The sequence below is a fragment of the Schistocerca serialis genome, chromosome 6, assembly GCF_023864345.2.
Source record: "Schistocerca serialis cubense isolate TAMUIC-IGC-003099 chromosome 6, iqSchSeri2.2, whole genome shotgun sequence".
NCBI classification, from domain to species: Eukaryota; Metazoa; Arthropoda; class Insecta; order Orthoptera; family Acrididae; genus Schistocerca; species Schistocerca serialis.
In genome coordinates this window covers 573,604,411-573,748,589 of record NC_064643.1, presented here as the reverse complement: position 1 = coordinate 573,748,589, position 144,179 = coordinate 573,604,411, and the positions used below count along the sequence as shown (strand labels likewise).

At 42.3% G+C, this 144,179-nt stretch overlaps 1 protein-coding gene across 1 annotated transcript; it reads right to left on the bottom strand.

Moving 5' to 3' along the window:
- Positions 1-23,313: 23,313 nt before the first annotated feature.
- LOC126484990 (uncharacterized) lies at positions 23,314-104,591 on the bottom strand. The gene is made up of 3 exons (XM_050108596.1): positions 104,404-104,591; positions 55,556-55,707; positions 23,314-23,441 (listed from the first exon to the last, which is right to left on the bottom strand). The coding sequence occupies exons 1-3, from the start codon at positions 104,589-104,591 to the stop codon at positions 23,314-23,316; spliced, it is 468 nt and encodes a 155-aa protein (XP_049964553.1).
- Positions 104,592-144,179: the final 39,588 nt, after the last annotated feature.

Genomic DNA, 144,179 nt, shown 5'->3' with positions numbered 1-144,179 from the left:
CCTTCCTGTAGACCTCGTCTATGTGGGGCTTCCATGTTAGACGAGAGTCTAAGGTTACACCGAGATACTTGGCGTTTCTGTGTCAGGGGTGCTGGGTTCTATTTAGGTGAATGTGGAACGGGGGCGTTGAGTAGGTCCGCGCCTTTCGAGCCTCTCGGTGATCGGCATAGCCTGCGTCTTCTCAGAGTTGATGGTGATGCTCCAGCGACGGGCCCAAGTTTCAATGTCATCTAAAAACCTTTGTAGCCTACGGAAGACCAGGTCCATGTACGCATTTCGTGTGTAGAAGGCTGTGTTGTCTGTATATTGTGCGGCGTGCACTGGGGGGCCCGTTGGTGTGTCTGCAGTGTACAAACTGTGCAATACGGGGCCCCATCCGAACACGGATACACCTTTTGGTGGAGGTGGCAGTTTCTACTTTAAAAGAGAAGGATCTATCCTTGAGATAGCTTTTAATTTGCTTAACTATGCTCCCAGAGAACCCTTGTGCGTGTAACTTATAGTGTAACCCTCTATGCTATACTGAGTCAAAGGCTTTGGCTAGTAGCACATTCCGCCGTAGCCTCTGTGGTTGAAGCCCTCTGCGGCTAATTCAACCTCTCTCTTGATCTATTGAGGGGCAGAGTGGTTCTGCCGGAATCCGGATTGGAAGACTGTCTTAAGTAGCTCTCTGGTAATATGTTCCTGTATGGGTATTAGCAGGAGGCGCTCATACATCTTGCTGAGTGTTGGCAACATGCTAATCAGCCTGTAGTGCTTCGGAATAGTGTGTTTATCCTGGGTTCGTGTATCGTGACCACTTCAGTGTGATTCCAGCAAGCTGGAAACTCACCGGAACGAGTGATCTCGTTGGCGTTCGAAAGGTGTGTGATCGCCGAGATTGGGAAATTTTTAACTTACTGGTTGGCGATGCTGTCATATCTTGGCGCCTTTTTGTCAAAAATGGCTCGGAGCACTATGGGACTTAACTTCTGAGGTAATCAGTCCCCTAGAACTTAGAACTACTTAAACCTAACTAACCTAAGGACATCACATACATCCATGCCCGAGGCAGGATTGGAACCAGCGACCGTAGCGGTCCCGCGGTTCCAGACTGTAGCGCGTAGAACCGCTCGGCCACCACGGCCGCGCCTTTTTTTGTCGGTAGGGACCTAATTAGTTTTGCCACGTCTTCGGGTGCGAAAAGTGGGAGTTCGTCTTCTGGGTCTTCCTCAGCATTGAGGAAGACATCCAGCTGACGATGAACAACATCTTCATGCTCATCATCTTGGGGTTCTGCCGCCTGGAATTTCTTCTCGAAAGCATCGGCGAGGGCGCTGGCCTGTTCAGCATGGCTATAGACAATCCCCAGTCGCCGTGCAGGGGTGGTATTCTAGCACGTCTTTTGGTGAATTGTCTGGTAGCTTGCCAGAGTGTGAGGGCTGAGAGGTGGTTTTGCCATTTCTGGTTTCTATGCTCATTGAGCGCTGCCTTGAGCTGTCTCTGTAGATGATTGAGCGGTCTCCTGATCTCTGGTGATCTTCCACTCCTTTGATACTCTACTTTTGTGTCGAATTTGGGGTAACATGTTTTTCGGGAGTTGTATATGTGGGGAGGGGGGTAGGGGGGGGCGGGGTGGCCTCTTCCACTACCTGCAAGATCGTACCTGCAGGCATAGCGTAGCGTAGCGATATCCGAGGTGATAGTTTCTCGGTATCGCTCCCAGTCTGTGCGTTTGTAGGACGCCTGGTACCGCGGTAGAGCTACCCATTCTCCCACGTCAACCTCAAAGATGACAGGATTGTGGTCGGAATACATTATTAACCGTCCTCACAGCCACGAACCCTGTGATCCACCTAATGAGAGCTATATCTAATACGTCGAGCCTACCAAAAGGCTACAAACTCCTCAACACACTTCCCCAAAGAGGGGAAAATATCAGATGAGAGAGAGAGAGAAAGAGAGAGAGAGTGAGATCTCGCTTGAGGATGATGGGTACGAAACTCATCGAAACTTTGTGACAAGACGACACCAGCATTCGGCTTTTCACCCGAGAAGGTTTCATCAATGGAATACGGCGAAAGGGCCTGCAATCGCAATTACGTCACCTCTACAGTGAGGATACCCAGCGCAGCTACAAGATGTTGCAGAAACTGCGAATCGAGAAAAGGAAGTTGCTCAGCAGGTTGGCCTTCTTGCTAAGGTGTCGGGATAAGGACGTGATGCCGCAGATTCCTATCTTACAGCATCCCATCAACACAGCCAAGACAAGACGCATATTTCGACGGGACAGTTCAGTATTGGTACGTTAGCGCATCCGTATTACTAGAATGGAACTCGGCAAGAACGCGAGGAATTTGCTCTCTCACTACTCATATCTGGCTTCCTTCCTGCCAGCGCATACCTAGGAGTGGCTAGATGTAACACTTGCGCAATTCGGGAGCTCCACAAGTCGAAAACCAGCAAGAAACATTGCGCTACGTTTCTCCTACTTCAAGGGGCTCGGTAGCAGGAAGACAAATCCAACAGTGCTAAGACCGTCATCAACCTGACTGAGAGAGAACTAGATGAACCAACAATCTCCGTGCTGTCGAAAGAACTGAACTTTGCTCCAGTTCCTAGAACGTTACCAAAACGTGACATCATCAGCAACGTCGAGCAAGCCATTTGTGGGCTTCCGCTGAAGAAGTGAGGAGGGAGACTTGAAGAATACTCGACAAAGAACAACATTTCGGCAACAGAACGCAAGGCGATGCTGGCCCTCCGTGACGACAAAGAAATAGTGGTCTTAGCAGTAGATAAAGGCAATGCACCTGTACTATTCAAGACAGAAGATCACTGGCAAAAGGTCGAGACTTTGATGCAAGGCCCTGCATACAAACGAGTGAGGAAAGACGCGACTACTGCAGTCACACGTAAGACCATAGATCTTCTCAGCAGCTCGGGACTAGACATGAACACCATCAGAAGGCTTCACTCCAGGACACCAAAGCTTCCACGACTATATGGCCTCCCGAAGATCCCTAAGGAGAATGTTCCACTACATTCGATACTAAACACCATAAATTCACCAACTTACGGGATACCCAAACATGTAGCACAACTAATAAAACCACTTGTAGATCACTGCCCACACCACATCAAGAACTCGACAGAATTAATTAAGGTTCTCCAAGAGCTGTGCGCAGAGGAGAAGGACGTACTAGTCAGCTTTGATGCTACGTCCCTTTTCACCCGCGTGCCGCTGGACGATTCCTTAGCGATTCGCGAGGGGTCCGCAGCTCGTGGTCGTGCGGTAGCGTTCTCGCTTCCCGCGCCCGGGTTCACGGGTTCGATTCCCAGCGGGGTCAGGGATTTTCTCTGCCTCGTGATGACTAGGTGTTGTGTGCTGTCCTTAGCTTAGTTAGTTTAACTAGTTCTAGGGGACTGATGACCATAGATGTTAAGTCCCATAGTGCTCAGAGCCATTTGAACCATTCGCGAGGGACACTTCGATGAGGACGCAATCAGACTTTTCCGTCATGTGCTAACAACTACCTATTTCAAATGTGGTGGGAAATTCTATGAAAAAATAGATGGGGTTGCCACGGGCTTCCCCTTAGTTCCGGGTATTGCCAACCATTTAAACCTTTTACATGGGGCACTTTCAACATGTAGCGCTGGATACCTCCTGCCGAGAACCAAAGGCGTTCTGTGAATACGTTGACGACACTTTTGTGGTGTGGCCACATGGCAAGGAAAACCTACAGGAGTTTCTACGTCATCTCAGTGGCATACATGGAAATTTAAAGTTCACTATGGAAGTAGAAGAGAACGGATGCCTACTCTACACTTCAATCAAGAGGAATCCGGACGGTACGTTGGGACACTGGGTCTACAGGAAAAAAGACGCATACGGGCCTTTATCTTAATGCTCGGAGTTGCCGCCATCCAGCACAACGCAATTCGGCGCTAAACACGTTGGTGCATAGAGCCAGGTCCATCTGCGACAGGGGAAGTTTGCTAGAGGAGTTGCAGCAACTTCAGGGAACGTTCCGAAAACACGGCTACAGCGATTCGCAGATAAGACGTGCGTTACCGAGAGATAAGAAGCGGGAGGACAAGCCAGAAGAGACGAAACAAATAGTCCGGTGTTCCTGCTCTGTGTTGAACTGCCATCAGCCAAAGTCGCAAGAATACTGTATATGAGCCCTCTTCCACGCAACGCGAAACTAAAGGACATACCTGGCTCGACCAAAGAACCTTTAGGATTATAGACCCCGGGCATCTACGGTATCGATTGTGAATGTGGAAGGTGGCACATCGGACAAACACAACGGTGTATATCGCAGCGCTGTACGGAGCACATCAGAAACGTGCGCTTAGGACAAATAAGCAAGTCCGCGGTATCAGACATAGTGTTAACGAGGGGTCTAACATTCTGCGTGGTGTTTGTTGTTCTAAGTCGTGTCTCCTCACCACTTTCGCTCAACGACGCTCTGAGCGTGTTTTTTAGGGAATTGACTAGTTTGAACCTGGGACCTGTTGCTGGTAAGGAGACGCCAGACCACACGTGACATGTAGAGTTCAGAAGAGTTCAGTGAGGCTAGCGATGATATAACCAAATACTTAATGATTTCAGCCTCAGCTCCACTGCACTCCCTGTAAAAGAATCTTAATACTAACTAAATTTAGTGGAAGGGGTTCAAGGCTTTCCTATTTTTAGTTAGCTGGTAAAATAACGTCGAAAAAGGAGCTAAGTTTACCATTGGAAATTTTATTCTACTCACAAAACATTGTTTATAAATTGGACTATTGATAAAAGGAAATATTTTAATACAGGATGATAAAAACCAACTGCGTTCAACAAAAATGTGAACGAATATTCCCTGAATGGGTTTCCAAGTTCTACAATGGATCGAAGGATGACCTATGCCACATCACATCTATAATATAGATTTAAGTTAAGTTTCATAAAAGAGAAAACTATCAAAATGGTCTACAGTGACCCTCAATTATCTTTAATTACTTATTTGACTTGTCGTAAATTACAGTAGCTGATGTGGCTTCTCAATAATTATATAACAGAAAAATCATCGCATTTCAGATTTTAACTTACGTAGCAAATGTGAATACCATGAGCTTTAATTGACGATCGACACTAGTATTACGCAAAAAGGGGGTGTAACAGACGAGACTTCTGCAGTTCTGAGTGAAGCTCTATGCGCTGCTATGCGGCGTCATGTGCGTTCATTACCTTGTCGTTTTTTAGGCAGCGACAGGGGGCGGCGGGCGGCACAGCTCCACGCACCTCGCCGTCTCGGAAGCAACTCTCCCCTAACTTCTCCTTACTAGAATTTACCGAAGTTGGTTTTAAAAAAAAGCTATCTGGCTGTGTTTTCAACTGACCAATCAGGGTCTCAATGTTAACCTTAAGCTCCACCTACAAAAATTCTGTATATCCAATGAGAAACGTTATACTTTTCGTGGTGGGGCAATGTTTTTAATGTTTGCAACGTTAACAGAGACGCGAAAAAGTCTCACGCTAAAGCTTTCAGCTGGTGTGGCCCTTTTAGTGTTATCGTAAGATCTATACTGTTCTTCTGGAGGGATCTATCTTTTAATATGGGCTGGGGGGTGGTTCTGGCGGTCAGCTGGCGACGTGGGTGTCCGTCCCTTATCGTAGGGCCTCCTAGCCTACACGATTCTGCTCTCGGCTTCGTTTCTCCCCTCGGAACTGCGTCTGTTTCACGGTGGGAAGGTATGACATGCATTTAGGCGTTCTTGTGTTAGTCTGTGGTATTCCATTTGCTCACTCGTTGATCGTATTACTTTGGTTAATTTAATGTCAGGATTTATTTGGAGCTATGTGAAATTCTGCCGGATTTGCTATCATGTCAAGGTTTTCATGGAAGGTATTGGATTTCCCTGACACCTTACAGTGGCACACTTTCAACTTTGAATAAACGAAGAACATATGGAGTGCCAACGGATTATGGGACTCGGTCTTTAAGGAGCCAGTGGAAATACGTCTCCACAACAACCTGGTCCACTGGGATAGCGCATTTTTACTTATCGCAGCATTAGATTCCGCAGTTGAGAGGATACGCAGCAACGCTCCGTTCTGAAGGTGGTGGCGCCCGCAGACAGAATGGACAGCGATCAGGGCTCGACGCCCGCACCAGAGGCGCGCCATGGTCCCCCACCACCGGCCACTCCGTAATCCCCCACTACTGCTACCCCGTTGGGCAACCGTTTCCGGAGGCGCATGATTGGCCCCCCTACAGAAGAGGACAACGGTCAAGTAACTATGTACATATGTGCAGCACCGCATTCCGACTCTCTTGCTGAGTGGCAGTCAAGCGTGGAGTGTCGGTTCTGATTACTCGCGCACATACTGCCATAGGCTCCCATTTGGACTGGAGTAAAACCAGGAGTGTCTAACAGCTTTGCTTTATTAAAACATTGACGGGCACAAGCAACGAAGGCTCGCAGCGTAGCGAAACGGCCCTTGGAAATTTTAGCGTGGCGTCGCCTGACAGCAGAATTGTCGTGTCATCTCGGCAAAGCGGAATGTCGAGCTTGGGTGGTGCCTTGGGGTCGCGGCGGCCTCATTCCGCTGACGACACGAGACGCTTCCTCTTGTTGCCGCGGACAGCGCCGCCTGAGTTTTCGAGCTGCCGCAGAGGGAGGCTCTGCTCCCCTCCCAAACGTAGGGAAAAAGTGGGCCAGGACCTGGAAGCCGGTCGTGAAACCAAAGAGAAGGGTTCCCACCGCCGTCCAGAGCTCCGCGTCTACCACCGTTATGTTAGGGCCAGCAATAGAACTGGAAACCCTAGGGTGCCAATGATGGTTGCATCTGGAACTCTCCTGGCAGCAGCCCACAATTTATATCCAGACATTGTGACATCCACACATAATGAAACTACACAGAAAACACAAACAAATAACTACATTGTCAGTATTTGCGATCTCCTCCCTCCCCTCTCCTGAGCCTGTTCCGCTTGCCAACGCGAAAACCCGACTCACCCAACACATCCTCAACCTAAATGATCAGTAGAAGTCCCGCCAACTGACCAAAATCCTCCCCAAACCCACAACTGCGACCCAACCCCCCACCCGATCCGAATTCCTTAAATCCCCCACTGAAGTTCACGTCCACGAAGCAGCGGCGACCAAAGAAGGACTGCACGGATTGGCACAAGAAGTGCAGGAATCCACCCCCCCCCCCCCCCCCAGGAAACCCCTGCCCTGGAAGGGAACCAAGAAACCGGGAAGGATTCGGACGGCTTTGTGCTGGTGAGAAAAACCTTTCGCCAGCCGAGACTTCCAACTACTCGAGGAGTGGAACCCATCCCGAATAAGTTTCAGGTGGTGGCCGATGCGTCAGGGGAATCACAGGAAACAACAACACAAAATCACACATCACACCGCCTCCCACCGATCGTGGCGGAGTTTCCTCGTAAACAAGAGAAACTCCACGATATGATCAAAACACTAATCGGGGACAACTTCAAAGCAAAACCAACAGGGGGGGGGGGGGGCGGGGATGGACGGACATTATCATAATCACACTACACAACATAGAAGACTACAACACCATAAAAAAGGCCCTCACTGACCAAGATATACCACACTACACGTTCTCCACCACCAAGACAAGAAACAGAATCATCGTTACTAGGGACCTTATCAGACAGCTCTCCCACAAGCAGTCGAGACAGATCTGATTGTCCAGGGATTTTTTTGTAAAAACCGTTCAGTAGATGGGCAAAAATGGTGATCTTTCAGCACAGCATGATATTCAAATTTTACACAACGACTCAAGCTTAGTACAATAGGCTGTGGGGTGGTAGGACTGGAGCAAGAGACACATCAGGCAATCACCATTGATAGTTGCACTTAGCATTTAATTGGTACATTTAAACAAGAAAAATAACAAATAGAACCATCAACACATTTTTAAAATTACCATTTAGGTGAGAGTAAATTACTTCAAAATTTAAACATTTTTTAACCACAGCACTTATGGCCTATTACACATTTAGTGAAATGAGTTAAAAATTATTTACTCAAAAACTATGATCAACCTGAAGAACAATTTACTAAAATTTAACGAGGATTTGTAGTCTTTCGTTACTGCAGTGATTGATATTACCAAAGTAATTCAGAGTTCAGGCAACAACAAATCAGATACCACTGCACACAAGCACATTACTTAAATGGTAGGCACCCTACAATGTAGGATATAAAATATAAAATTTCATGTGACCAAGCGGCCTCGTGAGATCCAACAACTCCGCCCAGAAGCGGACGCCCGCCCACTCAGCTGTTTCCAACACAGGCCCGGCGTGGACCCCCAATCGAGAGCAGCAACGGTCACGAATAGGCACGAAAAATCCCAGAACAAGTGGGTATCTATAACATACTGATATCTGCCTTAAATAACTAGAAATACAATAATTCATTACAGCACATCTTCTGTAGAATTAATCGAACTGTTAATGAAGATCAGCTAAGTAGTACAAATCTATCATCTTACGAGCGTAAGGCCAATTATACATTAAGCCGCCAGTGAACTAGATACACGGTCAGCCGGCACGCGTGGGCAAAGGGGGCGGAAAATACACAACAGCACAAGCAGGACGCAAGCACCGCTACCAAGACAAACAGCAGAAGTCCCGATAAAACGAAATCAAATGCAAGTAACTAGAGTGCAGGCTAACGGTATATCATTCGGTCCGATATACGCCAAAACAGTTGTTCTGGCAGTCCCTGTCACAACGGAGCCGTTCCACCACAAGAACAAGGTGGTTTAATGCTTCAGGTGTCAGGGACTGGATCACATAGCTGCCCCTTGCCAGATGCCCGTGCGCTGCAGAAAATGCGCCGAATCCCGTGACACCAAGACTTGCGCAATGAAACACATGGACCCACAGATAAGGTGCGCGTTGTGTGGGAAAAACCACATGGCAGGATACCTAGGCTGTTAGGTCCACGTCAAACACACACGGAAGGTAAAGGTGCGAAGGCCGCCCTCCTCACGAAAACGAAACACCACCACGCCATCAAACTACACAAAAAGACAAACAGGAACAATACACACAGACAAAACTTGGCTAAAGGCAACATATGCAGAAGTGGGTTCTCCACCAAAAAGCCACGGTTACGTCGAGAAATCGACGCAAGGCCAGTCACCACAACACCAGACACACATGGAAGAACGACACCGGGAGAAACACAACAACGACCAGGTCCACCAAGACTGAGGAAGTTCTAGGGAACCCCACACAGAATCCACCCCCTCGGATCAGTTGTTAGGTATTATGGTCCAGACCATGAACTTCTTCATGGAAAGGATGAAGGAATTCAGGGAGGCCCAGAGGCAGAACACTCAGATCCTCGTTGCCCTTCAGGCAGCAGTCCAGCAGTCGCTCACCTCTGCGACTTCCTCAGTAGTTTTAAAGCCCCATCATGGATAGACGACCAAATAACCATGGCCTGACAATGTGCGTCCTTAACGCAGATGGCATTGTTAATCAAGTGGTCAAGTACAGAGAACTCATCAAGGAGTTCTCCATCGAAAGATATATGATGGAGGAAACCCATCTAAAACCGGGAATAAAAGCGACAGTTCCGAACCACATTAGCTATCGAATAGACGGACCAACCCAAGGCGAAGGAGTGGCCGTATACATAAAATAAGGGATCTCTCACCACCAAGTGTACTTACCAGCTACCAATAAAATCAAAGCAGTGGCGGCGGAAGTAACCACTGCCACCAGAGCCCTAACAATTGTTGCAATCTACCGACCCCCACAAGACGAGATAGACGAGGAGGGACACATTGCTGCTCTAGGGCAAATTGAAGGCCAACTCCTAACAGAAGGCGACTTCGATGCTAAACACCCCGACTGGAACTCTAGAGTAACCTCCAGAGCAGACGCCAAACTGCAACAACTAACGCGTGACCACCACTTCGAAACATGGGGTCTTGTCGAGTCCAGACATTTTCCAAAAAACGCAGACAGGCCTGACGTGTTAGAAACAGCCCTTAGTAGAAGGATCACGACGTTTGTGGCCTCAAGGACAATCAACAGAATGTCCTTCGACCATAGACCAATGGGTACCACTCCCACAGTACCAGACGTCTTACAAACGTACGGACTAGGAGCCATATCGAGAAACTGTCGCCTCTGATATCGCTCGCGCTCCGCCACCTACTGCCGAAACAGTAGAATAAGCGCTACAAGACTTAACAGGTACTATCTTGCAGGCAGAGAAAGAAGCCACTCCCCCACAAATGGACGGCCCGCCCGCAAGTACAACTCTCGGAACAGTTGCTAGCCCAAATCCGACACAAGAATGGAGTGGCACAAGAGTGGAAGATCACCAGAAATCAGGCAACCAGGAGGCTGCTCAATCGTCTGCAGAGAAAGCTGATGGTAACGCTCAATGAGCACGGAAACAAGCAATGGCGAAACCACCTCACAACTCTTAAAGTAGACGATCACACACTTTGGCAAGCAACCAAGCAATACACCAAAAGACGCGCTAGGATGCCGCCACTGCACGGCGAGCGGGGTCTGGCCTACAGCCATGCTGAAAAGGCCAACGTCCTCGTCGACTCCTTCAAGAAGCTGTTTCAAGTGGCAGAACCCCAGGATGATGAACATGAGGAGGTAGTCCGTCGTCAGCTGGCTGCCTTCCTTAATGCTGCATATGACCCAGAGGACGAACCCCCACTTTTCGCCCCCGAAGACGTGACAAAAGTAATTAGGACCCTCCCTACAAAAAAGGCATCAGGACACGACAGTGTTACCAACCAGCTAATTAAAAACTTCCCACCCTCGGCTATCGAACACCTCGCGAACGTCTTCAATGAGAATACTCGTACCTGCGAGTTCCCACCTTACTGGAAGCATGCGTAAATGGTCGCGATGCACAAACCAGGGAAAGACACTTTATTCCCCCAGCACTACAGGCCGATTAGCCTGTTACCAACTATCAGCAAGATCTCTGAGCGCCTCCTGCTAATACGAGATCACATCACCAACGAGCGACTTGTGCGGGATATCCAATTCGGATTCTGACAGAAGCACTCCTCCCCGCAACAGATCATGAGACTGGTGGAAGCAGGGCTTCACCCAGAGAGGCTACTATGGGATAGTGCCACCTAATGTAGCTAAAACCTTCGACTCAGTATGGCATAAAGGGTTACTATACAACTTATACACACAGAGTCAAGATAATCCGAAGCTATCTCACGAACAGAACATTTTCTGTCAAAGTAGAAAAAGCCACCTCCACCAAAAGGCTTATTCCTGCTGGGGTACCACAGGGCTCTGTCCCGGGGCCCTTTTTGTACAGTCTGTACACTGTGGACACCCCCACAGCTCTCCTGGTGCACACTGCACAGTATGCTGACGACACAGCCTTTTACACTCGTAATGCGAATAAGGACCTGGTCATACGTAGGCAATAAAGGGTTTTAGACGACATAGAAGCATGGGCCCGTCGCTGACGCATCACCATCAGCCCTGAAAAGACACAGGCTATGCTAATCACTCGGAGGCTCGGGAGATGCGGACCCCCTTAGCGCCCCCCCCCCCCCTTTCCACTTACATGGATTGAGACTCCCCTGGCGCAGATCCACCAAGTATCTCAGCTTAACCTTGAACTCGAGACTAACGTGGAAGCCCCACATAGACGAGGTCCATGGGAAGGTCTGTGCCAGAATGTCCATCCTACACCCAATCCTCGACACAACCAGCTCCCTGTCCTGCTTGATAGGGATGAATGTATACCAGTCACTCATACGTCCAATAATGGCATGTGCGTGTCCTGCATGTGGGTACGCACGAAGCAGCACCTGGACAAGCTCTGGAGGCTGCCGAACCACGCCCTCAGGAGGGCTCTACATCTACCTCATGGGTTTCCAGCAGACGGCTGGCACGCCGCTGCTGAAATCCCATCCACAAAGAAAGATTCCTAGATCTGGCAAGGGCTTTCTATGAGAGCTCTTCCAGATGTGGAAATAACCTCATCCAGTCCCTTGGTCAGTATGACATGTTCCGCGATAGGCACAAACGCCCTAGGACGATCTTCGACGTCTAAGTCGAAGATAAAAATCCCAAAATCTCTGAGTCCTAATACCAATCCTTCGTCATTAAAATACCAACACATCACCAACCTCAGGTAAGCCACAACCAGAACACCATCACAATACACAGACAGGCAAAACTATCCAAGATAGTCACACACACACACACTAACAAGCATACAATGTGGAGAAAAAGCCAACAGGCTACGAAATCCTCCATACATTTCCCCAAGAAGGGGAAAGTAAAAGGTGAGAGAGAGAGCATTCCAACACCTCGCTTGAGGACGATGGGTACGAAACTCTTCGAAACGTTGCGATAACACGAGGCCACCACTTGGCTGATCACCCGAGAAAAGTTCTTCAATAAAATATGCCGAGAAAACCTGCAACCGCAAGTCGTACGCTGCTAATAAAATCGTTAACTCTCTGTCTTAACAGAAGTAACTGATTACTCTTTACTGATTATTAAACTGATCTATACATAACATGTCTGTGGAAAACTGAAATATGACCGACCGCAGGAGCCAACGGTTCTATGCCCCACGGTTGCTGTTCCAATCTGATTAGACAGCACGAACCACTTGCATCAGCTGCGCAGTTTAGGCGGCTCCAAAGATAACCGAAGAGCTTCTTTTGGTTTTTCGCTTAGCTTTTGTTTTTGGTTTTATTTGTTGTTACGAGTTTCGAAGTTTATGGGGGATAGCTTGTTATGTTGAGATACCTATATTTGAATGTCAAGGAAATTTCATGTATAGTTAATAAAATATTAGTGATAGAAAGTTATCGTTTTGGCACGCAGCGTTCTAACACAGCAACGAATCACAGTGAAAGACTACAATATAGGCTGTCTTTCCCACAGGAAGAGTACCACCTTGTACTGCTGCCTCATTCCACTTTTTTATCGTGTGATAGGCATATTGCTGATATCCTCGCTGTTCTGAGGAAAGAATCTTGAAGATTTAGCTGAGGCAAGAAGCACTAGACATTCCCTTCCTTCTGAGATTTTCAAATATTATAATACCGTCCAAGACCATGCTCAGTTTGGAGATAGGTGACCTTCATCAATTTCGATTAGAGTTAAAAGCAAGTATTTCCCAACAGCTGTGCTATTTCATGATTCTGATATTTGTGTATTAAATTCTGAAATATAAATTTGATTATGTTTGTTCGTTTCAATATTACAAGAAAATTTTCAATAGTGGTTTGTCACCACGTATGAATAATTGTTAAATTAACGATCTTGTAATAAGGAAAAACTACATGTTACTCTCAATAAATATCTATAACCTTACACCCTGAATTATTAAAACTTGCATACGTCTCCTAATAGTAATCAAACCTCATTATTCGAATATCATAAATCAGTTAATATAAGTTTTGCTGTTTGAATTATTCTGCTGTCATAAGTGGTTTGCAGTCTTCCGTTAACCTACTATTTCATTTACTTATTTGTAGTTTATCGTAGAAACGTGCTTCAGCAATTCATTAGATGTTATGGAAACCTATTAGACAAGACGTTTAAAAAGAATTATACTCCTATCGGCGCTCTACTGTTCTTTGAGCTTTTATATATATATTAAAAAAGAGAAACACTTGCTTTATTCACATGTCTTTACATACATACCCCAGCTTTCATTTCATATTGGAACATTGCCGTCCGCTGCATATCTTAACAATATTCTGCGTCATATGGACGTTCACTTTATTGAGTAAATATATACAAAAAGGAAACCATCATCTTTATACATATTTCAGATGGACATGAAGACGAAGGACCACCTTGCACTCACTCAGATACGGGAAACAGACACAACTTATAGCAGTAACACATAGGCGTGATTCTGTTGACTGATGTGTTATCTTACACTGCGTGACTTCAGATTTTCCCGACTGGCTCTTGGTTCAATAACTGTCAATCCATACTCCCGTCTCCAACGTCAGCAAACGTGACCGGTACAAAGCTACAAATATCACAACGCCTGCCGTCACTGGACTGGAATTCAAAACGTGTACGCTTCTTTTCTGGAAAATGTCACCGCGGTTGACGATAACAAATGTTCTTAGTACGAATCTACCATCAAACAACACACTGTAGAAATTCACTTGAGGAGTCAGCGTTTTGACATCTACATGTACATGGATACCCTGCAAATCACATTTAAGTGCCTAGCAGAGGGTTTATCGAACCACCTTCACAATTCTCTATTATTCCAATCTCGTACAACAAAAAAAAAAATGGCCCTGAGCACTATGGGACTCAACTGCTGTGGTCATCAGTCCCCTAGAACTTAGAACTACTTAAACCTAACTAACCTAAGGACATCACATACATCCATGCCCGAGGCAGGATTCGAACCTGCGGCCGTAGTAGTCGCACGGTTCCGGACTGCGCGCCTAGAACCGCGAGACCACCGCGGCCGGCTCTCGTACAACACTTGGAAAGAATGAACACCTATATCTTTACGTACGAGCTCTGATTTCCCTTATTTTATCTTGGTGTTCGTTCCTCCCTATGCCTATGTAAGTCGGTGTCAAAAAAAATATTTTCGCATTCGGAGGAGAAAGTTGGTGATTGGAATTTCGTGAGAAGATTCTGTCGCAACGAAAAACGCCTTTCTTTTAATGACGTCCATCCCGAATCCTGTATCATTTCTGTGACACTCTCTCCCATATTCCACGATGATACAAAACGTGCTGCCTTTCTTTGAACTTTTTCGATATACTCTGTCAGTCCTATCTGGTAAGGATCCCACACCGCGCAGGAGTATTCTAAAAGAGGACGTACAAGCGTAGTATAGACAGTCCCCTTAGTAGGTCTGTTACATTTTCTAAGTGTCCTGACAATAAAATGCAGTCTTTGGTTAGCCTTACCAACAAAATTTTCTATGTGTTCCTTCCAATTTCAGTTGTTCGTAATTGTGATAACTAGGTATTTAGTTTAATTTACACCTTTCAGACTAGAGTGAGTTATCGTGTAACCGAAGTTTAACGAGTTCCTTTTAGCACTCATGTGGATGACCTCACACTTTTCGTTATTTAAGGTCAACTGCCACTTTTAGCACCATTCTGATTTTTCTTCTAAATCGTTCTGCAGTTTGTTTTGATATTCTGATGACTTTATTAGTCGATAAACCGACATTGAAGCCAATGTGAGGCGCGAGTTGAACAACATTCGAAAGATGGATATTTTCACACGGTTGCATGAACGTTCTATGCGTTATACACAATTGGGAGAACTGAAGAACAATTGGAACATTAAGACCACCATTGTGATTTTTCTCTATTTTTATTAATCCACTCTCAGAACGTGTTTGACTGTCTGGGTATGTCACATGCAGCAGTAGATTTACCATTATTTTGATTCCTGCAATCCCTGCCAGGCACCTTACTGCAGGAATACGCGGTAGACGGCATATCCGATTGTGTGAAACTCAGCTCGCTCTGCAGCATTTCCCATTTATTGGCGCTGTAGCTGCAGCCGTATCTGCGGATGAGTGTAATTTGTTGTCTGCTTTCCGGCACTGCGGTCAGAGGGATGCCGGCCACAGCGACAGAGCAGGATGTCAGAGCCACAGAGGGAGGGGGCCGGCCGGCATCTGTTTGAAACAACAGCGATTGCAGGGCGGTGGCGAGGCTTGCTGGGGGCAGGTAATTAGCTGCGACGCGCGGTCTCGCGGAAGCGGCGGTTGACCGCGCCGCCCGCCGGCGCCTACCTACCTACCTGACCAACGTACCTGGCAGCGCGCCTGGCTGGTTAGATTCAGCGCAACACCAACAGCGGGAGCAGCCGAACATAGCCCAAGGCGAGCCGCGCTACGAAACACTGGCTCCTTGCTCGGCTATGGTTGTCGCTCAGCGAAACGAGTAGATTTCAGCGGGGGAATTACTGCTCTACTGTCGTGGCTTGGGAGCCAAGGACAGAAGCGTTCGTGGATAATGAAAGACCGAGAAGAACGCAGGTGACAGTAATGACATATATCGATTACTTCGGCAAATGACTTGGATTACACTCCCGAACTCCATGTGTCACTTTGAGGACTAGTATTGCGAAAGCCCCTATCGCTAGTAAAGAAAAAGAGAAATTATGCCAGGAGGTGCTTTCAGTAACTAATATAATTTTTTCTCGACCACTTTCGGTTGAAAAAGAGCGAAATTTGTTGCAGGATCTCATGGGATATTCCCGCTTCAGCCCCTACGCAATTTTTCATGAAATTTCGTTTGGTGGTTGTGCTATACAGGGTGTTACAAAAAGGTACGGCCAAACTTTCAGGAAACATAACTCACACACAAAGAAAGAAAATATGTTATGTGGACATGTGTCCGGAAACGCTTACTTTCCACGTTAGAGCTCATTTCATTACTTCTCTTCAAATCACGTTAATCATGGAATGGAAACACACAGCAACAGAACGTACCAGCGTGACTTCAAACACTTTGTTACAGGAAATGTTCAAAATGTCCTCCGTTAGCGAGGATACATGCATCCACCCTCTGTCGCATGGAATCCCTGATGCGCTGATGCAGTCCTGGAGAATGGCGTATTTTATCACAGCCGTCCACAATACGAGCACGAAGGGGTTGCGTAGACAAGAGCTTTCAAATGCCCCCATAAATGAAAGTCAAGAGGGTTGAGGTCAGGAGAGCGTGGAGGCCATGGAATTGGTCCACCTCTACCAATCCATCGGTAACCGAATCTGTTGTTGAGAAGCGTACGAATACTTCGACTGAAATGTGCAGGAGCTCCATTGTGCATGAACCACATGTTGTGTCGTACTTGTAAAGGCACATGTTGTAGCAGCACAGGTGGAGTATCTCGTACGAAATCGTGATAACGTGGTCCATTGAGCGTAGGTGGAAGAACATGGGGCCCAATCAAGACATCACCAACGATGCCTGCCCAAACGTTCACAGAAAATCTGTGCTGATGACGTGATTGCACAATTGCGTGCGGATTCTCGTCAGCCCACACATGTTGATTGTGAAAATTTACAATTTGGTCACGTTGGAATGAAGGCTCATCCGTAAAGAGAATATTTGCACCGAAATGAATATTGACATATTGCTGGATGAACCATTCGCAGAAGTGTACCCGTGGAGGCCAATCAGCTGCTGATAGTGCCTGCACACGCTGTACATGGTACGGAAACAACTGGTTCTCCATACAGTGACGTGGTCAACGTTGCCTTGTACAGCAGCAACTTCTCTGACGCTGACATTAGGGTTATCGTCAACTGCACGAAGAATTGCCTCGTCCATTGCAGGTGTCCTCGTCGTTCTAGGTCTTCCCCAGTCGCGAGTCATACGCTGGAATGTTCCGTGCTCCCTAAGACGCCGATCAATTGCTTCGAACGTCTTCCTGTCGGGACACCTTCGTTCTGGAAATCTGTCTCGATACAAACGTACCGCGCCACAGTTATTGCTCCGTGCTAATCCGTACATCAAATGGGCATCTGCCAACTCCGCATTTGTAAACATCGCGCTGACTGCAAAACCACGTTCGTGATGAAAACTAACCTGTTGATGCTACGTACTGATGTGCTTGATGCTAGTACTGTAGAGCAATGAGTCGCATGTCAACACAAGCACCGAAGTCAACATTACCTTCCTTCAATTGGGCTAACTGGTGGTGAATCGAGGAAGTACAGTACATACCGACGAAACTAAAATGAGCTCTAACATGGAAATTAAGCGTTTCCGGACACATGTCCACATAACATCTTTTCTTTATTTCTGTGTGAGGAATGTTTCCTGAAAGTTTGGCCGTACCTTTTTGTAACACCCTGTATGTAGCCTTCAAAGTTTCGTCTGCAGTGGAGGTGCATTCCAGCAGAGAGCTGTTATTCAGTTTCTTTCGGCGGAAAACCAGAGCATCACAGATATACAGAGACGCTTGCAGAATGTCTAAACAGACCTGAAAGTGCATAAAAGCACAGTGACTTGTTGGGGGCGTCTGACGTCATCGCAACGACGTCAGATCTCCCGCACGCCGGCCCGTTCTACGTTGGAACGTGCGGACACTCTCATTCGAGGTGATCGACGGATCACAATCAAACACCTGGCTCTATTGGTAGTTGTGACACACTCGTACACCAGTTAGAGCACTCCAAGGCGTGCGCCCTCGGGACTACTTGCAGCTAACAGAGGAACATAAAGAACAATGAGGGTCCACTTGTGTAGAATTGCTTACGCGTTTCGAAGCTGAGCGTGATACTTTTTGTTGAAGATCGTCACAGGCGATGAGCCATGGGTTCATTATTTCCAACCGGATACAAAATGACGATCTAAGGAGTGACGCCAAACTACCTATGCTCCGAAAAAAAAGTTCGAAGCTGCATTCTCACTCTGTAAAGTCGTGGCGACGCTGCTGTGGAGCTCTGAAAGTGTTATTCCTTTTGATATACTGACTAATGGTGCAGCGATCAACTCGGCAGTTTGTTGTGCAACAGTAAATTGAAGAAAATGCTTCAGCGTGTTCATCGCCACAAAAGTGCAAACGAACATCTCATTCTCCATGACAACGCAAGACTTCACACAAGTCCGCCCACCCGAGAGAGAGGAGCTAGCAAAACTTCATCGGACAGTTCTTTCTCATTCACCCTACAGACTGGATCTCTCCCCATTCAAATTCCATCTCTTTGGCCCAATGAATGATGCACTCCGCGGGAAGCAGTACTTGGATTATGCTTATTGCTACAACAAAGATGTTGGCTTAGACGTCGACCAGTAGGGTATTATGCGGGCATACAGGCCGTCCGGCATGTTGGCGTAAAGCTGTCGCATTGAACGGAGATGAACCTGAGAAATGGGATTTTGTAGTTGAAAGAGTGAGGAACAATATGTTGTATTAGAATCCAGAGTATAACCAACCTGCTCTCAGAAAAAAAGTGTTGTCTTACTTATTGAATGCCCTTCGTTTTAGTTACTTATCCAGATGTGTCTCCCAATCAGTCACGCTAATTAAATCACGCTGATTAAATAGTGCGCCAACGGAGTTACTAAACGCTAGTTTTCCTCCCATCAACGGATTACTGGGCGTGGGGATTCACACAGTTTCCTCAACTATGCACAGGGATGACGAGATGTGAAATGAAATTCGAGGATACGATAAAATCTTGAGTGTGGTAGCACAAGTTAATTTCGTTAAAAACATAGCCAAATAATTCAATAAAGATTACTTCAGATGCAAAGACAAAAATGGTAAACACTAAACAATATAAAATTAAGTTGACCAGTGGTTGGAAAAGTTCAGGAGGGGAAGTGCATGATGGTAAGTTCAGATTTGTAACATAATAAATTATTAACTGAATTTTTAACTGACTTAAATTCTCTACTCGACAACAGTGATTGCATGCATGCTTGGAATATAAGTAAAGATGCTGTGCTATTGCGCCAGCCCCTGTGACTGTTATTACATTCATCTCCACGTGTACCACTCATGATGCTCGTAAATCGCACCATCGTTGGAGTGTGAATGCGCTGGCTGCGAAAGAAGCCAATGGCTCGCTAAGCACCTTTACGTGGATTCTTTTTAGTGGCAAATATATATGTCTGAATTATTCGGCAATTTAAACACGCCGCGTAAAGCTTTTATGAAATGGCGGCAGATAAATGAACATTAGTGTATCACAGATTCGATCTGTTCCTATTACATGAAAATAGCTGACTGAATTCGATTTGAAAGTAACATTATCCATCATTAAATAATTGTCCTCATTATTTTCAGTCTGAAATAAACTATAACTCTTGCCAATAAAATCGTATAAATATATTACCGCTAATAGCGGCGTTGCAGTTCGTCCATAGCGAAGCAAAGACGGAATACAGAGGATCGAGATAAGTAGTATTCTTACAGAAAATTTGAGATAAAGTTGAATAACATTATTCTTTATTTTTCTCCAGTAATTTAGAATAGGTAGTTTACATAATAGGAATAATACTAGAACTTATCATAGACGGCAGCTTAAAGTACATCTCGCTAACATCGTGGCTACTCGAACAAGAAGAAAGAATGCAACAAAAAAAATCTGTGATAATAATAATTCTTCTTACAATTAAAAGATATCATTGTTTTCAGCCTATTTTCTGTGGATTGTGAAGATACTGGTGCACCATCTCTGGACTAGAAAAACCAAACTGTTTCTCTGACATCACACTTGTCTCTCACGATATTACACATTAAAAATAATAATGAAAAATCTTTTTATCTACTATAAAAAAGGAGGATGGATGCTTATTGCCCCCTGGGCTGTTAAAAAAAAATTTGTGACGAAATTGCTTTTAACAGTCCACAACAGCCACGACATGTACTGGTTTTAGTCATGATTAGCATTTTTCAGGTGTCTGATAGTCTCATTATAAGTAGACTCATAATACTGTCGATGTTGTTATTAACATACATAGTAGATGGATCTATAACAATGAATATTTTTGTAATAGTCAGGTTTACTTCGGTAGTTAAACATGCCTCGGAAATAGCGGTGGAGACTTCCCAAATTACTTCCTCCCCTTCCCTTCCCTTCCCCCCCGCCCCCCCCCACCCCCTTCTGTAGCACCACATTTCGAAAGCTTCTATTCTCTTCTTGTCCAAACTATTTATCGTCCATGTTTCACTTCCATACATGGCTACACTCCACACAAATACTTTCAGAAACGACTTCCTGACACTTAAATCTGTACTCGAATCATCAGTTATTTTGCTCCCCAAATAGCAAAACTCCTTCACTACTTTAAGTGTCTCATTTCCTAATCTACACTCCTGGAAATGGAACAAAGAACACATTGACACCGGTGTGTCAGACCCACCATACTTGCTCCGGACACTGCGAGAGGGCTGTACAAGCAATGATCACACGCACGGCACAGCGGACACACCAGGAACCGCGGTGTTGGCCGTCGAATGGCGCTAGCTGCGCAGCATTTGTGCACCGCCGCCGTCAGTGTCAGCCAGTTTGCCGTGGCATACGGAGCTCCATCGCAGTCTTTAACACTGGTAGCATGCCGCGACAGCGTGGACGTGAACCGTATGTGCAGTTGACGGACTTTGAGCGAGGGCATATAGTGGGCATGCGGGAGGCCGGGTGGACGTACCGCCGAATTGCTCAACACGTGGGGCGTGAGGTCTCCACAGTACATCGATGTTGTCGCCAGTGGTCGGCGGAAGGTGCACGTGCCCGTCGATCTGGGACCGGACCGCAGCGACGCACGGATGCACGCCAAGAGCGTAGGATCCTACGCAGTGCCGTAGGGGACCGCACCGCCACTTTCCAGCAAATTAGGGACACTGTTGCTCCTGGGGTATCGGCGAGGACCATTCGCAACCGTCTCCATGAAGCTGGGCTACGGTCCCACACACTGTTAGGCCGTCTTCCGCTCACGCCCCAACATCGTGCAGCCCGCCTCCAGTGGTGTCGCGAGAGGCGTGAATGGAGGGACGAATGGAGACGTGTCGTCTTCAGCGATGAGAGTCGCTTCTGCCTTGGTGCCAATGATGGTCGTATGCGTGTTTGGCGCCGTGCAGGTGAGCGCCACCATCAGGACTGCATACGACCGAGGCACACAGGGCCAACACCCGTCATCATGGTGTGGGGAGCGATCTCCTACACTGGCCGTACACCACTGGTGATCGTCGAGGGGACACTGAATAGTGCACGGTACATCCAAACCGTCATCGAACCCATCGTTCTACCATTCCTAGACCGGCAAGGGAACTTGCTGTTCCAACAGGACAATGCACGTCCGCATGTATCCCGTGCCACCCAACGTGCTCTAGAAGGTGTAAGTCAACTACCCTGGCCAGCAAGATCTCCGGATCTGTCCCCCATTGAGCATGTTTGGGACTGGATGAAGCGTCGTCTCACGCGGTCTGCACGTCCAGCACGAACGCTGGTCCAATTGAAGCGCCAGGTGGAAATGGCATGGCAAGCCGTTCCACAGGACTACATCCAGCATCTCTACGATCGTCTCCATGGGAGAATAGCAACCTGCATTGCTGCGAAAGGTGGATATACACTGTACTAGTGCCGACATTGTGCATGCTCTGTTGCCTGTGTCTATGTGCCTGTGGTTCTGTCAGTGTGATCATGTGATGTATCTGACCCCAGGAATGTATCAATAAAGTTTCCCCTTCCTGGGACAATGAATTCACGGTGTTCTTATTTCAATTTCCAGAAGTGTAAATCCCTCAGCGTCACCCGAGTTAATTCGACTCCATTCCATTATCCTCGTTTTGCTTTTGTTGATGTTCATCTTATATCCTCCTTTCAAGACACTGTCCATTCCGTTCAACTGCTCTTCCAAGTCCTTTGCCGTCTTTGACAGAATTACAATGTCATCGGCGAACCTCAAAGTTTTTATTTCTTCTCCATGGATTTTAATACCTACTCCGAATTTTTCTTTTGTTTCCTTTACTGCTTGCTCGGTATACAGATTGAACAACATCGGGGAGAGGATACAACTCTGTCTTACTCCCTTCCCAACCACTGCTTCCCTTTCATGTCCCTCGACTCTTATAACTGCCATCTGGTTTCTGTACAAATTGTAAGTAGCCTTTCGCTCCCTGTATTTTACCCCTGCCACCTTTAGAATTTGAAAGAGAGTATTCCAGACAACATTGTCAAAAGCTTACAAATGCTAGAAACGTAGGTTTGCCTTTCCTTAATCTTTCTTCTAAGATAAGTCGTAAGGTCAGTATTGCCTCACGTGTTCCAGTGTTTCTACGGAATCCAACCTGATCTTCCCCGAGGTTGGCTTCTACTAGTTTTTCCATTCGTCTGTAAAGAATTCGTGTTAGTATTTTGCAACTGTGACTTATTAAACTGATAGTTCGGTAATTTTCACATCTGTCAACACCTGCTTTCTTTGGGATTTCAATTAATATATTCTTCTTGAAGTCTGAGGGTATTTCGCCTGTTTCATACATCTTGCTCACCAGATGGTAGAGTTTTGTCAGGACTGGCTCTCCCAGGGCCGTCAGAAGTTCCAATGGAATGTTGTCTACTCCGGGGGCCTTGTTTCGACTCAGGTCTTTCAGTGCTCTGTCAAACTCTTCACGCAGTAATCTCTCATTTCATCTCCGTCTACATCCTCTTCCATTTCTCTCTAGTTTATAGGATCTTATTTCTATAACAATATTTTAAAAGTTTTTCATTGACATAAGTCATTAAAATCGTCGGTCGTCGTGCCGATGATGAGAAGGTCTTCCACCGTATTGAGTCTCGAAAACGTCTGCATGTGGGGCTGCATCGAAGTGTGGATCAGCTGCTGGACGAGATGCTGCACTGGAACAGATCAGGATTGCCGCCTCCCACTTCCCGCTCGTTCACGAAGGGTTCATGAAAGTCGATAATTAATGTTAGTTTGCATGTTATATATCGGTGGTGCTCTGCAAAAGAACGGTTAGATTTGGGTTAGCTTTCACATGCAAAGATTCACTCGATATACATCTTAATATATGTCCTGGAATCATAACACTGTCCTCTCATTTCAGTGTAGTGATCCGCTATTTATTTATAATATTTTCTAAATGACACAGCACCGGTTAGTTTTTGTGGCGTCCGTCGTGATACTTTGCTTTCATTAGCGCTGTTTATAAACATTCCTGTTTGCCGCAACTGATCCAGCGAGGTAGCACACATTTTTGGTGCGCCACAGCAGGTATTGTCTGATTAAAAAATGTCTTACTCACATAGCATAGATGCGGCTGCCCTACTAAAGGTCCGGCATTTTATTCGGTTTTAAGTTGTTAACTGAAATCAACGTCTTTTACCGTCGCAACTACCATTTCACTCTATGAGCGTCCATGGTGGTGGTGGTGGTTGTTGGGATGTTTAAGGGGGACTAAACAGCGAAGGTCATCAGTCCCCCTGAGCGTCCATAAAACCATTTTGAAAGATATGGTATTGTTTATTTACGTAAATCCACAGTTTATCACGAGTCTATCTCACCTTCTATAGACAGTTTTTACTCAGAAATAATTCACTGTCGGTGGTTTTACACATAAATCAACAGTTACATCAGTTTCATTTTGTTATAACATACTTAGCGACCTTGTTATTTGATTACATTTTGTAGCTTATGTCAAAACATATTTACAAGGATCACGTAAAGATGGACATTAATTAAGTTGATCCTCTACACTAATCGTCATCGGATCAGATCGGACCTGTGTTGATCACAGTACATAATCTCTTCTATTTAAAGTCTTACTACATTCATCATGATTCATACAGGTAACATTACTTGTAGAAAGTATAGAACAAATGTCCGTGTTCGGCATTTCAATCATAAGTGAGTTCGGAATACTTTAGTAAGAAACTCTTTTAAGTGAACCTGTACCCAAATGGTACACAAAATCTTACTCGAGCTGAGCCAAAGTCAATAATTTAGAAAATACGCGGACTCACGCCCAACTTATGCTCAACTCGTGTATGCGTTCAAAAGTTATCTATCCATTGAATTATTCATTTAAAGACACAGCATAATATATATTACGTACAAAGAGTAGAAAACAAACAAGGTGCAATGTTTTCCCTAATCTAGTATAAATAATAAAATTCACTATATAAAATATTGAAATCGTATAGACATTTACTAACCTTAGGATGCGATTCACATATCTCTGGCCTGATTGGCACTAGTTTCTGTAAATTAGTTTTCTGCATTTTCTGGTCGTGAAGTGACCTAATTTACAATTTTAAAATTAACAATACACAAATAAATTTATGAAATGCAGTAAGTATATCACTTATGACTACTATATACAATACTTATACAAGTGTACCAAGACTTGCAGACAAATGTTATTTACATCACTTCCATAATTATTAGCATTTAGTGAAGGTATCTCTAAGTTTCTGTGGCAACACAATCCATTTATTTTGTCAGTGTTAACTTCTACTAGTAAGTAACATCCCTCATGTGGGATGGAATTAATTTTGTAGGGACCTGTATACAGCAGTTGCCATATAATCTTCTCCTTGTAAGACCGATAACAAAGATTCTCTACTAAAAGGAATGTGCACGCTATGGCTCCAATTTCCGTTTGAATCTCGACTTGAGTGTGGAACTTGATTTTTTGGGCATTCTGTCCGAGTGCACCAACAACTTTGCAGTTTGAAACGGGAAAAACCGGTAATTTTCTATTCTGCGAGCCCCGTTTATAGAACTGCATATTCATAGCTGACACACTCGCCCCGGTACCAAGAAGTATAGTGGTGGTCACACCGCTTATAATTGCAGTTATCCCTGCTTGAATTATTTCTTTCTTCTCTTTGTCCGAAATGGTGGACTCTTCATATAATTCTTCACAAATGTCCCTACCATTCTGATATCTAATCATATGCATATTGTTCGACCTATTGCCTTCATTTCCATCTTCAGTCACCTGTCGAAGGCATACAGGAACCGATTTTAGTTTGACGGTTTCAAGTTATTCGGTTCCTGCTCAGGTGGCATCTACACTATCCCTGCATTTTGTTAGTAGTTAATGGGAGATGTGTTACTGATTGATTCCACTGTTGTGGATAATGATTATCCTGCATGGGTATAGCTTGAGAAAGTTTTATGCTCTGACATGAGTAAAGAATGGTAGAAGTTAAACTAGTTCCTTATAGCATAGATTTTGTTATTAATCAAGTTACCTTTACGTGAATACTTTTTGCAATGGCAAATATGTATGTCTGAATTATTCGTCAATTCAAGCTCGCTGCGTAAAGCATTCATGAAATGGCGGCAGATAAATGAACTTCGGTGTATCACAGAATCGATTTGTTCCCATTAGATGAATATAACTGAATTCGATTTGAAAAACATCCTTAATCAGCATTAAATAATTGTTCTCAGGATTTTCAGTCTGAAATAAAACTATAACTGCTGCCAATAAAATCGTATAAACTTGTTACTGCTAATGGCGGCGGTGCAGTTAGTCCGCAGCGAAGCAAAGATGCAATGCAGAAGATCGAGATTAGTAATATTCTTACATAAAATATGAGATAAACTCCAATAACGTTATTCTCTATTTTTCTCCAATAATTTACAATAGGTAGTTTACATAATAGTAATAATAACAGACCTTATCATAGGCGGCAAATCAAACTTCGTCTTGCTAGCTTCGTGGCTGGTTCAAATGGCTCTGAGCACTATAGGACTTAACATCTTAGGTCATCAGTCCCCTAGAACTTAGAACTACTTAAACCTAGCTAACCTAAGGACATCACACGCATCCATGCCCGAGGCAGGATTCGAACCTGCGACTGTAGTAGTCCCTCGGTTCCGGACTGCAGCGCCTAGAACCGCACGGCCACCGCGGCCGGCCTAGCTTTGTGGCTACTCAAAACAGAAGAAAGAATGCAGCAAAAATCTGTGATAATATTTCTTCTTATAATTAAAAGATATCATCGTATTCAGTCTATTTTCTCTGACTTGTGAAGATACTGTTACACCGTCTCTGCACTATCGAAACCTAACAGTATCACATATTTAAAAAAAATAATAAAAAATGTTAATATCGACTGTAAAATACGGGCTTGGATGCCGGTGTGCACTGCTGTTGCATCGCCCTCGGACGAGTTCTAACCCGTAAATGTACTGGCGAAGTCTCCGCCTGGAATGTCGTGTCCCTGCTTCGTGCGGAGCACGAAGTAGCTAGCGAGTGTAAGATACAAAGTGACTCAGCTGCAAACAGAGGCCGAAGTGTCCCGTCTGCAAGCAGAGCTTGAAGTTGCTATAATCCAGATATCTTATATTTCGCGCCTTTTGCATTCTGTGTTCAAGAGTGGGAACACAGAAAGAGGAAAAAGGTAAAGAAAGGAAAAGATGTGTTGACATAGATGATAACAGTCAGCGTGTGACCGTCATTGCTAGGGACTTCTGTGTCTTTTAGAAAGCTTTCGAGGTCGGTGTATCCGCTATAAAGTGTTGTCTTGACAATGGCTCAAAAACTGGCCATGTTATTTACCAAATCCTCCTTGTGGGATCCTGCCCATCTCGTTTCTTGTAGGGTGCCTAGGAAGCTGTTTTCTCGGATAGCTAGACAACATACAAGCAAATAATATTACTAGATTTTATTACAGTAATTTAAGTGACTATACTTAACTTGGGTATGTACAAGGTGGTGTCGCAAGCATTTGGCGATTTTGAAATAATTAGTGACCTTCGAAATATGCAATTTCCATGGAATCTAGCCACAAAAGTTCATATGACACTGCTATCGTTAATATTACTGCTCGTTTTCTAGTGCGGTTCTTCTAATGAGCCCACGGCTATGAGGGGCGTCGCTTTTATTCTCTTCGTGTAAATGCCTCTCCTTTCTTGGTGTGTCCCAGCCAGACTTCTATTGGCTGACGACTCACAGCTTTCTCTGCAGTGTCGTTGAGGCCGACGTGCTGGCGCTTGATGTTACGCCAGAACACTCTTCACACCAGGAAACGTTTCGAGCAGGAAAATGTCGCAAGGTGGCTTGGCTCACAAAGTCTGTCCAGGAAGGCGACAGAGCACAATGGACGAATATCTGTTGTTACTTTGTGGCTGACAAAACCCGCAGAATTCGTCTTAGCTCATACGTAGTACATGCAACAGAATGTCTACAAGTGTTTAAATGGCAGAAAAAGAAAGAAATCAACTACGCAGTAACTACTGTTGTAATGCAGTTGAAACCAAACATGTCCTTCTGCAGTCTGCCCGATTTCGACGGGATTCAACTTGAGATGCACTTGCTTTGCTTATGAAATTGACTCTAATTTTCATTAAAAAATGTGGCTAATTTGATTAATCACTCATCGCTGGAATCAAAAGAGGCAAGGTGTTCTGCTTTGACACTTTACAAAATTATTTACAATTTTTCAGCATTGTAAGCAAATTCTTTAGTTTGTCTATATATTGATTATCAGTAGTTATAAGGCGTCGGATGGTTAAGCTGTTTGTAGCAATAAAAGAAATCTTCGACTTCTGACAACGGGCTGTGACTAGTTGTCGTTATTTGTGTCCCTTGCGTGCCGGGGATGATATTTGAATCTGTGCCAGTTGTTCGGCAACGTTCTCGAGATGCAGACGTGATGGGGCGTGTGTTTTGATGTAACCCATCACTCGCGCTGCTTTTGCACTAGAAGAGAAATTCAGTGTCAAAAAATTAGTCATGTGTCATGGTATATGAGATTTTTCCTAACAGAAATGTAGCTTGAACTGGTTATTGAGGAAGGAACATTTCCAAAAATAAATAACAAAATTTTGCAATCTGTCATTAATTGATGTCAATAAAACCCTTTGTTGACCGTTTCGTAATAAGTTATCGAAGGAACACATATAATTGGGCGAAACTGGAGAAACACAGGTGGAGGAGGGTAAACGACAACTGTCACTAAAATCTGTTACACGACAGAGATTATGCATGAAACTTTCAGAGAGGTGCTCCGATCACCGACATCGTGAATGATTGTGTGGATTAATATTTGTGATGGCACCTCGCGTTGTTATGCATTACATTATCGTATCGACTGAGAAACAGAGAAGTGGGAGATCAACTTACATGAACTATAAACGCCCGCATCTCGTGGTCGTGCGGTAGCGTTCTCGCTTCCCACGCCCGGGTTCCCGGGTTCGATTCCCGACGGGGTCAGGGATTTTCTCTGCCTCGTGATGGCTGGGTGTTGTGTGCTGTCCTTAGGTTAGTTAGGTTTAAGTAGTTCTAAGTTCTAGGGGACTTATGACCACAGCAATTGAGTCCCATAGTGCTCAGAGCCATTTGAACTATAAACGCTTTTAATATTTTTTCAGTTTTGTGTCTATTTGTGTGTGAAATAGTAGTCTCAAATATGGCTGACAGGTATGTTAACAGTGACGTAATTGCTAAATGGTGATAACAGTGAAGCAAGTGGAGCAGATATATGTACTCGGACACCTACTAAAAGACATTAAGATGTAGTGTGACCACACTTCTCCTTTATGACGGCTGGGACGCTTTCCATAACGTGTCTGATTGGAAAAATCGCAGCCCCTTCTTCTTCAAGAGCCGAAACAGGAGAAGATGATGATGATGGACGCTGTGGTATCGGACGAAATCGATGTTTCAGCTCGTGCTAAAGATGTTCCAAATAGCACAGATCGAGACTTTGAGCCAGCTAGACTATTTTAGGAATTTTATGGTCTACAACCATGTTGATTTATGACAGGGTACATCACCACGCTCATAAAAAAATAATAACAAAAAAATGAAAAAAATTGTCTCCGAGCTGTCCCTCTACTGAATGCAGTACATGATATTGCAGACCATATTCATATACTTTCACATTTAGCTTTTTCTGATGCCCAATAAGGGGACCACATCCCAAGTGCCAAAACACATACAGAACCACCAGCCCCTCTGTATTTCACCGTTGGTACTACACACCCCTTCCTGCCGTAGGTTCGAGTCTTCCCTCGGACATGGGTGCACACATCACACACACACACACACACACACACACACACACACACACATACACGCACTACCATGTGGCAGGTAATGTTCTCCAGGCGTTCACCAAAGTCAAACTCTTCTGTAGTATTGCCACAAAGTAAAGCGTTATTCATCAACCAAAATCACTCGATTCCGGTATTCCAACGTCCAGTGAAGTCGATCTTCAACCCTAATCAAGTGTTGTTTACCACTGACTACAGAAATATGTGACTTATGAGAATATGCGACCACTGTGCCCCATTCCTTTTAATTCCCTAAGCATAGTCATTATGCTAGCTGGACCGCTGGTGGCAGTTTGGAACTCATGATGATTCCTTCGGCTGATTCCACGCAGTGTTATTTTTTTGCAGGAACCCTCCGCAATGCTCGTGAGCACTACCTGTCAGTATATGAGGCGTGCCTGATCTTCTTTTAGCTGTGGCTGCTCGTTACCGTTTTCACCTTACAGTCACGTAAAAGACAGCCGAAGTAGACACCTTTAGAAGCTACCCATGAAATGTCGCTGACGTATTCGTTACTCAGGTGACAACCGATAACTAGTTCACAATGGAGATCTCTGCAGACTCCCGACTGACCCATTTGCTGCTGCTGCTCCTGTGAAGATAATACAATACTCCCCGCCTCCTGTTATACTAGCAGGTCCACCTGTCGTGACATCTAGTGGTCAATTCCACATTATATAGTGATGTCCGGATAGTTTGGTAAAGCAGAAAATATTAATGGTAACCAGGAGCTTTTTGCTGGTAAAACATTTACCTACAACCAATTACTGGCCGAAAAATCCTACACTAATTATGTCATCTGTTCCTGAAATTTAAAAGTGTTTCAGAGCTTGACCGCTCGCTTTATGAAATGATTCTGGACAGCAAGGGCACGGTCACGGAAGTGTTAAGGGCTGATTACCTACAAAAGAAATATTTTTGTCAAATTGTAACATAGTCTGTAAGTGTCCTTTTGTTTTCTCTCTCTTTTTTTCTTTAAAAGAGAATTTGGTAGGGAATTTGGTACAATGGTAACCCTTGGATGAAATCAACTTTTCATTAACAATGTTTAAATCAGCAGACCAATGTGCTGAGCGGAGTTATTAATACATTTGTCTTAATTTCATACAAAAGTTTTCAGCTAAAACAAAAGATAAAACTAAGACAATCTAGCCTGTTCTAAAGTAAATTGGCTTTAGTGGTTCTTTCAATATCAACATGAATTTACGTAATCTTAACTAATCAGATAAGATTTCGAGAGCATTACTTCCAGATGACTTTCAAAACTTTCGGAAGCTTCTATTATACCTATCATGAAATACAACTGCTACACAGTGAAAATTTTACAATAAGAAACACATGAGCCAAATAGGTGGATCAACAGGCTTCCATACAAAGGAGCAAAATGACGCCGTGCTGCTTGGCACCTTACACGCTCGTTCAACTGTTAATGGAAGCCAGCTTAAATACAGACAAGGAATCACGCAACACTCCACTTACGTATAGAAGAAAGCAAGTTACTAGAATGGCGATCACAGCTCACAGTAAATGCCGCGGAATTGCCGAAGCGAAACAAACAACAAAAAGTTTTACCAGTGTTCTGTAAAACTGAGACTACAACGGACTGACGCAGACCACTAATTCAGAAAATGACTGCTGGAGGTACTGCCATAAAACAGTGAAGAAAAGCTAACAACTAGCAGCTTGCAAGCCTTCAAATCTGTACACTCTTTCACTGGGTAAGCGGACTAGCATGGAAGAAAAAATTCTTAGAACATGGCCAGCGGCATTAAAAGAACAATTGGGTCTGAAAACCGCTACAAGAGTTTTCCAGAGACAGATGCTCATCAGTTTCAACTATGGTGGCACACTCTTTGCAGCGACCAATGCCGGCCGCGGTGGACGTGCGGTTTTAGGCACTTCACTCCGGAACCGCGTGACTGCTACGGTCGCAGGTTCGAATCTTGCCTCGGGCATGGATGTGTGTGATGTCCTTAGGTTAGTTAGGGTTAAGTAGTTTTAAGTTCTAGGGGACTGATGACCTCAGATGTTGAGTCCCATAGTGCTCAGAGCCATTTGAACCATTTTTATTGCAGCGATCATGGATTAGCACCCACGTAACGTACAACACACTCAGGAGCGACTTAGGCAGAGAACTTTCATTTAATCGTCCAAGCAACAGTTCGTCCCACATCAAGGACGTGGTGCTGTTAGCCACACGATCTGACGGCCATGCTTCCATCTGTCAACTGCCAACTTGGTATCCTAAACGGGGAGCACGTGCACAAGTAAACACATTAGCAGACTGAAGCACCCTCTCTCCCAGGTGCAAGAATATTGTGGTCGACTAATACTTAGTGCAGGGAAAGTTCTTGCACCTGGGAGTGAAGGCGCTTTAGTCGGCTATTGTGTTTACTTGTGCACGTGAAGTCTAGCAGGACATGCTCTGCTTATTTTGTGATATTAGGCATCGATACCACCCCGCTGGTTTCACAGTTGGCAACAGAATTGCAAGTTTCTGTCTGACGCTGTTGGGTCGCACAGTAATCTAACGGACCTAATGGTGTGCCCCTGCTGAGCCACATCTCCAGTAGTGCGGGCCTATGAGCGCCCTCTGCCCCCACATTAAAGGACGGCCAGACGCAGCCACAGACCCACTCTCATTTGGAGCCAGTTCGCTACGTGAGGCTTTGTAGACGCCACTTAATCGCTCATGCTTAGTACAGAGCTCATAATCCTAGTTTGCAGATAGCTGGACTCTGTTTCTGGCTGCTTTATTTATACTTAGTCTTCTTAGGCTTGGAGAAATACAAGCTAAATAATTTTTCTGCTCACTATGTTAACTTGTTTGCTAATTATTTATGTTCCTGTCCATCTTTCCTATGACAATAGTTACCACACGGATGTTCTAAGTACCCGAAAAAATGCCCGTGAAGCTAATTGTGCCTCCACAATGAATACGGGAGACGAAAAAATTAATACTGTCAGCGTGTGATTCTGATAACGGAGGAGGGCATCAAAGGGCAATAATAACACGGTTGAATCGTACACACTTACTGCCACACCCTCCGGTGGCCACACGGAGACCAGGGAAACATACATCTAGCAATGTTATCATGTATCTCTTATTGGCGCCAGAATCGAGTAACAACACAGCTCACTGTAGATGTTCAGAAATAAAAAACTGTTCACGTCACATAAGGTAGAAAAAACGGTGGTAGCCCATGACTATAAAATCGTTGAGTCACAACTGGAATCAGTGAAATGATATAAATAGGAGGCTGTAGAGTTTGTATGGATATGAAACGGAACGCTCATGTCGGCTCCATAGTGGGTGGGCGACTTCGATTCACTCGTATTATAGTGAGAAAAAGTATTAGTCTTAAAAGAAGATTGCTTAAAAAACACTTTCACGACCGATACTCCAATAATAAGCAAGTTTGTGGAACCATAACTAAATATTACTGTCAGAGAATACTGAACGAATAAAAGAAGGGCACGCTGTCTGGGCACATAGGTGTTTTATCTATGGAAGAGCGTTAGGAAGACACTGAGAAACCTGAAGTAGCAGAAGCGTAATGACAGACGCCAATTGTTCAGAGAAAGCGAACTTAGAAATTTGAGAGAACCAGGATTGAGTGATGAATCTAGGTACATACTTTACTACAGTTCACTTTGTATCGCTGCCAGATGGACCGCGAAAATAAGATCAGTTTCTTTACAGCACCCGTAGGGGAATTCAATCAACGGATAGAGGCCAAAACGGTACAGCCTAAAGTATCATTTGCCATTCACTTCGCTGTCGTTTTCTGACACTATATGCAGGTATATAACGAGTGTTAGAGTGAAAAGGTACGACACATCGTAACAACCAGACCGATTGAAATTTGCATATGTCGCTTTGAGGTAACCTCCCCCTAAAAGATTCAGAACTGTGCCGTAAGCATGCTCACCGTCTTTTTCGATGTCCGAGGTTCGATACTCATCGAATTGCTCGAGAAAACCATTAACAGTGACATGAACTGTGAGACACTCCGTAGCTTACGTAAGTCCATATAGAACAAACTGCGTTTGTTGATCACAAAGGTAGTGACTGAGCTCCACAACAACGCGCGGCCACACTATTGGGCCCGCAAAAACAACATCTCAAAGCGAAGCGCTTCAGTTCGTACGCGAACTGAAGGATACAGTGGAGGACTGACTCCCATCACAGCCACAGGAATTCTGGGAAAAGGGAATCGTTCTCTTCGAGAAACAGTGAAATAGTTGTGTTCAGGCCGCCGTTGATTACCTTTGAATAAAGACACTAGTTGAAACCAGAGTGTTGTTTCGTATGTTTTATTTTGAACGCCATTATAAAGTAGCTCTCCCAAACTGGGTTTCACTAAATTGATTAAAATATCCCTTTGTTTCGACTCCATTACTGTGAAATTTTCAAACGATAATTTCTACTCTCCATAACGTATGCGCTGGTGGTTTGAGCATAGTAGCGCCATTAACTGGCTATTTGTGAGCTGACTGGTTTGATGTGAACCATCACGATTTTCTCTATTGTACCGACGTTTTCTTCTCAGAGTAACACGTGTACTCAATGTGCCCGATTAGTTTTACGATGCGTTCTAGGCTCTGCCTTCCCCTGTTGGTTTTGCCCTCTACTGCTCCCTCAAGTATTACGCTATTCCCTGATGTCTTAACCTGATTCCTGTAGTTTTATTACCTCTTGTTTCTCACACACTCCTTTATTCTCAGAGTCTAAGGAGGATTCTCACGTGTCTTGTCAATCCACTTGATATTCAGCATTTTTCTCTAAGAATACATTGAAAATCCTTCGAGTCTTTACCACTCCGATTGTCAGGCCTTCCGTGATCGCTTTCGTAGAGAGTACATTCTCGGGAATTTCTTCCTTGATTTAGACTTTGGTTTAATATTAATGAGGAATTTCTTTCTTTCCTGGGCTAGTCTGTATCTTACATCCTCCTTGCCTTGTCGTATTTAGCATCCACGGTGACAGAATTGCTTCAGTTCGTCTACTGTGTGGTCTCTAATATTAACTGTTTTACTGCTAACTCTGTGTTCATTAGACTGTTTACTCTATTCAACAGATCCTGTAATTCTTCTTCAATTTCACTGAGAATGCAAAACGTTATCAGGGAATTTTGTCACTGAAATTCTCTCACTCTGAATTTTCGTCCCTTTCCTTAACCGTTCTTTCATTCCCGTCATTGCTTCTTCGATGTACACGTCGAGAAGTGGGGAGAACGATTACATCCTTGCCTACACCCTTTCAACCACAGCACTTCTCTCTCGGTCTTGCATTATTATTTATGTCTCTTCATTCTTGTGCACGTTGTATGTTCCCTGTCTTTCCCTAAAGCTTATAGATATTCTTCTGAGAATTGCGATCTTTACTCTTTCATGTTGCTGAAACCTCCTTCCAGGTCGATAAATCATATGACTCGGCCGCTGTGACCGAGCGGTTCTAAGTGCTTCAATCCGGAACCACGCTGCTCCAAAGGTCGCACATCCGAATCCTGCCTCGGGCATGGATGTGTGTGATGTCCTTAGGTTAGTTAGGTTTAAGTAGTTTTAAGTCTAGTGGACTGATGACCTCAGATGTTAAGTCCCATACTGCTCAGAGCCATTTGAACCAAATCATATGACTGTGCCTCTGTTATCAAGAGCAGAGTCAGAGCTGCCTCTCTAGTGCCTTTACCTTTCCTAAAGCCAAACCAATCGTCATCTAACATACTCTCAATTTTCTTTTCCATCTTCTGGGTGTTACTTTTGTCATCTGTTACGACGAATTTAGTGTGGTAGTTATCGAATTTATCAGGCTTTTTGATTAGGGTAACTCGTTAAAAAGGACGTAGTTGCAATAGACTTCATACAAAGAAGAAATTACACAAAGGTGAAGACGTAAGAGGATGGTTGCCTTCATTCATAGTCCAGTACTTCGTTACACCCGTTACTGGTACTCCACGCCACTGTTACACTAGATACATTGGTACACTTGTCATGTTTGTCTGGCAAAATCCAACGTTGCTACTACTGTACAATTTGAGGAATCCTTGGACTGTAACAATAGTACCTCAATTTTTATGGATTACGGCGCATAAAGACTTGGAAACCATTTTACAGCCAAAACAGCGAAGTGATGGAAACAAAGTGAAGGAATATTTTCATCCACTCAATAGTAACCATTGTGACAGAATGCTACATTCAGACAATGTTTGGTGCTAGTCGAATCCGCTGCAAAGAATGTCAAAAATGCCGAAAGGTTCATATGGTTGGCGTTATCCTGATACTAGATTCGATTCATATCTGGATGCCGATAGCAATACCTGAAACTGTATCGATAGAGATTGTTTATATTTATTTGAAAGAAAAAATTGTTTCGTTTTACACTGTCTATGTGCCAATTTCCATTTTCCACCTCTTCCATTCCACGGTGTTCTATTTTGTATAAAATTTTGAGGCAGTTAGCTGTTCTGTCCTGCTCCCGTCGCTATAGGGGCCTCCTTTCTTCGCCGCCTTTCTTATGACATGTCTCCGAGAAGATTTGAAAATATACAATGAAAAATTGATAAGAGTAACCACTGAAATTAGTAAGAGTATGAAAATCGGGAAAAAATCGAAGACACGATATTTCATCAGTTGAGACGGCATCGAAACTGATAATATAAATTGTACCTCGTTAGCAATTTGTGTGGAATCTTCCTTTTAAAACAAAAACAGGTTAATGAACAGTAGTATGAGAAGGGTGTGAGGGATAACGTTTGAAAATATGTTACCAACATGATGCGCATTTTCGAAGCCGCCATCCTGGATGAATCGCTTTTTTTGCAATAAAATAGGTGCCATATATTTCATTTGGGGATACAGTGAATATTTTAATTCATTGCCGATATTAGTCAAGTTGGTAAATTAGGCTTCTTTCTCCCCAATCCAACGAGTAGCTCTCCATTAAGCAACCAACTAATCTTCTACATTTCAAAAACTTCTATTCTCTGCTTTTCTGTACTGTTTAACGCCTACATTTTACTGCTCTATACGGCTACACCCCAGGCTATACTCCAGAAACAATTTTATCTATATATTCGGTGTAAAAAATGTATTTTTGTGGGGACTCATACTTGCTATAGCCAATAAGTGTTGTATAAACACTTTTCTTCTGCCATCTTCAGTTATTTTACTCTCCAAAAAGCACAACTCTTATAAGATCATCTGCTTGTGTTATACAGCACTCCATTGCCCTACTTGTATCGATGTTCATTTTGCAATTTCTTTTCAAGATGCCGTCCATTCCATTCAACTATTCTTACAACTCATATTATTTCATTCACAGAGTTATAATGTCATTGGCAAACATTAAAAATATTATTCTACCTTCGTAAAGCTTAATTCCATGTTGGAGTTCGCATCGAACAACAAGGGAGTTAAACAACAATCCTGTGTCAGTCATTCCTCAACAGATGCCTGTATTTTATGTCCTTTGCTCTTAAAACTGTACTTTGATTTATGTACAGATTTTATATTTGATTCCTGTTTTATATGACCGATATCTTCAAAATTTCAAAAATGTTTTTCGGCAAAAATTTCCAAGCTTTTTCTAAATCTCTAAATCAATGTGGTTTTGTCTCAGTTTAAGGAAAAGATGAGACATAGGGTCAGTGTTCCTATATCTTTTCAGGGCCGAAAATGAACTATTGAGAGATCAAGTCCTGCCAGTCTTTCATTCATCTGTAAGTAATTCATGTTAGTATTTTGTAATCGGATCTTACAAAACTGAAGTTCGGCAAAATTAACACCTTTCAGCCCCTGCCTCCATTGGGACTGGGATTTTTACATTTCTAACTGAAGTCTGAGATTATTTCGCCTTTCTCATGTATATTGCATACCAAATGTAGTACGTTTATGATGCCTGGCTCTCTCAAAGATCTTAATAATTCCTAGGGAATGTCGTTTAGGTAGCTTGTTACAACTCAGGTCTGTCACTGTTTCATCAAATTCTTCGTGTAGTGTAGTAGCCTTGTCGTAACTGTCCTCTTCGCTTTCCATAACATTCTGGATGTTACTACCACATACTCGTACCAACTTGCAGCACTTTTCTTCTATGTTTAATACTGCCTTGCATCTGTACTGTTAAATTCGTACAGCTGCTTATCATTTCTTCAAAAATTTGTTTACTTTCCCTACCTATTACGAATAGTAATTCATTTGTCCTTCAACAATACTTCCTTAGCAGTTTTTGAGTGTTTGTCAATATTTTCAGACGTTTATATTCCCTTTTGTCTACTTTATTTGATACATTCTTACCTGCTGTCAATTAAATTTAGTATCTGGTGTGTTAGCCATTGATTTCTACCGTGCCATCACTTACTGCCAAGTTTTTCCCATGCTAGCTTCACTATTTCACCTCTCAAATTATTTTTTCCTCTTCTATGATATTTCTTTCCGTTATTGCAATCAATGGTTGGCTAATGCTCCCTTTGAAACACTCAAGAACCTGTGATTTATTTAACTTCTCCAAGTCACATGTCCCTGATTTCTTACCTTTCCATATGCAGCTCACAACATTTAAATTATAGTCAGAGTCCACATCTATTCCTGGAATGTTTGCAGTTTAAAATCTGGTTTAGAGATCTTTGTCTCATCGCTTGGACTCATCCAGATATCCAAACTTCTTCAATATTCTGAAACAAAGAGTTAGCAGTGACTGAAATCTGCACAGTGCAATATTCTACCAAGCGGTTTATCTTTACATTTATTCCTGCCCAACTTCCCCAGGATATATACTCCTATTATTATTCTATCTCTTCCTTTGCCTAATACCCCAAAGTTCAATCCGCCCATCACTATTAAACTTTCGTCTTTTTCAATTAATTTAATAAATTCTTTTATCTCACCACACATTTGTTTAAATTTTTTTATCGTCTGTAGAGGTGGTAGTCATATATACTTGTAGTTCTGTAGTGGGTTTTGGATTCACTAATCCGTTCAGTATGCTATTAGTAGTAGTATGGCCACATTCTTTTTTTCAAAGTTGTAATTTATCCTACTCCTGCTCCACCCTCATATCAGTTTGTGCTGATAAACCGCCTCTGATCTAACAAGAAATCCTACATTATTAAGACAGATATCTGCTAAGTGCCACTATGTCTAAATACAACTTAATAATTTCTCTTCTCAAATTGTGTAACCTATATACCCGATTAAATTGTCTAAAATTCCATGGAGGATGCCAGAATATCCTTCTGAGTAGCCCGAATATTATATATTACAACAACACTTAACACTGTCAGCTGGGTCATGTAACCTAATGTCTCAATAGACATTTGTTCATTGATATTTTAGGAAATACATGGTTTGCATGCAGTAGTATTGTCATTATATTAAACAATAAGTTTCGATCGGAAAGTGACCATACTCCAGTGTCTACATACCTCAAAAAAGAAGAAAACTGTAGCCACAATAAATAATTATAAAAACAGTCATAATACACTAATCTTACCATAAACCAACATATTAAATGCAAATATAATACCAGAGTATATACCGCAAATACTAGATCATTTGGTGAAGCGCACAGCAACTTGATATATGATAACTTTCCCATCATTGACGCAGTCACCAAATTAGGTGAAAGAATAACGACATTTTGTGCCATGAAGGAGACTGAAAATAGCATTTTCAAACCAAAAATAAATTGGATCCAGCTCATGGCCATATTAAAATTGTATAATTATCCAAAATAAAATGTACAGGAGACTGTACCAAACAAACTTTTATAAACAGCTTATAAACATGTTACTTTCCCTTTTTATAAAATATGAGGTGCCTAATGATGTGAGAAGAAAAAGTCTATTCATCGGTGTGCTTCATTACAAAAATTACAATTTCTTTTAAACTCATTATGAATATACTGCATAACTATTTTATTTAAATGTTAAGTAATTGTTAGCACAGAAAGGTTGCGTTCTCATAGCACCTTCAGTCATCAAGGAACCTAAAACTCTCAGGAAAAAAAGATGTTAATGAAAGAAAGAAAATGCTTTTTCTGGATATTTGCAGGGTTATTACAAATGATTGAAGCGATTTTATAAATTCACTGTAGCTCCATTCATTGACATATGGTCACGTCACACTACAGATACGTAGAAAAACTCATAAAGTTTTGTTCGGCTGAAGCCGCACTTCAGGTTTCTGCCGCCAGAGAGCTCGAGAGCGCAGTGGGACAAAATGGCGACAGGAGTCGAGAAAGCGTATGTCGTGCTTGAAATGCACTCACATCAGTCAGTCATAACAGTGCAACGACACTTCAGGACGAAGTTCAACAAAGATCCACCAACTGCTAACTCCATTAGGCGATGGTATGCGCAGTTTAAGGCTTCTGGATGCCTCTGTAAGGGGAAATCAACGGATCGGCCTGCAGTGAGCGAAGAAACGGTTGAACGCGTGCGGGCAAGTTTCACGCGTAGCCCGCGGAAGTCGACGAATAAAGCCAGCAGGGAGCTAAACGTACCACAGCCGACGGTTTGGAAAATCTTACGGAAAAGGCTAAAGCAGAAGCCTTACCGTTTACAATTGCTACAAGCCCTGACACCCGATGACAAAGTCAAACGCTTTGAATTTTCGGCGCGGTTGCAACAGCCGAATCACTAAAGGGGCACATATCGAACATTTGTGAATACCGAAAAAAAACTTTTTGAGTTTTTGTATGTGTGTGCAAAGCATTGTGAAAATACCTCATATAATAAAGTTATTGTAGAGATGTGAAATCGCTTCAATCATTTGTAATAACCCTGTACCTATTCCTTACCATGTAGCCTCTCTGCATAGAGGCAAATCTTAAACATGAAAACAATAGTTCCTCACCTGCGTTGTTAGGCAGCCGCCTAATCTCGGAACATGAGACTCAGGGTTGATGAGAAATAACTAATGAAGAATTTTCTTTACTTTGTGTTTTATTTTGACAACGTGAATTATCGGACTTCCAGATAAGGATTACGCACAGTATTAGATAGCTTTCACTTTGGAAGCTTTTATGGGAACATTATTCGGATAATAATGTTTCCTGTAATGGCGCCTAATTACATGTGGTGGAAATAGACAGCAAAGCATGTAATTCAATGAGCTGATGAACGCTAACTCATCTTTCTGGTACTGTCTTGGTCTCCATCGAGAGAAAGACAATTGAACGTGCAAGGAGTAAAAAATATATCCTTGTCTTGTTACACATTGCAGAGGACAACATCTTGAAATTAAATGAACTTACTATGCTGGGGGTGTAAAACTGAATCTAAGATGCTACAACAGCTAGTCTGCAGGTTGATAAGACAATTACAAAAACTGCAACTTCTCTTCCACGAAACCCGGCCGCGGTGGCCGTGCGGTTCTGGCGCTGCAGTCCGGAACCGCGGGACTGCTACGGTCGCAGGTTCGAATCCTGCCTCGGGCATGGGTGTGTGTGATGTCCTTAGGTTAGTTAGGTTTAAGTAGTTCTAAGTTCTAGAGGACTTATGACCTAAGATGTTGAGTCCCATAGTGCTCAGAGCCATTTGAACCATTTTTTTCTTCCAGGAAATACATGAACTTTTACATATACTGCAAACTTCTTATATATTCAACAAATATTTTGCATGTGTATTTTACTTAGATGTAAAGTAATTGTTGTCATAGAGAGGATAGTACTGCAACACTGTCTTCTGTACTACCGAATTAGGAAAGCTGAAAAAAGATACTGCAGTTTTAAAAAAATTGCGTAATACATTGGCAGATGTAGCTCACGACAATTCAAAGTTGACATTACATAGACTAATATGGAATACATTTTGTCTAGTCTCAGATCATTAAGATTTCACGAAAGTTATGTAGGTACTTTTTGTTGAGTCTTTCTGCTCATTAAGATTATCGTTAGTGCTGCAAGTCAGTATATGAATGGACCTCATTCTCTTGTAAACTATCTGCATTTGGTGAAGCGCACAGCAACTTGATATATGATAACTTTCCCATCATTGACGCAGTCACCAAATTAGGTGAAAGAATAACCATCTGTGAAGTTTTCGTACAGTCCTCCTCAGTGCCAGCTTTACACAGGTGTCATTTCAAATCTCCTCCGAATGCTGACTGGTTATTGTGACTTGCACACTAATTTTAACCATCTTCCCCACATATATTACGTCAAACACGCGTTAACTGGTATACACCTGATTTCCAATAAGTGAAAATCTCGTCAACGGTGTGTACAAGTGTACTCCGAGCCTCATTGTTTGTCTGCAAAATACTCTAAATATTACTCTTCTCGAAATTTGTGCTATTTTCTGTGAAGGTTTCTCGTTATAAGACAAACAACCCTTTCCTTACTATGACAGCAATTATTTTACAATTAAATGAGATATGAAGTATGTGCATAGTGAGTACACAAGGGATTCAAATTTTTGTTATGATGTATCTAGCACTTTCTGGGCCAGAAGCTGTAATTTTTTTAGTAGACTTATCAACCTGCAGACTAGGTGTTATACTGCTTGGTGACTGGAGGTGACGTGATGATGTGGTAGTCAGCAGTGTTGCAGTACTTTCCTTTCTATGATAGAATTTACCTTACGCTTAAACAAAAGCGATATGCAATATACTCATACAAAAGAGCTTGTGTTTCTGTACTACATGCTCATTTTTTTTCTAGGAGGTTGTAAGTTTTGTAATGACCTTGTCAACTTGATGATTAGATGCTATGTTGCTTCTTATCTGAAGGTGCCAACATAAAACTCTAGCAGTCGGTTTTGTAGTATTTCCCTCTGTGAGATAACAATTACACTACCTTTAAATAAAATAGCTGTACAACATATTCACAGTAGGAATACAAGAGCTTGAACTATCTCTAATTATGTACAACCATGAATAGTCATCTTCAATTCTCACGCCTGCATGTACGAGGGCAGTTCAATAAGTAATGCAACATGTTTTTTTTCTGAAACAGGGGTTGTTTTATTCAGCATTGAAATACACCAGGTTATTCCCCAATCTTTTAGCTACACAACACTATTTTTCAACGTAATCTCCATTCAATGCTACGGCCCTACGCCACCTTGAAATGAGGGCCTGTATGCCTGCACGGTACCATTCCACTGGTCGATGTCGGAGCCAACGTCGTACTGCATCAATAACTTCTTCATCATCCGCGTAGTGCCTCCCACGGATTGCGTCCTTTATTGGGCCAAACATATGGAAATCCGACGGTGCGAGATCGGGGCTGTAGGGTGCATGAGGAAGAACAGTCCACTGAAGTTTTGTGAGCTCCTCTCGGGTGCGAAGACTTGTGTGAGGTCTTGCGTTGTCATGAAGAAGGAGAAGTTCGTTCAGATTTTTGTGCCTACGAACACGCTGAAGTCGTTTCTTCAATTTCTGAAGAGTAGCACAATACACTTCAGAGTTGATCGTTTGACCATGGGGAAGATATCGAACAGAATAACCCCTTCAGCGTCACAAAAGACTGTAACCATGACTTTACCGGCTGAGGGTATGGCTCTAAACTTTTTCTTGGTAGGGGAGTGGGTATGGCACCACTCCATTGATTGCCGTTTTGTTTCAGGTTCGAAGTGATGAACCCATGTTTCATCGCCTGTAACAATCTTTGACAAGAAATTGTCACCCTCAGCAAGCAATTCCGCACAGATGGTTCTCCTTTGCTCTTTATGGTGTTCGGTTAGACAACGAGGGACCCAGCGGGAACAAACCTTTGAATATCCCAACTGGTGAACAATTATGACAGCACTACCAACAGAGATGTCAAGTTGAGCACTGAGTTGTTTGATGGTGATCCGTCGATCATCTCAAACGAGTGTGTTCGCACGCTCCGCCATTGCAGGAGTCACAGCTGTGCACGGCCGGCCCGCACGCGGGAGATCAGACAGTCTTGCTTGACCTTGCGGCGATGATGACACACGCTTTGCCCAACGACTCACCGTGCTTTTGTCCACTGCCAGATCAACGTAGACTTTCTGCAAGCGCCTATGAATATCTGAGATGCCCTGGTTTTCCGCCAAAAGAAACTCGATCACTGCCCGTTGTTTGCAACGCACATCCGTTACAGACGCCATTTTAACAGCTCCGTACAGCGCTGCCACCTGCCGGAAGTCAATGAAACTATACGAGACGAAGCGGGAATGTTTGAAAATATTCCACAAGAATTTTCCGGTTTTTTCAACCAAAATTGGCCGAGAAAAAAAATGTGTTGCATTACTTATTGAACTGCCCTCGTAGTTTACAAAAATATTGTAATGTAAAATGTTTATCATCTTTTTACAAAAGTTTGTGCGGTTTGAAAAGATGGTGTGTTCATTCTCCTGAACATTTTATTTTAAATAATTACGTAATTTTAATATTTCCATAAATTAAATGCAAATTTTTTTCGTTTGACAAAATGAGGTATTCATTCTTCTGTTTGGTATAATAATGTATTCATTGTCTCACTTAATCCTTTTAATCTTATGATTGTGTCTATGATAAGTAGGTTATCATATATTGTTACTTGGGATGTAATTTCTAAGTCTTCGTCTGCCTGTTTCGTAGTTTTGGTTGCGCTTCTAACACTTTTGCTGATGTTTATGATTGAAAATCACACATCAATTCAATCTTGTCACGTGTTTCGCCACGTTTCGTAGTGTGTGCTGTACGTACTCCATATTGTATTTGGATGTAACATGATGGTTTATAGCATTATTAGAATATTATGACTATTTTCGTAATTACTAACTGTAGCTCATACATTTGTCACTTTTTAGTGGAGTGAAAAGACATAAGGACGGTCCATTTCTGACCGAAAATTGATGTTTCATAAAGTGGCAATACAGCAGTATGAGAAACATTATTTTAGAGTAATTTATGAAACCTACAAATCATTGCCTTTTCGAAATTATTCATCGACGTGTTTATATTTCTGAAGTGGGGTCGGGTTTTCAGAATGTTATCATGTCTAAGTTGACATTGTAACATTTATCAAAAGTTTGTTAAACAATGTAAATTACACGAAACTCAATCGGTATATACGATACTGGAAACAGGAAATAACTCTAGTTAAAAATATTTATTTTAGTCTCTATTATGGCATTTTCTAATTTATATTTGTGTGTACATCGAGTGAACATGTCAGTGCTCGAAAGATAAAGCAGTGGTACAAAGTTCCCGAGTATGAGGGTGCATAGCTTGAAAAGCACAGTGAACATGTGTGAAGGGGAGGATTGTCCTTCAATATTTTCTGAATGTAGGCTACTCACAGATCTGTCATGAATCACAATACATGAAATTATTGTCTTATTCGTGACTGGCTACCTCACTACCGCACGTTTCTCGTAAATAGTGGTAATTCAGGTTCTATATGCTTTAAAACTTAGGTCATTCACACGTCATATATATTATTGAGCAAATGTGAAATTTGATATCTGTAAGGGCACAATATGTGTTTGACTATTATGAATGAAATGATAGCAAACTTTTCCCTCAGCAGAGGGTGCAGTAAGGTTTTACATCACAGAAACGTGTAAGGCTGTGATCTGATAACCCGTTTTATTTCACAGCCTTATCCTGTTAATACGTCATGCAAGTCACAGCCAAGTAACATAACACGAAAAAATTCCGACTTTTACTTACAAAATTTCAGTTTTATATAACCGAAGATGTAAATTTTAACGATACTTGTGTTCCACAAAAGTCATACGATTTCTGACATTTGTAGCAATTGAAAATGGCCTAATGCTGAAATGTAGATCATGTAATAAAGCATATCACACAGTCAAATTGCGGTTATATCTTTTTATAAGTATAAGTTTTACAACTGAAAAGTAACCGAATTTCTCCTATGGTTGAAGATGCAGTAAAATACCCCAAGACTGACGAGCAGAGATATTTGGAAACGTAAGTACATTACATAAGGACTGAATTTTTATCAGCTCATTTATATTCCTGTTCAGCAACGTTATTGAGAGTTACGTCACGCAGAGAACAAATGTACATTGTCTTAAGCTGTCGAAGTTTCGCTCAATGACTGAATATGTATCTTTTTCCCCAGAACTATGATTGCTATCACTATTGAGTACAATCAGCAATGCCAGTATTCTCACTTCAGTAATCGTTGAGAGGTTTCTTGTAACAGTTGCGACTTTTAGTAAGAACATTTATTGTTTTCTTCTTTGTAGAGGTTGTCTCCAGTTCTTCACTTTTTGTCAAACTATTTTGGCCTAAAAATCTTTGTTCTAGCTAATTGATTTTTGTTTCAACTGTATTTAATGTTTCCGGTGATTCTATCATGAAATGGATAGTGTTGCACTGACATTTTTTTGTGACTACATTACACATACCCTACTGCTCTTTCTTTAACGACTGACAGAATTCTCGTGAATCTAGATCTCTCAACGCACAATGATTTATAGCAAACAGTCATTCGCTAGCTGATCGACTACTTCTGAATAAAAGCTTGTAGTTGTTCTAACCTAAATTTTTGCGTATTGGAAGTTTATTCCTTTATCATATCAAACTGTAGTCTGTGACGGAAGATTACTATAAATTTCTAGGTTTTTGAAAATCCGCTCAATAAAATGCTTCTGGGTATGTGACTGCATTTTCAGTGGATAAAAGTCTCCGACATTTTAGTAACATTTACAAATGGCCTTTCTTATGCTGTTTTTGCTAACGTTACAGTCAGTTAGCAAATACACTCTGAAGAAGGCCATTTGCAACAGTGTCAAAACGTCAGAAAACTATGCTCTTTGACAGTGCGGTCAAGTACCCAGAAGAATTTTATTGACTGTGACAATTGCGGCGTAACTCTACGCTTACATTTACAATATATTAATCATCCAGCTGTGCACAAATGCCTCATATTTTCGTTTCCTTTTTCTCATTTAGAAACCATGACCCATGTTGCTAACATTTAGGAACAGTCAGAGGCACCTTTTATTTGTAGCGAGAAAAATGTAGCGAGTAAAATGTTTCATTGCCGACAGCGTTCCCAGGTTAATTTGAGGTACGAGTACTTTGCACTACTTGATTTTACACACTGTTCAAATATACATTTCGAAGTAATTGAGCTATCTCAGTGGAAGTAGGAGATCGAAATTCCGACTTCGATTTACCACACAAGCCAAAATTTAAAGTAATATAAAGTAATGACAACATACGGGATGAATTTTCCTCCTTGCACTGGAGTGTGCGCCGTGTAGAACTTCCTGGCAGATTAAAACTGTGTGCCAGACCAGGACACGAAAGTCAAAGGTCTCCGTTCGGCACAGAGGTTTGGTCTGCCAGGAAGTTTCGTTGCAATGTACGAAATTCGTTCAGGAAACAATCCCCTAGGCTGTGTGTAAGCCTTATCTCAGCAAAATCCTTTCTTCTATGAGTGTTATTGCTGCAAAGTTTCGCAGGAGAACTGTGGTGTTTGTAAGTACTTGCAGTATGTGAAGTATAGCAGCAGCCAGACCGTTAATATCTTCACTGCGCAATAACAGTGGTAATGTTAACGGTTGCAGTGCCACTAAAGCGGAGTTAGTAAACACGTTTTTCTGAAATTCCTAGGCCAAAAAAGACGAAGCAAATATTCCAGAATGCGAATCAAGAACTGTTGACAACACGAGTAAGTCAGTAAATATCCTAGATGTAGCGAAGCAGCTCAGATCACTTAATAAGAGCAAGTTTTCTGGTCTTGACTGTATACCAATTAGGTTCCTTTCAGAGTACGCTGACACGGTTACTCCATACTTAGAAGTCATATACAACCTATCGCTCGATGAAAGATTGGTACCTAGAGACTGCAAAGTTCCATAGGAGAAACTAGTATTCAAGAACGAAGATGCAATAATCCGCTGAATTACAGACCCACATCGTCAGTTTTCAGTATGACCATAGAATATCTGCTGTGTTGGGGCGTTATTAATTACCTTGCGGAAAACTATTTATTGACAGACAGTCAACACGATCCAGAAAATATCGTTCTTGTGAAACACATGTAGCTCTACATTCAAAGCAGTGAGTGCTATCGACTGAGGATCTCAAGTTTATACCATATTTCTACATTTCCAGAATGTTTCTGACGCCGTTACCCAAAAGCGACTTCTAATTAAACAGAGTGGCTTGGAGTATCGTCTCAGTTATGCGACTGGACCCATGATTTCGGGTCATAAAGGACGGAGCTTTTAGTAACCGAGGGAAAATCATCAGGTAAACAGAAGCATTCATCATGGCAGTGTTATACGCTCTCTGTTATTCCTCATCTATAAAGATAAAGAATAATTTTAATTAAGAATCACATAGATAATATTGTGGGGAGAGCGAACCAAAGACTGCCATTTATTGCCCAGAACACTTAAAAGATGCAACAGGCCTACTTAAGAGACTGCCTACACCTCGCTTGTTCGTCCTCTCCTGGTGTATTGGCGGGCGGCGTGGCGTTCTGCCATCAGATAGGCTTTAAGGAGGACATTGAAAAAGTTCAAAGAAGGGCAGCTTGTTTTGTATTAACGTGAAATAGGGGAGAGACTGGCACGGATAAGATACGAGAGCTGGGGTGACAAATAAAGGCGTTTCTTGTGGTGTCCACATACAAAGGCAGAGTTCGCACGGAAAGATTTAGGTGTTCGTTTTTCCCATGTGCTGTTGGAGAGTGGAATGATAGAGAAATAGCTTGAAGGTGGTTTCATGAACCCTCTGCCATGCACTTAATTGTAGACGTAGATGTGGAAAGGAGGATATGAGGTAAAAGCGTAAGCAGAGATGCGAGGACACTTCGTGAGTCGTGTATGGGTAGCCCGTGAATGGTAAAGGTTCCAGGTTCGAGTCCCAGTTTCATACACAATTTCAATCTGACAGGAAGTGACAGCAAAACGTCGACAGAAATAAACTTGTTAGATTTCTTTCACGTTGCGTAGATAAAATCTGATCGCAGTTTCACACTCATTATATAAAATGCTATCGTCTGACATTCGGATTTAGTATTGGTAATATTGTGGTAAATTTTGTACTCTCTGTTGTGTTTTTAGAATTATTATCTTTATATCAATCTTAATGAATCAAAGCTGTATAAACAAGATTTCCAAGAATTCAGAATCGACGCTCTCTGAGGGACTCTCATCGCTTAGCAAATCATTGAGTTACACAGGCACTCACTTCAATTTAGTGGCATACAAAATGATTAGAGAATCATTACGTGACGTATGTGCAGCTTGCTCGACGATAGAACAATGACGCCACGAGCCCCAGGTTAATAGAAGCAGACGGTTTCGAAGTAGAACAGTGTGTGTGAGGTAGATACAGAGAAACATTATGCACAACCCCTTTTTGTCTAGATTTTGGTGAGTTCACTTCACGGTTTTTCCGTTGGCAGTTCCGATTTCGATAATGTACAAGTTTCGTCAATTGTCAGACTTAGCATTTATCTTCTTTACGAGTGATAAATAAAAATATCTCAAAAACTAATCAGTTATTTTATTAGGTGGCAACAATACAAAGAAACAATCCGCTAAACATCAAGCGAAACAGTGGACAAACGTCTCTGGACTTTAAATAAGGAGAATCGGGGAAAGGGGACATCGTATCCACGAAAATACCGATCTATTTATTTACATTGATGGGGGCTCGGAAGACTTGCTAATAATAAACGTTAGGCAGACCACTAGTAGTTTATAGAAACTCTCGGTTACTGCACTGGCTTAACCTTTTTCACTTTTAGTTGATAACCATAGAAAATATCGTACAACACATGAGAGAAGTTGTTTGGCTAGAAATACGTTCACTTAAGTCCAACCAAACTTATTTTCGCTAGAATACTATTCTCCCGTTATAACCTTCTCAGTATAATTTCCATCTAATTGAGCTGGTCTCCTTGAAATTAATCTTTCAAAGGCTAATTGTGTTGGTTCCCTACGACCTCTCACACGTTACGTGCAACTTCACATACACTTCTACAATCACGAATACAAATACGCTTCATGTGTATAGTATCAGTACTACCTACGTTGAGTATAGATATATGTGTTCGGGCATGCACATGTGATGATGACATTGTGAACCCTTCGGATTGTCACGGGGCGAACGTGAACTTACGATTTCTTCTTTACATTTATGGACACTCATTTCGCGTCCTTCAAGCTTATCAGGTCGTTTTTACCATAGACAGTGCAGACTAACCTTGGGGCGTTAACCAACATAATCACATCGGACAAATGTTAGTTAATCCCAGGAAATATTACGCCCATACCATGTAACACGCTCCGAGTCAGCTACTGTCCAGATTATACAGGGTGTAAACTATTTAAACCGACAAACTCTGGGAGGTTGTAGGGGACATCAAAACAAATATTTTTTCCTAACGTCATTTTTTCCTATGAAGAGTATTTAAACCGGTTGAGGAAGATTTCTCTGGCGGCAAATTAATTAAACCAACAAAGACTTTTCCATTTTTTTATGACCAAGAGACAACACATAAACACAACCCAATTTCAATTACAGTAGATTTTCAAAAATGCCTCCATTGACATGTAAACAAAGATTACACCGTCGGATCATGTTCTGTCTGAAACGGGCAAAAATCCCAGGAGTATCCTCAACTGTTCCTGCTGCTGCTACTATACGGGCAACCAGATCCTCTTCTGATGCAACAGGAGTTGTGTAAAGAAGGTTGCGCATCTCTCCCCACACAAAAAAGTGCAGAGGGGGCATATCTGGGGATCGAGCGGGCCGTGGTACAGGACCACCTCTGCCAATCCACGTTTCTGGGAACCGTCGGTCCAGGAATCGACGCACACGATGACTGAAATGTGCCGTCGCTCCGTCATGTTGGAAGCGCATGTCTTGTCTTGTAGGGAGCAGGACGTCTTCCAGAAATTCTGACAATGCTTTGGCCAGAAAATTGTAATAGTGCCTGCCATTTAATGGCCTAGGTAGCAGACACGGCCCAATTAAACAGTCCCCAGCAACACCGACCCACACATTAACGAAGAACCGCACTTTATGAACGCTAGTGGGTTATCCTCACTCCAAACACGCGAATTGGGCGTGTTGATGACTCCATCACTCCCAAACGCTGCTTCATCTGTAAACAACACAGAGGATGGAAATGTAGGATGCATTTCACACTGTTGCAGGTACCAGTGCGAAAACTGTGCTCTGGGTGGATAATCAACTGGTTCCAGGTGTGGACACGCTGTAAGTGAAGTGGACGTAATTGCTCTCGAAGGACTGTTCTTACATTCGTCTGATTCGTCCGCACGTTACGTGCAATTGCACGAGTGCTGATTGAAGGATCCCACTCCATATGCTGCAAGACAGCTTCCTCAAATTGCTGCGTTCTTAACCGTGCGACGGCGTCCCTGTCCAGGTAATCTGCTAAATGACCCGGTCTTACGCAGACGTTGGTACACAGCAGCAAAGGTCGTATTTTGCGGGATACGGTGACTAGGATATTGTTGTTGATAAACCCGCTGTGCAGCTCGTCCGTTGTGGTGCGCTACGTAGTACGCACCAACCATATCAGTGTACTCACTCCAGGTGTATCACTCCATTAGTAAACAGAGACAGTGCACTACTACACTGGTGGACAGCAGTTGCCTACAACTGAAGAACGTAATACGCCCTCTAACAACTGAAGGGCGTAATACGGCCTCCACCGGTTTAAATAATCATCATAGGAAAAAATGACATTAGGGAAAAGTATTTGTTTTGATGTCCCCCTACAACCTCCCAGAGTTTGTCGGTTTAAATACTTTTCACCCTGTATGTTTGACCATTTAAGATATATGAATGGAGTTCAGTAGTAATGTAACACATTTTTTTCCTTGACCAATTTCGGTTGAAAAACAGTGAATCGTGATGCGGTACTTGCTGGAGTATTTCCCCTTCAGCCCCAATAGATTCATGGGATTCCGATAGGTATTTCCGCTATACTTGGCCTTCAAATGGTGCCTGTAATGGAGGTGCGTTCCAGGCCGAGTTCTATCATCGAGTTTCCTTTGGGGAAAAACAAGAGCATCACAGATCTTCATAGATGCGTGTAAAATGTCCATGGCGATCTGGCGGTGGGGGCCGAGGCGTTTGTAATTACCACAACAAGGACGTGCGAGCCGGTTCGATCTCCCACGTGCCAGTCGGCTGCACGCAGTTGCGACTCCTACCCTCAGGAAATTGAAGAAACTACTTCGTGTTCGTTGCCACAAAAATGAAAACGATCTTTTCCTTCTTCATGACAACGCAAGGCCTCAGACAAGCCTGCGAACCCGAGAGAAGCTTACAAAACTTCACTGGTCACTTCTTCCTCCTCCGCCGTACAGCCCGCATCTCGGATCTTCTGGCTTGCATCTGTTCGGGGTAATGAAGGATGCACTCTGCTAGAAGAAGCAGGTGTATACTCGAGAGGTTATTGCTTGCAGCAAGACGTTGCCTCCGACGTCAACCAGTAGAGTGATACCAAACCGGCATACCGGTCATCCCAGTTAGGTGGCATAAGGCCGTCGCCTTCAAGGAAGATTGTGTTCAAAAATAGGGTTTTACAACACGAATAGTGGGGAGTAATTTGGTGTTTAAGAATGCTGAATAAAGCCAGTCTGCTTTCAGGAAAAATTCTGTTCCTCTACTTATTGAACGTCGCTCTACAACTTAGTGCCGATTTGAGAAATATCGTTTTGCAACGAACCTGACAGTAAACGTCTTTTGCGTACAGTTCCCTTCGCAATCTTCGCACTGAAACTGGTTGAATCTTAATTCACTGACAGCAGGAATTCCTGTCGAGTTTGAAACAAATTTTCATTGACCGGGTGTGACACTCGTCTCCGATCGCTGTTGGTTAGCATCTCAAAAAAATGGTTCAAATGGCTCTGAGCACTGTGGGACTTAACATCTTAGGCCATCAGTACCCCAGAACTTAGAACTAATTAAACCTAACTAACCTAAGGACATCACACACATCCATGCCCGAGGCAGGACTCGAACCTGCGACCGTACCACTTGACGATTATGATTCACGACAGCGATGAAGAGCCACATGACGGCCTGGCACCAGTTCTCAGCATAGAAAGCTCTTCAAAGCGGCCAGTGTGCACATTTATGTCAGTGACTAAAATGTTCTCCGGTGAAGTTGTCATCTCATAACATTTTAGGTTATTTAGTTGGGTTTTTCGCTTTGACGCAGCAAGGAGTGTTCTTTATCTCATACTAGTTTCCTTCTCTTTCAAACATGACGTTGAAGAGGGTTGCTTCATCAGAGGGCGTGCTGATACACTAACGTGGACGATTGATACTAGTTACTACATTATGAAGCTTGGTAAACACGATAGTAAAGAATAGAGAGGGAAAGGTCATGTTATTTTAAACATTGGTAAAAGTTCGTCAGTGATATTTTTGCAACTACAAATACAGGGGATGGATAAAAATATGGAAACACTAACAACACAACTTATAACCATGCTAAATATGGTGTAGGGAAGGGTATTCAGAGCAGCTTCCAGTCAGATCGGAATGAATAACTACTGTATGGTTTTCAGGGAAATCTTATACATTCTTCCTGCAACATGGTGGAAATTTTGGAAATTTGTGGTAAGATCTTATGGAACCAAATTGCTTAGGTCATCGGTCCCTAACCTTACACACTACTTAATCTAACTTAAACTAACTTACTAAGGACAACACTCACACCCAGGCCCGAGAGAGGACTCGAACCTCCGACGAGGGGAGTCGCGCGGAGCGTGACAAAAGGCCTCAGACGCCACAGTTTTCGAAATATTCAAGAAAACTTTTAAATGTCTCTCCACCGCTCGCTCACATCGAATCCAAGAAGGGGAACCGGTTCGCACTGGTGTGCGCAGCCGCATGTATGCTTTTCTGGTGGTTACTAACAACGGGAACGTTACTGCCTTATTGACAATAAAATGTTGGAGAGGTGTCTTCAGAACCATTGGTCTGTGTAGGACTATCGTATCTGGTAAGGCGACTGCCTTTACCTCTGTGACATCACAGCATAATGTTTTGAGTTGGGAATAGCCCACACGACTACCAACGCTACTGCTACTTCTGGTACTCCAGCCTACCCAAACCCAAAATTTGCTGAGAGAGTTAACAGTAATTTGAGAGCAGCTCCCATCATCGTCCATCATATTGATCGCTCTAAGTGGGACACATAGTTGTATTGGCGAAGTTATGTCTTTAACACCGCAGTCCGCCATGAGCATAAGAAAAGGCAGCCAGTCTCGTGTTCTATGAAAGTGTGATGTCTGTTCTTTCGGACAGGTTCGAAAAAACAGACACCACGCTTTCATATAATTTGGTTCGCCTCTATGGGCAATCAACCCACCAATTCCAGCGTGGAAGCACACTTACGTTTGGCTTCACGCGGAATCCAAAAGTAGTGAGTATGGAGGACAGGGATGGGGGCTGCAGATAGGTGGCGCTGGGTGTGAGTGTGGGTCGCCAGAGGCGCGTGCTAAGATAGTCAGCACAATTGAATAAATAAATAAATAAATAAAATAGAACCCTCCTAAGTTTTTCCCATTCTCAGTCAACATTTTCTACTGAAAATGATATACATACTGCTAATATTTAGCGATGCTGTTGGACAATACACTCGAGAAAGTGAATAACTTTTATCACACTGAGAAAAGGTCTGAACGGGACATGTACTGTTTTTTTTCAGTATTTTATTACGAGCAATCTAACTGAATGTCAAATGTACAAGAAAATACACTTTCTTTCACAAATTGGTATGTATATATGAAACACACTCGTTTACATTTTCATCACAGTATTTACATAAGTTCACATCCATTGTACATATTCCCCTCGACATAGTTCCGATTTACGTTTATGGACTAAAAATGCAATTAAAAGACGTATTTTTCTTTTCTAATGTTTGGATAGTGGTGAAACAGTGTAGGTTACGGAAGTTGGGAAATCAAGATTAATACAGGATGGTCAGAAACAATGTGAAAAATTTGTAAGGGCGTTGCTTTTCTTTCACAAATTGGTATGTATATATGAAACACACTCGCTTACATTTTCATCACAATATTTACGTAAGTTCACATCCATTGTACATATTCCCCTCGACATAGTTCCCATTTACGTTTATTGACTAAAAATGCAATTAAAAGACTTATTTTTCTTAAGGGCGTTGCTTTTCTTTCACAAATTGGTATGTATATATGAAACACACTCGCTTACGTTTTCATCACAGTATTTACAAAAGTTCACATCCATTGTACATATTCCCCTTGACATAGTTCCCATTTACGTTCATTGACTAAAAATGCAATAAAAAGACTTATTTTTCTTTCCCAGTGTTTGGGTAGTGGTGAAACAGCATAGGTTTCGGAAGTTGGGAAATCAGCATTAATACAGGATGGTCAGAAACAGTGTGAAAAATTTGTAAGGGCGTTGCCAGGTCGATTGTACCGAGAGATAATTAAGAAAAAATTCGATACGTTGCACCGTTTTCGACCTAATTAGTTTTGAAGTTATCCAATCAGGACATTGCGCGTAGATACATTGAAGCTTCTGCCAGATACTATTCGTGTCAGTTGTTCTCGTAGCATAACGTGATAGCATACGAGACTGCTCAGCCTTTGGCTTGGGTTCGATCCCTACTACCATCCAATGTCCAATTTTTGTAACGATCTATTTTTCGGTTGTAGGGAACGAATCGGAGCCCATGTTGGACGACACCGTCTCTGGATGTCGCTTAAATTTGTGCTCGCACAGGCATAATTGGTTAATTTCAATGCTAATTAACTCGGCGTAACGTATTGAAATTAATTTCTGTTTAATTGTTTCTCAGCACCATCTACCCTTACAAGCATTTCAGAATCTACATTACAACACCCTTACAAGGATTTAAAACAGTTTTTGAGCCCCCTGTGTATGAAATCACTAACGATACAAGGTGAGTATCCGCGATAGTGGGAGAGGAGGACTTTGGCTGAAGTGCTGATATGGTCGGGTAGAGCTGAGGAGGAGCCGGAGGTGAAGTGCCGGAACGCGGACGCCTGTCGTTCCGCAGCAGTGGCCGGCCCGGCTCGCCGCGCCAAATGGAGTTACCGGCCATGGCGCGCAGTGCTGCGTTGCGCTGGGCGGCGGGTCGATAGGCGGCGCCCCTGACGAGTCGGCAGCCCGCGGCGCGCGTCCTTAGGGCGGAGGCGGCTGAGCTGTGGGCCGAGGTGAGAGCCGGCCGCTCAGGACGCCAGCTTCGTCTGTAACACCCACCGAGCAGCCTCAGCAGGCGCACACAAGGGTACCAGCCAAGCAAGGATACACCCACAACCCGTTGTTCGGGGGTATTTTATTAGTATTTTGGGATAAGAGACTTTTCCTCTCTATTGGCTTGTTAGAGACTAATTACCTTTGGTTTCATTTACTATCCTGCGAGTCACCAAGGTCATCCCTAGCAGACATTCTAAAGCTGTACTCCATCGCCCCTCCTCTCTCCCTCTTAGAGCAGTCCTTCCGCGATTTTTTCTTCGCTTATCTTGCAAATAAGAAGAATGTAATAATTCCAATCCCAAAGAAAGCAGGTGTTGACAGATGTGAAAATTACCGAACTATCAGTATAATAAGTCACAGCTGCAAAATACTAACGCGAATTCTTTGCAGACGAATGGAAAAACTGATAGAATCTGACCTCGGGGAAGATCAGTTTGGATTCCGTAGAAAGGTCGGACACAAGAGGTAATCCTGACCCTACGACTTTTCTTAGAAGAAAGATTAAGGAAAGGCAAACCTACGTTTCTAGCATTTGTAGACTTAAAGCTTTTGACAATGTTGACTGGAATACTCTCTTTCAAATTCTGAAGGTGGCAGGGGCAAAATACAGGAGGCGAAAGGCTATTTACAATTTGTACAGAAACCAGATGGCAGTTATAAGAGTCGAGGGACATGAAAGGGAAGCAGTGCTTGGGAAGGGAGTGAGACAGGGTTGTAGCCTATCCCCGATGTTATTCAATCTGTATGTTGAGCAAGCAATAAAGGAAACAAAAGAAAAGTTCGGAGTAGGTATTAAAATCTATGGAGAAGAAATAAAAACTTTGAGGTTCGCCGATGACATTGTAATTCTGTCAGAGACAGCAAAGGACTTGGAAGAGTAGCTGAACGGAATGGACAGTCTCTTGAAAGGAGGGTATGAGATGAGCATCAACAAAAGCAAAACGAGGATAATGGAATGTAGTCGAATTAAGTCGGGTGATGCTGAGGGAATTAGATTAGGAAATGAGACACTTAAAGTAGTAAAGGAGTTTTGCTATTTGGGGAGCAAAATAACTGATGATGGTCGAAGTAGAGAGGATATAAAATGTAGAATGGCAATGGCAAGGAAAACGTTTCTGAAGAAGAAAAGTTTGTTAACATCGAGTATAGATTTAAATGTCAGGAAGTCGTTTCTGAAATTATTTGTATGGAGTGTAGCCATGTATGGAAGTGAAAAGTGGACAATAAATAGTTTAGACAAGAAGAGAATAGAAGCTTTCGAAATGTGGTGCTACAGGAGAATGCTGAAGATTAGATGGGTAGATCACATAACTAATGAGGAGGTATTGAATAGAATTGGGGAGACTAGAAGAAGGGTTCGGTTGGTAGGACATGTTCTGAGACATCGAGGGATCACCAGTTTAGTATTGGAGTACAGCGTGGAGGGTAAAAATCGTAGAGGGAGTCCAAGAGATCAAATTCAGAAGGATGTAGGCTGCAGTAGGTACTGGGAGATGAAGAAGCTTGCACAGGATAGAGTAGCATGGAGAGCTGCATCAAACCAGTCTCAGGACTGAAGACCACAACAACAACAACAACATCATGCAAATTTTATAATTTTGGGACTTGTTTATTAAAACGTAGCATTATTGAAAAAGAATTACTTAAAGCAAAAATATTTATGGGAAATATTGCATGCAAATTAAATCTATCATTGTAGTAAATAATTGCTAATTTAGTAAACTTCTTAAAGAAAACTAAATTAAAATCTCTGTCTTCAAATAACTTATGGGCATGCAGCCAGGTGACGGCGCCGACAACTGCAGATATTTCGACAGAAGCACACCCTGCCATTTTCAAAGCCCAATTGTAACAAGTAGGCGAGGGAATTAAGCTTCGGGTTTTAGAGAAACTCCGGAAAGATAACACTCCCGTACCCTGTAAAAACTAGCGATGTCCCTCCGTTTTTGGACAAAGCAGAGAGCAGTATTGCATACTGAATTTGAAAATAATGGAAACGTCGCTATTTATAGTGTTACTTACTAATTTCATTTCAATAGCTTCCTGTATAACACAATCCGTACAGCTGGAAGTGCATTAGAGAATATCCGTGGTTTTATATTCGGTAGGACAACCGGTGCCAAGACAACGTTCTGCAATGGCGGATTTGCTCGGTTGTTGTAAGCGTGCGTGTCGCTTATGCTCAGTATACCGGTTCTCAACAGTCCTGTTAGTCTGACCAATATATGACACGCACGCCACAACAGCAAGGAGTACGGTAGACACTCGCATTACGAAAACCAGAAGTGTCCTTTACGGAACCTAAAACGGCCCTAATCTTAGATGATAGTCGAATGACACACCAACGTACGAAGTACCCATTCTCAATGGCCCATGTCATCTCGGGCCCTGAGTGTTTGCTAGCTGAGTTAGCCCCTCTCGAAATCACCTTTCGTCAGAATGAATACAGCGAAAGACGGATCAGACGTGCGTTGTGCTGTCTACCAACTGTCCATCGGGTGAGTGATGATAATACCGAGGTGGCACTAAAGTCTACGACCTTTTTGCCTTATGCAGGGTGCATTTCGATCAGGATTTGTAGCGTTTAGCAATTACTGTCTACGATCAGGTACCTTTAGGTTCCGTAAAGCCTGATCTTCGTTTGCGTAAGGTGGATGTATACCTTGTTCGTTGCAGCTACGGAATGTCATATATTTATCAGACTACCAGGACTGTGGAGGACCGGTGTACTGAGCATAAGCGGCACACACGGTTACAACAGCCGAGCAAATCCGCCTTTGCAGAACACTGTCTTAGCAACGGGCATACTGTTGAACATAACAACACCGAGATTCTGACATTCACTTCCAGCTACATGGATAGTATAGAAGAGAAAGCTGTTGAAATTAAATTACCAAGTAACACTATAAATGGAGGTGGCAGTTTGTTGTATTCTGCGTGGAATTCTGCTCTCTTCAGTGTCAAAAAACAGATAGACAGATTTTAAGCAACTTCACCCCTTGATTACTAACTCCACTACGGTCATCCTCATAAGTACCATGGCAAACAGAAACTTTTTTACTACATGGGGCAATTATGGAAAAATACACAAAATTTAAAAAAAAAATAAAAATGTACTTTTTCTTTTAAAGGCTCATATGTTAAAAGTGTCATGAAAGATTAATTCTGTCGGATTGTTGTTTCGTTTTAAATACGCATATATTAAGTCATCACTCTTTTTTAAAAAAAAATTAAGATTACAGAGACGAAATATAAAAACTTACGTTGCTCATAGGGCCTTATAAGATGTTTCGGGGTGCAATCAGTAATTCATTTGTGTTATCACATTGTGGCTTTGCGATTTTCAGTTTTACCCTTTGTCTGTTTGAGAGTACCTAATCTGAGCTGAATCGCGTGCGATGTGTGTGGGCTAAGTAAGCTCAAGCTGGTCACGTTACGTCATCGCGCTTAGTAACCAGACACATGATGAGCCAAAACATTATGACCACCTGCTTAATATCTTTTTTGTCCTTCTTTGGAACGAGTGGAGCAAATCACATCACTGATTCTGCATATCAGGAATCCGATAGTTCATTGGTAGGTTTGTGGAGGTATGTGGCATCAGATGTCAATGCACGGGTCTTGTAATTCGCGTAAATAACGGGCCGCTGATTTGCGTACGCTAGCTACTCAGAACGGTTCCATATGATTTATATCAGGCGTGTTGGGTTGCCGAGATATCAGTGCGAGTTCAATGTAATGTTAATCAAATCACTGTAGCTAGGTTCTGTCTCCGAGGCACGGAAGATTACGCTGAGAGATGACGTCGCCGTCAGGGAACACATCAAAGATAAATGGTTGCAGGTGGTTCGATTACTAAGACAGGTCCCATGCTAGCGTAGGAGAATATCTCCCATAGCATAACACTGCTCCCACTAGCCTACGTTGACCTCGATGACGGCGTTTATGGAGACGACAATCGACCTAGTGTAGGACAAATGTGATTCATCCGAAAAGCTGATACGTTTCTATTGATCGACTGTCGAATCCAGATAGTACCCACAGCAATCGTAGTTGACAACTTCATTGGGTCAATATTTGAACACGTAGGTGTGGCCTGCTGCGGCGCTCCATGTTCAATTAGACGATGAACGATTTGCTCCGAAACATCTGTGCGTACATCAGAATTGTGCTCTTTCGGCAGGGATGCCACAGATCACCAATTATCCTACTTTATAGAACAGAAAATCCCTTCAAGCCCAAGTTCTGTGAACAGTCGTGGACATCGAGCCATTTAGAACCTAGTGGTGGTTTTACTGTCCTATCACTTTCCGTATATGTTCACGACAGTAGCAAGTTTTCTAGAAACTAGTATACAGGCTCTGCTTAATAATAACCAGCGCTTTGTCAATGTGTCTTATTTCAATGTACTTCCCCATTTGCAGCCCATATCTCCGCTAGGGTGATCCCCCGTCAGTGTATGCTCCTCTTACATACTTTTGTTACCGCGTCACGTGCCGCAACTCCAACAGGCGGCATCCAACGTAGCTGTGGGAAGTGGTCATAATGTTTTCGCTTATCACTGTATGTTGGTTTTCTGCTCCTTGAATTGTGGTATAAAACTCTAAATACATTTACTGCTTGCGCATGAACTGTGCTTTTTTATCAACTCATCTACTGAATGACGGAAAATTGTGCTGAGAATTGCGAATTCTGTTAATGTTGATTCTCTCACTGTTTGTGGGACTTAAAATTTATACGTGCAAAATTTAAAATGTTTAAAGAACTAACTTTTATTGTCTTTCTGATTGTGCGATTCACTAACAATTTTATGGTGACTTTTATAATGCCTGTTTTGGAGGAAGGCAAAAACTCTGTGTTAATTGAAATGTTATCTTTCCCTAGAATTCAATAGTTCATTATCAGTATTGTTTGAATGCCGACGAGACTAATAAATTCTTTATTATTTTTGGGTGCATTGAGTTCACCTTACATCGCCCAGCTCCATGCTACGTGCTACTTGAAAATTTCATTGGAATAATGAACGAACGGATGATAGTTAAATTGTTACTATGCAACGAACCGCCGGACATCATGCATCCCTTTGACCAAAATACTTAGAAAATAGACATGAAGTACTTCAGAAATTTTTTTTCTCGGTTCCGGGTTCACCCTGTACAGTTTGCAAGCGTCCTTACGGTTTGTATCGACATAATTTTCTGTGGTACTCTCTGTTCCCCCTTTCTTTTTCTGGTCGCTGGTGGCCACTTCAAGACATCCAGGCTCTCTGATTTATTGCTATGCTGTTTTCGGGAGAAATGTGCCGAAAGAAGCAATGTGTTTGCTGACTCTTCTGGGAAAGTACTCTCTCGGAATTTTAACAGAAGCCACTCCGTGGCCCACAACTTATCTCTTGTTTGCAACTAGAGTTGAAAGAGCCTATCCGTGGCGTTTTCTCGTTTACTAAATGAAACAAGACGAAATGCATTGCTTTCCTTTTGATGTTTCCTGTTCTACCTATCCATCCTGTCTGGCAAGGGACACAGACTTCAAAACCCACGTATCCGCCGAACGAGTATTTTGTAAGCCAATTTTTTGTAGGATGAATCTGGTTTTCCAACATTTAGTTCGATGTAGACGTTCCACTTCCGTTCACTACGGATGGTTACTTATAAGTGTGCTTTGTTACTTTTTCCAGTGACTTATCAGTTACAGTGCAATCGAACACCAGTGGTCTCTCTACCTCTTTACGTACATTAATACAGTCACGCCCACAACCAAGCACCGACCTTCTGCAAGTTTTCATGCATTTCGGTAGAATTTTCTCGCGCTGCAACTTCTCTTTATACAGCAATTTCAAGGACCTCCGGACGTTATCGGCTTGGTAATTTACACGTTCTGTGAATGGTATAGTCCCTTAACACCCTCTAGGGTTAGCTCAGGGATAAATTTATGTCTTCAAATATAGTATATCCGTCAAAACATACAACTGTTCATGCTTCTAACATAGTTCGTACTACTCAAGTAATAATAATAATGAGCGTATGGCATTGGTGGCTGAGAGACCCCTCGCGGGACGGTTCCGCTGCCGATCCCACAAGTTCTTTAACGCCACTACGGCGACTTGCGAGTGAATGAGGATGAAATGATGACGAAAGACACACAACACCCAGTCATCTCGAGGCAGAGAAAATCCCTGACCCCGGCAATGCCGGGATGGTTCCTTTGAAAGGGCACGGCCGATTTCCTTCCCAATCCTTCCCTAACCCGAGCTTGCGCTCCGTCTCTAATGACCTCGTTGTCGACAGGACGTTAAACACTAACCACCACCACCACCTGACCCCGGCGGGAATCGAACCCGGGACCCCGCGCGTGAGAAGCGATAACGCTACCGCAAGATCACGAGCCTCGGACACTACTCAAGTAATTTGGTGCTACGAAATCACCCACACAAATAAAAGGTCACATTTTGGAAACCCTGCGCAGAAGTTTGGAATTTGAAAGATGGCTACAACCTCCCCTTGTAAAGATTCAGAAGCGTGGAGCCCTGCGAGTTCACCCTCGGTTAGGCGACGCTTCGAACACCCAGATGTCGACACATGCGAGAAATGGCGAGAGCTCAGCAGTTTATGAGAGGTATAAGGTATGACACTAACACCAAATTCCACCATAATTTTGTCCAACACCCTCGTGGACGCGTCAGACGACGAGAAGTTGACACACCTCCTAATATCAACATTGCACTCATTTCCTTGACGACCTGTAATGGAGATCAGAACTGCGACGCTCAGCAATGTATTGAAACGGGTTTCTTATGGGTGGCCAAGAGAAACACTTCAGACACACCGACACTCAGAATCTACCCGAAAAGGTTTCCGGGGGTGGCTTAAAGGGCGTCAAATGAAAGCACCCCTTGCTTGGGGCGTTGACTCCCACAAATTTCGCCTTTGACAACGACAGTCCGCAACAAGACGACATTCATGTCAACCTTTGACGCTGCTGGCATTCCGGTCTCCCCCACGATCCGAATCAGTAGAGGGTGTTCACGCTTCGTCAGCCCTCCTTCTCTAAGATGCTCTAGCTTGGCAAACCCCGTGGTGTCACCCACGCATTCCTTGCTGGGCACTTTAAAGCTTGATACACCTCAGCTAAGTTGTGCTAAGTCGCTGAACTAGCGCGTGTTGGTCAAGTATGTTCGTAATGGGGCACAAACCGATGCTTCTTACCTATAATGAAAGCGACATTTAGGGCGTCACGAGCCTTAATATTTGGTATGATTCCAGCTAAACGTTGCAGAAACCGAATTGCATACATCTATCAAAATATCAGCGAAAATACGCTTAACGACTGTTAGAAGGGACACTCGGCATACACAAACCGACAAAACAAAGTATGTGAGAGTCTCATATGATGTGTCAGCGACAAATACGTGCAGAAAATTCTGTAGTTCAGAGACCATCCGTCAGGTAAAAACTGACTTCATCTTGTCATTACCTGTGTAATGACGACTCAAACTGAAAAGGACCGTACTTCATATTCATGTTGCAGAAAGCACACTGATGCTGAAGCAGTTATATTGTTTGCAGTCTTGCTAAATACATCGTAAAATCGTGTGAATTGCTAATACTAATTTTCAACAAAATAAACAAAAAAACAACGTGGAGCCGATATTATATCCAACAAATGGAAATACACTGCCTGCCAAGAAGTTCCCAGAAGACGAGGTCGAATGCCAAAATAACTTCATGCAAGTAGACACCATCAGTGGGCACGAACGGCCATTAAGGCGTTAGATGCTGAATGACCACTATGAAGTACACGCAGATGCCGCGTACTCGTTTGAGACAACACCTGACAAAGTTCGAGAGGGGTCCAGTTGTGTCTCGATATAAGACCGGCTGGACGAATCGTGTGATGTCCAGAGAGGTGGGACATTCGGATGTGACACTGGCGCTATGCTGAACTGCAAGGGAAACTGACGGCAAGCATACTCGTCTTCAAGGTTCCTGTCGACTAGGCCTGACCACCAGGAAAATTAAGCGCCTTACTATGCACTAAGCACATCCAAGCACTTCACAACTGTGACTGACATCTAAGAACAGGTAAGGAGCACCCTGAAACATTCTCTGTCACGGAGACCAGCAGAGGACAGAATAGGGAACACCCGTCCAATGCATCAGCTGCCATTAACACCAAGGCACAAAACGGCTGCGTTTGGTGAGATGCCGTGCGGGACGCATCGGGTGGTGACGAATAGCATTGCATTGTGTTCAGTGATGAATCACTGTTGTGCACTTTCAAGGATAATCATTGTCGGTGAATTAGGCGCCAGCCTGGCAAGAGATCCTATTCTGTCAGCGTTTTGGAGGGGCACAGCGTTGTTGCTCCTTGCGCCATGCCGTGAGATGCCATCCGGTATGACTCTAGGACACGGCTGGTAGTAACTGATGGAAATCTGATGTCATAATGGTACATCATAGTCATCCCGCGTCCTAATATGTTAACTCTCGTGCGATAATATTGTTGCACCATTTTTCAACAGGACAATGTTCGCTCCACACAAGGCACGTGCCTCTATGAACTGTCTGCTTGATGTTGACGTACTCCCCAGGCCTGTAACATCCCCACATCTATCCCAGTTAGAATATGTGTAGGAAACAGTTCGGACGTCAACCCCATCCGTGTGTCAATACCCAGGATATGTCAGTATCCGGGATATGCAAGAATCCAAGATACCCTGATTGTTACTTCAGTTGTGGACCACCTTGACTCAGAAAAGGATGCACCGGCTTTTTGACACCCTACCCAACCGAGTTCGTAGAGGCACCCAGGCTAGAGAAGTGCCAAGTCACACTCATAGCTGTACTTGTGCTGTAAGTTCTTTGTATATTTGACTTTATTTCGTAATCACTGAAACGAAATCACAAACTTCCAACTCATGACATTACTTTCCATTTTCCCCCCTTATGAGTCAGCTACTTTTTCCTTGCAGGCAGTTAATGTCTTGTGAACCATGAGAAGTACTTTAACAGGTTTCTTTAAGAAGTAGGATTACGAAAGTCTGTACCCTTTCTCAACGTAAAGTATGTGACAACGTTACAGTATTTAGAAAGATCCATACAGAAAGTTATTGGAAGTTCTGGGGCCCTCTTTAGTGTCAAGTTGTATTCCTCTCAAAGCTACATCAAAAGATGCGCGCAAGTTGGAAACGGATCGCACATATTTAGTTAAACTATTCGTCAATTTGTTGGTTTAACAGGTCATTCGATATAAAAACTGTAGATGGTACAAATAATGTTAGCTGTTATGGTGTTCTAGTCAGAGTGAACATTCTTGCAAGGTGATAAGTTGTTACTCTATTTGCGTATCAAGCAAGTCAGTTGTAAAATCCGATTCTATTTTGTATTGTGTTAGGGGTTTCCCTCTTATTAGGTAAACGACAGGTAGATGCTTTAGACCACCGTCTTCAATTATCATATTTCACATAGTTTGGGTTTCATCCTTTATACCTTAAACACACGTTTTCCTCGCTTTTCTGCATTAGACTGTCTCTTCAAATATCATACGTAATACCCATTTAATAACGATATTGTAGCAACTAATTTAATTTGGTGCGGTATTAAAAACATAAATCAAACATTGCGACTAGGAAATTAAACGTACGTAAGCTGCCTTCAGTCCCAAATGAGCTACAACATTACGTCACGCGAGACATTTTGTGACCTACGGATTAATTTAGTTAGTTCTCCTATGTACGTAGTACTCTTGGAAATTTGAGCTTTCTTGAATGCGTATTATTCTGTCAGGAAACACATATAAACAGAAATCAAAAACTTATTGAAAGAAAAGACAGAACAAAGAAATGCAATTATACGGCTGCGATGGTCTCGTGGTAGCGTTTATGACAATAAATGTAGAAGTTGCTGGTGTGAATGCAACTCTGTGGTGTGGGTTTCGAAATGTGCTTTTGCTCTATATTATCGTGCGCCCCAAAAAATGAGTACAAGTGCAAAGAATATGTGAATAATATCGACCCATCAGTTTAATATGTCGTGGTCCACACAAATACACTTTTTAAATTGTGAAGATAGCATGGATAAAACACAGGAGTGAAAGGATAGCTTCAGCTTGCACAGAAACGAGGCTGCATCTATAACAGTCCAAATATATGAAATGGAAGGAGAAGTTGCGAAGGGATTGAGTCAAGACCCCAAAATGTCCTCGATGTTATCCAATCGACACACACAATAAGCAATGAGGGAAACCGTGCAGAAGGTGGAACTTAAGTACAAGAAGAAAAAAACTGAAAGTTTGATGTTTGCCAATAACACTGTAATTTTATGACAAATGCAAATGACTTTGACAAACATTTGAACATATTACAAGATGGACGTCAATAATAGGACAACATTACTGGAACACACATCGGAATAAATTAAGATGAGGTGGCCACCAATCGAAAACGAAACAGCGTGCAAACGACTGTCAAGAGAAACGTAAATTGCGCAGGGAAATTTGTGTCTAAGCCACAGAAACATAAAAAGACCCAGACTATTCACCAATGAGGAGGAGAACATGTAAGTAAACGAAGTGAAATTACGCACCGTAGTCTACAAAGGAAACCTGCACGAAACAGATCTGTGTACAGAAACCTTACAACCATCTTACCGATGTCTACGGGTCATGTTAATTATAAAAACTGGAACCAAAAGTCTTTGGAAGGCAAGTAATAAACAGTTACAGCTCTGGGAAAGTCAAATACAGCAATCATAAGCCTTAATAAAGTGGTATACCCCTCTATTTTACCTTAATGTATAATCCTCACTGGTTGTATTGTAAACGAAGGGTCAGTTGAGACGTGGGTCTAACATGCTTACGTTGCAGACGTAAGGGTGTATTAATTTAGAAAATATGAAAAAAGATAAAGTGTTACTGAACCACTGTGACTATTAAAAACTGAATCTTGGAAAGATATGTGCCATTATTATTCATGTCTTGTCATTTTCGAACAGCACTCTTGTGAAATCCTGGAGGTACTTCAGAAAAACTATGCATAGTTCTGTACTGATAAGGGAGAATCAATAATAACTAGGGGTCCGCCATCCCCTCTCTATAAAGATGGATCTTCAGGAAATGCGTGTACTGTGACTGAACAATGGCTATACCATAAGGACAGCCAGGATGCGGTGGTATCTGTTGCTGTTGTTGTCTTTAGTCCAGAGACTGGTTTGATGCAGCTCTCCTTGCTATTCTAGCCTGTGCAAGCCTCTTCATCTCCGAATAACTACTGCGACCTATATCTTCCTGAATCTGCTTAGTGAATTTTTCTCTTGGTCTCCCTCTACGATTTTTACCCTCCATGCTTCCCTCCAGTACTAAAGTGGTGATCCACTGATGCCCCAGAACGGGTCCTACGAACCGTTCCCATGTTCTAGTCAAGTTGTACCACAAATTCCTCTTCTCGCCAATTCTATTCCGTACCTCCTCATTAGTTACTTGATCTATCCACCTAATCTTCAGCTTCTTCTATAACACCGCATTTGCAAAGATTCTATTCTTTTCTTGTCTAAACTATTTATCTTCCAAGTTTCACTTCTATATATGGCTACACTCAATACAAATACTTTCAGAAAACACTTCCTGAGACTTAAATCTGTAATAGATGTTAACAAATTCTCTTCTTCAGAAACGCTTTCATGACCATTGCCAGTCTACATTTTATATCCTCCCTACTTCTACCATCATCAGTTATTATGCTCCCAATAGCAAAACTCATCTACTACTTTTGTGTCTCATTTCCTAATCTAATTCACTCATCATCACCTGATTTAATTCGACTACATTTGATTATCCTCGTTTTGTTTTTGTTGATGTTCATCTTATATCCTACTTTCAAGTCAATGTCCATTCCGTTCAGCTTCTCTTCCAGGTCCTTTACTGTCACTGACAGAATTAAAATGTTATCGGCAAATCTAAAAGTTTTTACTTATTCTCCATAGATTTTAATTCCTACTCCGAATTTTTCTTTTGTTTCCTTTACTGCTAGCTCAGTATACAGATACAATAACATCGGTGATAGGCTTCATCCCTGTCTCACTGACTTTTTAACCACCGATTCACTTTCGTACCCCTCGACTCTCATAACTGCCATCTGGTTGCTGTACAAATTGTAAACAGCCTTTGGCTCCCCGTATTTTACCCCTGCCATCTTCAGAATTTGAAAGAGAGTATTCCAGTAGACATCGTCAAAAGCTTCCTCTAAGTCTACAAATTCTATAAATTTAGATTTGCCTTTCCTTAAACTATCTTCTAAGAAACGTTGTAGGGTCTGTATTGAATTGCTTGTTTCAACAATCTTACGGGATCCAAACTGATCTTACCCGATGTCGGCTTCTGTCAATTTTTCCATTCGTTTGTAGAGTATTCGTGTTAGTATTTTGCAACCGAGACTTATTAAACTGATAGTTCGGCAATTTTCACACATGTCAACACCTGCTCTGTCTGGGATTGGAATTATTATATTCTTCTTGAAGTCTGAGGGTATGTCGCCTGTTTCATACATCTTGCTCACCAGATGGTAGAGTTTTGTCATGGCTGGCCCTCACGGGGCTATCAGTAGTTCTAATGGAATGTTGTCTACTCCCGGCGCCTTGTTTCGACTTCGGTCTTTCAGTGCTCTGTCAAATTCTTCACGCAGTAACATATCTCCCATCTCATCTACGTCCTCTTCCATTTCTATAATATTCCCTTCAAGTACATTGCCCTCGTATAGATGTCTATAGCCTCCTTCCACCTTTCTGCTTTCCCTTCTTTGCTTAGGACAGGTTTTCCATCTGGCCTCTTGATATTCATACAGGTGGTTATCTTATCTCCAAAGACCTCTTTAATTTTCCTGTAAGCAATATCTATCTTACCCCTAGTGATGTATGCTTCTACATCCTTACATTTGTCCTCTAGCCATCCCTGCTTAGCCATTTTGCACTTTCTGTCGATCTCATTTTGAGACTTTTGTATTCCTTTTCGCCCACTTCATTTAGAGCAGCTTTACATTTTCTCCTTTCATCACTTAAATTAAATATATCTTCTGTTACCCAAGGATTTCTATGAGCCCTTGCCTTTCTACCTACTTGATCGTCTGCTACCTTCACTATTTCATCTCACAGAGCTACCCATTCTTCTTCAATTGTGTTTCTTTTCCCTGTTCTTGTCAATCGTTCCCTAATGCTCTCTCTGAAACTCTCTACAACCACTGGTTCTTTGAGTTTACCCAGGTCCTACTGCCTTAAAGTCCTTCTTTTTTGCAGTTTCTTCAGTTTTAATCTACAGTTCATAACAAATAAATTGTGGTCGGATTTCACATCTGCCCCTGGAGATGTGTTGCAATTTGAAACCTGGTTCCTAAAAGTCTGTGCAACCTTCTAGTATCTCCAGGCCTCTTCCACGCAAACAACCGATTTTCATGATTCTTAAATCAAGTGTTAGCTATGATTAAGTTGTGCCCTGTGGAAAATTCTACAAGGTAGCTTCCACTTTCATCCCTTACCCCCAGTCGATATTCATCTTATACTTTTCCTTGTCTTCTTTTCCCTACAGTAAAATTCCAGTCCCCCATGGCTATTAAATTTTCGTCTCCCTGAATTTCTATCATCGCATCACACATTTCTACAATCTCTTCATATGCGGAACTTGTCGCATATAAACTTTTACTACTTTGGTAGGCGTGGGCTGCGTGTCTTTCTTGGCTACAATAATGCGTTCACTATGCTGTTCGTAGTAGCTTACCCGCGCTCCCATTTTTTTATCCATTATTAAACCTACTCCTGCATTACCACTATTTGGTTTTGTATTTATAACCCTGTATTCACCTGACCAGAAGTCCTGTTCCTTCGGCCACCGAACTTCACAAATTCCGACTATATCTAACTTTTATCTATCCATTTCGCTTTTTAAATTTTCTAACCTACCTTCCGGTGATTAAGGGATATGATATTCCACACTGCGATCCGCAGAACTCCAGTTTTGTTTCTCCTGATAACGACGCCCTCCTGAGTAGTACCCGCCTGGAGATCCGGAATATTTTACCCAAGAGGACGCCATAATCATTTAACAATACAGTAAAACTGCATGACCTCGGGAAAAATTACAGCTATAGTTTCCCCTTGCTTTCAACCGTTCGCAGTACAAGCACGTCAACGCCGTTTTGGTTACTGTTACAAAGCCAGATCAGTCACTCATCCAGACTGTTGCCCCTGCAACTACTGAAAAGTCTGCTGCCCTCTTCGGGAACCACACGTTTGTCTGGTTGTGGATTGTGAAACGTACTGTTGTTGAATGTTATCGCGTGGCCACAAAAAATGCGTACAGGGTCTGAGAAGGCGTGAATACTAGCGAACCGTAAGATTTATTTGCAAAGGTTGGAAAAACTGGTACAAACCGACCTCGGAAAAGACCAGTTTGATTTCTGGTGGTGGAATGTAGGAACACAGGAAGCAAGATTCACCCTGTGAATTTTCTTAGAAGACAGGTAAATCTACGTTTACAGCAACTGTAAATTTAGGGGAAGTTTTTGAAAAAGTTGACTGCAGCTATCTTGATTCACCTATAAAAATTACTTACATTTTATGAGTGATGCGTAAATAATTGAAATTAAACAAAAGCTTTCTGTGGAATTTATTTTCATAATTTTAGTATCTTGAACTGACATTACAAAAATATTAATTCACTGATCGTTATATCATATGCTGGCGCTTTTACTGAACGACTGTGGGTTTCCAAATGAATTTTGGAATCTGTTCGTTGTTTCTCATTTGACGGCTGAATAGCGAGTGATAGCTTTCTACTTAGGGCAGCAATTTCTTTTTTCGATGAATGAAGTATACAGTCAACCCGTTGCATAAGTTTGTTGTAAAAACCTTGACGAGGTTTCAAGGTCGATAGGGATGTCTTCTTCAGAAGGGATGTCACCGATAATGTTTTAAACATATTATAAAATAAACGTCTACAATAGTTAATATTTACAATACTGAAATGGAGTACAGACATTAAAATTTGTGCATACATAAAGAATATGACGTTAAATTTGTAAAGGTAATTCATCAACTGAGAAACTCAATTTAAACAGCGGAAAGTATTCAATAAAATCCGGTATGGAAACAATAATAATTGTAACACAGGCACGGTTTGTTAAAGAAGCAGACATTGGACAGTGCGTGTGGCAAACTACCTGCAGTGCCAGGTAAGGGTGGTGCTGTGGGCACCACTTACTGGCCACTTGCAGTGTAATGCACGCTCACCCGTGTGAAATACGCAACAGTTAGAGTAGTACATCAGTACGATACGTATTCAGATGTTCAAAACTCACTAAATTGTGTGTAGTATAAAAGAAAGCCTGTGTAAACGATACAAAGAGAATAAAATAATTGTTATGAGAATGACAACAATACGCAGCATAAAATGATTAACTACAGATTCGTACTGTGAATAAAGAATCAACTGTAGAAGGATTTTATCAAGATCTTAAATATGCAAAAAGTTGAAGGAGGGGGGGGGGGGATATATTCTGCATATCTGCAGAACAGAATGAGGCAACAGTGCCGCCTGGTGTGCTATCAGTAAGGATGTACAGAATCCATTAAGGAGAGAAAGGAACAACGTTTCCGAAATATAAGTGAACAAAAACAGGAACAAAAACATCATGCAGTTGCGAGCGTTGGCTTAAAGACGTCGAAGAATCTTCATTTCTCAACTGTGGTTGTTCGTTTAAAATGAGGCCACCTTTACTAACCATATGCCTAAATATCACAAGTTCTTCCAATACATCGTGTTTCCACCCTTCTTGTCTCTATGTAGAACTGTCATTTCACCTGCTCCTATTGAACTGTGTTCCGATGTTAATAAATGTTCTGCGAAAGTGGAATTATGAACGTTGGTACGTTTCTTCCCTGGTGAGTGTCCCTTTTTTCTTATGTTAAAATCGCTAACGGCTTGTCCGATACAAAACATCTGGCAAATACTGCAAGTAATTTTGTAAACACTTAAGCTAGGTAGACATTCATTTGAAGTTTTTAAATTATAGTTTAGGTTTGTTTGTAAACTGTTATTCGTGAAAAAAGAAGCTTTGCATCTATATTTCTTAAGTAACGGACACTGAATCGTGTATGTCACGTTACTTAAGTAAGTAAATGAAATGCAATTACTTTTATCATTATCCCCATTCAGATTCTAATGTAGAGTAATGACTCTTTCATTAGTTTTCGCTTTGAAATTTTTTCCGCTAATGAGGGTCCGTAACCGTTATTAAAGGCTATTCCTTTAATTAAATTAATTTCTTTCTTTAGTTAACTGATGATAAAGCCATGACTAGCCAATGCTGTTGCTGTTCGACACATGCTTCTTAGCTCATAATGTACGTCTACAATTTTAACGTCATCTAATTTGTGTGAGTCAAGTTTTATACCATGTGCTCTATTTCAATTTTGTAATGCATTAAGTATTTTAGACATTTATTTTATGTTTAAAACATTATATGTCACTTTGGTTCAAACGGCTCTGAGCTCTATGGGACCCAGCTTCTTTGGTCATCACTCCCCTAGAACTCAGAGCTACTTAAACCTACCTAACCTAAGGACATCACACACATCCATGCCCGAGGCAGGATTCGAACCTGCAACCGTAGCGCTCGCGCGGTTCCAGACTGTAGCGCCTAGAACCGCTCGGCCACGACAGCCAGCTATGTCACTTTCCCTATGAAGAAGATACCCAAGGTGTTCGTGAAACATGGTCAAGGGTTTTACAATAAATTAATGCAATCGGTTGGCTGTATACTTTATTCATTGACAATTTATTCACGATTGCTGCTGACAGCCGTGTTAAAATAGTGAGGATAGCTAATATTGTCACAGGTATTATCTTTGTTTATAAGTCTTCTAGGAGTTAAGGTTCCCACTTCCTCCCAGTGTACTTATAAAGTTATACCGACGTCGGCCCGCGTCTGACGCTTGCGAAAGCTTTTGCTTGTACAATAACACAACCGTGACCACTAGACATCCTACCCAGTCCCGCACGCTGTGGCTAGCGCGGGTTGTCCATTTCTGTAACAAACACAGCTGGCGGTTGCGATGAAATATTAACAGCTGAAACCTGTTAAAGATTTAGTGCCTCCAGCCACATCGTGCGAGGGCTGGACTCCGAAGCAGCTGCCTCCTCACACCGGTATTCGTTCGTTACTTCTCTGCTGTTGTCTGACTGCTGTTTTACCTATACACATGTAGCACTGCAACATCTGCCATTCTTTGAAAGGGACACTTATATAGGTCGGTTTCGTAATGTCTGATATCTCTCTGTTAAGTACTAAATATAATTGATAAATGATAATTATGCATGCAGAAAATCAGAAAATTTAACTGAAAATCGTGAACTTTAACTTCATTATATATACAACTATATGAAACCGTAGTTTACGTTCTTACCGAAAGTTTTGAACCGATTTATTTCAGATTTTCACGCGATACTGTAATAAACTTTCGGGAGGTCGTAGGCCTAACATGTTTTGATATAATTGGTACATACGTATAAAGGTGAAGAAATTTTAGCAAAAATCTTGGAAATTTCTTGACAGATTGACTTTAGATTTTTACACCACACTCTAACAAAGGTTCAGACCGACAAATAAACTACTTATTTTTAATATATACGATGCGCAAATAACTATACAAAAATCTATACTTTCAAAGCACGAAAAGTTGTAGTATAACGTCGTTACCAAAAATCTCGAAACTTTCTTGGCCGATTCACGTCAAATTTTTGCAAGGTACACTTATAAACGTTCAGATGGACATAGACTATAATGGCAATTAACCCAAAATATCGAAAATAGTGAGATCATCAACATGTGTGCTAAAAGGAATCTGCTACACTTTGGTTTCACGATAAATCAGTCAAATCTAAGGGCCGTAAAATCAAGTAAATACCTAGGAATTGCAATAACGAACAACTTAAATTGGAAGAAAAACATAGAAAATATGAGGAAGGCTAACCAAAGTACGCGTTTTATGACAGGGCACTTAGAAAATGCATCAGATCTACTAAGGAGACTGCCTACACTGCTCTTGTCCATCCTCTTTTAGAATACTGTTGCGCGGTGTGGTATCCTTACCAGATATAACTGACGGAGTACATCGACAAAGTTCAAAGAAGGGCAGCACGTTTTGTATTATCGCGAAATAAGGAAGAGAGTGTCATTGAAATGATATGGGGCTTGGAGTCGTCATTAAAACAAAGACGTTTCTCGTTGCGGCGGAATCTTCTCAAGAAATTCCAACCACTAACTTTCTCCTCCGAATACGAAAATATTTTTTTGACACTGTCCTATGTAGGGAGAAACGATTACCACGATAAAATAAGGGTAATCAGAGCTCATACGGAAAGATATATGTGTTCGTTCTTTCCGCGCGCTGTGCGCCCGATTGGAATAATAGAGAATTGTAAAGGTGGTTCGATAAATCCTCTGGAAGGCACTTACATGTGATTTACGTAGTGTCGATGTAGATGTAGACGTAGATGAAGGGGAAACGTAGCTAGCAAAAAAATCTAGGTGTTCGTGACCGATTTACTACGAATAATTAAGCATTATGTAACAAACGTTCAGACGGACGTAAACTAATATTTTTTAATACATATATGGTTTGTAAATACCCATATACTGTATAAAGCGGATAAGGCGTTTGGTAAAAATGTTGAAGGGTGTTAAATGATGCTCTAACAAACACTAGGACACACATAGGCTATATCGTTTTTAACTTATGTCATATATAAATATGTACCGGGAGATCAAAAAGTCTGTATAAATTTGAAAACTGAATAAATCACGGAATGATGTAGATAGAGAGGTACAAATTGACACACATGCTTGGAATGACATGGGGTTTTATTAATACCAAAAAAATACGAAAGTCCAAAAAATGTCCGACAGATGGCGCTTCATCTGATCAGAATAGCAATAATTAGCATAACAAAGTAAGACAAAGCAAAGATGATGTTCTTTACAGGAAATGCTCAATATGTCCCACCATCATTCCTCAACAGTAGCTGTAGTCGAGGAATAATGTTCTGAACAGCACTGTAAAGCATGTCCGGAGTTATGGTGAGGCATTGGCGTCGGTTGTTGTCTTTCAGCATCCCTAGAGATGTCGGTCGATCACGATATACTTGCGACTTCAGATAACCCCAAAGCCAATAATCGCACGGACTGAGGTCTGGGGGCCTGGGAGGCCAAGCATGACGAAAGTGGCGGCTGAGCACACGATCATCACCAAATGACGCGCGCAAGAGATCTTTCACGCGTCTAGCAATATGGGGTGGAGCGCCACCCTGTATAAACATCGTACGTTCCAGCAGGTGTTTCTCAGCCAGGCTGGGGATGATGCGATTCTGTAATATATCGGCGTACCTCTCACCCGTCACGGTAGCAGTTACAAAACCAGAATCACGCATTTCCTCGAAGAAAAAAGGCCCGATAACGGTAGACGTGGTAAATCCAACCCATACCGTGACTTTCTCGTCGTACAATGGAGTTTTCATGACAGTCTAGGATTTTCGGTAGGCCAAATTCTGCAGTTGTGGGCATTGACAGATCCTCGGAGCGTGAAATGAGCTTCGTCGGTTCACAACACGTTACTCAACCAATCGTCATCTTCCGCCATCTTTTGAAACGCCCACACTACAACTGCAAATGCCCTCCGCTTCACTAAATCGCCAGGTAACAGTTCATGATGCCGATGGATTTTGTACGGATAGCATCGGAGGGTACGCCTCAGTGCCAACCAAACAGTAGAGTATGGAATGCCGGTGCGACGTGCAACTGCACGAGCGCTGACTTCCCCGTGCATAGACGAACCCGCTACAGTCTCCATTTCTTCCTGAGCTGTCTCAGCAGCATTACGCCTTGTGCTCGGTCGGCCACTACGGGGTCTATCGTCTGAACAACCCGTGGCTTCGAACTTCGAAATCATTCTCGCCACAGCTGCATTTGTCAACGGACCTTTACCCGTTCGAATCCCCTTGTTATGGCGATAGGATCGTAGCGCTGAACTAGCACATTCCCCATTCTGATCATACAGCTTCACTAAATGCGCCTTTTCAGGTAACGTCAACATGCTGCGACTGCTGGCGCATCTGATTCTCTCTCTCATTACAGCTCCTTTTACCGAGCGAGGTGGCGCAGTGGTTAGCACACTGGACTCGCATTCGGGAGGACGACGGTTCAATCCCGTCTCCGGCCATCCAGATTTAGGTTTTCCGTGATTTCCCTAAATCGTTTCAGGCAAATGCCGGGATGGTTCCTTTGAAAGGGCACGGCCGATTTCCTTCCCAATCCTTCCCTAACCCGAGCTTGCGCTCCGTCTCTAATGACCTCGTTGTCGACGGGACGTTAAACACTAACCACCACCACCACCACAGCTCCTTTTACATACGATTGTCATGCGCAGTCACTGACGTTTTGCTGTCCAACGCCATCTGTAGGACATTTTGTGATTTTTTTTTTGTTCTACTAAAGCTCCATGTCAATCCAAGCATGTGTGTCAATTTTTACCTCTCTATCTACATTATTCCGTGGTTTATTAAGTTTTCAAATTTATACTAACTTTTTGATCACCCGGTATATATCATAGAATGGAGTATCGTTCTCAGCAAAAATCTCGAAAAGTTCTTGACCGATTTACTTCAAATTTTTACTCGAATCTCTAATAAACCTTCAGAGGGACACAGACGACACGTTTTAAAAATTTATATGGTGTAGAAATATATGTATAATATAGAAAGAGGAACCATACATAGAAAAATTTTTTCGCTGAAGCTACTATCCTGACAGATCCACCTCCTGAAGTGGTCTCGTTCATACCCCGTATTCCAATGACCCCAGCCGATTCACCCATTCATTTTAAGAAACGTCAGGTCCCAATCAAGGTTTCCTGTCGAACGCCAATAAACAAGGCTGAGCATCCATGAAAAGAATTGGAGAAAAGGGAGGAAGTGAACATGGGGAAGGAGAAGACGGGCACAGAGAGGGGGAGAAGTGGGGAAAAGGAGAATGACAGATGGAGAAGAACGTGTTGGGCACAGGAAAGGGAAGAGACGGAGGAGATGCACAAAGAAAGGGGTGCAGAGGAAATGGACAGACAGGGGGGAGACGGAGATTAGGACGTACATCCAATTCTTGTACATATTTAGCATTGCCTAGTTCGCTAGTTAATGAATAAATAATAAGGAATCGAGAGATATGACCAGTGAGATTTGAAATAATTTGCGCAGACTCAATGAAGTGGGTTGCACACACCGTTCCCCGTTAAGAACGTTGCACAACAGGAGTGGCACATTGTCAGAAGAGAGTATAATTTCCAGGTTTCCTGCAGGTACGGTTCTGATGGGGTGCGGGTGACTGCTGCATCACATTGTGCGAATAAAATGGCGCAGCTGCTGGAAAGGTACTCAAAATTTGGAGAAAGTGGGAAAGTACAGACACGACGATTCTCGTGAGCAAAACGTGTAAATTACACACAGTCTCACCGTGAAATACGTGCGATATATGGACCAACTGCACTGTCGCATCCAGCAGCGAAATGGTGCAAAATGTTTGACGAAGGGCGCACAGCCGTGGATGATGCTGATCGGGAAGTCAAGATCTTCAGCCTCGAGATTTCCATTTTTTTGGCAAGCTTAAAGGATATATGGGGCGAAATAGATTTTTCAACGATGAGGATATTGACACAGCGGACCTCCAATAGCTGCGTGACCAAGGAGCGGATATCAATCGTAGACGGATTCAGTGATTGGTAGAATATTCCGTTGGTTATTTACAGAGACTTAGTGAGTATGATGAAAAATAGTGTCATAAAGCTGTGTTACTTTGATATGTAACGCAACATTCAATAAGAGTTACTTGGTCTGTCATAACGATGTGTGACTTACCTTTTGAAATAGCCTTGTAGTAGCAGTATTAGTAGTAGTAGTAGCAGCAGTGGTAGTAGCAATACAGATAATTTTCCATTGCAGATTTTATTTGTTTAAGGAAAAATAATTCCCTCTATGAAAATCAGGGGCATTAAGAATATCTCCGTACATTTTATATTACTAAATAAAAGAAAATTATAGTTATACGAACTGAAGGAGGAGGCACGCACAATTTACGAAGGTCATTACTCATTGGCTTACAGTGTCATGTGACTGGCCCAGTATGGTATGAAGCTGCTTGACGTAGCTTCCTCCCACATCAACATCTACATTCATACTCTGCAGGCCACTGTGATGTACGTGGTAGAGGATACTTCCCACTGTAACACGTATCATGGATTCTTTCCGTTCGATTCGCTTATGGAGCACTGGAATAATGACTGCTCCAACCCCTGTGCACGCACTGTAGTTAGTCTAATCACTCTTTGCCTTCTACACAGCAGCGATACATACTAGGCAGAAACCTACTAAAAGCCCTTGAAATTTTGTAAGTAGGCTTTTCCGGAATAAGTGTTTTATGTTTTCTGCTTTCTATCAGTTTTCTTATACGTTTTTTCAGGATAAATGTGGATCTCTCCCATGAGTGCAACAAGTCTGTGAACACTCCTTGTATCGGCTCAGTACCCCAGTCCTGTTCAGTATGGGCCCCACACACATGAATAGTACTATAGGATGGAACGAGTAAGCACATGTAAGCAGCCTCGTACGTAGACTGGCTGCATTTTTCTAGTATCCTGACCGAACGAGGTGGCACAGTGGTTATCACACTGGACTCGCATTCGCGAGGACGATGGTTCAATCCCACGTCCGGCCATCCTGATTTAGGTTTTCCGTGATTTCCCTAAATCGGTTCAGGCAAATGTCGGGATGGTTCCTTTGAAAGGGGGCGGCCGACTTCCTTCCCCATCCTTCCTTAATCCGATGAGACCGATGACCTCGTAGTTTGGTCTCCTCCCCCAAATCAACCCAACCTCAAGTATCCTGTCAATGAAACGGAGTCTGCCACCGGTCTCTCCTACGGCTGAGTGTATGTGCGCATTCCATTTCATATCCTCACATTGCTACCCTCAGTTATTTGCAGGAGTTGACTGATACCAGTTGTGACTCATCGATACTACAGCCATTGGAATTATTTTGGGGTTCTTTGAAGTAATGAATTTTTCAGTTTTGAACATTTACAGCAAGCTGTGAATCTGGGCACAATTTTCAAATCTTATAGGCATCAACGTGAAAATTTGTGTGGCATTTTTCAGCTAATATTTCCTTCTACACACTTTAGTTATCTGCAAGAAATCCAAGGCTATTATTGCTGTTGTGTGCCGGATCATTAATAGACAGCACGAACTGCAATAGTCCGAACACACATCCCTGGGACCCACCTGAAGTTACATCTACATCTGTTGATAAGTCACCATCCAAGATAACATGCTTCATCCTCTCTACCAAGAAATCCTTTCTATAATACCCCATATCATTTCACTTTCGTTAGTAGGTGATGTGGTGTTGCTGAGCCAAATGATTTTCGGTAGTGAAGAAATACTGCACGTACCTGTCTTCATTCTCGACTCTCGCGATGCCTGTTAGATAAGCCGAGTTGGGTTTCGTATGATCGATGTGTTTCTCAAATACATGTTGATTTCCATTGACGAATTACAGATCTTCTTTGTTACAACTTTGTCTCGTTATTTCTGGGTCAGTCAATAAATTTGGAAAAAAAATGATTTTCTTCGTTTCCTTAACTCTATCGATTAACAGCCCATCGAAAGGACGTCTCTGGAAATAACGTAGTACCTCACTTGAACACATCTGCGGGAGGAATCGCTCCATTCAGAGAAACCATGCGGAACGGACGGCACAACGGGGACGTGAAGTCCACCCAAAACTTGTGCGGGAGTTTTAAGTACCTTGGTTACATATCGTCAGTTGACTCTACATATGTAAGTAGCGTCAAACGAAAATCCGTTCATGCGTCACTCTGACTGCATGACATGAAAAGTCAGAAAAATCGTCTGTCGGTTGAGTTGTAGAATGAGACGATTAAAAAGTAGCGCGGTTGTTCGGATACTTACGAATGATGCCGTGCTAGGAAGATTTTATGCGGTTTTTGTGCGAAAACTGTAAGAATTAAAATAAAAACGAATTTGAGAACTGCAAAACCAGCGAAAATACGTGGGTTTTAATGATTTTTATGTACGAAAATTACGATTCCAGACCTCTGAATAGTCACAGACTTCTAGAATAAAGCACATAAAATTCCATCTCTGCCACGGTTTGCTTCACTAATAATGCTACAACACTCGGAAACTGCCTCCCACATTTGATTGATAGTTACGCACACATTTCAAACGATAACCCACTAGTTTCCGATTTTACTTGGATCATTACACAAGTTAAGAAGAGTCAGTAGTAACTTTAGCCAGTATCTGAATCTTGTGGCCAGTACAAACATTCGGCTATTAATCTGTGTCAGTCACAGCCGATTATTCTTGTCCATACAAGTCTGCAGTAGAAAAGCTTTTTGGATCTCGCTAGACTATATATTTCTACTTGTTTCTATACGCATTACGCCAACTATCTTTATCCTCGACTTATTGACGAAATTTCCTACGTTTTACTTCTAGTTTTAACCAGCTACAGTGGTGGGATATAACAGCCGAGTGACTCTTGAGGAGAGGTGTATTAAGGAACTTACTGCGATTGCTTCAAGAATTAACATCTGGTATAGATGTAGGATTTTCTCTTTTAATTTAGAATGGCCATTGTTTAGTTATAGAGCTCACATGACCTTTCCTTGGTCTGTATCAATGAGAATAGGTCGATAAATCCATCGCGAGACTTGTCATCAAAGCCATGAAGCATCTAGTTCCGATCTTCCACTTGTCTGCAGACCACGGGATATCTGTCAACCGTTGGAATGGTGCTAGTAAATCGACAGCACAGTGACATTCACTTTGCTAGCCCTGGAAAGAAGCGAGAACATTGTCAGATCTTAAATGAAAAATGTGGCTTGTGGAGCACGCACAAAATTACGTGGCATATTTGCGGAAACGAATCGTCCTTCTCAGGACCGAGAGATTATATCCCATAATTCTGAAGATGTAGTCTTTCAGCTGACTGTCATTTCCTGACTTTCACCCTTCTTGCGCTCTCGTTGCTATATCTCTATTACATAGCAAGGCACCACAGTCTTCAGGCACCATAAGTACAAGGAAAATTCTACATAATTAGGCAGGTGTGATTATACCCAAAGCTATCAAATTTTTGGTGGAAGACGCTAATACGGAAGCAAAAGTCTAATTAAAATTGTGCTTGAAGTGGCTGCAACGCTCACTATGGAAAGTCTCCCCAACGCTTCACTCGTTCGGGAAGACATGGAAGAAGAAAATTTAACTTTTATGTAACATTGCCGAACAGTTTGTCAGGCGACTGACAAACTCTGTTCTTGATTTTACATCTGGTGAAGACTGCCAGTCCTGATTATGAGGTATGTAGAATCTTCGACAGAATCGATTTGCGGACTTTCGGTACAAAGGCGAGTGGAGTGTCTGAATCAGAGGCTCAGACGGTTCTGCGACCGTGTAGGCTGCACATTTCTTGACTTGCACCAATGAATGGTGTGGTTTTGGGTTCCACTTAACAAGTCAGGGGGTCCACTATACGCGGAAGGTGGCTACGTCTTAGCAACACATCATCATGAAAAAATAAGAAGTATCCTTATAGATACAGGGGCGATTTGGAATGGACTGAGTATTTCTTTTTAGGTTAGAGGATCTCGGGAAGTACAGTAAGGGCTACAGTCTCAAAGGTGCAGGGGTGAAACAGGATGAAGACACGCACAGCAACAATCAATACAGTAGTTGTTAATTGTTGTTGTTCTGTTAGGATCGAACCTGAACCCCCAAGCACTAATAGAAATCACATAAGCTGAAATCGTTATAGGTACCGAAAGCTGGGTAAAGCCGGAGGTCAGCGTAGCCGAAACTTTTAAAAAGGACCTAAGGTGTTCAGGAAGGACGGTTAAATATCGTTGGAGTGTTCGTTGGTTGTAGAAGTAGTTTATCTTATAGTGAAACTGAAGTAGATAGTTCCTCTGTGTTGACATGGGTAGAGCTGACACTTGACAAGCGGAATAAATCAATAATTGATCTGAAATTTGATGTCTTATTTCAAGTAGTACACCTCTCATATAGTCATACCCTCGATATGTTGGTGCAAATACAAGTTCAAAGTCCATGGTAGGCATAAAACATCTTCCGAAACCGTACTGAACTCGTTCTCCAAGAAGCTATTCCGGAAGTCCACTCGAAGCGTGAATGATTGCGAAAACATACTTAACATCTTAGCAACATATAAGCGTGAGCAAATAGGAAGTATTCTTACGGATACAGGGATTAGTGACCACAAAGTCGTTATAGTGAAACAGAATACCTCAACATCCAAATTCAACTTAATATATCCAACATATACCTATCTACAAAAACAGATAAAAATTTCTTTGTTGCCTTCCTAAGACACAGTCAGCCCTTCTTTCGGCATGTCTATCCTTTGACAGTGAAATTAACGCTGACGGTAGTGCTGAAAATTGCAGTAGTCTATCCTCCTTCCAAACTAACTATGAAAGTGTAGCCCAGATGTGGCTTAAATTCAAAGAAATATCAGCGGGGGATGTGAGATTTACACCAAATAAATTAATAAAATCAAAATCTCTAAGCTTAGCGACGTTTTACTGAAAATCGAAACTTAGCTCGATTTCAACGCGAGATGCTTTTGGTAGCTTCCTCAGCGAACTCGACACCGAAATCTGGCAGAATATCGGAAGCAATGGAATGTACATCACGGAAAGACACAATCTATACCTTCACCTCGCGGTACTAATGGTAAATTCGGACTACTGATGACAGTGCCACTAAAACGGAGATGCTAAGTGCAGTGTTCAGAAATCCATTCACCAAAGTGGACGAAGTAAATTTTCAAGAATACAGATCAAGAACAGCTGGCAAGAAAAGTAATTTAACAGATATCCTCGACGAGAGCGAGGCAGCTTAAATCAATTAATAACTGCGAGGCCACCGCCCCAGACAGCATACCACTTAGATTCTTTTCTGGGGATGCTTATACAATAGCCCTACACTTATCGATCATATACAACCACTTAATCGACCAAAAGTCCTTACCAAAAGACTGGAAAGTTGCACATGTAACACCAAAACTCAAATAAAAGAAGCAGACGTAAACCTATGAATTACAGGCGCAGATCACTGACGTCGAGTTGCAGTGGTAGTTTGGAACATGTACTGTGTTCAAACTTTATGGATTACGTCGAAGAAAACCGTCTATTGACACATAGTTAGCGCGGATTCAATAAATATCGTCCCTGTGAAACACAATTAGCTCTTTAGTATCACGAGGTCATGAATGGTATCGACAGGGAACCCAGATTGATATCGTATTTTTAAATTTCCTGAACGCTTTTGACACCGTTCCTCATAAGACACTTCCAATTACATGAATATGGAATAGCAGAGTGGACAGTGCACAATACAGGAGAAATATATCATCCACATAATTACTACAAGGAATCCGTACAATTTAGGTTACACGATCAATCATACAAATCTAAAAGGATGTCAGTTCCGCTATATAGTCAGGAGTTACGATTACGATCAAATTATATTGGAAAGCCGGCGTAGATAGTCATAAGACACTTCCAATTACATGAATATGGAATAGCAGAGTGGACAGTGCACAATAAAGGAGAAATATGAGATCATCCACATAATTACTACAAGGAATCCGTACAATTTAGGTTACACGATCAATCATACAAATCTAAAAGGATGTCAGTTCCGCTATATAGTCAGGAGTTACGATTACGATCAAATTATATTGGAAATCCGGCGTAGATAGTGCTGTGAGGAAAGCAAACCAAAGACTTCGTTTTATTGGCAGAACAGTTAGAAGATGCAACGTATCTACACTCCTGGAAATGGAAAAAAGGACACATTGACACCGGTGTGTCAGACCCAACATACTTGCTCCGGACACTGCGAGAGGGCTGTACAAGCAATGATCACACGCACGGCACAGCGGACACACCAGGAACCGCGGTGTTGGCCGTCGAATGGCGCTAGCTGCGCAGCATTTGTGCACCGCCGCCGTCAGTGTCAGCCAGTTTGCCGTGGCATACGGAGCTCCATCGCAGTCTTTAACACTGGTTGCATGCCGCGACAGCGTGGACGTGAACCGTATGTGCAGTTGACGGACTTTGAGCGAGGGCGTATAGTGGGCATGCGGGAGGCCGGGTGGACGTACCGCCGAATTGCTCAACACGTGGGGCGTGAGGTCTCCACAGTACATCGATGTTGTCGCCAGTGGTCGGCGGAAGGTGCACGTGCCCGTCGACCAGGGACCGGACCGCAGCGACGCACGGATGCACGCCAAGACCGTAGGATCCTACGCAGTGCCGTAGGGGACCGCACCGCCACTTCCCAGCAAATTAGGGACACTGTTGCTCCTGGGGTATCGGCGAGGACCATTCGCAACCGTCTCCATGAAGCTGGGCTACGGTCCCGCACACCGTTAGGCCGTCTTCCGCTCACGCCCCAACACCGTGCAGCCCGCCTCCAGTGGAGTCGCGACGGGCGTGAATGGAGGGACGAATGGAGACGTGTCGTCTTCAGCGATGAGAGTCGCTTCTGCCTTGGTGCCAATGATGGTCGTCTGCGTGTTTGGCGCCGTGCAGGTAGGCGCCACAATCAGGACTGCATACGACCGAGGCACACAGGGCCAACACCCGGCATCATGGTGTGGGGAGCGATCTCCTACACTGGCCGTACACCACTGGTGATCGTCGAGGGGACACTGAATAGTGCACGGTACATCCAAACCGTCATCGAACCCATCGTTCTACCATTCCTAGACCGGCTAGGGAACTTGCTGTTCCAACAGGACAATGCACGTCCGCATGTATCCCGTGCCACCCAACGTGCTCTAGAAGGTGTAAGTCAACTACCCTGGCCAGCAAGATCTCCGGATCTGTCCCCCATTGAGCATGTTTGGGACTGGATGAAGCGTCGTCTCACGCGGTCTGCACGTCCAGCACGAACGCTGGTCCAACTGAGGCGCCAGGTGGAAATGGCATGGCAAGCCGTTCCACAGGACTACATCCAGCATCTCTACGATCGTCTCCATGGGAGAATAGCAGCCTGCATTGCTGCGAAAGGTGGATATACACTGTACTAGTGCCGACATTGTGCATGCTCTGTTGCCTGTGTCTATGTGCCTGTGGTTCTGTCAGTGTGATCATGTGATGTATCTGACCCCAGGAATGTGTCAATAAAGTTTCCCCTTCCTGGGACAATGAATTCACGGTGTTCTTATTTCAATTTCCAGGAGTGTACTAATGAGACTGCCTACACTACGCTTGTCCGTCCTCTGCTAGTGTAATGCACTGTGGCGTGGGATACTTACCAGATAGGATTAACGTGAGGTGTCGGAAAAGTCCAGATAAGGGCAGCTCGTTTAGTAATACTGAGAAAGAGAGATAAGAGTGTCACGGATGTGATAAGCGTGAGGCAAAACTTAAGCAAGGGTGTTTTTCTGTTGCGGTGAGATCTTTTCAAGACGTTTCAGGCTCCAACTTCCTCCTCTGAGTACAAAAATATTTTATTGTTGTCATCCTGCAAAGAAGAAATGATCATCACAATGAAATAAGAGAAAGCAGAGCTCGTACTGAAAGATTTAGATGTTCATGTTTGCCACATCGTTTTCGTGGGTGGAGCGATAGAAAAAAAGTGTGGGTTACAGAGTAGTCGTATCAATGTAGATGTATAGGGTGAGCTTAAAAAATGGTTCAAATGGCTCTGAGCACTATGGGACTCAACTGCTGAGGTTATTAGTCCCCTAGAACTTAGAACTAGTTAAACCTAACTAACCTAAGGACATCACAAACATCCATGCCCGAGGCAGGATTCGAACCTGCGCCCGTAGCGGTCTTGCGGTTCCAGACTGCAGCGCCTTTAACCGCACGGCCACTTCGGGGTGAGCTTAAAGTCCGTGAACATGAGCATTTAATACTGTAACACTTATATCGATTAAGAGTAAGTTTATTTTAAGTAACTGTGTATTTGCAGTTTAAGAAGAGTGCATTATGCGTTGTTTGAACTCCTTTATGTATGGCAAGAAATTAGAGTTTTGTAATGTATATAAGAAAAAAATAAAAGAATTTGTTGAAATTTTAAATTGCTATAATATGAATATGGTTATGGAAGAAGTATGTTTGTTAAAAGCTGGTTAATTCTTAGGGAACCTGTATCTGTAACATGTAAACGTTGTAGGGAAGTCCCTCCGCAACGAAAGGGGCATGGTGTGATGTGAAAGGTGGGTTTGGCGGTCGAATTGAGTGGCTCCTTTGTGTGAACGGTACGCAGTATGTGGGTAGCCTTAGTACGATACACCTCGACGATGCTGAGAGAGGCAATTTGAAGCTGCTTTAGAAGGGAGTTGCCTCGGATATCTGGCTATTATTTCATATTCACGGAATAATGGAATGACTCCAATATGTTGAAAATCCGACACCAAGAAGAGATTTTATAGAGCATTCGCACATCAAGAGTCGTGAGTAGAGTTATCATTTCGCCTGCCACTAATCTTTGCCACTGCTTCACAGACTTCTTACATTCAGTTACGTAATGTTTATTGGCATGCATCAGTTAATTTCTGTGTTGTTTCAATAGTAAGCACATAAAACGTCAATTCGTGTTCGAAACCAAAACTTCAATCCTGATCACGAACTTTCTCAGGGTCCTTACGTAATTGCTACTAAAACCGAGTATCATGATTTAAATGAACAATTCTGGCATTAATGTGTTTAAAAGTGATTTTTTGTCTAAAGTAAAAGGAGCTGCAAAAGTTAAAGTAAGAGTGAAATTTGGATGCTTTGTTTATGGATTACTCCAAGTGAGATTGTTAAGATAGGAAGTTTAAGTACAAAAATTTAAAGATCAATCAATGGGGAAGCGAAAACCTTAGTTATTTAAAAGCTTAAACTATAAAAGTGAAGATGGATAGGCTTTTGAATTGAAAAAAATATGGTTCAAATGGCTCTGCGCACGATGGGACATCTGAGGCCATCGGTCCCCTAGAACTTAGAACTACTTAAACCTAACTAACCTAAGGACATCACAGACATTCATGCCCGAGGCAGGATTCGAACCTGCGACCGTACCGATCACGCGATTCCAGACTGAAGCCCCTAGAACCGCTCGGCCACACCGTCCGGCTGCTATAATATTCTTAGTTTATTATAAAATATAGTTTTGTAGAATTACAGTGAAAGATTGTGTAGATATTATTTCCAAGAATGCCTGCTTCACAAGTGGTTAAAAGTGCAAGTACATATAAATCTTTAAGGAACCGATTTGCGGTAGTACTATTAGAAGAAAAATTATGTACATTTTCAAACGTAGTGTAGTTTTGGTACCCATCATGACTGGTTCCTTTCGAAGTTAACTAAGCCCAGTGTTGCATTTTATTATCTTGCAAAGTAATTTAAGTGAATGATTAGCTTTTAGAGATAGTTTTTACTTCTGCAATAATCAAAGAACCTTGGCTAGTGAAACTATACTAGTTTATGAGTTTTTACTTCTGCAATAATCAAAGAACCTTGGCTAGTGAAACTATACTAGTTTATGAGTTCCCATCATATTTTCCTCCTATTAAGAAAAAAATGAACTGTTACTGTTACCAAGGAAAACTGCTATATGCAGAGGAGCTTAAACGGTGTATTTAAGATGTTATTCATCTTTGTTTGTGTTATTCATGTCAGTGAAGACAGAAGCCACTCATGTCCAAAATTAGTTGTGCATTTCATGCAGTGATGCTTCAGTACTTTGTTTAAGTAATGCTATTGATTGTGGCCGTCATTAGTATGAGCTCAGTGCCCTTTTGATCCTCGTAATTTACTGATGTGTGTATTATTGGTAACTGCTTCTACACACAGTGCTGAGTGCACTGTCAGTTTGTATCCTGTTTACTATTCGAAATGACCAATATCCAATTTTCTCAAATATGTATTTCGAAATTAATGTGCCTAATTAGGCTGGCGACCGTTCATTTTTTAATTCATTTATAATTTTACCACTTCTGTTAACTCTCAATGTTATGGCCCGTTTGGTTTTACTGTTAACGTCACAAAATTGTAAATTATAGCCCGATACCCTTTTCCATTAGACAGACGCACAGTCTAACGTTGAAATCCTCTCGGAGTGTAACATTAGCGTGTTTCACGGCCCGTTAGTGTTATAATACTTCACGGAATATTGTTGGTAGAGAAGTAAAAATAGACACACATGCTTGAAATGACACGAGTTTTTACTGAAACCAAAAGCTGCACAAAACGACCAACAGATGAAGGTTTTTACGGTACAAAAGCAATAATTAGCACAACAATTGATTTTTAGCAAAGACCGTGTTCTTTATAACAAATGCTGAACATGTCGGCCGTCATTCATCAACGGTGCCTGCCTTCGAGAGAGAATGCTGTGAATATCGGTGTACAGCACGTCAGTAGTAATGCTGAGAAATTGCCATCGGATATTATCCTTTAGCATCCCTAATAAAAGTCGGACGATCACAGTAGACTTGCGACTTCACGTAACCACACAACCAACAGTCGCACGGACTGAGGTCTGGAGACTTTGGAGCCCTAGCATGACGGACGTGACGACACAGCACGCGATCCACATAAAACGATGTGAGGAAGAGCTCATTCAGACGTGTGGCAATGTGGGGTGGAGCGCCATCCTGCATAAAAGTCGTACCTTCCAGCTGGTTATCTATCAGCCAGGCCCTAACTACAGCTCATTTTGTGCACGTTTCACATGTGGCATACTGCAGTGTTACTGTCCAGCGCTATCCCTTGAAAAGTTTCTGCACTCCTTTTCGCTTTCAATAAAACCCCATGTCATTTCACGAACGTGTGTCGGTTGTTTGCTCTGTACATACATTAATTCGTGAAGCAGAAAATTTTCAAATCTTAACGGGCTTTTGGGTCACCTTGTAGATTGTTCACTGCACTACATTCTTATCCCCGTTGTTGTTTTATGAGACTTCCTTCTGGAACTTCGTGGTCGACCTTATTTTGCTTTCGTTTGAGTTTTGTTTATACAACTATTTCTTTTTCGGTACTCTAGTGAGAAATTATTGCGTTTATATTTGTAGAAATATCCTACACATCCTGTTAATACTAACGTTTTCAGGCTCACTAGCTGTAGCATACAAGTTACATGACATATAAGTTTGTACATTGGTTTCAGCTGTTGAATTACACAGTCACTGTGGTGTGATAGTCGTTGATAATCGAACTGCCAATACTATCATAGTGCCCCCCCCCCCCCCCCAGCCCGCTCTCCCGTTACCCGTATGTACAGCTACAGCTAAAGAAGATCTGCCGGACTACGTGGCCGAGCGGTTCTAGGCGCTTCAGTCCGGAATCAAGAGGCTGCTACGGTCGCAGGTTAGAATCCTGCCTCGGGCGTGGATGTATGTGATGTCCTTAGGTTAGTTTTAGGTTAGTTAGGTTTACATAGTTCTCAGTCTAGGGGACTGATGGCCTCAGATTTATGTCCCATAGAGCTTAGAGCCATTTGAAAGAAGATCTACTGGTAATTGTAAATAATGTTATCGATTGTTCCCACGAGGGACGTTCCTACCTGGTAGACGATTACTCGCGGGTACACGGACAGTGACAAGCTATTGTTTTTCCTACCGTGATATTACACCGAAAAAAATGTTAGTCACTTTCCTAGAATATGGGGCTAATTGGTTTTCAGCGCTGTGGATTGTGTGTAACTGGTAACTTTAGGTCACCTCAGAAGATGCCCGCAGTTGACAACGAAACATCAGGAGGAAGAAGGATTTCTACTGTTCGACCACGGCCTTTTAGCCTGGAAGTTTAGGTTAAGGAAGACGCTGGCTATGGAAGCCTGTATCTGTGATTGGTACCGGAAGGTCGTGTGGTTCAACACCGCTGACGTGCTGTGGCAGTTGGTGTATGGAATCAGTAAAGTGAAATGTGTCGACATGGAGTCGTGTTGGGATGACATAAAAGACCTACCGTGTTTGGACGTGGCCATGGCCACACCATGACTGAAGTTGGCCCACTCGTTCTGGCAACTGCGTGGACCGACCAGCTTGTCAACAGGTGCTTCCACACTCACAGATGTGTAACATGGCTTAATTTCTGCTGCGTTTTCTGCAGCTTAGTCATTTTACTGATTTTATTAGTTACGATTCATAGTTTTATTAACATTTTTAATTTCTGTTGTTTGTTCTAATGGGTAATTGTCCTGTTAATATTCTAAAATTTTCCGACTTCGGATACTTTTGGGGATTAAACATTCTTGATGGTGCTGACCCTGTATATCCCATGGTGGGAGCTTGTTATTGCTAGGCTTTAATAAGATGTTTGCTGAATGCTATATTATAGCTAGTTATTGTGTGAACTTAATGAGAGAGCCAAGTGGACTGCACATCCACTGCTAGTTGCAAGGTCTGGGCGCAGCCTGTTGTAAAAAGAATTTGGTGTCTGTTTGACATACAGTTTGTTTTGTTATTTTTCAGTGTAAGCATTTTGGCAACTAATTAATGCATTTTACATTGTTAGTGCAATAACGGCCTGAGGAAATAAAGTGATTTTATATTGGACCATTATTTTCTTGGCCTGGCAATTCCCACTCGTAATACCTCCCTCTCTACCTTTCAGTGGTAGCAGAGTGTACTTATCTGATTGCAGGCTAAAAACGTATATAAAAACGATTGTTTATAAGATCAGTTGTTGAAGCTTAGGAACTGAGATTTGTTGTAAGCAGCAACTACACTTTTAGGTTTGACATAGGTGCACTGTTATCAGACAAACAACAAAGTCATACTGCGAATTTAGTATTTTTTTAAAGGAGGAACTCCAGTATGTTGAGAAAACATACGGCCAGCTTGAAGAACGCAGCATCACTAAGGTCTGCGTGAAGCTATGCGGGGCTTTGGTTATCTCCTAAAAGTCACTGTGGCCAATATTGGTGAGTTTTGTTCTGCCAAACTCACGGTATAAATTTACAATATGCAGTTTGAAGTTAATCACTTGTGTAACAGTCCAGGGCTTAAAGTCTGTGAATGTGAATAAGGAGTAGATCTCTGTAATTGAAAAATTACACAATAGAGTCATGCAGTTGCTAATTAGATGCCGTGTATTCGAATGGAAGGGCATATTGTTTGTTAATAAGGAGAAATCCTCCTCTATGAATGAACTAGGAAATCAAAGGATGTCCGCAGCTCGTGGTCGTGCGGTAGCGTTCTCGCTTCCCGCGCCCGGGTTCCCGGGTTCGATTCCCGGCGGGGTTAGGGATTTTCTCTGCCTCGTGATGACTGGGTGTTGTGTGATGTCCTTAGGTTAGTTAGGTTTAAGTAGTTCTAAGTTCTAGGGGACTGATGACCATAGATGTTAAGTCCCATAGTGCTCAGAGCCAAATCAAAGGATGATAGACAGGGTTTCGAGGGATAGTGGTGGTGAAATATCTCAACAAATCAATGTTAGCTAACCCCATTCTGCCCATGCTTTAGAGCATTCTTTGTTTGTCTATTGAGGATTGTCAAGACACTTTTAAGTTCTTGTGGTTCTACGTTCAATTATAACATCTTGCGAAAATTCTTAAGATTGCCTGTCCAGTAGTTATTCAGATGATATATCTGAGATGGCTTGAGTAGTGCGATTGCCGCAGTTCTATGTAATTGGGATACGCTGAACAATTTACAGAAAGTTGTTGTCCTAAAAAATTTACTAATTCGATTCAGGAACGACCTAGCTAATCAATCTTACTTTTCAGATACAGACTAGCGATAAAATTCTTGTGCAGTACATCGAGAAAATTCGAACTGACGTTTCGGCGTTAAGCTTAAAGCTTCCTGAAGCAAAAGCTCTGAATCCATTTTGGAGGGATTGCTACCTGAAGATCGTTCACTTGTATTGTTTATAGAGGAAACCTGTATTCATGCTGACTTCAGCAAAGTCGCCACAAGTTTAGAAGACATTTGCTCTGATAATGAAAAACTTGACGCTAGGAATCAGGTTAACGAGTCTTTATTTCAGGCTCGTGGGTTCGCAAACAATAAGAGGGAATGACCCTACCCAATGCAAGTCGCTATCACTGCGTGAAGACTGGGCGCTTTGATCTAGATTGTCCACTCGACAAGAGAGATTTCGGAGCTGGTGATCTCAAAGAGATTCACCCCAGCGCAGGGGCGGGTTCCTGCTGAACAGATATTAATTTTATATTCGGGCAGCAGTGCTTTAATCCTCGATTGTAATTGGTATCTCGAATACGACAACAGCTGTACGTTTTCTCTGATGTAACCGGTCAGTGAACAGTGCCGCGCCATCAACATACTGGTACCGCCGTTAGTCGGCCTTGTGTACAATAGGGTGAGAATTTAGGGGTTGTCATGGCCTGTAATGGTGGTTCCCAGAGGCTTGTCTACTAATCTTTTGTAAAGTTGTGACTTTATTGAGAAGACTATTTCGGTTCTTGTATATTCCAAGAGGCAGCCTCTTCTAAATATGAGCCAGGTAAGACTTACCGATTATATGTACGCCGCGTGAGGTAGCCGAGCGCTCTAGGGCGTCTTGTCGTGGTCGGGGAGGCTCCCCACGTCGGAGGCTCGAGTCCTCCCTCGGGCATGGGTGTGTGTGTTGTCCTTGGCGTAAGTTACTTTAAGTTAGGTTAAGTGGTGTGTAGGTTTAAGGACCGATGACCTCAGCAGTTTGGTCCCTTAAGAATTCACACACATTTGAACATTTTTTGATTATGCGATCATAGTTGTACCTAAGGAGTTAATAAGACCTCTAGTAATTCTCTTGAATTTGATGTTGCTGGGTTGGAGGAGGGTGAGGGCAAACAACCTTTTAGGAGGCTTAAGTAGTATCCATGTGCTGACAGACATGCTGGGCGTTACGATAAGGTTCAATATCAAATACAGTTGAATGACAGAATATCAGTTGCCAAGCCTCATATCGGCTATTCCATCCAAAGATGGAGGTGTGCCGTATTATTTACAAGCTACTTCCTAGTGGTGTTATTACGCCATCAGCCTCTAGGGAAACGACTCTAGGGAAATGACGCAGGTTATAAGCTGGTTGCGGATTACCGTGCCCTTAGTGTCGAAGGTGATTTTGCAGTTAATTTCTCGGCCTCATTTATGTAATTGTTTCACGTGGTTTACGGGTGCCTGTTATTTTACTGTGCTAGACCCTAAACAAGTCTCTCATCAGATATCCTAAGGAGAACAGTCTCAACATTTTACAGTTTTTCTACAGAATGGAAGTTATTTGAAATAAATTATGTACCATTCGTGTCATTTACTGGTGAAGCAGTTCTTTCACGTTTATTGTACTCCGTTTTTGACGATCTTAAGTTTGAGTGTATTTATAGTTATTTGGATGTAGTAGTGATATATATGAATATCAAGGCATTTCAGGATCATTTGGAACATTTTAGGTAATTTTTAGTTGATTTACGTAAACCAGACTTGTTGGTTAATCCATCTAAAGTCGATCACACCCGTCAGGAAATTTTCTTTTTAGCACAATTTTTTCTGCCTTCATTGTGAAGGCCGACCAGGGGGGTACTAAAGCTGTCCAGATTTTCCCTGCATTTAGGTATAAGAAATGTATAGCTCGATTTATCGGTGTTATAAGTTTCCTTAGAAAATTCATGCCCAAATTCGCCCAATTAGAGGCCCCCTTAAATCAAATGTGCCATAAGGTGCACGTCTTTCAATGGACTGTCAGTCACCACGCGGCGTTTCTTGCTCTCAAACTTGCCTTAAGTAGTGACCCTGTCTTGGCGATCCCAAATTTTCGACGGTCCTTTAGAGTTTCACCCGATGTCTCCAATTTTGGAACTGCAGTTATTATTCTTCATGAGTAGTGCAGTTTGTAAATTAGAATCTTTAGCTGTCCTTGCTGCCTTGGTCAAATTCAAACTTTATCCAGAACATCAGTAATTTTTCCGGGAAACTGACAACCATGCCATAATCAGAGTGCTTCCCAGACCACAGAAAACTGGAGCGATAGTGCATTGGGCTGTCAGCTTTTATTCCTTTCGCTTTTCAGTGTAACATGTAGAGGGATCGGACAATTAGGTCTCTGACACCTTTAGCCAAATGTTTGACGGCAATCAGACTAATCTACATGTCACTAAGAATAGCGAGTGTAGGGCCTGGTTATCGGTAACATTGGCCGAGATACCTTAACTACTTAGTTCTGCAATAAACTTCAGCTAGTAACAGCGAACACGCTGTTCAAGAATCACAAGAGGAGGAGGAATACGTGGAGAAATGCTGGAGATGCAGGAAGGTATCAGCTGGATATCAGCTGGTCAGAGATTTCGAAATCAGGTATTGGATAGTAAGACGTCACCAGGAGCACATACATACTCAAATCCCAATTTGATATTTATAAAGAGCAGACTGAAGGCAGTCGTTAGGAAGAATCAGCGTGCAAGTAAGTGCGATACTGAAATACTCAGCAAGTGTACGATGCTTTTAATGTACGTACTGCGATAATGAATGCTCAGTAAGCAGTTCACTTAAAGAGCACTGGACATCTCTAAAAAGAGCTATCACAGATGTTGAAAAGGAAAACATGGGTATAACGAAGGTAAATGCAAAGAAACCTTGGGTTACAGAAGAAGAGTTGATTCACGAAAGAGGTAAGCACAAAAATGTTCAGAATGAGATAAGAATACAGCAATAAATTCACTTAGGAACAAAATAAATGGGATATTAAGAGAAGTGATGGCGAAAACGCTGCAGGAAAAATGTGAAGAAATAGAAAAAGAAATGAGAGTCAGAGAAATTAGCTCGACAAACATTCTTCGGCGAAATTAAAAGCACCATTGAAACTACAGTGGGAATTTTATGCTAAATGCAGACGAGAGAGCGGATAGTAGTAAGAGTACATTGAAGGCCTTTATGAGGGGAATGAATTGTCTGATGACGTGACAGAAGAAGAAATTCGAGTCCATGTGGGAGGTAAAGGAAATTCAGTAATAGAGTCAAAATTAAGAAGAGCTTTGGAAGCCTTAAAATCATTCATGCTGACAGGAAAGATAACATTCCATCGGAATTTCTGAAATTGTTGGTGGACGTAGCAACCAAAGTCTATGAACCTGGCGCTACACCATCAGCCTTTCGGAAAAATATTATCCATTCAGTGCCGAAGACATCCAGAACTGATAAGTATGCGAACTACCGCACAATCAGCTTATCAGCTCATGGACTCGCGGTGTTGACAAGAATAATATGCAGAAGAATAAAAGGTGAAATTGAAGGTCTGTTGCCGGCCGGTGTGGCCGAGCGGTTCTAGGCGCTTCAGTCTGGAACCGTACGACCGCAACAGTCGCAGGTTCGAATCCTGCCTCGGGCATGGATGTGTGTGATGTCCTTAGGTTAGTTAGGTTTAAGTAGTTCTAAGTTCTAGGGGACTTATGACCTCAGATGTTAAGTCCCATACTGCTCAGAGCCATTTGAACCATTTTTTTGAAGGTCTGTTGGTTGACAATCAGTTCGGCCTTAGAAAATGTAAAACCACTTGAGGAGCAGACCAGACATTCCGCTCGATAATGAAAGGAAGACAGTCACAGAACTTGTCGAACTGGAAAAAGCGTTCGACAATGTAAAATGGTGCAAAATGTTTGAAATGCTGACTAAAGTAGGAGTAAACTATAGGGAAAGACCACGCAATATAAAAAGTATACGGTACAAGAACAGAGATGAAACAATAAGATAGCCCATGACGAATGAAACAAGGAGAACACGAAAAGAACAGTAGCACAGGTAATAAAAATGTCGTGTGACTAGGGCCTCCCGTCGGGTAGACCGTTCGCCGGGTGCAAGTCTTTCGATTTGACGCCACTTCGGTGACTTGCGCATCGATGGGGATGAAATGATGAGGATTAGGACAACACAACACCCAGTCCCTGAGCGGAGATTTAATCTCCAACCCAGCCGGTAATCGAACCCGGACCCTTAGGATTGACATTCTGTCGCGCTGACCACTCAGCTATCGGGGGCGGACACTAGCACAGGTAAAAAGAGCAGTTTCATCCAAGTGAAGTCTACTGGTATAAGGGGCGTGAGGCCGCCCATCCATTGCCACAGCTACACATTCATTATACTGATGACGTGTCCAACCATTTTATTTCCTGAAGTATACCAATAACAACGCCTTCATAGCTGTCTAACATACCCTCCGGAAATCCCGACGGTCCCGTGACAACAAAATAAACTAGTCCTTGTCCAGCCTCTATATAAACCAGTCTAAAGCACTGGAAAGAAATATACTTCGTACAGCCCGTAGATTTTCTTAACAGTAAACATCCTGTTGGGTGTTCTAGCAACCCATCGTCTCCCAGCGCTGCGCTACACGACTGGCGTCCGCACCAGAGTGGGTCGGCTCCGCAGTAGCGACGTGCGAGCGCTCTGCCCTCGTGGACAGTATTACTGCTCTGTTGGGTGCTGCTAAAACTCTAGTACAGGCAGAGTATCCTCACTTCCATTGTGTGTTCATTTAGAAAAAATAACAAAATCACCTTGTATACGTTTCTTACAGTGTACTTGCCTGCAGCGCGCCCCATGAGGCATTCAGTCTGGCGGTGGACAGTGGTCACATAAGTTGGGATCCTGAAATACAATAGTTCTGCAAGATACTAATTGGCCCTGGCAGTGGATACACCAGTTCCCGTCAGATCACCGAAGTTACGCGTAGTCGGGCGTGGCCGTCACGTGGATGGGTGACCATCCTGACCGCCATGCGCTGCTGCCATTTTTGGGGGTGCACTTAGCCTCGTGGTGCCAACTGAGGAGCTACTCGACCGAACAGTAGCGGCTCCGGTCAACGAAAACCATCATAATGGTCGGGAGAGCGGTGTGCTGACCAAACGCCCCTCCTATCCGCATCCTCAGCTGACAATGACAGGCGGCCGGATAGTACCGATGGAGCACTTGTGGTCCGTAGACGGCGTGAGTTAAGTTTAAGTATATGGGGAGTGTGTAGGTTTAAAATTGGTAATTATAAGGGAACGATTGAGGCTGATGGAAGTCGAATTAGCTAGATGTATTTACAGAGGTATCCATGGTGAGTGAGAAGCGAGTACCCTGTATGCAATTATTTTCAAATTCTGTTAGAACTTGAGTGGAGCTGATATCGAGGCTACAAGGTCGTAGTATGGGATGGAAGCTATGAAGGCTTTCCAGACGTGAAGCATGATGGAGGAATGCAGTGATTGGCCTGTTAATAATTTAGTAATTTGGTCTGTTGTCGGTTTTCTACTGGACAATTATTCGTTGGGGTTTGCATGGTAATTTACAGTCGAGTGTTAGTGCAAGGTATTAAAGTGTCTTAGTTAATTGCATAGCACTGTCAAAACTATTAAGAAAAAGGTAATCGAAAGAAAATTTGCCTGTTGCTCGAAGTATATTGGTTTCCAGTGCTTTAGACTGGTTTGTATAGAGGCTGCACAAGGACTATGTTGTGGTCACGGGACCGTCGGGATTTCCGGAGGGTAGGTTAGACAGCTATGAAGGCGTTTTTGTTGGTATACTTCAAAAATGGCTCTAAGCACTATGGGACTCAACATCTGAGGTCATCAGTACCCTAGACTTAGAACTATTTAAACCTAACTAACCTAAGGGCATCACACACATCAATGCCCGAGGCAGGATCCGAACCTGCGATCGTAGCAGCAGCGCGGTTCCGGACTGAAGTGCCAAGAACCACTCGTCCAGAGCGGCCGGCTACTGGTATACTTCAGGAAATAAAAACCTGGTTGCTTGATCAAGTCAGCAGTGCAATGAATGTGTAGTTACGGATATATGTATGGCTACAAGTCATATGATTGGGGCACTTCTGCAGTAGAGTGGAAGATATATAGCCGGCCGCGGTGGCCGTGCGGTTCTAGGCGCTGCAGTCCGGAACCGCGGGACTGCTACGGTCGCAGGTTCGAATCCTGCCTCGGGCATGGATGTGTGTGATGTCCTTAGGTTAGTTAGGTTTAAGTAGTTTTAAGTTATAGGGGACTGATGACCTAAGATGTTACGTCCCATAGTGCTCAGAGCCATTTGAACCAATTTTTGAAGATATATACACGGAAGAGCCAAAGAAATTGGTATACCTGCCTATATCGCGAAGGGCCCGCGCGAGCACGCAGAAGTGCCGCAACACGACGTGGTATGGACTCGAATTATGTGTGAAATAGTGGTGTAGGGAACTGACACCATAAATCCATAAGAGTACGAGGGGGTGGAGCTCTCTTCTGAACAGCACGTTGTAAGGCGTCCCATATATACTCAATAATAATCATGTCTGGGGAGCGTGGTGAACAGCAGTTTAAAATCAGAAGAGTGTTCCTGGAGCCATTCTGTAGAAATTCTGCAATTCTGGATGTGTGGGGTGAAAAATTGTCCTGCTGGAATTGCCCAGGTCCGTCGGAATGCACAATGGACATGAATGGATGCAGGTGATCAGACAGGATACTTACGTACGTGTCACCTGTCAGAGTCGTATCTAGACGTATCGGGGGTCCCATATCACGTAACCTGCACACGCCCTACACCATTACAGAGCCTCTACCAGCTTGAACAGTCCCCCGCTGACATGCAGGGTCCATGGATTCATGAGGTTGTCTCCGTACCCGTACACGTCCTTCCGTTCGATAAAATCTGAAACGAGACTCTTCCGACAAGGCAAGATGTTTCCAGTCATGAGCAGTCCAACGTCGATGTTCACGGACCCAGGAGATGCGTGAAGCTCTGTGTCGTGCTGTCATAAAGGGTACACGAGTGGGCCTTCGGCTCCGAAAGCTCATGTCGATGAAGTTTCGTTGAATGTTCGCACGCTGACACTTCTTGAAGGCCCAGCATTGAAATCTGCAGCAATTCGCGGAATGGTTGCAATTCTGTCACGTCGATCTATTCTCTTCAGTCCGTTTGGTCCCATTCTTGCGGGGTCTTTTTCCGACCGCATCTATATCGGAGATTTGATGTTTTACCGGATTCCTGATATTCACGGTACACTCGTGAAACGATCGTACAGGAAAATCCCACTTCATCGGTACCTCGGCGATGGCGTGCCCCATCGCTCGTGCGGTGACTACATCATCACGTCGAAAATCACTTGAATCTTGATAACCTGCCATTGCAGGAGCAGTAACCGATCTAACAACAGCGCCAAACAATTGTTTTATATAGGCGTTCCCTACCGCAGCGCTGTTGTTTATGGCCATGATATGTGAACACTATGATAGAATGTCTGCAGTAAGGAACACATTAGTCACTGGAACTTGAAGAGTTATTGGAAGAATATTGGAAGATTAAGGATTGACTTCAGACCTGGATGTTAGTGGATTCTAGTAAGCGTTCCGGCTGTGTAAGTTTTGGAGTAACTACGGGATGCTGTACGTAGCTGTAGGGCCATTTTTGTGAATTGAACAGTGAGCAGGACTATCAGGTGATCAATCGCACCTGGTACAACAGGTCTCTTCGCACACATGGTCGTAGGTTTTCTCTGGAGTAAGTGGTAGAAGGTTTGTTGATCTTAGCCTACTGAGCTAATGAGAGGAGTGATGGATGAGGTGCAGAAGTGTGAGAGGAGAAGTTAGGGTGGAATTCACACTGGCACGAGTTACGTTCTCGTTTAGGTGTATGTGAGTACTTCGAGAGAGGAACACCTTAGTCACCAACGAGATGAGGACGATTGATCGGTAGGTGAAGGTCTCATTGGCGTGTTTGCTGGGATGTTTTCCAAAGCTCGCGATAGTAACCTGTAAACATGATGACAGTATAGAAGATGACAAGCATTTATAAACAAGAATGAGAACATTCTCTCAGTTATTTATGATACACTTGCGACTGGGAACTGTGTAGGATTTTTTATGAAATAACTCTTATGTCTCCGTCCTTTTCTGGAACTGAATTAACGGAAGCCGTCAGAGAACTTCAAAGAAGGGCATCTCCTTTTGTATTATCGCGAAATAGGAGACAGGTACGACACATGAGTTGAGGTGGCAATCATTAAAACAAAGCCGTTTTTCGTTACGGCGAGACCTTTTCGCGAAATTCCAAGCACCAACTTTCTGCTCTGAATGCGAAAATATTTTGTTGACAGCACCGTTCGTAGGAAGAAATGATCAAGAGAAATTATAACTCGCACGGAGAGGGTTAATGGATTCGCGCTCTGCCCGCGCTCTTTCCGAGACTGGAAAGTCACAGGGCTAGTCTGAAAGTTGTTCATTGAACCCTCCGCTAGGCACCTAAGTTTGACATGTAAATGCTGATGTAGGTGTTGTGTAGGAGTGGGGTGCAGGTAGAAGGCCGGCAGCAAGGTGGTCGAAAACTTTTCATTACCTGGATCAGTTTATGGGTAGTATGGTACTGAGGTTGATACATGTTTAGCGCTGCTTCCGGGTTTCTTTCCATGTTGTATATTTCTGATGTGTCACGATATTTGCCGAGTTTTCGGAAAGAAGTGGTATAAGCGACTGGATTGACAGAGAATGAAGTCCTCGAGAGCGATTGTTGGGCGGATTGGATGGATTTATTTGGTTGGGGCCTGTTTGGATGTGGGGTCCAGCAATGTCACATACAGAGAGTAAAGGCCAAGGGGGGATACCATTGGAATAATGGAAGATTAAGGATTGACTTCAGACCTAGATGTTAGTGGCTTCCTAGTAAGCGTTCCTGCTGTGGAAGTTTTGGAGTAACTAGGGGATGCTGTACGTAGCTGTAGGGCCGTTTTTGTGAATGGAATAGTGAGCAGGACTGTCAGGTGATCAATTGCAGCTGGTACAACAGGTCTCTTCGCATCCAAGGAAATTAGGAACTCCTAAAATAACATGTGGGCTGTAATCACTGTCAAAACAAGTATATTTTTGGATGTAACTACGGGTCCTTTAGGGACTCAGTAAACAGACGCCATATATGGTGTTTAGCAGGAGGATTGATTCGGGATGTTTAGGTCAGCAGTAATAATGTGGGTGGAAAAGATGTGACTGTACGGGTGAGCACGTCTTAGGGAACAGGGTGGTCCATTGATAGTGACCGGGCCAAATATCTCACGAAATAAGGATCAAACGAAAATATTACAAAGAACAAAACTCGTCTAGCTTGACGGGGGATACCAGAGGGCGCTACGGTTGGCCCGCTAGATGGCGCTGCGATAGGTCAGACGGATATCAACTGCGTCTTTTTAAATCGGAACCCCCATTTTATTACATATTCGTGTAGTCAGTAAAGAAATATGAATGTTTTAGTTGTGCCTCTTTTTTCGCTTTGTGATGGGTGGCGCTGTAATAGTCACAAACGTATAACTACGTGGTATCACGTAACATTCCGGCAGTGCGGACGGTATTTGCTTCGTGATACATTACCCGTGTTAAAATGGACCGTTTACCAACTGCGGAAAAGATCGGTATCGTGTTGATGTATGGCTATGGTGATCAAAATGCCCAACGGCCGTGTGCTATGTATGCTGCTCGGTGTCGTGGACAACATCATGCAAGTGTCCGGGCGTTCGCCGGGTAGTTACGTTGTTTAAGGAAACAAGAAGTGTTCTGTCCCATCATATATATATTCGAAGTGCTTCACAGACTTCAATGACTGCATGGGAATGTAGATCATATTCACCTTCCTCTGATGAGATCATACGGTCAAAAACGTTGATCACAGCAATGAGTCTGAGAGGATGGTGGGAAGGCTGAAGTTACTTGGTCTAAAGGGTGGTGTTAAGATGAGCTAGGGATGCGAAGACCTGGGGGGACCTGTGCCTACGCATATAAGCTACTCCGTTGGTTAAAAGTTCGTCCAGATACTTGGCTGGTGTGATGGGGTATCGTGCGAAGTTGCTACTCAGTCGTAGCGTCGTTGGTCAGCATATCGGAGGACGGCGGTGCGAGATATGTTGACGTTGCGCTATTTAACTCTGTGTGCTCGTCTTACGGAATTCCGTAGTCGGTTGTAAATATTTCCACTGACTGGAAATATTTTTTAAACGTGCTTATGGCTTGGTGGGCTTATTTCCTAGCCTTCATACTTACATAGGACTATACCTATCTCTGATGGAGTCCAACATGGGTCGAACAAAGCCTGTCAAAAATACATCCGCCCACTCACCCATCAAACCAACCACCCACTCATCCACACACACACACACACACACACACACACACACACACACACACAACCGCACACAATTCTATTGGTATGAGTACAATGACAAAAAATATTCATAACAGAAATCATCCTTTTTTCTTGATATTCCATGTTTAATTCAGCCTGAAATAAGTTGAAAACAGTAAACTTTAGATGAACATTCCTAAACTTAAAAAATAATCGGCAAATGGTTTTGGGAAACAGTCATAATATAGTTTGATTAAACTACAGGTTGAATCATGTTTGCACAAGGTACTTACTGTTGCGTGTGACCTTTGAAGACTCAGTTTCTCAATATTTCATTAATATCTAGAACATTGTGCGGCTTTGCTGTTAGTTCGTGAAGCTGTACTACTTGTATGGAAATATGTAATCATCACTACACATGTAGAAAGAACCACAATAAGGAAATTTTAAAATCTCTTTGAAATAGTTTTAAGACAAGTGAAATAAATTATAATACAATCTTGGGCTCTGAAAGTATAGAGGCCAACAGATTTCAGGATTATCGTTTACATCTGATATTCAATATTAATAAAAGAAATAAATTTGCTGAAAGAGCCCGCAGTTACATATTATGTTTTTATTTTTAACGTCGTTCCAACTCCTTCCAACAACAGATGGAAACTTGGAACTTGTAAAGCAAGTTGCAGTCAGTATCAATATGATAGATTTTATGAGTACTGATACTAAAACTAGTTTTTCAAGCTCTAATTTTGCATCTGATAATGTCAGCAGCCGAAACGATTTTACAAACAAAAACATATATTTAACTATCTAGACAGTTGTGTCCAGAAAATAAGATTGCATATTGAAAGTCACGGTACATTTTTCTTTGAAATACAGCCACATTTATCACAAAGAATAACATTTACGTTTATATGTGTATCTATATTTAAGGGATTCAGATGCAGATAAATGACATATTTATTTCCAGGAAATGGGTTCATGGAATGTCTGACCACAGACACGTCTGACGCGGGTGACACTAATGATTCCACTTGAAGAAAGCAGTGTAAGAAAGATACTAACTAAATGTGTAAAATATTTATACCTTAAACTGCGATGTGTAGTTCTGCATGCAAAAACTGAAATATAAGGTAAATAAATATTTAATTACATAATTAATACCGGAAATCGAGCATTCAGCTACTCTAATGGGTTAAGTAGTCATGGCAAAATCAGCTGTTTATTACGAGGGGGTAGGAGCAAAAAATTGTTTTGTCATTATGACCTGAAAAATAAAATACTGTAACAATTACACGTGTAGCGCAGCGTGTTTAAGGAATGTATTCCCGTTTTCAAGCGCTCTGGGAGATAACATCTGTATTCGACGTGCATGTACGTGCATTATACTGTAGTCGAAGGTTGTGTCTCTCTTTTATTAGGCAGAGATTGATATCTACACAGTGCATTATTCACTGTGTTTATTAACGCTAAGTAATAACATAATACAAAGTTGAAAATAAACACTGTGAATGATGCACCACGTATGTGTGAATTTTTATGTGATAAATGAGGCACAATACTGTAAGATCCTTAAATGCGACAGAGGAAAAGACAGACAGAAAAGATACACGAGAACATCACATAACGTGATTTATTAGGTTCAAAATGGTTCAAATGGCTCTGAGCACTATGGGACTTAACATCTGAGGTCAACAGTCCCCTAGAACTTAGAACCACTTAAACTTAACTAACGACATCACACACATCTATGCCCGAGGCAGGATGCGAACCTGCGACCGTAGCAGTCGCGCGGTTCCGGACTGAGCGCCTAGAACCGCTAGACTACCGCGGCCGGCCGTTTATTAGGTATGAAAAAATGTAAATGATGTAGTATTTTATACTGCTCACAAAGTTGCGGGCTTTCGAAAAAAAAAATCGTTTATGATGCATGGTGTCATAGCTTGCAGTATATTGTATGAACAAAACGACACAAATAGAAGCCAAACAAGTTTTTGGTAGGCAATGAAAACCATGTAACTCTCCGTCTGTGGAAACCGTGTGACAACAGTAAGCAGCAACTTCATCGTCGAAGAGTTGAAAGTGTGTGAATTAATCTCTCTCGGTAATTAGGTTTCTACTACTTAGATACATGTGTAGGAACATTTAAATATCACTTTATACCTTTTTTAAGAAACTGTTTCTGCCAGTCTAAAATTTAACGACCAGAAGTTACGAGACTTTGACTGGGAGGCGCGCTACTTACAACGTCTCCGCAGTGGCCCTCGGCCACGGCCTGGATGCGCGCCACGACCTCGCCGCTGGTGTAGCAGAGGGCGCAGTAGAGCGCCGACACGACCAGCACGAGCAGCGTGGCCAGAGGCAGCAGCAGCGCCGCGACGCCGGCCCCCGCCCGGGCGCCGACCAGCTGCGCGGTGCCGGCCAGCCGCGCCACGTCGCCCGCGCCCACCGACGCCTCCGCGGCGCGCACGATGTGCTCCAGGCGCTGCGCCGCGCCCTCCACCAGCTGCTGCCGCCCGCCGCCGCCTCCGGCGCCGCCGCCGCCGCCGCCTCCGCACTCCATGGCGACCCTCGCGGCTCTGCAGGCGCTGCCGGCGCCCTGGGCGTCGGGCGAGGCGGCCGCGACGCGAGCGGCATCTGTCGTTGCGGTCTGCCAGCCGCGCATGCGCACCACGCCGACAACCGAATGCGGGGTTGGGGACTACGGGACAAATTTGCTGCGTACGGCCAGGTGCTGAACGGTGAGCGTCAAGTTCAGCCAACTTCCCTTCGGCTTGCGTAAAAGGATCATTCTACCGACGAATCTTTAGAAACCAGCCTGCAGTGTCCTCCAGCTGCACCAGTGCCACACAAGCCAATGACACCAGGGTAAATAGCCATATCATTCGACATCGAATAATAACAATAGCAGTAGTGATGATATTAATGATGCTAATAACGATTAATTAAAAGTAAAAAGAAAAATGAATGCGTATTTTTAATGTACAGTACTGGCCATTAAAATTGCTGCACCAAGAAGAAATGAAGATGACAAATGGGTATCACTGGACAAATATATTATACTAGAACTGACATGTGATTACATTTTCACGTAATTTCGGTGCATAGATTCTGAGAAATCAGTAACCAGAACAACCACTTCTGGCCGTAACAACGGCCTTGATACGCCTGGGTATTGAGTCAAACAGAGCTTGGATGGCGTGTACAGATACAGTGGCCCATGCGGATTCAACACGATACCACAGTTCATCAAGAGTAGTGACTGGCGTATTGTGACGAGCCAGTTGCTCGGCCACCACTGACCAGAAGTTTTCTGGAAATGTGCTGGCCAGGGCAGTAGTCGAATATTTTCTGAATCTAGAGTGGCCCGTACAGGTCCTGCAACATGCGGTCGTGCATTATCCTGCTGAAATGTAGGGTTTAGCAGGGATCGAATGAAAGGTAGAGCCACGGGTCGAAACATATCTGAAATGTAACGTCCACTGTTCAAAGTACCACCAGTGCGAACAAGAGGTGACCGAGACGTGTAACCAATGGCAACCCATACCATCACGCCGGGTGATACGCCAGTATGGCGATGACGAATACACGCTTTGTAATGGTACTTGAATTACGTAACCATTATGATACCTCACCTGAACCTCTCGATACCAGTAATATTCTACTGTAGTTCTGTTAACTACTTAACATATTTCTGAGACAATATTCAGATTTGATTTCACTTTTGATACATCGATATGTTTATATTGCAATAATATTATTCTTATGTGTATTCTTTGTTTTGTCACTATGATCTTTGACGTACTTGTAACTCTGATTTTTGGGCGCGTAAGCGATAGTTAGTTGTTGAGTTGTTAGAGAGTCGGACTTTGAGAAAGTCAAGTCTTGTACGTCATGTAGGAAAGACGCGTATTGTAGTCCGCTTATAAAATGTGAGCTTTAACAGTGACTGTGAGGATGATGTTTTCAAGTATGTTTTGTATGGTGAAGTGATGTTTTGTGTTTACGTGATATTGCAATTAAAAGAAAGTGTAACTTAATTTCGGAGTGCTGATTATTTTTTTACATCACCATTGTCCAGCAAGAGTGTAATCTTGAAGAATGTTTTGTGAAGCGTATCTACAAAACTTTTGAATCTAGCAGGATAAAACCTAGGCCTCTTTGCATCCGAGCTTGGAATCATAACCACCTACATTTTCAACGATTTAGCCATGATTTTATGACGAGACCAGCGTGGGAACACAAAAAGATGAGTGTCTAGTTTTTTGATTATTATATGAAATGACTTTATTAACTGTGCTCTAATGACACCTGCCACATAATATGACTGTTGTTGCCCGAAAATGCAATATTTAGCAGCGTGAGCAACACCACAATCGTTATTAAATGCTGACCTTTGTTGTGGTATGGTTGTTAGAGCTTCCAATGTGCGTTCACCGCGATGTTGCCAAACACGGATGCGACCATCATTGTGCTGTAGAGAGAACCTGGATTCACCCGAAAAAATGACGTTTTGCCATTCGTGCACCCAGGTTAGTCGTTGAGTACACCATCGCGCGCGCTCCTCTCTGTGATGCAGCGTCAAGGGTAACCACAGCCGTGGTCTCAGCGCTGATAGTCCATGCTGCTGCAAACGTCGTCGAACTAGTCGTGCAGATGGTTGTTGTCTTGCAAACGTCCCCATCTGTTCACCCAGGAACCAAGGCGTGGTTGCACGATCCGTTACAGCCATGCGGATAAGACGCCTGTCATATCGACTGCTAGTGATACGAACCGATTGGGATCCAGTACGGCGTTCCGTATTACCCTCCTGAACCCACCGATTCCATATTCTATCAGTCATTGGATCTCAATCAACGCGAGCAGCAATGTCGCGATAACATAAACCGCAATCACGTTAGGCTACAATCCGATCTTTATCAAAGTCGGAAACGTGATGGTACGCATTTCTCCTCCTTACACGAGGAATCACAACAACGTTTCACCAGGCAACGCCGGTCAACTGCTGTTTGTGTATGAGAAATCGGTTGGAAACCTTCCTCATGTCAGCACGTTGTAGGTGTCGTCACCGGCGCCAACCTTGTGTGGATACTCTGGAAAGCTAATCATTTACATATCACAGCATCTTCCTCATGTCGGTTAAATTTCGCGTCTGTAGCACGTCATCTTTGGGGTGTAGCAATTTTAATGGCCAGTAGTGTATTATGAATTGGCAACAATACTAGTTGAGAGACTACGTGCATCTGTACTACCTAAAAGTAGAGATAATGCAACTTAAAAAAGAAGAATCAGTACTAGTCAGAAACGCAGCGACGTCGGAGACACGATGTTTTACCGGATTCTTAATATTCACTGTACGCTCGTAGAACGATCCTGCGGGAAAATCCCACTTCATCGCTACCTCTGAGATCCTGTGTCCCATCTCTCGTGCGCCTACTGTAACACCACGTTCACACTCAGTTAAATCTTGATAACCTGCCATTTTAACAGCACTAAGCGATGTAAGAACCGCTCCAGATACTTGTCTTATATAGGCGTTGCTGACCGCAGCGCCGTATTCTGCCTCTTTATATCTCTCTGTATTTTAATACGCATGCTTATACCAGTTTCTTTGGCGCTTCTTTGTGTGTCGAAGCGGTCTAAGAAAGACATCAGAATTGTTTACGGTACTGCATCACACGTCATGTGTTAGGCACCTCTATGTGATGCACACCACCTCGTTATCGTAGCCAAGGTGGAAATGGATGCATTCTAACTGGGGTGATGAGGTACTGTGGGGTCAGCTTTGTGTTGCACTGTGCTCTTGGTTACACATCCACATTCTGTAACGCAACACTCGCATTCACAACAATAGCTGCACTCGCTAGCATTTTGTTAATCACATTCACACTTATATCGTGACACTATGTAGGATGGAAGGGATTTTGTAGTTGATGTATACAGGAAAATTTATCTTATTCATGCTATTAATCGGTGCTAGCAATATTGTCAATTAATGTCTTCATTTGTAAAGTCTCAGAAGTTTGTATAGTTGTCGGTCAGTGTCTGTTGGTTTCCCAACTTCATTATAGATGTCACAGTTAAAAACAGTGTGCTTGGAAAAAGTTGGTGGGCTCTTCGCCCAATTTTACTATTGTCCCAGTTAAGGAGCTCACCTTAGTTGTTACGCTTCGGCTAATGATTTTTTTGAAGTTTTGTCAAATCGCCTTGGCGTAACCAGTAACTGGCTACACGGCAGATTACAGTAATATCTATTATGTGGATTTCGAGGATTAGCAGCAAAGTACTGGTTGGCGTAATGCCCCTGTCTGCACGTAACGGGATTTGCCTCTTTCGTGCACAATGAAGTCTGTGCAGCTAAACACTTGCTGACAATCGCGTCGTGAGATGTCCTCACCGCATACAACAGAGCTTGTAGTTGTCTGTGGAGATCCAGGCAGTTTTGTGCTTACCGTTGCTTGCTTTGGGTTTGAGTGTCTGAATGTGTTGTGTGTAGTTACGCTTTTCTTCCACTTAACTCCAAGGTATCGTGTGACTATTTTCTTGGTAATGAAGATGTTTTCTGATTCAAGTGTAGGGTTTTTACTTGATGAAAGTTGACATTTAAGGACTGTGTAAGTGGTTGTTGTGCAGCTATGGTTAATTTGTTGTCTACATACGATCGCCACATCTGGGGAGTGCCCCAGTCATCAATTCCTCTAATTCAGCTCTAGAGTCCCCCGACAAGACATTCAAGACGTCATCAGCATAGGCCTCCACCTCAATGATTCGATCGTCTCCTTCTAGTTAGCACAAGAGAGATTCGAAAAGCCAATCCCAAAATATTGACCCACAAATCGACCCCTATGGGCACCATTTAGTATTTTTTTTATTCCTTTTTGTGTTCCACTTGATCATTCCACAACTGAGCACCTACAGTAATCGACGGAGCTATAGTACAGACCATAGGGTACTTGGTAGTTAAGGCGTCTCGGCAAAAACGTGGGTGACTATGAAATGTTATATACTCCGGCGATGTCATTTAACATTGCAGTTGGGTATCTTTTGATGTATATGTCTGTTGCTTCAACCGCTTTGTTAAGTGAATCTTCAGTATATTTTCCTTTCCTAAAGCAAAACCTCACCTCCACTGCTTAGCCTAGGTAGCAAGCCCATAACACCTGCGAATTTGGGTCCAGCAGAGATGAATGGATCGTTGCTGCCGCTGTGGTCTTCAGTTCAAAGACTGGTTTGCTGCAGCTCTCTATGCTACTCTATCCTGTGTGAGCCTCTTCACCTCTGAATAACTACTGAAAGTTCATCACTTGGCCTACCTCTACAATTTTTACCCCTCCACTTCCCTACAGTATTAAACTGGTGATTCCTTGGTGGTTCGGAATGTATGCTATCAACCGATTCCTCCCTTTGTCAAGTTGTGTCACAAATTTCTTGTCTTCCCAATTCTATTCAGTACTTCCTCGTTATACGAGATCGATCAATCTGATCTTCAGAATTTTTCTGTAACATCACATTTCTAAAGCTTCTATTATCTGTGTATCTAAACTGTTTATCGTCCATGTTTCACTTCAATATATGGCTACACTCCAGACAAATACCTTCATAAAAGACTTCCTAACACGCAAATCTAAATTCGATGTTAACAGATTTGTCTTCTTCAGAAATGATTTTCTTGCCATTGCCGGTCTACATTTTATAACCTCTCTACTTCGGCGAGCATTATTTATTTTGTTACGCAAACAGCAAAACTACTGCAATAAGCGTCTCATTTCCTAGTCTTGTTCCGTTAGCATCACATGATTCAAATCGATTGCATTCCATTATGCTTGATTTGCTTTTGTTGATGTTCATCTTATATCATTTCAAAATATTGTCCATTCTGTTCAACTGCTTTTCCAAGTCTTTTATTATGTCTAATACAATTATTATGTCATCGGCAAACCTCAAAGTTTTTGTATCTTCACCCTCACCTTTAATTCCTAGTCGAAACATTTTTTTATATCGTTTACGGCCTGTTCAGTGTGCAGATTGAATAACATCGGGGAATGGCTACAACCAGGTCTCACTCCCTTCTCAGCCAATGCTTCTCTTTCATACCCCTCGACTCTTATTACTGCCGTCTGGTTTATGTATAAGTTGTAAAAAGCCTTTCACTTCCTGTATTTTATCCCTTCTACCTTCAGTATTTCAAAGGGAGAATTCCAGTAAACATTTTCAAAAGCTTTCTCTAAGTCTGCTAATGCTATAAATGTAGGTTTTCCCTTCCTTAACCTATCTTCTATCCTAAGTCTAACGGTCAGTGTTGCCTCGCGTGTTCGTTCATTTCTCCAGAATCCAAACTGGTCTTCCCCGAGGTCCGTTTCTACCCGTTTTCCCATTCTTTTGGAAGGAATTCATCCTACTATGTTGCAGCCAAGACTTTCTGATAGTTCAGTAATTCTCACACCTGATAACAAGTGCTGTCTTTGGAACTGGAATTACCACATTCTTCTTGACGTCCGAGAGTATTTCGCCTGTCTCATGTATATTGCATAGCACATGGCAGAGTATGTCATGGCTGGCTTCCCCAAGGCTATCAGTAGTTCCGGCGGAATGTCGTCTTCCCAGGGCCTTGTTTCTATTAAGATCTCTCAGGGCTTTGTCAAATTCTTCTCTCAGTATCACGTCTCCAATTTCATCTTCACTCACATCCACTTCACTTTCTGTAATATTTCTTTCAAATTCATTTCCCTTGTACAAATCCTCTATATACTTCTTCCACCTTTAATGTTTCCCTTCCTTGCTTAGGACTGGTTTATCATTTGAGCTCTTGATATCCATACATCTGCTCCTCTTTTCCCCATAGGCCTGTAGGTGGTATCTGTTTTTCTCCTAGTGAAATATGCTTCTAAATTCTTATATTTATCTTGTAACAATTCATGTTTAGCCGTTTTGCATTTCCTGCCAATCTCATTTTTAGACGTTTGTATTCCCTTTCGCCTGATTCATTTGCTGCATTTTTAATTTTCACCGTAGCGTCCTTGATATCTGTATATTTTCAAGGTTCTCCGCAGGATCGACGGAGAAAGGAATATCTGGAAGTTAACATATAGAAGAAGAGACGTGATAACAGATCATGTGTTAAGACACCGTTGTTGAAATGATATGGTCCTAGAGGGGGTCCTAGAGGGGACCGTAGAGGCAGAGACTTGAATGGGGGCCTTTGATAGTACACACTGCTCGGAGATGGAGACAGTATCTCATGAAGGGTTTAATGGTGAGCCACATTAGACCAAGCAAATGAGTGATGACCCATAATAAATACATAAATTTTCTCTAGTTACTTTGTGTTGTTTCCTTGTGGGTGACACTGTTGTAATGTATGAGTCAAAACCACGGAATGTGTGAAACAAAATCATTGCTAGCACTGATACTTCTTTGTTTATTGAAAATGGAATGAGTGAATTAAATGATTTGTTTGTCAAGGACAGAAAATAAGCGCAGGACGTTTCAATGATGATACAGCAGTGATAGACGAAAGTGCACAGGAATTTGGTTTTGTACTAAATCTAATGGAACTTGTGCTAGTTGTAGGTTGATGTATGCACATAAATAAGAAGAAAGCGTGACAGTTGTACATTACGGAAAGAGACTCCAAGAGCGACATATAAGCTTTGATTCAGGGAAGCGCAATAGATAAAAATGATAGATACACACAAGACATAAAACGAAACGCCAGGCCAAAGGTCTTTTATAACAACAAATAGCGGCTAATGTACAAGAATGATAAATTCGTGCATAGTTCTGAATGACTACATTCGGCGAAAGGGATCACAAAATATGTGACAAACACGCGCATATATTTCTCAATCAATTCCTCATAAACATGTCAGCTCACAATTCAGTTCTCGTTTTAAGGTATTTTACATGATACGCTAACGACTCGGCTACTACGAGCCATATACTGTATATTACATTGCACTCAAATTTTTTATTATATGTTAACATTAGAAGGATGTGGGGTATTAGTTTAATTACATTTTTCTATTCGTATTGTAAAAATTTCCTCCCCGTTTAGTGAGTGGAAAATATGTAACTAACAGCACTAAAACAGCAGTTTCTCCTATGATATCACGCAATTCTTCTGTTACTACATGCCAGCCGCTTGGAGCGCTAGGCTGCAGCTGTCAAAAGGCTGCACTTTTTGCGCTGTAGAGTTTCGCGACTGTTTGTCGTAGACTGTGATCAAATCAGCACACTAAAAACAGAGGAGTGTCCGCAGCTGACATTCATGTCACAAAAATACTGCCTTCTTTCTTTTCCAGTATTTTATTTTAAATCCGGGGTGGCCTTGCACAAAGAGTAATCAAAATGTATGTGCACTCGACAGCTGAATGTGGTAAGCGCCAGTTTAATCGTGAATCGTGTAGACCTGTTCATTGTAAACAGACCAATGTCCAAAGCTGGTGAATGCAAATATTTAGCGCTTGTTTTCGAAGAAATCGCCTCATTTGGTAATGGTGCCACAGAGTATCTACGCAGTTTTATCAAGTTAATTCAGGCTACTTAATCGTGTTGGCGACGTGTCGGATTACAGTGACACCGGTTTAGTCTCGGCGCGGTATATTGACTAATTGTGTGCAATTTACGGCACAGGCAAAAGTGCGGCGCAATCAGACGTGAATGTACAGCCTCCCAAATGTTCAAACACGAACAATAGTCGTCCCGCTGTCCGCGCTGCGAGTGCAGAGAGAATGCGAAATGCGCACTGTGAGGAATACATTTTATCTAGCGGCCAGTGTTAACTGTAATCCAATCAAGTGTGCTCAGCGTAAATCCTGTGCACTCGGACTCGCTGAATAAATTACTGTAGCAATCCCAGCACCTGCGTCCCGTCCGCGGTTTTAAGCGAAACCAGTATTCATTTTCATACGGCGAAAGGAAAAAATCATTTAAAATACAGATTACATGAGGTTGAGGCCAAAAAACTTCAGTGTGAGACGAAATTTACGACATGGTAGCTTCTGTGTATTTTCGATTTATTATTCGAGTTGTTGTTGTAACGGTTTTCAGTCCACGGACTTGTTTGATGCAGCTCTCCATGCTGCTCTATCCTGTACAAGCTTCTTCATCCCCGAGTAACTACTGCAACATACATCCTTCCGAATCTGCTTAGTGAATTCACCTCTTGGTCTCCCTCTACGATTTTTACCCCCCACGCTTCCCTTCAGTACTAAATTGGTGATGCCTTGCTGCCTCAGAACGTGTCCTACAAACCGATCCCTTCTTCTAGTCAAGTTGTGCCACAAATTCCTCCTCTCCCCAATTCTATTCAGTATCTCCTCATTAGCTATGTGATCCATCCATCTAATCTTCAGCATTCTTCTGTAGCACCACATTGGTAAAGCCTCTAATCTCTTCTTGTCCAAACTATTTATCGTCCGTGTTTCACTTCCATACATGGCTACACTCCATACAATTACTTTCAGAAAAGACTTCCTGGTAGTTAAATCTATACTCGATGTTAACAAATTTCCCTTCTTCAGGAACGCTTTCCTTGCCATTGCCAGTCTACATTTAGTTATTTTGCTCCCTAAATAGCAAAATTAATCTACTACTTTAGGTGTCTCATTTTCTAATCTAATTCTCTCAGCATCGTTCTCTCAGCAGCGCCTGATTTAATTCGACTACATTCCATTACGCTCGTTTTGTTTCTGTTGATGTTCATCTTACATCCTCCTTTCGAGACGCTGTTCAACCGCTTTCCCAGGTCCTTTGCTATCTCTGACAGAATTACAATGTCATCGTCTAACCTCAAATTTCTAATTTCTTCTCTATGGATTTTAATCCCTAATCCAAATTTTTCTTTTGTTTCCTTTACTAATTGCTCAGTATACAGATTGAATGACATCGGTGATAGGCTACTATCCTGTCTCACTCCCTTCCCAACCACTGCTTCCCTTCCATGCCCCTCGACTTTTATAAGGTTTCTTACAAATTGTAAATGGCCTTTCTTTCCCTGTATTTACCCCTGCCACATTCAGAATTTGAAACAGAATATTCCAGTCAACATTGTCGAAAGCTTTCTCTGTCTCCACAAATGCTAGAAACGTAGGTTTACCTCTCCTTAATCTATCTTCTAAGATCAGTCGTAAAGGTCAGTGTTCCAACATTTGTACGAAATTCAAACTGATCTTCACCATGGTCGGCGTCTACCAGTTTTTCCATTTGTTTGTATAGAATTCCTGTTAGTATTTCGCAGCTGTGACTTATGAAACTGACAGGTTGGTAATTTTCACACCTGCCAACACCTGATTTCTTTGGGATTGCGATTATTATATTCTTTCTGAAGTCTGAGGTTATTTCGCCTGTCTCATACATCTTGCTCACCAGGTGGTAGAGTTTTGTCATGGTTGGCACTCCCGAGGTTATCAGTAGTTGTAATGGAATGCTGTCTACTCCCGGAGCCTTCTTCGACATAGGTCTTTCAGTGCCGTGTCTAATTCTTCACGCAGTATCATATCTCCCATTTAATCTTCTTCTCGTACGTCCTCTTCCATTTCCATAATATTGCCGTCAAGTACATCACCCTCGTGGAGACTCTCTATTTACTTCTTCCACCTTTCTGCTATCCCTTCTTTGTTTAGAACTTGGTTTCCATCTGACCTCTTGATATTCACACAGGTGGTTCTCTTTTCTCCAAAGGTCTCTCTGATTTTGCTGTAGGCAGTATCTGTGTTACCCCAGGTGATATATGCCTCTACATCCTTACGTTTGTTCTCCATCCATCCCTGCTTAGCCATTTTTCACTTCCTGTCGACCTAATTTTTGAGACGTGTATATTCCTTTTCGCCTGCATCGTTTACTGAATTTTTATATTTTCTCCTTTCTTCAATTAAATTCCATATATACTTGTTGTAGCTAGGATTCACAGCCATATAAAACTTTTTCAAAGACATCAATTTTACGCCAGTGACTGTTATAGGTTTTTTATTATTCAATATCCCTTGCGTCAACCAAGGATTTCTACTAGTTCTCGTATTTTTACCTACTTGATCCTCTTCTGTCTTCACTATTTCATCTCTCAAAGCTATCCATTCTTCTTCTACTGAATTTCTTTCCCCTGTCCTTGTAAATCGTTTCCTTATGCCCTGTCTGAATCTCTCGCAGAGAGACCTCTGATTCTTTCAGTTTGTCCAGGTTACATTTCCTTAAATTCCCACCTTCTTCAATTGTGTTTCTTTCCCCTGTTCTTGTCAATTGTTCCCTAATGCGCTCTCTTAAACTCTCTACAATCTCTGGTTCTTTCAGTTTATACAGGTTCTATCTCCTTAAAGTTCTTCCTTTATGCAGTTTATTCAGTTTTAATCTACAATTCATAACCAATGAACTGTGGTCAGAGTCCACATCTGCCGCTGGAAATGACTTACAACTTAAAATCTGGTTCCTAAACCTCTGTCTTACCACTATCTAATCTATCTGAAACCTTCCAGTGTGTCCAGGCCTCTTCCATGTATACATCCTTCTTTCATGATTCTTAAACCAAGTGTTAGCTCTGTGCAAAATTCTACCAGGCGGCTACCTATTTCATTCATTCCCCCATTCCATATTCACGTACTACTTTTCCTTCTCCTCCTTTTCCTACTACTGTCCCCATGACTATTATATTTTCATCTCCTTCCACTTTCGGAATAATTTCTTTTATCGCATCATCCATTTCCTCAATCTTTTTATCAACTGCGGAGCTACTTGCCATATAAATTTATACTACTGTGGTAAGCGTGGGCTTCGTGTCTATCATGGCTACAATAATGCGTTCACTATGCTGTTCGTAGTAGCTTACCCGCCCTCCTATTTTTTATTCATTATTAAACCTACTCCTACATTACCCCTATTTGATTTTGTATTTATAGCCCCGTATTCACCTGACCAGAAGTCCTGTTCCTTCTGCCACCGAACTTCACTAATTCCCACTATATCTATACATTTCCTTTTTTTAAATTTTCTAACTGACCTTCCCGATTAAGGGATCTGACATTTCAGCCTCCAATCCATAAAACACCGGCTTTCTTTCTCCTAATAACAACGTCCTCCTCAGTAGTCGCCGTCCGCAGATCCGAATGCGGTACTATTTTACCTCCGGAATATTCGAGTATGCTGCGTTTACTACGGAACATTGCTTCCCTATCGGCGTGAATTCAAATTTTCCCATGTGTGCGTCTCATCGTTTTTCACGCTCAGTTCACTCAAACTGAACACCTGAGTCGAGAAAGGGATTCATTACCTGCTTGAGGAGGTTGAGAAAATAAACGACCCTGACTAATAGCTGTTCGTTATGTGAGTTAGGGTTGGGTCGGACACCATCACACGTATACCCTACACCTAAACCAGCCAAAAAGAAAAAAAGTGATTTCGAAAGTGACACAATATTCGAAATTATAAGTGTGCAAACTTTCGGGTTAAACTTAAGTAAAACTGCTGGCTAAGAGATCGTCAGTAGCCCCCAGTATTTAGGAAACTGCGAGCTTAAGATCTGTACGTGCAATTCGATTGGGAGGAATTCTACAGCAACACTTGCTCGCGTCTGGAAAGATACCTACATTACCGTCAAGTCCAAGTTCGTCCTCGTTCGAACTCTGATCTTCCCTATAGAGAACCTTTTTTCCTTTTTGAGTCATCAGTCTTCTGACTGGCCGGACGTGGTCCGCCCGAATTCCTCTCATGCGCCAGTCTCATTATGTCAGCGTAGCTCTTGCAACAGATACCCTCAATTATTTGCTTAACGTATTCCAATCTCTCTCTTCCTCCATAGTTTTTGATCTCTAAAGCTTCCTCTGGTACCATGCAAGTTATTCCCTGATGTCTTAAAAGATGTCCTTCCATCCTCTCGCTTCTTCTTTTCAGTGTTCCATGTATTCCTTTCCTCACCGGTTTGCGCAGAAGCTCCTCGTCATTCCTTATCTTATCAGTGCACCTAATTTTCAACATTCTTCCGTAACACCAAATCTCTAATGCTTCTATTATTTTTTTCTCCTGCTTTCTCGCAGTGCATGTTTCACTACCGTGCAATGCTGTGCTCCAAATGTATAAGCTCAGAAATTTCTTCCTCATATTGAGGCCAATGTTTGATACTAACAGACTTCTCTTGCAAAGGAACGCCCTTTTTTCCAGTGCTAACTGCTTTTTATGTCTTACTTGCTCCATCCGTCATAGGTTATTTTGCTGCCTAGATAGCAGAATTCGTTAACTTCGTCTACTTCCTTACCATCAAGTTAGGTTTCTCGCTGTCCTTATTTCTGCTACTACTCATTAATTCATCTTTCGATTTAGTCTTAATTCACATTCTGTACTCATTAAACTGTTTATTGCATTTAGTAGATACTCTAATTCTTTTTCACTTTCTCTAAGAACAGAAATGTCATCAGCGGACCTTTCCATTGACATCCTTTCACCCTAAATTTTAATCCCACTCTCGAATCTTTCTTTTACTGCCTTCATTCATTCTTCGACGAATATCTTGAACAGTAAGGGTAAAAGACTACATCTCTATCTTACACCCTTCTTAATCCGAACGCATCGTTCTTGGTCCTCCACTCTTATTGTTCCGTCTTGGCTCTTGTACATATGGCATATTACCTGTCTTTCCCTATAGCTTACTCCTATTTTTCTCAATATTACGAACATCTTGCAGCATTTGACGTTGTCGAACGCTTTTTCCAGATCGACAAATCCTACGAACGTATCTTGATTTTTCTGTAGTCTTTCTTCCATTATCAACCGAAAAGTCAGAACTGACTCTCTGAGGCCTTTACCCTTCCTAAAGCTAAACTGATCGTCATCTAACTCATCCTCAGTTTTCTTTTCCATTCTTCTGTATATTACTCTTGTCAGCAACTTGGATGCATGAGCTGTTAAGCTGATTGTGCGATAATTCTCGCAGTTGTCGGCTCTTGCAGTCTTCGGAACCGTGTGTACTATGTTTTTCCGAAAGCCAGGTGGTATATCGCAAGACTTTTACGTTCTACACACCAACGAGAATAGTCGTTTTTTTTTCATTTTCCCAAATGAATTCGGAAATTCTGATGGGCCTGTGCACCAGAAACTTGCACGAAGAAGACGGCGGATCGTCGCAGGTTCAAAATGGTTCAAGTGGCTCTGAACACTTAACATCTGAGGTCATCAGTCCCCTAGAACTTAGAACTACTTAAACCTAAATAACCTAAGAACATCACACACATCCATGCCTGAGGCGGGATTAGAACCTGCGACTCTAGCGGTCGCGCGGTTCTAGACTGAAGCTCCTAGAACCGCTCGGCCGCAACGGCCCGCAGTCGTCGCAGGACTGACGCACTAGAAATGTGGTATTATAGAAGATAACTTCGAATACCATGGGAAGTAAATCGAAATAATGAATCGATCTGAGGGAGCTCGGCATGAAGATTGTCGACTCTCGCCATCCAAATGAAATATATTGCTCACATTGCCGGACGACAAAAGGCAATGGAAAGAACAAACATAGAGGTTAAAGCCGATGACTGACGACCTAGAGGACGCGCACCGTTGCGGTGAATAGAGCACATTAAGAGACGGTATTGGGCTGTAGCAAGCAAGTCACGAGGCCCAAGACAGAGATTTCTGGGGTCATGTCGTCAAGCGGTTTACAATGCGATGCTGCTACACATACAAAAAACACAACAAATAGAACGGTGTCCTTACAAAAATCATGAAGATACAGCGTCAAATAAATGACAATTTTTTGTGCTGTAAAATTTGCGTGTATGCAGTTCAAGTGCTTGCACATTCCTTCAATCAACATCCATTGCAAATGTTCATAATATTTAGTCCGACAGTGCATTAACCATACATAAACCAAGATCTAGCACACACACGTTTAAAAATCAGTAGTACGTTAAACAGACGGTAAATTTTCTTATGTATTAATACAGTCTTTCAGGTTAACGAGGCTAAAAATAAAATTACCAAATGCAGCTGAAATATTCTAAATGCCGAGTTGCCCACATCCTGACACTCGTGAAAGTTGTAGATCCAAGCTGCAGCCACATTCTAAGTTCCAACCCTGTTCCCACAAAAGTTAAAAGTCGTCCGGCCATTTGTCGCACATTTTTAGTCACTTGACTATCGCAAATCAAATCGAACAGATACGCAATCACAAATTACCGTCTCAGAGAAGAATAATACTCTCATCAAATAAATAAACTGCTTCACCATTCGAATTATAAATAATGTTACGTAATAAGTACTTGTTAGGAATGCCTTTCTTTGCTGGTCCTTCGTGGGCTCATAGCATAGCCTAAGAGTAATGGTTAATTCATACACAATATGACTACACATTATGATTCAAATGATTCAAATGGCTCTGAGCACTATGGGACTTAACTGCTGTGGTCATCAGTCCCCTAGAACTTAGAACTACTTAAACCTAACTAACCTAAGGACATCACACACATCCATACCCGAGGCAGGATTCGAACCTGCGACCGTAGCGATCGCGCGGTTCCGGACTGTAGCGCCTAGAACCGCATGGCCACTCCGGCCGGCATATATTATGTGCACATGTGTTTAACACTTATAACAAAGAAAGCGTATTGTGAATACTTTTGAATTAATGCAGAAGATTCACCGAAAAGCGAGAACGTGAGCTGTCGGTAGAGACACACAAAACACTTTTGACGCTGTACCACACAAGCGGCTCGTAGTGAAATTGCGTGTTTATGGAATATCGTCTAAGTTATGTGACTGGATTTGCGATTTCCTGTCGGAGAGGTCACAGTTCGTAGTAACTGCGGAAAGTCATCGAGTAAAGCAGAAGTGATTTCTGGTGTTCCCCAAGGTAGTGTTATAGGCCCTTTGCTGTACCTTTCCATATAAACGATTTGGGAGACAATCTGAGCAGCCGTCTTTGGTTGTTTTCAGATGACGCTGTCGTTTATCGACTGATAAAAAGTCATCAGAAGATCAAAACGATCTGCAAAAAGGTTTAGACAAAATATCTGAATGGTGCGAAAAGCGCCAGTTGACCCCAACTCTAAAACACATTTCTCTGCTGTAAACTTCTTGTTATTAGAGGCACCTACAGGAAGCAGTAAACAAATGAGTACACATTATTGTGTTACTGTGAAACAGCAGAGCTTAGAATGTACTTGTTATTACAAAAAATGGCTCTGAGCACTATGGGACTTAACTTCTGAGGTCATCAGTCCCTTGGAACTTAGAACTATTTAAACCTAACTAACCTAAGGACATCACACACATCCATGCCCGAGGCAGGATTCGCACCTGCGACCGTAGCGGTTGCGCAGTTCCAGACTTGTTATTACACACGAACTGCAACTGTGAGCCATCTCTGACGGAGGTACTCAATATGGTGTACATTCGTAGTAAGAGATGCTTCTGTCCGACTTCTTAGGGTGTCACACACGCTCTGAAAAACTTCATGTTTGTCACGGTTGCTCTGGCAGGCGTTTCACGAACTTACCAAACCACAAACTCACGTCATTTGAACTAATGTCTCCGCTGCACTTTCCCAGAACCGTGAACACGTTTTAGCTTAACAACACTAACGGATACCTGCTGCCTCCTGTATCCTCGACTTCACTGCGTTCTCCAGGTTGTTTTTAATGACCAACCACTTGCTGTAAAAGAGATATTTTCACAAGATCGAAGACAAACTAGTGCTCAACAAGTCTTGTTTGCATCTGGGAGCCCGCGTTTACTGGACATTATTATCTTGGTTTGCCCCGCACTACCACCTATCAAAATACGGAAAAATTTTTAACACATTGTGTATGGGATACAGGGTGAACCAGAGTCTCACCGACACACTTTCAGAGTTTGTTCAGGGATACGTTCTGAGTATTTTGGTATCAGAGACCCACGGTCTCGGGCACCTCGTTACACAGGTATAGGATTTCGTGTGGTTTGTATCTGTGTTGCACAGAAAATAGTTTAGAGTAGTGGAAATGTCAACGGTATGCGCTGTGTTTCTTGTTTGCAAACAAGCTTGTTGTTCCATTCCCTCTCAGCAATTTGTACTGACTACAATGATGTCCAGTTAAGTCTTCGCTCTCAGTTTTGTATTCAGTACCGCTCAGTACTGTCCCAGGTTGTTTTTCCGGCAGTGTTGGGTAGGTTTATTGATGAAGGGCTAGTAGATACGCAGCTCGTGTATGGTTTTTCACTGAATGCTACGGAAGAGCGGCAGAATGATGCTAAGAGAGCCGTTCATGCAGCGACGGCAATCACGTCACAGTATATCTGAATCTGAGAGTGGTTGCATTACTCCCTGTTTCGTGTTGTCTTAGAAGTCGTTTCACTTTTATAAAGATATTTTCACAGAAAAAATGTAACTAAAGTAAAAAAAAAAAAAGACGATTGAACCTTTATTACATTATCACTGTATAACGAGGCGCGGAATATTGAGACTGTGAGTGCCTTGCATCGAATACTCGTAAGACATATTCATATTCAAGTAGCCTGCCAGAGACAGTCTCGTCAAATTTGTTCTTCTTTTGGTTTCCTCAACTGAACAAACGTAAAAACTGCCAAATAACTTGGAAACGACACAGTGTATAGAATTTTCTTATTAACAATTATTTGTCATCACAACCTCCCCTGCAGCACCTTTACAAGCTTCGCAGACTGCTTCTGATCTCCGTGACTCACGAAGACCTAACAACCCTTTTATTTCGTGAATGATTACCCATATTGAAACGCCGTGTTCGGCAAATGTTAGAGCGTCGAGGGGTACGTCTTTTTTTTATTTTTTCATTAATATTTTCAGCCCTGATATGAACTGAGATATTGAAATAGGTTCGTTTTTTCTTTTTTAAATGGAGCCGTGTACTTTTTACAGCTGCGTTTGACAGCTCTTGAGAAGACATTTACAGTGATATAGAGTTTGTTAAAGTTGACGTTGAAATGTGTCCTGAAAAATTCCAGAAAAGTCCTACAACGTGGGAGCACTGTAGCAGGAAATGGCATTCGCGGTGCAAACACTGCCAAGCAGGCGTCTCGGACCAGACTGCGTAGTTTTATGCCGTAAGGTAGGCCTGCGGTACGAGAATAAAGCTTTATATTCCCTTGAACCAACTTACGACCTAGGTACAGTATCCTTCCAGATTTATGTGAGCTGAGAAAGAGAAATCAACTGTTCATTCTTCAAAAATGAAGAGGCCTTATGCGCTGCAAAAAGCAACTACTGTATTAAATATCTAACTGTTAGAAGGAAGATTTGATCTATCCTTCCTGTACGTGTCAGCGCGCTTCTTAGAGGTGAAATACATGCTGTCGAACAACTGTCTCTGTCTGCACTGCTCTAAATTATATCATATGGGATACGTTCGCTGAACCAAACAATTCGCTAAAATACTTTGGTAACCATCTGTACACCGCAAAATAAATATTCTCAACGAAACTTCGTTTCATGCCGAACGTTAGCGTGTAATGACAGTGTTACCAGCTACGTGCAACACATGCTGTCGACTTCTGTGACATTGCAATGCAATGTCGTAAACACGTAAATGGAACAGACAATGATTTGAAAACCATATAAATCACATAACATAATCTTGTCCTCCAGAAAAACAACTGTACCCCATTATTTAAACATGTTTTCAAACTGTTGATCATGGGTTGAAAGGTACATTTGCAATTGCCTATCGAAAGAACGATGAACAGCTGTAATTACGGTGGGTGGTATGATAGAGCATGCACTGGCGATTCGACGACACATATCGTCTGGCGTAGCTGGAGCATCAAAAATCGCTCTGAGCACTATGGGACTTAACATCTATGGTCATCAGTCTCCTAGAACTTAGAACTACTTAAACCTAACTAACCTAAGGACATCACACAACACCCAGTCATCACGAGGCAGAGAAAATCCCTGACCCCGCCGTGAATCGAACCCGGGAACCCGTGCGTGGGAAGCGAGAACGCTACCGCACGACCACGAGCTGCGGACGCTGGGGCATAGTCATAGACTGCATTTCGTCTGCTCCTCAACGAAAGAAATCAAGAGGTGTCAAATAGGGTGACCTCACAGGCTATTTGACGACAAAATTTCGTTCTCTTCAATGTCCAGGAAAGTACTCATTCAATATTTGCGTTGCAGCACGGGACGTGTGAGCTGGACAGTCCTTGCGTTGCAGCCACAGACACTGTCGAATATCAAGTGGTACCTCTTCTAGAAGAACCGGCAACATGTTCGTCAGAGAGTGTGCGTGTGAATCTCCATTTAGAACATCTGAAATAAAGATAGGTTCCACAATGTAATTTCCTATGATGACGCATCATCTTGTTGGTCAATATAGTTTGAAAAACTTGGGAAAATATATTCATTCAAAAAAGCAAAATATTCACATTAAAGCAGTGGCAATTTGAAATAGTATTTTTATTGAAATTGATGTTAAGTCGTGTATGGACGTAAAGGAGAATATTTGGAGTGTGATTGGATTTGATAATCAAATTACTGCAGCTAATGAAAAACTGTTGCTAATGATGTTCCTAAAATTATTCTATTGGAGGTAATTAATGTACATTTTATTTTACCTCATGGTATATATATATATATATATATATATATATATATATATATATATATATATACGAAAGTGTTTATATATATATATATATATATATATATATATATATATATATAAACACTTTCGTCAATGAACTATCATTATTGCTTCATTCAAGCCTAATGCTGAATTTGGTGGACCACTAACTCATGAACCACATTATCTTGTATGTATACCAGTTCACGATAAAATTTATGAATCAGAAAAAACTATGACCGATGAAAATGATAATTTGATTGGCTTCAATGGAGCTAGCGTGACAGGAGCCATAGAAAAGGCTTTATTGTATTTTATCCTTATTAAATGAATAAGATCAAGAGCTATCAGTTTTACTCTTTCCCAATGACTGGGAAGACTAAATAACCAAAATCTTCCCAACACGAACACAGAAATTAATCTAAATAATATGCTCACCTGCACATGATATTCAGTATTATTCTAGCAGATGGTACAGATTATCCAACACATAATGGAAAATCTAATGAAAAATTAATTGACAACTATGTGACAAAATTGTTCGATATAATTACCATAAAGAAAGGAGAGAATAATTTGTCTAGAATGGAACGTCCATTAATTTCTTCATCCGTTCTGTGTGGCTGACTTCACCTCAGACCAACGAGATAACAATAGGCCATTTCCTCAATAATGGGAAGATAAAAAGTAAGAAAAATGAAATACTTTTTTCAGTAGATTTGCTTCATGGGTTCTTTTAAGATTATAAAGTCGTGATGTGTGAAGCACATTTAACTGTAATTTTTACTTGGATTTCTGGTGCAAATGATGCCATTCTTCAAAGGGCTGACTGCAACCAATCTGGTGTTGAAGGTGTGACTAGTCTTCCTATGGAAGACAAAATTGTAGTGAAATCAATGGAACCCTGTGTTCCTGTGGTTAGACAAGAACGAGAACATTCACTCGAGCTAGAGCAAGAAAGACTAAAAGATTCGAAGATCCCCGTTTCCTTTGAACCATAAAAGAAAGATATTTCCGGATTGAAAAACGTGCTTACTTCAATATTTCCGTTGATGCCAGGAATGAAACAAACAAAAAATTGTAATAAATAAACTTTCGCAAACCAGCGGTTTCTATAGTCCGACGTATTATGACTGATTACGTAAACAACTTGTAGCAGAGTGCTCGAGGGTCAAAATTGCAGATATACAGTTGAGGACAAACATAATACGTGTTCCGCGTGGCCACTTTCATGGAAACAGAGCCTTCAGCATGTTTCAATAGCCGCACATATTAAACAATCCCAGGTGTTTAACGAATGCATGGGCAATCATCCACATAGCGTCCCGAACTTCATCGACACTATCACCAGGGCTGGAATACCACAAAGCTTTTAAATACAACCACACACAGAAATTCAACGTGTTCAAATTGGGGGGAGCTGGAAGGTGGCTGTATTGGGACCGGTACTTAGATATTCCGAAGAATGATAAACTCGAACGAGGGCAGTTTATCACTTTGTCGTTTATGGCTCACTTGTGGTGTTTAGAAGAAAACGTAAACATACGCACTAACAGTGCTGCAACAATGACATGACTGCATTTGTACATACGTTGCATGTAGGTTTATTGGGATTATTAGATTGTTTCATTATCATTACAGATGGTAAGTTTGTTGTCATATTTTTTATTGAGCAAATGCTTCACAGTAGAAAAAATGATTTAAATGATGTGATTCACATCATAGTGGGAGACTGCCGTTATAATCCTTGGAACGTGCAAATAATTATCCACTGAGGGGACTAAATTCGAGGGATACTTTTAATATCGTGTCGGACCTCCTTTTTCCCTGCGTAGTGTTTTAGCTCCATGTGGTATGGACTCAACAAGTCGTTGCCAGTCCTCTGCAATGCTGCCTTTATAGCCAGCCGCTCATAACTGCGAAAACTTTGCCGGTACAGGATTTTGTTACGAACTGACCTCTTGATTATGTCCCATAAATATTGAATAGGATTCATGTCGCACGATCTGGGCGGCCGAATCATTCACTCGAACACTCTAGAATGTTCTTCAAACCAGTCACGAACAACTGTGGCACGATGAGATGACAGATTTTCATCCACAAAAATTCCGTCGTTGTTTGCGGACATGAAGCCCATGGAAGGATTAAAATTGTCTCCAGGCAGCCGAACATAACCATTGCCAGTCAATGATCGGTACAGTCGGTCTAGAACACCATTCTATGTAACGCAGCCCACAACGTTATGGAGCTACCACCAGCATGCACAGTGCCATGTTGACAACATGGGCCCTGCCTTCCGAAATCGGAGCTCATCTGACCAGGCCACGGTTTTCCAGTCGTCGAGGGTCCAACTGATATGGTTACGACCACAGGAGAGGCGCTGCTGGCGATATCATGTGTTTAGAAAAGGTAATCGGATCGATCTTCTGCTACCATAGCCCACTAATGCCAAATTATGCTGCAATGTCGTAACGGATACATTTGTCGTACGTCGCACATTGATTTCTACGGTTATTTCACGCAGTGTTGCTTGTGATAGCACTGGGGCCTCTACGCAAAAGCCGTCGGTCACTGTGTTGTCCGTGTTGGGAGGTAATGCCTGAAATTTGATAGTCTCTGCACTCTCTTGATGCAGTGGATCTCGGAGTACTGTATGCCCTAACAGTTTCCGGAATGAATGTCCAGTGCGACTAGCTGCAGCTACCATTTCGCATTCAAAGCATGCTAATTTCCGCCGTATGGCCATAACCATGTTGGAATCGTTTCCACATGAACAACCTGAGTACAAATGACACTCCCACCAATGCACTGCCGTTTTACACGTTATGTACCATCGCCATCTATATACGTGCATATTTCTATCCCATGACTTTTGTCACCTCAGTGAACTAAATTATACTACCCATCTGTTACATTCCACGTTCACCATAAACAAGTTACAGAAGTGTGCAAAAATTAAAGATGAGAGTAACTTCCGCTTGATGTGTTACTGCCGAGCAACATATCTCGATGGAACTTGGATCACACATAGAAAGAAATTCTACAACATAGTGCCGGAGTTAAGTGAAAGATACACGCAAAGAGACGAATAGATATGTAGTAATTACACTTCGTGATTTAAATAATGGGAACTGCACCAGTTGCGTACTCTTTGCTGCTTAGCACAACGCGTCTCGACAATTTATTCACGTTTTCAAGTGCATTTGTGCATGTTTTTACATGAATGTGTTTGATGATGACTGCATGTGTGATTTTCTGCCTCTCGTCCGTCTTTTCGAAGTTAAACTGCAATCAGAAACTCGGATAAAATGAATTTTTTTAGGTTTCCAAAAGCTAATGTTAGAAATTGTATTTTTTCTTTTTTACTTATAGGTATAGTGCCTCCTCCATAATACAGAATATCACACACTCGCAAATCATCGTTTACACTGCTTGTTTGCAAAGCACGTTACAAAGATATTATGGTACACAATGTATCCAGTTTAATAATTCCTGCACTTTTGTTGTATGTAGGAAATTTAACAAATTTTACATGTTACTTAGCATGTTCCTGAGTCTGAGAACATATCTTTTTTTTATTGATTAAGGTGTGGACTAGTTGCTGTTGCAGTTCCCATGTTTATGGAGAAAGCTACTTTCACTTTACGTGACCTAATCAGGTTCAAATAGTTCTGAACACTATGGGACTTAACTGCTGTGGTCATCAGTCCCCTAGAACTTAGCACTACTTAAACCGAACTAACCTAAGGACATCACACACATCCATGCCCGAGGCAGGATTCGAACGCCGGCCATAGTGGCCGAGCGGTTCTAGGCGCTACAGTCTGGAACTGCGCGGCCGCTACGGTCGCAGGTTCGAATCCTGCCTCGGGCATGGATGTGTGTGATGTCCTTAGGTTAGTTAGGTTTAAGTAGTTCTAAGTTCTAGGCGACTGATGACCACAGCAGTTAAGTCCCGCAGTGCTCAAAGCCCTTTGAACCATTTGAGGATTCGAGCCTGCGACCGTAGCGGTCGCGCGGTTCCAGACTGTAGCGCCTAGAACCGCTCGCCACTGCGGCCGGCTGACCTACGTACGTTTGGTATTTTTTGAGAATAGGGTATGTAAGGTATGCTAGCCGTACATCTGATTGCAATATTTGTTCCTTACAAAGAACAAGGAATTTCTTTGTTTATTGTTATTTGTCTGTGCATACTGTGTATCACTGAACTGGGGAAGACATTGGTCGCTGCAATTTGCATAATAATGTCTATAATTCTTTCTCCCTGTCCTCTTTGTTCATTGGGATTTTGCTCTGTGTATCATCGTTTTGTATGCAGCTTTCTTGTGTACATCTATGTGACATGATGTGGCAGGTACTATGTTATTTCCTTCCTGTGTATCTTGAAATTGAGCCTGTTGCTTTTGTTTTCTAGTCTAGAATTGAAATGAAGTGATCGTATGTCATTTATTGGCCAGGATATCCCCTTTGGGTTTCAGCCGCCAGAAAATTAACGCTATTACTTTTGGTATTCAGCTGCGAAATTTATTTTCTTGTGCACATTACTAAACAAATTTATTATGGTTTCGTTGTCCTCGGTGTCACCTTCGAGAAAAATTAATCTATCATCTGCATATATTTTGTAGTACAGTATGTTTTTTGAGCAGGGTTCCTGCCTGTTGAATATTTAAATCATGAATGAGACAGTTGCAGGCTTTCCCGGAACATCTAATACGACGAACGAAATTAAATAATGACACTGCGATCTGCGAGATTCATCATTTATACCTGGACGCTACAAAAGCGGTACATAGTTGTTAATAGGGGGATTCCTCTGGGTGCATTTCCTGTTCTCACGTCTAAGCAAATGAGGGTACGACCAAAATTGTACAAAACTGATTTGGTAGCTCCCTGTGTTATCATGTGCGGAAGCATGATGTTGCGTGGGTGTAATGGCCTCCAAATCTTTGAGCATGGTACACTCTCCCGTCAAAGTTATTGTTACAGTGCGCTCCTTCCCCATGTGTGTATCTTCAGCGGTGCGCCGCGCGGGGTAGCCGCGGTGTCAAGGGCACCCTGCCACAGTTCACGCGGTTCCCCCGTCCGAGGTTCGAGTCCTCTACCGGACAAATTTAAGGTAGGTTAAGTAGTGTGTAAGCCTATGGACCGACTTCAGCTGTTTGGTCCCACAGAACTTACCACAAACTTACAATTTCAGCGGTGCAGTCGGCACTGGCTTCGTTGTAATGGATGACAATGCGCGACCGCGTCGAACAGTAAAGGTGGTGGAGCACGGGAGCATTTTCGGCAAATGGACTGGTCTGCCCTTTCGCCCGAGTTGAATCCCAGTGGACACATGCGATATGCGTTGCGGAGGTGTTCTGCAGCAAGTGCACATGCACCAAAGACCATCCAGCAGATTTCAGACGCGCTGCTGTGGAAATGGAACGTCCTACCACAATAACTCCTAATCAACTTTTTGGCCTCTGTGGGAGCGAGTTACCGAGGATATACTGACGTCTGCGGTGATCATAGATCGTATGAACAAACATTTCGCGCCATTTCTTATGTCCAGGAACCATCATGAATCGTGGTGACTTTAGTATAAGTATTCATACAATGAAGGCTTTCACGACCGGATGGTACTGTTCTTGATAATTCTTCCGGGTTATATGGCCGTGGTCCATGGAATTCTTCTATTCCTAACGTTTCGTCGTCCAATACTACGTTGGATATCCTTCGAGGTATGGCTGGTCCTGCTGAGTCCTGCAGACTGACGAGTCGTGCGTCGGAGAGCGGCCTAAATACCGAGGAAAGTGGGCGTGGTCTAGCTTGCACATAGTACCAGAGAGAAAACTAGTCAAAGATTAAAAGTAACTATCGATAATAGTCCGTCATAGATAAAAATCACTTATCGATTCTGTAACGCCACTGTCCATCACCTCGCTTAATTTCAAGGCCTCTTCTTTTCTATTAAAATTATCTTCATGTTTATAAATTTCAATAGCCTCCCTATACAGTCGTGGATAATAGTTCGTGGTAGCACTTAAAACTGTAGTTTCAGAAAACTTAACTACATGGTCACCTGACTGAAGTGCATGTTCCGCAACGGGCGATTTATCTATTTTTCCCAGTCGGCAAAGACTCGCATTCCACGACTATACAGGGAGGATATTGAAATTTATAAACATGAAGATAATTTTAATAGAAAAGAAGAGGCCTTGAAATTAAGCGAGGTGATGGACAGTGGCGTTACAGAATCGATAAGTGATTTTTATCTATGACGGACTATAATCGATAGTTACATTTTATCTTTGACTAGTTTTCTCTCTGCTACTATGTGCAAGCTAGACCACGCCCACTTTCCCCGGTATTTAGGCCGCTCTCCGACGCCCGACTCGTCAGTCGGCAGGACTCAACAGGATCAGCCATACCTCTGCGGATGTCCAACGTAGTATTGGGCGAAACGTTAGGAATAGGAGAATTCCATGAACCACGGCCATGTAACCCGGAAGGATTATCAACAACAGTGTAACTATTGTCATTGAGTAAGAGTGTGACTTCTGTAGGTCTCATTGCTTATTTCTTTCAATTACATTGTGTATTACACTGCAGCCGTTCTTACATTGTGTACTCCAAGTTTCATCGAGCTATGTTGCTTGTCAGTGACACACAATGCGAAGATTACTTTCGTCCTTTAAGTGTTTCACCCAAGTGTAGTAAACATACAGGGTGATTATAATTAAACTTTCAAACCACTGTAGAAATAACACCACTGATTAGAATGACGTCTAATTGCAACGGAATATTATCGGAGAAGGAGGAAAACGTATGGCAGAAGAAAAACAAATAGTTACAAAATGTAGCACTAGATGGCACTGTAACCATCATAATTTAATAGTGGTCGGCTACGAATGACAAATGAATCGCACAACAATGCCTAACGTGTACGTTTGACCTTACACTGTACTACTCAGTTTGCATGGGTGTACAGGTGTGATACTGTTAGTTACTTAAGCCCATCCACCACATACAAGGTCATATCACATCGTATAGGAAAAATCGGTTTTTAATTGTCCTGAGGACGAAAACTGCATTAAGCATCAATCAAAATCAATTCGGATTATTAATTTCCGTGTGATTGGCGCAAAACATGTTCAATAAATTGTGCACAACAAGTTGAAATCGAGAAACAGCATATTCCGCAACTAACCGAAGTGTTTCAGAAGTGACGTTCTGAATCTGTTGCGCAATGCGTGTTTTCAGTGCAGCTAAGTTTGCAATCGGAGCACTAAGTAAGTAAGTGTCGTGTGACTAGAGCCTCCCGTCGGGTAAACCTTTCGCCGGGTGTAAGTCTTTCGATTTGACGCCACTTCGGCGACTTGCGAGGTGATGGGGATGAAATGATGATGATTAGGTCAACACAACAACCAGTCCCTGAGCAGAGAAAATCTCCGACCCAGCCGGGAATCGAACCTGGGCCCTTAGGGTTGACATTCTGTCACGCTGACTACTCAGCTACCGGGGGCGGACATCGGAACAGTGAACACAACACCTTTCAGATAGCCCCACAATAAGATGTCACACGGATTAAAGTCAAGTGATCGGGACGGCCAGGCTGTAGGGAAATGGTGGCTGATAATTGTAGCATTTCCGAAGTGGCGCTTCAGTAGTTGCTTAACTGGATTTCCAATGTGCGGAGGTGCCCTATCTTGCGTAAATATGATGCCATCCACACATCCACGTTGTTGGGGAGCTGGAATGGCGTGGTTGCGCAAAAGACATTCATAGAGCTTACCAGCGACGGTACAGGTAACAGGACCAGAAGCACCTGTATCTTTGAAAAAACTTGGCCCTATGATAAATGACACCGTAAACCCGCACCACATAGTGACCTTTTCAGGATGAAGTGGTACTGGTTGATCTGCGTGTGGCTTTTCCGTGTATTGACATATTCTGTCAAATGGAAGTGGGCTTCGTCTGTCCACAAAATCTTCCACGGCCAATCATTGTCCACTTCCGTGCGAGGAAGAACTTCTAAAGAGGAGGCCTCTCTTGCTGGGAGGTCAACAGGAAGCAATTCGTGCACGTGGCCAATTTTGAATGGATAGCGAAGAGGGATGTTTCGTAGGATTTTACGCACCGTGCTCAAGGGGATGTCAGATGTTCGGGCAATTGTTTGCACACCACACTGCTGCACTGCTGTGGCCACTCCTACCACTGATGTCGAATCAATTCGTTTCCTCCCTCTACCAGGTTGCACACGAAAAGAACCCGTCTTTTCGAATTTCCGAATCATTTTCTCCAGACCCACAGCAGTTATCGGACCAACGCCTTTTTTCAAACCCTTCAGTGTCCAGAACTTCTGCAGAGCGACGTGTGCACAGTCATCATTCTTGTAATACAGATTTACTAGCAGAGTGCGATCCTGCATTGAGACAGTCATGGCGAACGTCACAGAAGCGAAAAGAGGAAAAGCCGTGCATCCGGCGTGTTTATACCAACTACAATGAGTCGTGCGCATGACAGGTTTATCCATTTACGTATTCTGATACATACAGCGCCATTGTTGATCAATTTACACAGTATTTTTTTTTTTTTACTTCTGCCATTTGTTTTCCTCTTCTCCGATAATATTCCGTTGCAATTTGACGTCATTCTGAGCAGTGGTGTTATTTTTACAGCGTATTTAAAGCTTAACTTTAATTATAATCACGCTGTACAGCCTGAAAGTTTGTAGCGCGCCATTTACTTTTTGACGCACATATCAAACAGCATGGCGTTCGGCCGGCCGGGGTGGCCGAGCGGTTCTAGGCGCTACAGTGTGAAACCCCGCGACCGCCACAGTCGCAGGTTCGAATCCTGCCTCGGGCGTTGATGTGTGTGGTGTCCTTAGGTTAGCTAGGTTTAAGTAGTTCTAAGTTCTAGGGACTGATGACCTTAGAAGTTAAGTCTTTCACTGGCTCTATTTGCTTTGTTTTATTGTTGCTCGCGTAACAACTAATATATGAGATAAACTATGTTGCTACGAAAAGAGCCCCGAAATACTTTTAGGGATGCTGTGCTGTGACTTTCCATGGATCATTAAATTTCAACGAAACAAAATATATTATGTTCTTATTATTATGGGTCTGGCTTTCTATTAAAGGAACGTTTTTTCGTTACTGTAACTCGCCATAAAGTTCAACATATCGTCCTTACTTTACAGTTATTGAAAAGGTTAATGAAAATTACTTCGTGATCAACACTGATATTACAGTACGCAATGATTGTTCAACATCAAAATTTTGCAGTGGATTTTTGTTAACAGTAAAACACCAATAAGTCCCACGATTAACACGAGAACATGAGGTTATTATCATAGAGAAAGATGTTTTTACTATAAGGTTTGCCAGACCAGAACTACGCACAGCAAGATTTCTTTTATGTTATGAAGGTAAATTATCTTTTTGCGCTGTTAATAATATATCATCGACAGCCCGCGTCAACCTGTAAAACACATCATAGAATCTGCTGCTCTGCTCTGCAATTCCGAAAGCTGAAAGAAATAATTTTAGTTTACTATTACCTGTCCGCTTCTTTGCGGTATGATTGGTTTCATTTAATGCAGTTTGAATGGGCCCCGGCAGCGGCTCGTTCGTTCGTAGCGCAGCTCTGCACCACGAATAATATTTAAATAGCTGAAAATGTCTTAAAAGGATGGGATAAAATACCAGGCAAGCTTATTACAAATCATAATGTAAGTTTTCACCAAGTAACTCTATTCAAAACATTTAAACGGATTAAATTATTACATACCTTTACAATGAGTACGTAATGGCGTACGTCCCTCAATGTTGACAAAAGAATGCTACGCAACCGTACAATATAACATCACAGGCTCTTCCTACTCACGTAACTCCAAGAAGACGACGACAGAGAAATTAATGTTCGGCCACTACTACTTATATTTGTCACATATTCTCATCTTTGTTTGATATTTAATAAGTATCGTCTGTGGCGGTTTCAGTACTCGCCGACACAGATATTATCATATTATCTTAAAAAAAAATGGGTACATAATTCTATACAAGAACAAAACATGATACATAATGCTCTCTATTTATTACATAAAGTTCACACAATCGTTGTCGACGCAATTACAATCATCCAGCTCAATTATTCTTTTCTCTTTTTTTTTTACCACATATAATATGTGTTTTGCTAAGAGACGTTACAAGTCCCATAGTGCTCAGAGCCAGCATGGCGTTCCTGCCACGCACGTGCAGCAGCCGTGGTAGGTCGAATACTTCCTAAACGTCCGTTGTAGCTGTCTCTAGTGAAGAGAGCTGTGACAAATCGCGGCACTCCAGTGAGTCGCAAACGAGCAGCGCGCAGGTGCTGCGTTAAGTGCGTTCCGGCGCGGGACTCGCTCAGACGGCCTGCTCGCGGCGGCCGGCTGCAGGCAGCCCTTCACGGCCGCCCACAGCTGTGGACACTCGCGGCCGGCTCTGCCCTTCCCTCCGCGCCATCAGCCCCAGCCGCAGCTGTCGGCGCGGCCAGCACTCAGCGCAGAGCAGCGTGCGATGCGCGATTACGCTCTGCCGCCTCTCACGGCCAGTTGCTCTTTTTGTATAAAACCCGTCCGACTGCATTCCTCGCACGGCTTCCCTCCGACTGAACTCCCCCTCCTCGCCGCCCGTCACCGTGAAATTTCATTTGGGCAGCAGGAGGGACGCGTAGTTTGCCGGGAGCACTTTTACGGGTCTAAATTCGTGGAACTCAGGCGGGGCTGCTCTAGATTTGCTTAACACATACCATCCGAATTGTGTATTTGGAATGTTGCAGTGACTGTTTTACAATGTGCATAGATACTAAAAATTCACCGGCTTCAGAACCAACTGTATTGAATCTCTAAATACGCTGATAGAAAAAAAAAAAAAAATTCGGAAAACAAAGAGGGGGTTGTGCGACATAAAGCTGGTAGGTGTGTTTCTACACCTTGTAATGGTTCTCTATTGACGTGACCATTACGGCACTCCAACCCCAGTTCTCGATACCAGTAATATCGTACTACTTTTCTGCGAAGTAACAGACATATTTTTGTGACAATATTCACATTTGGTTTTATTAATGTATAGGTACTCCGATGTATCGATATATTACAGTGATATGGTTCTTGTTTGTATTCATTTCTGTGAGACTGTCATAATCTTTGACTTACTTGTAACCGTTTTGGCGCAAATGCCCCCAGAGCAGTCTTTGTTTCACTTTGCAGAAGTTAAGTTATTATTTCGCTTTGTAAAAGAACAGTCAAGTCTTGTGTTTGGTTAAAGTGGAAATTAAATATATGAAGATTTATTCAAAACTGTTTTCTTGATGGTGTGACATTTAAGAAGAAGTATATGTGAATTTACAAGAAGTTTAATAAAAATGTGGATCGTGAACACCAAGTCAAATCTTACTTCTACAATACCATTGTTCTGATCTGGGATTGTTTGGTCATTAAGAATTTCCTGAAAAACGCATTTGTTATGTCTTCAAATGATGCTAAAATACAGATCTGGACCTTCTAGCAGTCAAAGTGGGATCACCCTAGAATCAACAAGACGAGCCATAACAACTTCGATGAAATCTACGTGGGAATCCATTCAAGATAAGTGTTAAATTAATGACTTTTTTACAGTGACCTCATTATTTCCATTCTGACGATACCATCCACAGTCAATAACTTTGTTGTTGCCTGATAAAGCGAACATATGCTGCGTGAGCAACATTGTTAATCTGATTCCTAACGTACTTTGCAACTGGTGGTATTGTTAGAACCTGAAAGATGATGTCTGTTCAAATTTTGCGTCAGTCGCTTAAAAGTGGCGCTAATAGAACCACTGTGAGGATTTAGATCATGCTTTCTGTAAATAAACGTTGTAACGGTTGTGAGAGTTAGTTACCTTTGAAGCTTGAAGTGGCGAGTTGGTGTTAGTGGAGAATGCCTTTAAGGTGACAAAGAGGCCATTATCAACACCTGGCTAAGTTTGAAAGAGGTCGTGTAATGGGCTACGGGAAACTGGATGTTCCTTCCGTGATACTACAGAAATGTAACCACTGTATATGACTGCTGGCAACACGAGAATGTATGGCCACAAGAAGACCGGGGTACGCCCGGCCACGTGACACTACAACCGGCCGCTGTGGCCGAGTGGTTCTAGGCACTACTGTCCGGAACCGCCCCGCTGCTACGGTCGCAGGTTCGAATCCTGCCTCGGGCATGGATATGTGTGATGTCCTTAAGTTAGTTAGGTTTAAGTAGTTCTAAGTCTAGGGGGCTAATGACCTCAGATGTTAAGTCCAATATTGCTTAGAGACATTTGAACCATTACAACATGACATTACCATGAGAGAAGACCTTCGTGCTCGGCGTGCGGTTCTGGCGCATTGTACTGCATCTGTAGTAGCAATATGACCAGCAGTTTGCACCACAGTGACACAACGAACGGTTATGAATCGATTACTTCACGGTCAGCTTCGAGCCAGATGCCCAGTAGCGTGCGTCACACTGACCCCAAACCACCACCATTTGCGACTTAAGTGGTTTCAACCAAGAGTTCACTGGAGAGCAGGGTGGACATCTGTTGTATTTTCTGTCGGACGCTGATTCTGTCTCGGTGCCAGTGATAACCAGTTGAGGGCCTTCAACCAAACGGACTGTGTGCTAGATACGCTGAACTTACATCTGAAGTTATGCTCTCAGGAGTGATTTCGATTGACAGCAGGAGCACACATGTAGTTATCCCACTCACCCTGATTGCAAATTTGTGTGTCAGTCTGGTTATGCGACCTGTGTTGCTGCCATTCATGAACAGCATTCCATGGGGTGTTGTACAACAGGATAGTGCTCGTCCACGTACCGCTGTTGTAACCAAACATGGCACATTTCCTTGGTCAGTTCAATCAATCAAAAGCTTTGTCTCCAGTCGACTTCATCGGATGACATTATTAACTCTCCCTGGATTGACTGATGAAGGAAAACAGGCATGGAACTCCATTCCATGAACAGACATCCGGCACTTGTCCACACGTTGCGTGAATGACTGCATGCTTGCTGTCAAGGTACTGGCGGCTACACTGTACCAGCCTTTCACACTTGAAGTGACTTTTCTCTTGCTTGCGTTTATCTCTCATCTCGCAAAGTTAATGTTCATTATAAGATGCTAGGCAATTTGATACAATTGAAATCTCACCCACTTCTTCCTCTGAAATTAGGAAAATAATAAACTTGCTTAAAAGCAAAAACTCACATGGAATTGATGGCATTTCCAGCAAACTACTAAAAGCTTGTTCTCCACAGATAAGCAAGATTCTCAGCCACCTGTGTAACAGCTCTCTGGAACAGGACATTTTCCCTGATAGACTGAAATATGCTATTGTTATACCTTTGCATAAAAAAGGGGATAGATCTGATGTCAACAATTACAGTCCAATCTCCCTTCTAACAGCTTTATCAAAAATTTTTGAGAAGCTAATGTATTCAAGAGTAGCTTCACATATCTGTAAAAATAAAGTACTAACAAAATGTCAGTTTGGTTTCCAGAAAGGTTTTTCGACAGAAAATGCCATACATGCTTTCACCAATCAAATTTTGAATGATCTGAACAACCGAACACCACCCATTGGGATTTTTTGTGATCTCTCAAAGGCTTTTGATTGTGTAACTCATGAACTTCTGCTAGACACACTCAAGTATTGTGGCATGAGTGGGACTGTGCACAAATGGTTTAATTCGTACCTAACTGGAAGAGTGCAGAAAGTTGAAATAAGCAGTTCTCATAATATGCAAAGATCAGCACTTTCCTCAAACTGGGGAACTATGAAGAATGGGGTTCCACAAGGGTCGGTCTTGGGTCCTTTGTTGTTCTTAATATATATTAATGACTTGCAGTTCTATATTCATGAAGAGGCAAAGTTAGTTCTCTTTGCTGATGATACAAGTATAGTAATCACACCTGACAAACAAAAATTAACTGATGAAATTGTCAATAATGTCTTTCAGAAAATTACTAAGTGGTTCCTTGTAAACAGACTCTCACTGAATTTTGTTAGGACACAGTACATACATTTCCATACAGTAAATGGTATGACGACATTAATAAATATGGACCTCAATCAGAAGCATATAGCTAAGGTAGAATATTCAAAATTGTTAGGTGTGTCCATTGAGGAGAGATTAAATTGGAAGAAACACATTGATGATCTGCTGAAACGTTTGAGTTCAGCTACTTACGCAATAAGGGTGATTGCATATTTTGGTGATAAACGTCTTACTAAATTAGCTTACTACGCCTATTTTCACTCATTGCTTGCATATGGCATCATATTTTGGGGTAATTCGTCACTGAGAAATGAAGTATTTATTGCACAAAAGCGTGTAATCAGAATAATAGCTGGAGTCCACCCAAGATCATCCTGCAGACATTTATTTAAGGATCTAGGGATATTCACAATAGCTTCTCAGTATATATACTCTCTTATGAAATTTGTTGTTAACAACGAAACCCAATTCAAAAGTAATAGCAGTGTGCATAACTACAATACTAGGAGAAAGGATGATCTTCACTATTCAAGATTAAATCCAACTTTGGCACATAAAGGGGTGAATTATACTGCCACTAAAGTCTTTGGTCACTTAGCAAATAGCATCAAAAGTCTGACAGATAACCAACAAGTATTTAAGAAGAAATTAAAAGAATTTCTGAATGACGACTCCTTCTACTCTATAGAGGAATTTTTAGATATAAATTAAGAAAAAAAGTTGTTATATTAACTTAATTATGTTGTTAAATTAACTTAATTATGTCATATATTGGAAAATTTGACCCATTCCACATCATTATGAAATATTGTACTCATGATCCATGGAACTAGTATTAATCTAATCACTACAGTAAGTTACCTACACAGACGTAGTCATTACTCTGCAGTAACTACTTTTTGGTGTTGCGATTTTTTTCCGTCGGTGTTCTTTTATATAATTTCATAAGGTTCAGTTAGAGATACACTGTTGATCCTTATTACTGGGATTCCATTCAATAAAAAAGAAATTACGTATTTACGAATTAAGACACGAATGTTGCAATCCACTGAAACAGGTATGTAGCAACAGAGTAAACTGTCATTAATGTCTTCATAACACTTATTTCCAGATCTTCTTCATGCACTAACGCTGAATTAAAAAAAAAAACGGAAAGAAGCGTACCTGTTTTCAAACATTAATTATGCAACCCCAATGATAAGATTAAACAGTGGCTAAAACCTAGAACCTTTATGTTAGTCCTTTGTACTCATGACGCTTAAAATTAGAAAAGTAGACATAAATCTTGTTAAAAAGTCAAGATCAAAATCCTATTACATTCGTCTTTTGTATATTTTACATACAAAACATCAGTCAATTATCTATTAAATGTTACTGTCATTCAGTAGAGTCCTCTGGATTTTCATTCTACGGTAATGGTCCTTAAGAAAAGAAAATTTACTAAAGGAAAGCGTGTATGAACAATGCGATTCGTTGTACGGTCATAGTGGTGTTGTCATTAGTGAGTTAGGTGTTTCTATTAAAACATATACTGTACTTTCCCATAAAATTCGTCAGAAGGTGTCATAAATTATGAACCTCTAGCTAATTATGTAAAATATCTTATTAATAACCAAGACAATAAGTTTCTTCTACCCAGCGTCTTCTATTTCAGTGAAGAACGTGTTTATAATCATCATAACGTAAAAGAATTGTCTACTTATTTCCGTCATAAAATTAATTTTAGATGAAAGTTATTACCATGCAGTTGTATTAAGACACAAACTCGTTTAACAATATGTAAACGGATTCATGCCGCTAGACTTTCGCCGTCCACGTGACTTGTGGTACACAGTGTTTAGCAACTACATAACTTGAGAGTTAAAGCCCTTTTTGAGAGTTTGCTAGTTTTCTATAGTCATTTATATCGTGGCTTGATAAAGGAATTGATTTTGAAGGTGGGTGTACTGATAAATAACTAACTGTCATCTAAAATGTAATTAAAAACGAGCAATAGCATTCTTAAATTATGTTATTTCCGAAAAGTCTGTTAAAGTATTTTAATTTTTAAGTTGTTTCATAAAGTGCAGTATACTAACGAAAACAGCGTAATGAAATGACTTAATAGAAATTCGCAAAGCCAAAAATGAAGCAAAATTTCATAGACTTCAGAAGCCTCCACTGCTATTTCAAACCTATACGAATTCACTGAAAATTACAGTCCTCTGAAAATCATAAACATTGACAGAACCATGTGTGGGAGACGTAAATTCAGATGTCATACTTCCTTTTTTCAAAATGTGTATACGACAGGCCTAGATTCAGACGTCCTGTTTCATGCATTAAAAATTTTTGCTTCAGAAGATACACCTAACACAGACGCAATTATTATATCAGTAATAAAACTAGTCTTCATTATTTACGCAACTGGTAAATACATCAAAAAAGACGTTCATCAAGTGGTAGAGCTCCAACCGGTATGCAGTTTGAGAGATGAACCACATTCATGCATCTTACAACCATTTGAAAATGGTATTTTTTCCTTAACTGCAACTATGTACAGAATTTTGAGTCTATCTAATAAGAATCTGCTGCAATGACACTTTTAAAATAAAGATCGTAAGAAATAAAGGCAAGGAATCAATACCAAAACTGCCGAAACGAAATATCAACTCCTTTGGCATATAAACAAATAAACTTCGTTACCTATCCATAAATGTAGGGTTATATAGCACACACCGTTACAAGTAATGATATATATTTCAACTTAATTACTTAAAAAATAACACAAACAGGTCACTGATGAGCTTGAGCGCACACCATAGTGAAATCAGCAGTCGTATTAACCTTCAGGCGAAAAAGAAAAGTTTCTATTAATGTGCTCTGTACAATTATGTGTCTGTGCAGTAAGTGCTAACGGCATGTGCAAAACACTGTTCTTTCCTCAATGTGTATTGTCAAGTATCTGTCTGCGCATTATAGTACGTGATTATGGAAATGAAAGGAAGAGTTGAGACATGACGTTCGCACCTACGAGGGAAATGGTAAAAAGGTTTTGACTTATTGCTGGGAGTTGTCAATGAAGTATTCTTTTACTTTTCTTTATACATTGTGCGCATTAAGTTAAGACAATTCCACGTTGTTCTGCTTTATAGCTAGTCTCATGCTGCTGTGTGTGGAATTCCAGACAGAAAATTCTTCAAAAATCGATGATCAGTTATGAAGAATATATTCCTTAATTTCTGACAACTAAGAAATGGTTAATAGAGTTCAAACACGATTTAACTTCTTTTGATTATCGATACTGTGGACGACGTCTCAGTACTATATCATAGTGAATGTGCAGAATATGATTCCAAACAACACAATAAAAAGCTTGCGAATTAGTTGGCTTCATAGACATATAAATTAAAGATTTCAGAGTCACGTAACTCAGAACCTGTTGAATGTCACGTGACAGCATATTTGACCGCCGGAAATCACCGCCAGAGTTAAAATTTAGTTCAGCACTGGTGGGAATAAAATGAGTGCAGCATTCCTTTTTTTTCCAATTTACCTTTGGAAAACGCAGACTAAGAAATATTACTTCAAAAATTACAGGAAACTGATCTCACAGTGATCAGATCTGTTGTTAAAAGACGCAAAATCTTTCCTACACATAGGATACGCTGGTATTATGTATAGGTGGTGTTATCAATAGATATAGTGCATATTAGGTCGTAAATGCAACTGTAGCTGAATAAACATGCCAACGTAAACGATAGTGTCCAGTATGCTTCTCCATCCAGACGCGACGTATTTTCCAAGATCAAATGGTAAAAGATACGGCCAACCTTTATTTTTTTAGAAGTGAACCCAAGAACATGATCATATTTTGAACGTTTTACTAATACGATACCACATGAAGGGACGACACGTGAAATACCAGCTCACATTTGGTAATTAATCTGGAAGCATTTTTCCTAGCCCGTCCCGTTGGAACCTCCCGGATGAGAGGGCTTGAAGGGGCCAGCTCTGTTTTCAAGACCATTGATGGCTCGGCTTTGCATCCCGATGGCAAGTCATCAACTGGCGCCTTCTAAACGAGCGTTCGCCGAATTGTTTTCGCACATAAGGAACATTATAGAGTGTTTCTCCTTCTCCCCTGAAGTCTAATTGTCTTGTTACGAAGTAAGATTATCATTAATATAAATTAAAGGAGTTTTGGGTTCTTCTTTTATATTGTATACTTAAAAAATTGTTTCCTTAGTTACCCGTATTCTGTAATTTCTGGTCAATGGATAAAAGTTAAACGTATAGAAAAATTCATATAAGATAAGATTCAAATAATCTATGCATTTAATGCATCTAAGAAGTAGAATTAATGTGTAATTGTAACGTAAATGATGCGGTAATAATATAAGGCCTGTATAGATGACATAATCAACACTGCCAGTTTCATGTTTGTCAGATAGTACGATAGTTTTCTACTGGTTCTCCAGAATAAACTGTTGCATATTAAGTAAATAAACTACTGTAAAAATATATAAATAAAATATAAACAAGGTGCAGGTTGTATATGTAAACTGTCTCATGTTCGAATCCATGATATAAATAAAAAAATTAACAAGGTGCAGGTTTTATATGTAAACTGCCTCGTATTCGAGCCTATGTCAACGCTGTTTTTGTTTCACAAGAGACATTCTACTGTGGAACTTTGTCTATAAATCAGTGAGACTCACTTCTATGGGTGAATGATCTCACTCAAGTTGATATCTTAAATTTACTATCTCTCTTTGATATAATACACGAGAATTATTCACACAGTTTCATTGATATTACACGGTGAGGGATTGGCAGTCTGTCGCAATGAATTACGTCCGCAAATGCACGTTTATTTCTATAATAGCCCATGACAGTAAATGAGCAAGATCATAGACACGCACCACAGCGCCTTCCGTCGAGCCATGTTACTCATGCGCTATGCCTCATCGTCATCGTCGCTGAAGATCATAGTATGGCGTTCCAGAGCTAACTGCGCGTCGGTGGACAAAACGTTTTCAAGGCAGTAGAGAATCCTGGAAGGATGTGACAAGTGGACATTGAAGTGTAACAACACCTGTCCAGGACAGTATACTTCTCAACACGTCACACCAAAACCCGTTTCTAATCACGGTCAACTGAAACATACTACGGCGTTTCCTGGGTTGGTGGATATGGCTCCGTGCCAGCTTCGAGAGGCAGGTCTACTTAGCAAACGGGTGTTCATCAAGGAGAGGCCCATGTTGATCATCGACTCTGCCGATTACCTTTCTCTGGGGATATTGTCAATTGTGACTGATGGAACATGATGCTTTCCGACGAATCCGTATTGTCCTCAGCGAATGCCAGTCCAGTAAGAGTATACATGCCGCAAGTTGCCATTTCGGCCCAAAATACGTCCACGCAGTGGCCATGAGTGTGGCATTCCGGAGCTGGAGATTTTTCTTGGTCTTGCAATACTTCACAGAATAGACAGTTGCCTTGATACTATCCATTATACCCATATTAAGTGTAATAAACTAAATTGGATGAATGTTCAACGCTGCAGCGCAATATCACTGCGCAGCTAACAAGGACTATAAACAGAGGACATATCGATACCAGTGCATAAAACCTTTGCGAATGTCATTCCATACACTCAGCTGGATAGTAACTATGCCACGCAGATACACATGTGAACACAATATATGCAGATGTAATATATGCAGATGTGAGCATTTGAGAGAACACGTGTAGTTGGGCTCAAAGAAGCCAGTTGAAGTGATTGGCGAATCTCTCGACATTTTGAAAGGGGCGATGCTATTATTTGAGACGATGATGGCAGGAATGTTAGAACCGTGGCCGAACACAGCATCAAGAGGGAAGCAGTCGGCCTTGACAGACGACAGAATGTGAGGACCAAGAAATCGTCAGAGAGGCACTCAGAACCCCGGATTCATCATTATCATCCATCCGACGTGAAACTGGTGCCTCAGCGACCACAAGGACCATTAACAGCGGCTCACAGAAAGGTGACTGAGCGCGCGTAGCCCCTTGCGCCGTCAACCATTCATCTCTCTACACCAACTGGCCACTATGCTATGGTTCTGGGCACATTCGGTCTGGAATCTGACTGAAGCAGAACTGTCTTCAGTGATGTGTCCCTTTTCGAACTGAGACCTGATGATCAACGAACACGTGTCCGGGGACGCTCCAGAGAGCGATGTGATACCAACTAGACTGTCGCCTGCCATAATACCTGACAGTCTGGAATGATAGTGTGGGATGCTATTTCTTTTCGCAGCAGGACCCCTTTGGTTGTCACCCGCAGCACCCTTAAAGCGCAGCGATACGTCGACGATTTTCTACGCCCCGTTTTGTACCCTTCATGGCAAGCCATCCTAGGCTTACATTTCAGCAACGTAATGGACCGCACATGGTGGGAGTGTCTATTGCTGTTCTTCATTCTTGCCAAGGTCGCCGAATCTCTCCTCAGATGAGAACGTTTGGAGCATTTTGGGAAGGGCCCTCCAACCATTTCGGGATTTTGACGATCTAACGCACCAATTGGACAGAATTTGGCACAATATCCCTCAAGAGAACATCCAACAAATCTATCAGTCAATGCCAAGCCGATCAACTGCTTCCATAAGAGCCAATGGTAAACCAATTC

What these genes read in the sequence shown, in the direction of transcription:
- LOC126484990 (XM_050108596.1), bottom strand. Translation starts at nt 104,591, where the DNA reads ATGCGCGGCTGGCAGACCGCAACGACAGATGCCGCTCGCGTCGCGGCC. An exon ending in GGCGCGGCGCAGCGCCTGGA is followed by an intron (nt 55,708 to 104,403) that starts GCACATCGTGCG and finishes TGGGTGTTACAG; the next exon opens with ACGAAGCTGGCGTCCTGAGC. An exon ending in AGCACTGCGCGCCATGGCCG is followed by an intron (nt 23,442 to 55,555) that starts GTAACTCCATTT and finishes GTTCTTTTGCAG; the next exon opens with AGCACCACCGATATATAACA.